The sequence below is a fragment of the Meriones unguiculatus genome, chromosome 19, assembly GCF_030254825.1.
Source record: "Meriones unguiculatus strain TT.TT164.6M chromosome 19, Bangor_MerUng_6.1, whole genome shotgun sequence".
NCBI classification, from domain to species: Eukaryota; Metazoa; Chordata; class Mammalia; order Rodentia; family Muridae; genus Meriones; species Meriones unguiculatus.
Window position 1 is genome coordinate 63,954,889 of NC_083366.1, and position 143,034 is coordinate 64,097,922.

Genomic DNA, 143,034 nt, shown 5'->3' on the forward strand with positions numbered 1-143,034 from the left:
GCTAGGCTGGCTATCCAGAGAGTTCCAGGGTTCCTTCTGTCTGTATCTCCATAGCCCTGAGATACAAGTGTGGGCCTCTATGCTTGACTATATACATACATATACATATGTGTATGTGTGTGTGTGTGTGTTTTGAGGATTACAAGTGTGGGTTTCCAATCTTATCTATACACACGCCTATGTATATATATATACATATATATTATATATGTATACACATATATGTGTATACACACACATATACATTTATGTACGTTCTGAGGATTAAGCTGAGTCAGGTACCTTACTGACTGAGCCATCGCCCTGGCCTGATTTCCTGCTTTTCCCGTGAGATTTGACATACCCCACCACGGGAGGCTGCAGCTCTCCCTGGAGCTGGTGGCCCTGTCCTCCATCCCTAAGAGGCTTCAGATCCCATGCTGACTGGGCTCTTTCCTAATGGCACCCACAGTTCTGGAAAGGAGGCTCACTCTCAGCCCTCCACGATGCTCTTCCTTTCATGGGGGCAGATGACTTTGTTCTTGGGCCAGAGAAAAGACCATGTGACATGCAAGCAAAACGGGCCTTAAGCCTGTGCCTAAGAAGGGGCACTGGGTGATGGGCCTCCAGGGCTTTGGGAAGAATGGGCTGACCCCTCCGGGGTCACATCCTCCACACCTATCTCCTACCTTCCCAGAGGACCATGGGAAAGGAGGAAGTTTGAAATACCAAAGTCCTGTCTCCCCCAAAATATGTTTTATTCTTGCATTACATTTGTGTTTCCAATTGTGAATAAAAAAATGGTTAGAAAGTGGTTACAAAACGGCGTGAGAGGACTAGAGGAGTGGCTGCCCTGGAGTCTGTCACTTCTTCGCCTGGGTGCAGTGTGGGCCTGGTGTAGAGGCCGGCTCAGTCGGGCTTTTCACTCTCAGGATCTAGAAAACAAAACGGCCACAGCTCACTACAGGCCTCCGAGGCACTGGCCTCTCACCTAAGGCTGGACAGCCCTGCCTTGGCACCTGGCCCCCTTTCCTGGAGCTACTGAAACAAAGGCAGAATGGTGGGGTCGGGGCCATGCCAGGACGTGACTGTGCATTGCCCAGCAGCCCTGTTCTCTGCATAAAGGCTGCTGACCGTCACCCGGATATGCTCTAAGAATAGCCAGACACTCAGCAGTGACCACCTAAGCCCAGCAAGACAAGGCCTCCCCCTTGTTCTGCTGGACCATTCTGGACTGAGCTGGCCTCAGCACCCTTAGAGAAAACGGTGACCTTTGGTTTCTGTTTCTGCACAGGGCCAGTGCGGGGAGGAGGGAAGCACAGTGATACAGCTGCAAGGGTGTGAGAAGGATGACGCCTGGTGCTGGATCTTGTAGCTACCTCCAGCATGCTGGGCCTCGTGTTGTCGGCACCAGCACACACACAAGCCCGTCCACGAAGGGCCTGCTGGACCACCAGAGGGCTAGTCCTCTCCCTAAACCATCACCTTTTATAATGGCCTGGGCTTCCCAGGAGAGCCAGTGTCTCCCATATGACTTAGGCTATAACTCACTCAAGCTGGGTTTTCTAGGACCTAGCACCTGCTGTCCTGGGGCTGGAAGCGTGGCCTGCCTTCCGTGAGACTCACCCTCTCTAAGCAATGCAGATACAGAGTAGCTTTCAGCTCGGCCAACAGCCTGCAGAGTGGGCTACAATGCCAGGCTAGAGCTAACAGCCTGGTGACAGTGGGACCGGGCCATACCCAGAAAGTACAGTGCTAGGAGACGGGCAACCCCACCAGAGGCTCTGCCCTCTGGAGTACAGGACGCATGGCTGCTGGTTCCAAGCAGAGGCCAGGACAGGGCCACCCATACTTGTCTTCTACCAGGCCAGTCAGTTTGGCTTTCATGTAAATAGAGGGCAAGAAAAGAGCTGCTATTTCACAGTATTTTCAAGCAAACGTTTATTTTTCTCCTTCGCACATACAGTCTCTTGGGGATCCCATGCCACTAGCGTCATAGTAGGAAAGGGTTTGGGCGCAAGAGGAGCAAGAGGATGCAGGCTCCACTTCACTGAGTGGGCCTGCGTGGTGCTTGGACCAGACACAGAGAACAGAAATCTCTTATTGCAGTATTGCGGCCTGGCAGAACCCTCTGCACAGTCCCCTGAAAATTCAATTCTAACTGAATTGATGGAATAGTGTATTTAAACCAAAATAATAGCTGGTTCTCATGAGTACAGCTGAACTGTACAGTTAGTTCACGGCAGGGTCACCCCAGGCAGCCCGCCCTCCAATCGGAGGCATAAAACATTCGCCCAGAGGGAGTCAGGGGGCTTTCATCTCCCCCCCAGGACAGTGTCATGGAAACCTCCAGAAATGCTCCGCCCCTCAGTAGGCTGGCCTGAGGATGGCCTGGAGAGGAATTTGCAGGGTGGGGTGGGCAGAGCACAGGCCTCTGTGAAAACCATGGAAAAGGAAGAAAGTGAGTGGGGACCCCTGAGCGGAAGGCGGTGCTAGTCTGTATAGTGCTCACAGCAGCCTGCTGGCTCTCGGGGCATTCGCCTGGCAGGATCCTCACGGCTCAGCAAAGCTGCTGACACTCGGCATTGGGAGGGCAACTTCAGGCGGGCCCTGTGGCTCTGGCACTGAAGGCTTCCGGGGTGGCCTCACTCTATCAAGGGCTGAGCCGGGCTCATCCAGCCTTTGCAGGCCACACTGTCAATGCTCGCTCTAGTTTCTGTTCTTAAGAAGGCATTTACACTAGAACTAGCTGTCAGCTTCGTATCTGTCCCCTAGTCCCATCTCTGCAACACAACACAGTGGAGGCTGCAATGCACAAGCCAACTGTAATAAGATCCACCTTTGCTGATCAATGGCCTTTTAAATGGTGTGTTTCCATCAAGAAACAGAGAAGCTGGGATTCAAGGCACTGGGCTGCTGCAGGGGGATGACAAGGTTCTAATCCTCAATCAAGGACAGGCAATGGGTGAAGACCATTGCCTAAGACTGATGGGGTCTGGGGCAGCAGGGAAAGTGTCTCGCTGCTCTCTCAAGGCCCCCGGGCTTGGGCTCTGTGCCCTGTCCCATGTGGAGGAGCCACGAGGAGGCTAAACCACAAGTGGGTTCTTCCGCACCCTTCAGAGTGTCCCATTTGGCCAGGGGCAGGGCAGAGGGCTACGTGATGTGCAGCCGGGGGCCTGGCGTGCTGATAACAGGTGGCCGTAGGAACACCGGCAGCATAGGGACCCGAGTGGGGCTCTGACTGCCCCCAGACCCCTGTGGGTTCCCTGAGGCCACCCAGGGCCCCCAAGACACAGGAACGGGGAGCAGGCCTTCATACTGACTCAGAGGCAGTGCACAAGGAGGGCCTGAGGCGCTGGAGTGGGCAGTACCTGGTGTGGGCACAGGCAGGGCTGGGATGGCTCCAGGAATGGCTGTGGCAGACAGAGGGCCGGGTGCTGGGGCCAGACAAGGTGTCCCCGCTCCTGCTCGAGGCACAGTTGTCTGTGAAACACAGAAACAAAGAGGAGGCAAAGAGGCCTGCAGTCAGTTGGTCTCTTTGTGTAGTCCAAGTGTCAGTGTGCAAAACACCTGCCCTCCCTCCCTTGCTCGCTACACTGAGGCCTAGGTACCTGTGGGCCAGAAGCTCCAGCTGTCCCCAAGCCAGAGTGGTTTCAGAGCAGAACCTGCAGGGCATGGGAGTGTACATATGTGACCCACACTTCTACCCAGCTGGCACCATGGCATCTGGTTTGACGGCCTAGCAACCCTACACAACTCCTCATGGGGGCATGCGGAGTGGGAACTCTGGGACAGCCCTCTGTACTCTCAGCTAGGCATGGTGGCCTCAGGGGCAGGGAAGGGAGTAGCTGATGGCTTCCCAAACCAGCACCTCTGAAGACAGACTGGATATGACTACAGCAAGAGAGACCAAGAGCTGGCAGACTGTGCCATCTTAAACAAAACAGTTCGGAAACTGCAGACAATAAATATAAAAGGTTCAACAATCCAGTGAGTTTTGACTCCACCCCACTCCACGGATAAGGCCCACTGGAAGGGCATACTGGAGTTCCTGCTGAGCACTTGCCTGGAACAAATGAGGCCCTGTCTTCTCTCCCCAGCACCACAAACATACAGACAACCTACAGCCCAGCCAGTGTTCTTCACACAGGGCAGGATGGAGACTGGCCAGCCCTCACTCCCTTTACAGAAGGCATGCTCAGCAGCGAAGGCTACCGGGGAGCCAGCAGCCATGCCCGCAGAGGGGGTAGCATTAGGCACTCCCCTCCCCAGGGCTCCTTCATGCTTAGAGTCAGTATTGCAAGAGGACCCAACAAAGTGGGGAAAGAAAAGAAAAACCGAATGTGTGCAGATGACAAGGCTCAGTCCCCAGAAGCCCAGAGGGACGGCCGGAGAAGCAGAGTCAGCAGGCCCATAGGCTTCAAAGTGCCAGTATCCGTCCCATTTTCACATACTAGAAATAGACAGCTGGGAGGTGAAATGTGAGGACCGCACACTCTATAAGAGCACCCCCGACCATCGAGCACCTTGGGATGAATTTAATGAGAGATATTAACACCCTACAGGGACGTAAAAAGCAGATGTCAAGTTCATGAGAACACTCAGAAGACTAGTGATGTGGTGAATCTATCCAGTTCGCTGACAGCCTTAATCCACTGCCAAGTGAAACTCCAGTGGGTTACTAAGACCTGCAAACATTTAAGACGGGGAAAATCAAGAAACTCGAAGTTCAACAGAAGACGCCCTGTGCTCCCAAACACCAAGCTTAACGCAGCCTCAGTAACACAGTGACTGGAAAGGAAGACGCTGCAGCAGCAGATACACAGTGATGCACAAAGCAGCTAAAACAGGAAAACAGCAACAAAAACCAAACCTCCTCTCGTCCATGTTCACTTCTAAGAAAGTGGAAAGGGGAGCCGTAAGAGCTCCTGTGCGTAATCATGAGGAGCTGAGTTCAGACCCCCAGCACCTATACCCTGGTGTGGCGGTACCAGCCTGGGGGAGGGGCAGCTGTAGCTCAGCGAGAGAGACCCTGTTTCCTTGAAGGTGAGGAGGGAAGGTGAGGAGCAGAGAAAACACTACATGTTGACATTTGACCTCCATACACATGTCCTCACATAAGCACATGCACACACACAATAATACATACACGCACACAGACAGACAGATAGGGAGAGAGAGAGAGAAAGGTCAACCTTTAATGGTTAATAACCCTGACCAGGCAGTTTACAGAAGATGCCTCTTAAAGACAAGGACATGTGCTCAAAGGCAAATCAAGCCAAAAAACAAAACAAAACAAAACAAAAAAAAACCTCAAAGTATTTTTTCAAATACAACATGCTTCATATAACATTAAAATCTCACAAGACAAGACAAGAAACTAAGACCAAAGCTTAGGAAAAAGGAAAAAGAGAGCAGAAAGCCGGAGGATACAGTGCATAAGATGCACCAGTGAAAAGTCTGGCTGAAAACTATAAACTTTTTTATGCTAGAATCAGTGGCCTTACCAGTTTAAGAAGCTTTTTTTTTTTCTTTTCCTTTTAGTGCTGGGGACCCAAACCAGGGCCCTCATTAACACTAGGCAAACACTCTGCCAGTACTTACACTCAAGCCCAAGAATCTTTCTGGAGAATGTTAAGCCAGAGACAGAAAGAAATAAGCGAAAAGAATAGAGATACACAACCAAAAATACCATCAAAGATAATATAGTTCTTTCAAATGGATCAGGAAATTAACAAAGCCTTAAGAGATGAAGGCGAAAGGCAGGAAGGGAAGGAAGGGCAGACACACAGGGAGACAGAGACAGAAAGAGATCCATAGCAGTGGGGAGGCAGAAATTACCAAAACTGGGAACCATGCACACGGCAACAGGGGCATGACAGTGAATAAATGGCAACTGATTTGAGAGTTTAGGCGAATTTAGGGTTGAGTTAGCAATTACCAGGGAAGCAAAATTTAACAAGGCTGTCAAGACAAGACACAACACCCAAATGGTGTTAGAACTGGAAAAGAAACAGGATTCCTAAGGCAAGCCTTTCCCAAGAGACGGACAGATGTGTGATGAGTCCTGCCAGGGCCACCTACAGCGTAAGCGGCAGCTCACCACGTTCACTGCAGACCCCGATTCGCATGTGTGTTTGAAAAGCTTCAAAGCACAAGTTCACAGAGGGATGTTTTCCACACTAAAAACAACACCCACAAGATACTTCAGCCCAGATGGATTCACCCATGAACTTCACGAATCATTTAAAGTAGAAATAACACCAATCTTCCACAAACTCCTCCAGAAAGCCGTAAAAGTAGGGACACAACAGCCAGCTCTGCCAAAATCATAGTGTGTGCCAAGACCTGAGCAGGTGGGCTACTTACTCTGCCCCATGCTGGCTTCCCTTGTGTGTAGCTGTCATGTGGGAGGGAGGAATATACCTGCCCTTTCTACAGCCTGGGACAGATGGAGATAAAGTGGATGGAGGTGTGTTTGTCCACAGCAAGGGTGTGGACAGACTCTGGGCTCCCTAGCTCAGGGATTCTGCTGTACCCGAGTTCTAGATACACAGACTCAACATGCCTCCTGCTGGTCACAAGGACCACAGGAACTCACTCTCACCTTCTAATCGTCACAGGGGCAAAGGCCTAAGTCTTTCAGAGAAGATGGACCCTGATCAGGAAAGCCAAGTGCTTAGCCGGATGGCCACGCTGCACACAGGAATCCGGCAACGGCTCCCAGCCACACTCTCCATGCTACCACCTCCCTCCCCACAGAGCCCGTGTCCATCCGTGCTCACTCACAGCCCGTGCCTCGCCAGAGGCCTCCATGTCCTGCAGCTTCTGCGTCTGCTTCAGCTGGTTGAGCGTGGGCTTCAGCTGTGCCGTCCCCACGGTCTTCGCTGTCCACTCGTCCACCAGCTTGTGCAGATCGTCCGTGAAGGTGCCTTTCTTGTTGTTGCTGTTGTTCACCTGCGCCTGGACGTGCAGGGTGGGCTGGGGACCTGGCTCAGGGCCTGGGGCCAGGCTGCTGGTGGAAGACCCTGGGGGAGTCACATAGGCCAGGATTGGTGACGCCACACACTCACCGAGCACATTGACAGGCTCACCGCAGTCATTCTCACATGATGGCTGGGACAATCAATGGCCTCACTCTGGCCAAGCAACACCTTGCTTCAAGAGGCGGTCTGCATTAGAGGGCTTTGCTGCCCAGTGCTAGACACCATGAGGTACTGTGCAGGCTACGGGTGACTGGGCTGTGTCAGGCAGCCAGTGCTTGTCTCTTAGGCCAGGCCCAGCGGAAAGGACCCGAGCAGCCAGTAGTCTCCATTAAGAGTCCACCATAGGCCCCCACACACTGCACGTCCCACTGGACTCACAGGTGAAAGCATGGGTGGTTCATAGCCCAGCCAGACGCACATGGGCACTGGCATCCCAGGGACAGGGATGCCAGTTCTGGGCACTCCCTAGCCTTCTTGGCAGAATGCTCAATATGTGAGCGCCACCACCAGCCTTCCAGCACCCCCTGGATAGACTGTTTATTGTCTTCTTGTGCGTTTTAGTTGCTTGGTATTTTGGAACTCAAGACAAGGAACGGTGCCCTTTCTTGTGAGAGCATTTGGAAAGGTGGAAACTTTTCGGGTAGGTACCACACCCTCCACGTCATAGCTAGGTGGTGCTGGGAGGCAGGGGGCCACTCTGCAGACTAGAGAGCATTGGCTGCTTTACTGAGGCATCATTTTTATGGCCAACACAGGCCTTGTTGAATTGTCTCCTCCCCTCCCCTATGCACTTAATCCAACCTAGAGATTTTTGAATAAGCCAATTTAAAATGTTTATACATACACCCCTCCAGAAAAAAAAAAAAGAACAAAAACAAAAAACAAACAGCTAATGACCATCTCTTCAAACAAGCTGTTCCAAAATGTAATGAACTTTAGTGGCCAGTGATGGGAAAGCGTAGACAAAGGGTTACACATTAGTGGTGACACTTAACACACAGCTATTGCTACACGAGGTTTTCAGCCAGACCAAAAAAAGGGGGGGGGGGGAGGAATTAAAAATAAAAAGACAATGAAGAACAAAGGTGTGTGAGTGGGTGGGTGGGGGTGGGGGCGAGTGGACCAGGTTGACTAACACCCGTTCAGCCTTAGTATCTGTCCTTGGGGAAGTACTTCAAAGAAACACTGATGCCTAAGGTTTTAGAAAAGGACCAAATTAATAAATGGCAATGTGTGGACAGTGTGGAAAAGGACCAGCCTATTACGAGGTGACTGGCAAGATGACACAAACTGTGGGAGCCATGAAGACACAAAGAAGAGCTGGGAGGGAGCAGAAGCAAAGCAGGGCCCTGCGGGTCATGGGCAGAGCAGGCCACACTTCCGTGGGAGGCCCTGATGCGGGCTAGCCACGACAAAGCCCATGCAATGAGAGGGGTTAAAGGGGGGTAGAAAAAAACCCAGATAATTACTACTGCTGTGTTCTTTGCCTAGGCAGAGACGCTTCAGGGCTGACCCTGTAAGGGGAGAACAAAGGACACAAGACCACAGGGTTAGGCAGAACAGCACACACCGATCACGCTACCACATGTAAGCAAAAGTCATGAGTGTGCAGGGAGGGACAGACACAGGCAGCAGTCAGAGAGGGAGGCCAGCCTGGCCTGGGAGAACGGGGTGACGTCCCCAGAGTTCATGTGCAGGCTCTCATGGGCTTCGCTGAGGAGGTAGAGGTGCCAGGGCAAAGCCCCAAGCCTCGGGGAGAAGTGTTTTGTCTCTAAAAGCATATTCCAGAAAAAGAGAAAGAAAGAAAAAACAAAAACAAAAAACAGAAAAACAAAATAAAAAAAATTGCAAAGCACACTGCTTGGGGTTCAAACACCAGGCCTTCGGGAGCCCCACTGGTTGGGGCAGGGGAACCCACTGAAAGTCAGCCATGGGGTCCCTGAATGGAGCCAGGCTCAGCCTGGGCTGGCCACCAAGGCCACTGGAGGTTTTCCAAGTGCAAAAAGATACATTGTTTTGTAGGTCTGAGGCCAATTCTGGATCCCAGATGGCTGCCTTGGACCAGGTCAGACAGGGACACCTAGCAGGAATGTCTGTCTTGGGGTTGGTACGGACTTGGGGTAACACTGTGTCTCTTTCCTACTGGTTCACCTTTCCCAGGGGCATGGGAAACACCCTTATTGGACCACCACTAAGCAGCTTTAGCCCCACTGCCCTGAGTCTGTCGGGTCAGCTGGAAACACAAAATGTGATATCTGGCAGAGTCTAGAGGAGTGGAGTAACCCAAGAACCCAGGGCCAGCCTGGGCTACAGCAGGTGCTGCCATTCTGTCCTAGCCTACGTCCACTCTAGGAGCTCTAACTGTCCAGGAAGCGCTCAGACTTCCCCAAGGTCACATAGCAAAGCTACACTAGCACAGCAGGTCTGTACCCCAGCCTGTAGACCCCCTTTTCCTAAGCAAACCCTCAGGAAGGGGGTGCTCGCACATACGGCACTGGCTCATGAGGCAGCCAGCTAGGGGACTGGGAAATCTGAACACTTACAACTTTTCTAGGACACCTGGTACTCTTGCCCCGAGGGATGGCGGATAAATGCTGGCCACCCCTTGGCCAGAGCTCAGCCCACATGGCATGTATTAGACCCAAAGCATAGTTGCAATGGGCCTTTTAATTTTAGTTTATTCTGTATGGTTTCTAAGGCTGCAGTGGGGCAAAGTGAGGTGTTTTGTTGAGTAACTCAATTTTCAAATGGGAAGAAGGGAGACGAGCAAGAGGGGTCTGGAAGACTATGTTCTGGAGAAGGAATCTTTTCACTCTGTTTGGAGGAAAAAGGGCTGTGGATTCGGGACTCAGCCCTGGCTAATGTCATACTGGGTAAAATGCCAGATGGACTGGCTGTGGCTGGCCTTCCTAAATTCCAGACTCAGGTGACCGTGGCTGTCAGCTCCCATCCTCCATATCCCTCCTGGACTGGCCTCAGATGGCCAGAGTACACAGCACCAGCCTCTGGACAAATAGGCTGGTGTTTGCCGTTCTGTGTCAACACTAAGGCCACCGCTCTCTGAAAGAGACTTGGGGGAGCAGCCGGTACCATGCTGCCAGCCCTGCATATTCCTACATGGCTCCCAATAGACCACGAAAACATCTCTGCCTGGGGCTCCTGATGAACAAGCGTGGCCCCTCCTCTCCTGCTGGGACAGGCACCGGCAGGCTCCTGCTCCTCGGGACGGCACTAGGGGAGTAGATAAAGGCAGCCAGCGGCAGGATGGTTTCAATCAGTCCCATCCTGGTCTCCCCGGACACCCCACCTGTCGTTACAGTGACGTCTCTGCATCGTGTGATGGCTCAAACCATGAACCACTGCTGTGTTGACAGAGCATCTTTTCCACAGCCCTCAGGACCTCGGCTGGCGACAAGGGCTTCTCAAGCATGGCAGATGTAAAGCTCAGGGTCAGAGACTAGGGCAGGTACTTAGAGCGGCTCCGGCCTGGAGCAAATCCTCACATCTGTTCCCTAAATCTCAGTATTCAAATACTGAGAGTCACAGGAACAGCCTCCTCAGACTCGGCCCTTCTAGTACCAGGTTTCTCCCTCCCTGTGTTCCCCTATAGCTAGCTCAGGTGGCTCAGCCCCATCCCAGCCTCCCAAAGGCCAGTCGTAGCTACAGCTAGCCCTCCACCTTCATCCCGTCCTGACATCAGAGGCTAAACTACCCCCAGAGCTGTTTCTATGAAAGACAATCTCATTCTCAAGCGGAGAAAATAACTAACACTACCCATGAAGCATCCGCTCAGAAACGTGACGCCTCTGTTCAGTGCAGGCTGCTTTAGTCGGCCTTGAGCTGCATAGCCCTGGGTCATAGAGAGCCTGGAGCTAACATGTCTGCGCTCACAGCTCTCAGTGGTAAGCCTAGGCTACAGAGCATGGATGGGGTCTCCCGTGTGCCCTGTGTCAGGGCCTCACTGGACTCTCTCTCATCACCAGTGAGAGATAAGAACAATCTGACATGGAAGAGGGCTGGCAGGGGCTTAAGAGAGTCACTGCAGCAGACCCGAGGCAAAAGAGGACAGGATGAAGTGACAACACATGAGACCTCATGTTTCTTATGGCACAGGAAGAAGCAAGATGTTCCCATGCCTGCCTGAACATGGGTCAAAGAAGTGCCTCCGTAGGCTGTAGCCATGATTTCTCACCAACGGAAGCCCAAAAGGGGCCTTGGGTTCTGGCTCACATCTCTGCCCCCCAGTTCCACATATATTGATCTTTAGATTAAGCATGGTGAATGGAGTGTCATTGTTTACCACAGAGAAGGACATGCAACTGAGTCATTGAGTCTGTGCTGGGACCCTGACCAGGCTAGGCGAAGGTTACTGACTTAGGGTCCATACTCCCTGGGGGCCAGTGTTGGTTTGAATAAGAATGGCCCCTGTAGGCTCATATACTTGAATGCTCAGTCATCAGGGAGTGGCACTACTTGAGGTGTGGCCTTGTTAGAGGAAATGTGTCACTAGAGATGGGCTTTGAGTTTTCAAAAGCCCAAGTCAGACCCAGTGTCTCTCTCTTCCTGCTGCATGTGGGCCACAATATAGAACTCTCAGCTACTTCTTCAGTACCACGTCTGCCTGTGTGCCACTATGCTCCCTGCCATTCTGATTACTCTGCAACTCTGAAACTAGAAGCAATCCCCGATTAAACGCTTTCTTTTATGAGACTTCATGCTGTCTCTCCACAGCAATAAAACACTAAGACGAGGTCTTTCTACCCATGACCCATCCCCACCTGCCCCTTGTCTCACCTTCGGCTCTGCCTCCAGTACCCTCAGAGCCCTCTCTGCCTGACTCTACCAGAGACGGCTCTCCAGCCTACCAGTGGCCTGAGCTCTGTCCTTCAGGCACTCTTTTTTCCTTCTCTGGGCTGCATGGGAGCCCAGATCTTTCTGTACTCAACGTTTAAAGAATATTTTGTTTTCCTAGGGCCTCCTGCCTCTAGGAAGGGGGGGTGTCACACACCAAAGCCACGAACTGATACTCAACACCGAGGTCACCCCGATGACGCAGCTTCACAGAGGTATGCACGCACTGCCCCCAAATCCTTCTCCTCTCAGCCTCTTGGCCAGGCTCTGTCCTGCCACCATTTGTCCTCTCATGGCTCATGAAGTGCAGGTCCCCCCACCCCACAGTCCGTGCTGGTTCTTACAGGCCTTACGTCTCCACTTGAGGACACTCTGCAGTTTACCCAGAAACCATCACATACATAGACAAACGGACACCTTAGTGAGAGGCCTGGCTCCCTAAAGCTCAGAGGCCAGCAGCAGGCAGGATAAAAGGGCCTGTGGGCTGCCACAAGACTCTCTCTTATGTATCACAGTGAGAGGTGCCAGGGTAGGGACTCACCTGGGCTCTGCCTGGCAGCACCTGAGAGCATGTAGGAGTCATAGAGTGCGGAACCAGCCCAGCCTGCTTTGGTAGGCCAGGCTTTGAGGACCAGCAAACCACGTACAGGCAGCGCCACACCTGAAACCACCTGGCCAGGCTGGCTCAGATGTTCCTGTGGTCGCCGTGACAAATCGCCGCGCACTCTGCCCTGGGGTCAGGACCTACCCAGGGTTCCAGGCGCTGTCACACCTGGTGACCTTCCTCCTGTGAGTTGTGTGCCCCCCAGGTACAGGAGGAGAGACCTCAGGGGCCAGAATAAGGCTGGCGGATGGGAACAGACTCTGCCTGCTGCCGGTACGTGAGGGACGCACAGAGGATGCCCGCCCAGCCCTTCTCATCCTCAACAACTCAACAACTGACCAGAAGCTAGAGAGACGCACTGCAAAGCCAGATGTCACCGTGCCACAAGTAGGCAGACTACTGAACAGAGAAGATGCCACCAAGAAGCCCCTGGCACTGCCACATAGCCATGTGCCCTTGACCGTCCACCTGGAGAAGGATGACCCACTGTGGGTCTCTGGTGCAAGGAGTAGGGAATGACAATGGCCTCCTGCTACAGACATGGTCTCTGGGTCCCCACAAGCACAATGTATCTTTGTTGTACAAGCAAAAAGTCATGTCCCCCAAACCAGCATCTCCAATCCAATTGTCAAAAAAAGCTCTATTTTTTTTTCTATTAAAAAAATCAAAAACCTAAAAAGCTCCAGAGCTTCGGATTGATTTGCCAATCAGCGTGAGGGTTAAAAATAAATCACGCCAGGGTGAGTCTGTCCCAGCAGGCGAGCACTCCTGGGCACCCGAAGCAAGCCCCGGGGTGTATGAGTGAGACTGGCACTGGGTTTGAGTCTGGCGGAAGTTAGAGGAGCAGCCTCACTGGCTTCATCCCTGATGACACATGGGGTATCTGAAGACTTCTAGAGTGCTCCAGCTGGGCGGGAGAGAACAGGGTCCCGGGCAGGACACAGCTCCAATGGAAGAGCTATGTGGAGTGGCGCAGGGGCCTATTCATCTTTTTGAGCTGGAGTGCACAGAGGGCGGGCAGACATGGCGGGGGGAGGGGGGCGCTGGCCCTTCCTGCTTGGTGGCCTAGCGGGAACAGGTTCTTTGTTTTGCAGTACAGGGGACGGCCCCAGGGCCTTTCTTCCACATGCTGGGCAAGCTCTGCGCCACTGGCCTACAACCCCACCCCAACATCCCTGAAGCATTCTTAGCATCTCCACATGCAGGGAACGGGAAGAGGGTGGAGGCGGGGCCGGGTGCTAGGCATTGGCCTACACAGAAGTCACACCCTCCGGGGACACTAGGCCTGTGGAAGTCTGCTGCGTGCATGTTTTGGGAGTCCAGGGGCATGTGTGTGACACAGTGGGTATCTGGAGAAGGCTGGGGTTGTCTTTTTGTTGTCATTGGAACTGGGAGACAGCAGACGTGTTTATACTGGCCACAATTGCAACAGAAAACTACATCCAACATAAGAAAAATAAATAAATGAGGTGATGGGAAGGGTGCAGAATGCCTTGGCATGTGTGGGGGAGGAGCCGTGGCGGAGGGAGGTGTGCCGCTGTGCATGATTTTGGTGCCTGGATGCAGCCAAGAGCATGCCCACGGCTGTCTGGAGCTGAGTGACTACGGACACTGTGTGCGACAGGAAAGGCTTGTGGGGGTCCACCTTCTACATGGAGGTGACTTCATGGGGTTAGAGTGGCACCCTATGAGATGTATGAGAGGTGATGAAGACGGGGTGGGGAGGGGGGGGACCGAGGGCCAGGAGGTGGGAGAATACAAAAGAACAAATACAGACAGATGGACACAGATACGGGTCCACTGAGGAATCGAGCACGAGGCTTGCTACTAGACTTATAGGCCCCTCTCTCAGACGTTGGGTGGTTAACCGTCCAGCCTGCAAATGAATATAAAGGGAAGAAAACAGAGAGACACTTATCAAGTACAGGTTGCTTCGATTCCTCCTCCACACCAACAGCCACACCAGCCTCGTAACTTAACAGCCACGGCTCCATCTAGCCCAGCCCAAGCACCAAAGCCGCTGACCACAGAACGGGAGGAGGCAACGGTAGGAACAGAAGAGAAGCGGCCCGGAGGAGGAGGGGTGGGGGAGGCGGGGCACCTTTATCAGTCACCATGATTTCTCTGGACAGAGATGGTGAGGACGGGAAAGCGCCTTATCGAGCAGCTGCTGCCTCCATGGCAGTGATGAGCAGTCCTCCCAGCCTGAGAGCTGAGCCCTTGTCCCCTAGCCGTCCCGCGGACTTTGGAAGGACCCGGTGTTTAGCACCGTCTGGCTCTGCTGTGGGAAGCGGGCAGGGCAGAGTAGCCAGGGCCTAGGAACGGGCATCGCAGAACACAGCAAGATGCCAGGCCCTGTCCCCTCCCCAGTCATCGGGCTGATCCCTCCTGGTCATGGCTACTTCCTGAGGTCCACTTTAGTGAACCTGTCACCTGCCTCTGAGCCGCTTACATGGCCGGACAATTCCATTCATGTATCCAAAGGCTACACCTCTACTTTTTTTCCTTTTTTGTTTTTATAAAGCTGCCTAGCAGCCTTAGCTGTAGCTCTGGCCCCCTCTACACACACAGGCGTGCTCCTGGAACACCACTGAGGCCCTACGTGGCTGGCACATGCTTGGAGACAGGCAAGCTGGAAATCACCTTGGCCATGAGCTCCGCCTCCATCATTGGCTAAACCGGAGCAGATGTCTGTGGACAGGGAGGCCCGGACGGAGCAGGGCTGCTGGGTCTGAACTGCCTTGGTGCCCGGGGGCGTGCTGGCGTGGGCAGGGTCCTTAGTAGGAGGGCCTCTGCTGGAGTCAGACAAATGACCTGGGCGAGGGGGGGAGAAGAGGTGACAGGCACCATGAGGCGCCACTGGGCAGGGAAGGGTGTGGCTGGGCTGGCTTCCTGCTCTCTGCTGGGTGACCTTGGGGAAGCTGAGTGTCCTGCAGAAAACCAGTATACTGACAAGCACCTGGTCTGACGTGCTGGGGCTAGTCAATGAAAATCCCAGCACCATTGTCAGACCTACTCGGTGCAAGCAAGTGGCCTTTGCACATGTCACTGCAGAGCCTCCCCTCAGCTTTGGCACTGGATTTGCATCACTTGTGCAGTCTACAGGTGGCTCACAATTAGGGAGGTTGGAGATTGGGGTTCATGGATCCTTCCCCCTCAAAGTGCACCCTGCAGCACAGCTCTAGGGGCCTCGAAGGAAACCCCAACATGCAAAGGGTGCTGCCTGGTACCCAGCCTCTGCAGCACCAGGGACTGGGTACCATGACTACAAGGCTTGGAGAACAGCCCATCCATTCCCTGCCCACACAGGCAGCCACCTAACACTCAACGAACAGGGGCCAATGTGTGCCTGAGTGATAGGGCCCAAGGAAGCAGTCACTTCCATCCCATGCCGTATCCTGCATGCAGGAATGGGGATGAAGTGTTCTTGGGCTTCCTATGTGCAATGTGGCCCAGGAGTGGGTCCCTTCTTCCACATGGGGTCAAAACCTGGCTCTGTGCAGCCCCTATCCTCACACAGGCCCGTCTTAGTGTGGAGGCCTGGGACTTCCCTGGCCTTGCAGACTCCCAGCTCCAGTAAAAGGAGATCCAGGAAAAAAGAAAACTCTGCCAGGTCTGGAGATATTGCACCAGCCCAGAAACAGCCTCTCAGGCTAACTTGGGGTCCCCCAGCACCCTCCCTCCTGAGCCCAGGTACAACCCTCCCCTCGAAGCAGCAGACCTGTGCTGGAGGCCACGACCTTGAGCTGCTGCACCAGGGGGTTCAGCAGCTTGCCCGCCTTCAATTTGCTCTTGCTGGTTTTTCTCCTTCGGCCCATAGGGGGTGCCGTGTGGAAGAACCCCACATTGGGAGGGAGTGGCTTGCCCAAGCGTCTGTACAGGGCTTCAATCTCCTGCTTCTGCTGGCTCTGTAGCTCAGAGATCTCCTTCAGGTGCCTGGAGCAGAAGAGAGGAGAAAGGGCAGGTGGGCTTCCCCTGTGAGGAGAGCCTAGGCCTCATGGGCACAAGGGAGGCTGCCTTCCTTGTCAGCCGGCTTTCAATGGCACTATTTAAGCCAGGTGGGGACAAGGTGAAGGAGATAATGTTCAATGACACAGGGCAAGTTTTCAGACATCCAGTTCATGGCCACTAAATTGTCTCAACAGCCACGGAAGCATGGGCTATTCCACATCCACACTTCTGCCTGCAATTAAAGCCTATTCATCAGTGCAGAGAGGGGAAATCAGTAGCTGTTGGAAACTAAGACTGCCTCCCTATGTGTCTCTCTCTCTTTCTCAGATGGGGTCTCATGCACCCAACACTGGCTGGCCTCAAATTTGCTCTGTAGCCAAACATGAGCTTGGATTTATTATTCTCCTGACTCTACCTCCCGGTGCAAGTGGCACTGTGCAGAGCTGGCCTACCTCTGTTCATTAGAGCAAGGTGTATTATTTCCCCCCAGGAGAGCCAAACGAGGAAGCAGGAAGATAACTTAGAGAAGGGCATTGCATGTGGGCTGTGTCTGGTGCATATTTCCACTAGATGTGCTGCAGAGGGCTACTGTCATGGTTACGGTGCAGTGGAAGGAGGCAGTGGTCCCCTGCTGGGCCCTGCGGATCTCACTTGCAACCTCCTTTGCTATTCTTCTGTAGGAGGAGGAGCTGAACTCACTGCACTTGGGAGGCTTGGTACCACCCCAATATGGGGTCCAGCCTATTTCTTCCATCTCATATGTTGGAAAAAACAGGTGTTTTTCATGGTTGAAAATGAGAAGATACATTCTAATCCTCCTCCTGTATCTTCAGTGGTGGCAAATATTTTTTTTTAAAGACAGGGTTTCTCTATGTACCCCTGGGCTGGCCCGGGGCTCAATATGTAGCCTAGGCTAGCCTGAACTTTCAGCAGTCCTCTTAGCTCTGCTTCCAAAGTACTGGAATTACAGGAGAGGTGTTAAGCCTGGCTCTCTAAATTTTTTTTTAAAAAAGATTTTCTTTAGCTCAAAAACAAAAACAAAAACAAAACAAAATCAAAGCACTAATCAGCCAAATGTCTGCCACGCAAGCACAAGGACTTCTGTTTGGGTCCCCAGCACACCTGTAATGCCAGCTCTGGGAAGGAAGAGTCAGGAGGATTCCTCTGGCTTCCTGGCCAGGTAGCCTAGACACATCTGTGAACCCAAGGCTCAGTGAGATACTCCTGCTCGTGACCTCTCTGCACTCTTTATCTGCATGCCCAAAGGTGCACATGCACACGTACACACTCACACGTACTATTGCGCACACACAGGAATATTCACACACACAAACCAGTCAGTAAAGAGCAAGCAGAAGTGATTTTCTCCCTGCAAATTCAGGGAGAGACAGCAGTATTTGCAGAGGAAGGCTGGCTGCCTGTGGGGCTATTGGGGTCAGCGACAAGACCCCTTCTTCAGAGTTCAGAGCTCAGATATGTTCTGAGGTCTCAGGCTATGCCCAGTCCTCCTTTTTCTCACCTCAACAAAAAGTTCCAATATAGTCACTTGGGACTTCCTTGCCAAGAGCTCTAAGACTGGCTGTCTTCATGCCCTGCCCTCCCCATAATCTTGCAGATACTTTGCAGTCTCAATGTCTTCTCCTCTCTCAGGGCACCTGTAGTTCCTGAGCCCATTCAGACAGTTGAAGCAAATCTCTGCTCTTCAGCCACTAGTGGAGTCTCATAGACCACACCCCAGGAGCTCTACTGTCAAGCTCCACCCTCCTTGACCATACTTTCTGGGCGAGAGGAAAGCTGAGAGAAACAGTGACAGGTCAGAGACAGATTCTGAGACAGCGAGGGACAGAGACCGATCAGCTGAGGAGGAGGGAGGTGAGGAAGGAGAGCCTGTCAAAGGTGCAGATCTCCTGGCCTCTAGCATGTTCTCCCAGAGGTCATGCAGGTGTAGAGCGTGGCTGGCCAGTGCAAAGACATCCTAGATGGGGCCTCTTTCCTCAGCTTGGAGGACAGAGTAAAATGGCCGCCTCACTGTCCCACTGCTCTGACTAGCGTCCACCAATGGACACCTCAGGGCTAGGACCTAAACTCCATCCAACAGAACTGACCTGGTCCACGCTGGCTAGAGGAGCCCTCCCCAACCATGCTGGCCACCATCCCCTCCCTGTGCCACTCTGGCTTCATGAACCTTGACCTCAGATAATAATGATGAGCCTCACCACTACATACAGCTCAAGCGAGCTTTGCCCCTCAAAAGCTGTCCTGGTGCGTTCCCTCCACATACACTCTGCCAGGGGGTGAGCCACGCCCCTCCCCCACCCGCCCCCCAAAAACATACTTTTCCCGAAGACTGCGTAGTTCCTTCTTTATGTCTGCGTCCTCAAATTCCGAGTCATTGTCACTGCTGATGTAGGAGGACTGGGAGTGGAAGGAGGTGATGCTGATGGTAGGGACCTTCACACCCGCCCTGCTGGGTGTCTCAGGGCCCAGCGAGCCAGCCCTTGAAGACCTGTGCAGGAAGGCAGTGGCCTTCTTCACAAAGTCACTTGCCACACTGCCGCTGCCTGGCAGGGAGGCCTGCTTCTGTACCTGGGGCCTCCTCCTCGGGCATTCATCCCCAGAGTCACTGGAGGCAGGCTCCTCAACGCCAACCTCAATGGAGGAGGCGGTCTGCACCCGCCGCACGGCCAGCTTCACGTCAGGGCTGGAGGGGATCTCGTCCAGGTAGACGTCGGGTGGGGCAGAGTACCGCAGGCTGTGAGGCGACGCCAGAGTCCACTCGTCCTGTGTGCTGACCACCGAGAAGCGGCCCACCATTTTGGCTGGAGAACTGCTGTCCTGCTGCCCTGGCCGCTTGTGAGGGGACCCGGAGATCCGAGCGCCACGCATCTGGGCTGGGCTGCCCTCTGTGAAGGTCCCTGGGCAGCTCTGCACGGGGGCTGCCAAGGCTTCTCTGGGAACACTAGTGCTCTGATCTTTGGGATCCATGTGCATAGGGGCAGAAGAAACAGGGGCATCCTGAGGAAAGGATGGAAATGAAGAGTCTGAGAAGACCAGCTGAGGTTGGAAACCCCTGCCCGCTTCTGGCTGAGCGCGTGCTGAGTCACCTTTACCTGGGGGACACTGGGTGCCGTAGGGGAGTCTGAGGCCACCTGCCCCGTGTCACTGTCACAGCCCAGTGTGTTGCTGGAAGATGACTCTGCTGTAGGAACATGACAGCATTACTGAAGCTGGGGAAAGAGAACAGTAAGGGGTGGCTCACGGCCCGGAGGCCCACGCAGTGGGGGTGTGGCCGCTGGCCAGGGAGGGCAGACAGTGCAGGGGCTCAGAACACTGACAATGCACTGCGGTGCCCCATCTGTGGCATCTTGGGGACATCACATCCTGGGAGACGGCCACAAGCCTGGGGAAGGGAATCGGTGTCCAGTGGAGCACCCTTGCTTTGGGCACTCGGTCCTCTGGTGCCAAAACCGTTTCCCCTGGTGCCTCTGGCTTGAGGAAGAGCACATAGGATGTTGTTGAGCGGATCCCAGCCCTACTTAGAGGGGCCGGGGGTGCCGCACCCCCCCCACTTGCACAGGCATGTACGTGTGCACACACCATTCCCCTAGTCCTCTGTTTTCAGAGAGGGATAGCACGTTTCTGGCATGCTTCCTTGGGCTGCTAGGAAGAGCCGTGGCAAAAAAAGCCCTGCTAGGTGAAGTGTGTGTGAGCAGAGACCCTTTCACGGTAGGGGAAAGTTACAGGCAGGCTAGGGCCGGAGTCGGGCCACATGCTGCCAGGGACAGGGAGTAGAGAGGAGAGCACAGATGCCAGCGAGGCCTCCAGGGGGCTGGGGAGCCACACCACACACCAAGACAGGCCACAGGCTAACACATGGCCTCACACAAGTGTGCCTTGTATACTCTATATAGGAGCCTTTCATTCCTGGGGAGACCCAAATCCAGTCCCTGTCATACGTCCCCAACTTGTGGACAAATTGATCCCCTTCCTCATCTTTGCACACCTCCAGTGACAGGGCCTCACTACCAACTGCATTCCTTCTATTTCTGCGCCTGTTCTAAAGATGAGCAGTTTGGACCAGAACCATGAATCAGGGAGGGAACCTGACCCCTTAGAAAGTAGAGCAGACCCCTAGGGTGGAGACTCAGATGTTGCATAACAAACCAAGAATCGTGTCAGCAATTCAGCAACGGGAAGTTGAGGCAGGGATCAGTGAAAGTTCAAGGCCAGCCTGGGCTGCACCACTATCTCAGAAAAAGGGTGGATGGAGGGGCTGATGTAGTACCTTAGCTCAGTGGGCTAAGGTACGTGCCCTTAGTCTAGTGGTCTAAGTTTAGTTCCCACGATCCTCCTGACGGAAGAAGGAAACCAGCTGCTACAAGTTATGACCTCTATATACCCTACCAAACCCAGGAACCTAAGCAAGAGTTCCCCTCCAGGTGCACAGCTACCGGAGCCACACAGGAAAGCATCGGGGTCTAGGAGCACTAACTCTTTAGCTGCCCAGTCATCAGGGAGCTGAGGGCCTAGACACATTTCTCACAGGGCCCCGGCACCCAACTCCCGCATTCTAGATTTCATGTTCCCAAACAGGACTCCTCCTTTGCATGGGGAGAGCAGGTCCTTCTGTCTCATCCCTGAAGGCACGAGGGTGTGACACGCTGGGCTCCAGAAGGCCTGTGGCCCTGAAGGATAGCCTGCACTAACTTGACCTTGGGGTGTTACCTGTCATTGGAGAAGACGCACCCTGCTCCCGCTGGGTCAGGGCCCATCCTGCAGGGGCCGTTTCTGACTTTTCCAACTAAAAGAAGAGAGGCGAAAAGGGAAGAACTGTGAGCTCAGTGACTAAACCCTCCATCACCGATCTGCGTACCGGCTGCAGCTGGAACGGACCCTGGCCTGCCCTGCCGCCTCTGCAAGAACGAGTGAGCTGAGCGGCTTGGTACCACACACCATGGGTGAAGCACCAAGACAGCCAGTCAGGCTCCGCAGAGCTGGGATGCCTGCCCACCGCCAGCCACTCACCGAGGGGTGGGCCTGCTGGGTGAGGCCTGGGGTCCTGTCACTCAGGGCTGCGGGCGGGTCTCCTCGCAGGGGCTCCAGGGTGAACTCTCTATCGCTTGCCTCCATGGGGGTCCCAGCCGAGGCTGAGGAGGTGGGCACATGCTCCTGGTAGAGCAGTGTCCGCAGCTTCTCATCCAGGCTCTTGATGGTGTTGTCCACGAAGCCCACCCTGGGGGGCGGCCCTTCCCCATCTGATTCCAAGGCTGAGGGTGGTGGTGGGGGAGCAGCGGGTCCCAGCGGGGGACTGGGGAGCTGGGGAGCAGCCAGGCTGATAGTCCCCACTGTGATGGGCAGTGGGGGTGGCGGCTGACCCGATACAGGCTGTGTGGCCCCAGTGGGAGGGCTGGGCTCTGGCACTCCAGCAGGCAAGGGCTCCCCTGCAGTGCTGACCTCCCTGGTTGAGATGGCCTCCCCCAGACCTGTAGAGCACTGAGAGGCTTCTGGGGCTGGGGTGCAAGGTCCTTGGCCCGTGCTAAGGGGCTGGGCAGCACGCTGGGCATGGTGAGTCTCGACCAGTGGCTGGAGGGTCTCATGGACACTGGCTGGTCCCTGGTGGGTCCCTGGACCCCCTGCCTGCTTGGCAGTCCCTGCTGCCGACTCTGGCACGGTGCTGGTGGCTGGTGCTGCCGGGATTACAGTGGTCACAGGAGGGGAAGATGGGGCCAAGGGGGTTGAGGCTCCACCAGGGGGGTTGCTGGAGCCTGCCTGGCTCAGGAGCTGCTGCGCAGCTGGGAAACTAGGTCTGTCCTTCAAGGACGGCTGGTCTGGAAAGGGCGCTGGCTCTAGAAGGAAAAAAGGGGATGAGTGGAATCACTTACCCGATCATCTTCACCCAGCCCTTCCCTGTTTACACTGATGACACCTGGGTGAGGCTCCTGCGAATTCATCTTTGTTACTCCAAGAGGCCAAGGTCCTGCCTGCCACTCGGTCCCCTCCCGACCAGGCTCATCCACCTCTCGGGATGCTCCTCACCCACAGATCTCCGCTCCTGTGGTGTTCCTCCCCTTCGCTTTTTACCACCACCTATCTGTCCACACTGTCTACGCTGGGCAAAACTTGAACGTGAGTTTAAAAAGTGAAAGCGCTGAGGGAAGCAGTGAGTTACATTTTTCTTCCATGCTTCAGAGCAAGGAGAAACCCAGAACTTTCCATCGACCGGATGCCCGATGTTTGGGGCATTCAGAACACAGACTCAGCAAAGAACCCTGGGAGTGAGCAGGGAATCAGGTGCAGGCGCAGTCCAGCATGTCCTGCTAGAGCACCCAGGGCCCTAAAGGCAGCCACAGGGGTGTGCTAGGGGTGGGCTGAAACAGGAAGCTCTCTGGAGCTCACTGGACAACCAGTCTAGCCAAACTGGGAAGTTCCAGGCTCTCTGAGAGACTCTTTCTCATAAGATGGTGCCTTAAAAAAGAAAAAAGGCAGAGTGCAGCGCAACCACGACCCCCAACACCAACCCACAGCCTCCACACACGTGTTCTCATGTACTGGACATGACACAAACACCACGCCTACAGAGTTCCCCCACACACTCACAATGAGAACCTTAACCTGGGGTGGTGACCGGGATCTGAAGGCCCTCTCCTTTCCCCAGGCCCACACAGAGCCTCCAGCCCTACACCACCCGAAGGTCACTAACTGACAAGTTCCTGTTGTACTGAGGCCACTGGCATGACGTCTATAAACAGCACACTTGCTTCCACGGTTTGGAATGTTCTATCTGTGAGCAGCGGTACGCAGCTGCCCTTGTCCAGCAGGTGCACACCGAGAGATGCTGCTGGCCACAGAGACGCTCTGGTTTCATGAGAGGCTGGTAAGGCACCTCCGAGGTGAGGGACGGTGTCCCTCCTGTGGCAATCTGTGAATGAATCCTTCTCCTCCTCCCTTTAAATGCTCCAACACACAGCATGGTACTAGCTTGCGAAACTGAATGAAACCTGCTGCACAGCCACTGCTTCTCCTGTCAATCACCGCTCTGCTCTCTGATCTGACTATTGAGACGCCTCCCACAAGTACAGTTGTGTGGCATTTGTGCTTTTGTGAATGAATTATTTCATTCAGCTTAACACCCCCAGGCACCATTCATGCCGTTGCCAATGGCTGGATCGCCTTTTTAATGGCTCAATAACAGTCCAGTAGGTTTACACACGCTCTCTTTTTTCAGTCTTCTGTTAACCTTCCATTTGTTTCCATGTCTTTGGCTATGGCAAATGACGTTGCAATAAACATAGGAGGGCAGCTATTTCTTCCAGAATTTGCTTTCAGTTCACTTCACCACACCCAGATGTGGGGCCGCTAACTCACGCGACAGTTCAGTTTTGACTTGAGGACGCTGCATGCCGCTTCCTGTCGCATCTGTACTAGTTTGTGTTCTCCCCACTGTGCGTCCACGTTCTTGCCAACACTGTCTTTGTTGTGTTTCTGCATCTGTGTACGAGCATGCACGCACACCATGGCTCGAGTGAAGAGGTCAGAGAGGGAATCTCGCAGAAGCCACTTCCCTCCAGCCACCACGCTGGAGGGTGGATCGAACTTGGGTCCTCAGGCTTGGCAGCAAGCACATTTACCCACGGAGTCATCTCCCCGGCCTTGTCTTTTGTAAACATCCTTTTCGTACCTTTCTTGTAATGACAGCCGCCTGGCATCTCCTGTGACATGCCCGTTCGTCAAGTGGACCACTCCTCTTTGCCTTTTCCTCTGTAAGTGCTCTTCACGTGTCCTGGGTGGGGAATCGCTGCTGGTTATGAGCACAGCTGGGGCTGGTGTCTTCTCTCTGGCTCATGTGTTTCCACATTTACAGTAAAAGGTTTTTGTTTTGACAGTCTGATTTGTCTTTTTTTTCCCCCCTTCTTTTGAGATAGGGTCTCAGGCTGGCCTTGAACTCGATGTGTAGCTGAGGGATGACCTTGAACTTCTGATCCCCTTGTTTCTGCAGGCTGAGGGCTACAGGGAAGCATCACCACACCTGCTTGGTGAATTTAGTCCTGGGGGTTGAACCCAAGGCTGTTTGCGTGGTAGGCCAGCACTGAGCTAAGAAAAAATGAGATACAGAGATTTCTTCTGCTTTCTCCTAAAAGTCACACAATTTTCCACTTTATGTATTTTAATTTAAATTTAATAAAATTAACAGTAAGTTGCAAGCAAAAATATCATACGTAAAATTAAGCACTTTACATTTGATTTATTAATAAATCAATTTTTGTATATTATGTGAGGCTTAAGGTCAAGGTACACTTGTTAGCCTATGAATGAGTCACTATTCAACATCCTCGTTGAGAAAACTACCCTGGCTGAAAACAGGAATCATTTTTCAAGTTTGTGAAAGAAATGAGAGTGACACAGACCTGGAAGGGTTATTCCCCTTTGCATTTCTTAGAAGGGATATTATAAAACTGGTGTTAGATCTTGTTAACCTTTGGAGGCGTTTGCCTGGGCTTGAGAATTCCTTGGGAGAGATTTGACCTGTAGATTCTATCTTTCCAGTAGGTGTGGGGTGGTTCATTTTTTCCATAGTAGGTGAGTTTTAGCAGTTGGCAAAATTTGCAGAATTAATTAGTCCTTTTCACTTAAGCTGTTCAGTCTACATCTGTAGGCTTGCTCAAAATCCCCAACAGCATCATTTATTCTTTATAATGCTGTTTCTTTTGTCCTGAGAGTGATATTTTATATCTTTTTTTGTCAGTTTTATTAGAGGCTTGTAATTTTATTGATTCTTTTTCAAAGAACCAGTTTTCAGCTTCACTGGTTTTATCTGTTTTACTTACTTGCTCATTTTAAATGTTGCTGACTGCTCCTCATCTTCCTGGTTTTGCTGTTTTTAAACAAGTTTACTCTATATTTGTTGTTCTCACTTCTCAAGGAAGAAAGTTGTGCTATAAAAGTGCTATAAAATTTCCTTATAACTTTAGCCACACCTCACAATATTTAATGCTATATTCTTGTGTTCATTCAAAAATGTCCTGACCCTCCTTACAACTTTTTTTTTTAAATCATCTTTAGATACCATGACTTGTTACTCAGCTCTTAGTTACTTTACATCAGAGACTGTAATTGATACAACGTTGACTTTTTTCACAACGTTGACTTTTTTCATCTGAGGTTTCTTTTTTACAACTCAGAGTAACTGCTCTACCTGTCCAAGAAAGGAGAGTGGCATTCCACCCACACAGAATGATCTACAAATGTGCAGTAGGTCAACCTGGTTACCGTGGCTGGTTTTCCTCTCCCCGAGAGGAGTGGGGAGACCTCTACCACCCTTCTGGACTTGTCTGCTTCTGCTTTTGGTTCTCATTGGGGTTTTCCCTTAAGATTTTATTATTTTTACTTAGGTTTTTTTTTTTGTTTGTTTGTTTTTGTTTTTTGGGTCTTTTGGTTTTTGTTTTGTTTTCTTTTGTGCTTAAGTTGCACTATTATATATAACTAGCTTCAAACTGGTGCAGTCCTGCCTCGGACTATCAGAGCTGGGACCGCGGGCTTGTGCTACCACACCAGGCTTAGTCCTGCTAAGTTTGAAAAGTTCTATTATAAGATGCACTCGTATTTGGCTCTCTTAATGTGCTTTTGGAAACTGATCCTTTAATGAATCAGTGAAACATGACCTTTTAGAACTGATAATTTTCTTTGCTTAGAAGTCTATTTTGTTTGAAATTAAAATAAAAACTCCAGCAGTCTTTTGAGGTGTGTTTATGTAGTTTATCTTTTATCATACACACCTTCCTTTTTAAAATTTTTTTCAAAAGCATATGAGTGTTTGCCCACATGTAACATATGTGCACCTCGGTATGTGTGCCTGGTGCCCATGGAGGCCAATAAAAGGATGTTGGATCCCCTCGAACTGGAGTTACAGGCAGTTGTGAGCCACTGTGTGGGTGCCTGGGGATCAAGCCTAGATCTTCTGTAAGAGCAGCAAGTGCTTGCTTTTTTGAGACAGCATTTCTCTGTGTAGCCCTGGCTGTCCTGGACTTGCTTTGTAGACCAGGCTGGCCTCAAACTCACAAAGATGCACCTGCCTCTGCCTCCCAAGTGCTGGGATTAAAGGCGTATGCCACCACACCAGGCCTTAATAGCAAGTGCTTTAACCACTGAGCCATATCTCCAGTCCCCACCTACCTTTTAAACCTACATATACTATTTAAGTTTCTAGTAGACATTAGCTCAAGTTGGGTTTCTTACTCCATTTTTAAAATCTCTGTTATTTACAGTCTGTCATTTTATCATTTTCTAGGAATTTTTTCCCCTGTTCTCTTTTTTTTTTTAAGATTTTTATTTTTAATGTTCATTTTGTCTTTCCTCTGTTTTCCTTTGTGTTGACTGTTTTAAATTGATCTTATCTATTATGATTCTGAGTACATCATTTTGAACAATTTTTTTAAATGGTTACGCTAGGAATTCCGAAGCACATATTCAGCTATCCAATCTTCTTTTGACTTAGTTGGAACACATGCTCCATTCAGAGCCACTTCAGTCAGAACGCAGAGGCCTCCCGGACACACGGATCACTCTGCCTGCCTTCTTGCGGCCATGTCACATAGCTACGTAAATGAGAAGCTCATCTGCAGCTGTGGTTCCGAATTTCCAACTGCCACATCCTTCAAAGGACTTAAGAGGAAACGGTCTGTTGTAAACCCCCACACAATGGTTCTTCCTTTGCCCTGCTGCTATTACCAGGGATCGTCTCCTTCTGTCCGAAGATTCTGAGTCTTACAGACTAGGTCCACTGGGGCAAATTCTCTCAGCCATCTTGATTTGCTGATGGCAACATTTTCTTTGTTTCTGAAGACAGTTCTTGGTCATCAGTGCTTTTTCTTCTACCGCCTTTCCAATGCTGTTTTCTTTCTTCTGGACATCATGGCCTTCCCCTGAGAACTCTGCAGCTATATGAATGTGCCCTTCCTTTGGGTGACACATCATTTTTCTGGCTGCCTTCGCTTTTTGTTCTTTCATTTTCAGCAGCCCAATGCTGTGTTCAGGCATGGTTTTCTCCAGTCTGACCTGCGTGGGTTTGCTTTGCTTCCTGAATATCCAGGTTCCGCCTCTGGCAAAACTCCGAGGTGCATTCAGCATTAATTTCTCCACATCTTTTTTTTTTTTTTTTTTTCCTGTACTCTTTTTTCCTCTCCTCAACTCTGGCACAATGTCAGATGCTTCAGCAGGTCCTTGAAGCTCTGTTCATTTTACCCTACTTTTCTTCCCTGAGTTCCAGTTAGTTAATTGGGATATTTCAATTTTTAGTGTTCAAACTTACATGCATTTATTTCTTCTCTGTATCCTGCCCCCTGCACCCGACATCTTCTACTTAACATTTGTTTCAAGAATGTTTGTGACTGTTTGTTCAGGCACATTTATAATGGTTGCTCTGAGCAGCCGGATCAGCCAACATCTGTGTCATCTCGTTACTGGGCAGGTTGGCTTTTTCCACGAAGCTGACATTTCTCAGGTTTCTACTTGCCAAGTAATTCTGGGTTCTATTTTCAATATCTTGAATGACAGATGAAATTGAATTTTTCTTTTTTTTTTGGCTGTTATGGCAAATACTGGTATTTTTGCTTTGGCAGATGGTCAACATGACCAGGAGCGGTAACCTAACGAATTACAGTCTGCCTTCTATGGGCCATGGTTGCTAGCTGGTTCCATTTTCAATACTTTTTGCAGGACTAATCCAGTTGAAATGAGTACAATCACTTAGAGGGCCGTCAGGACGCTGGGTGGGGTTTATCCCTTAGCCTAGTTCCCAGTTTTGTACCACCGGAAGAGTTCAGCTTAGTGAGGCTACATGCCACGTTTTGTGCCTTTGTGATATTTCTTGGGTCCCTTGGACTTGCTGTTCTAAGCACTGGTCAGAAACCAGCCAGCTTTATGACTTTGCCAAGCAGGGCCAGGCAGTGGAGAACATAAGAAACCAGCAGGGTTCAGGTGGAGCCGACAGCTCTAGAGCTCTCCCCTCAAGGTTTGGCCAGCTGCTGCCCATAACTTGCTGCTGCCCCATAGATTTCCCTTAGGCACCAGTGGACACAGCCTCAGCAGGGCTACCCAGAGTCCCTGGGCTTTACATCTTTTCTCTCTCTGGTGTGGCAGCTGCACTCTGGCTCAGACATCCCTGTAGGATGGAAGATGGGCCAAGACTTGACCTGTCCCTATTTTTGTTCCCCTAATCAGAGACTGATAAATGTTCACTGTCTACAGATTTCCAGTGCCTTCAAAGTGTGATTTTCATAACTCATCAAGCTTTTTTGTTTTTTGGGTTTTTTTTTTTTTGTTTGTTTGTTTGTTTTGGTCCTCCTTTATGGTAATAGTTAATTCAAATTAACAGATCTGTCACCCACATCTCCACCCCAGAGCCCCACTATATATGAACTTGCGAAGAATTGCTTCTGGGGTGTGCACTGATGAGTGTGTAGATGAAGGGTGTGAGGTTTAACTCTGTGCTCTTAGCCCCACATCGCCAGCCATTAATGGCATTCCACGCTGTGACACACCACGGTCCTCCTACCCTATGGCACATTAAAATTTACCCGCCTTGCGATAGGGCTTTCCATGGACCGGGGAGCGTGTATGAGACGAGGAGGATGGAATGTGTGAGGAGATCCTCCTTTTGAAAGCAAATCTTCCTAGTAAGGTCACCAGCCTGAGCCCCCCCCCCCCCAAGGCACTTCCTCCCAGTGTGTCACTCACTGGGTCTTACTATGAAGACCTTTTCTCTGTGGTAAAAAAAAAAATCTCCAAAAGTGCAATGGAATTCACTGGAGGCTGGAGAGATGGCTCAGAGGTTAAGAGCACTGACTGCTCTTCCAGAGGTCCCAGGTTCAAATCCCAGCACCCACATGGCAGCTCACAACTACAGTTCCAGGGGATATGACACCCTCACATAGACATACATGGAGGCAAAACATCAATGTACATAAAATAAAAATTGATTAATTAATTTTAAAACATACGGCAAGGAGACCAAGCTGACTTGGTCATTTTCGTGAGTGTAGCATGATGGGAACCCAAGCTACTTAATGAATGATCAGCTCTTTCTTGCCGAGTGATGAGGACTTGAACCTTAAGTTTTCCCCAATGACTCGTTCAGCCTTCTAAGTATCATAAAAATCAAGTCTTAACCAACAGCCCCGAGGGAAGAGTTTACAGACATGTGTGGGGATAGGGGCAGGCAGTCTCTGGAGCAGGTGAAGAGTGCGGGCTGTCATCCATGTGACAAGCAAGAATTAAGTGGTCTCAGAATCCCACCTCCCCATGCAGAGCAGAGCACTCAGAGAGCCTGTTCACCATGGGTGTACTGTAAGGCGACAGAGTCAGATGAGAGGGTCACTGCACAATCATTAAGCTGGCATCTCACTTGAGCGGTAAAAAATAGCAAGGCGGCTCAAGCCAATGCCGCCCTAATGGCTGATAGAGTAGAAACAGGGAGAAATGGTGACAGGGCCCTCTGTAGGCTGCCTGGAGGTTTGGAGTGACAGTATGGGACAGCAGCATTGGCTTTCATGGTGCCGGGTACCCAGAGCATCCTAGCACAGAGCTGCACAGACAGAAGCCCCTAGGTTGCTACAGAAGGGGGTCTGGGTTCTGTGTATTCCTACCTTGACTGGCTTCTGGCTGTAAGGAGCTTAGAGGAAGTGGGGGTGATGATTCAGAAGTGTCTGCTGCTGGGTGTTCAGCCACTGGACAGATGATAAACCACCTCTTCCCCGTGTGCAAGACTGAGAAACAGAGCAAAAGGGGTGCTGAGAGTGAGACAGTACCGCTAGGCCAGGGGACCCTACTGCTGTACCAGACCCCATGCGGAGCTCTAGAACACTCGTTTCCCCTTGAGGAATGTGTTCTTACGAGGGCAGGGACTCAGCCTCGCTCTTATAACCCTAAGCAGCTTTACTCCATTACTTCCCTCCAGGCCCCCTGATAAGGAGGCCTTAGAGAAGGGCTTCCATCTGCTCCTCATCCAGGAGGGCATAGGGTAGGCACCCAGCCTCAGAAGAGCCTCACTCACTCTCAGAAGAGCCCAATCCAGTTCTTGGGGTGTCTGTAGCACTAGCCTTGAAGGAATTCTTGGAGGAATTAATGGCAGCCAGTGGTCAGTGGCTGCTGGGACAGGGTAGCCATTACCAGCTAAGACCCACAACACCACTCCCACAATCCTTCTGGTGCAGTGGCCAATGCCCTTGCTGCTGTTCTCAACAGGGAAACTCCTAATGCCTGCTTTAGAGTGCAGAGGATGCAGGGAAATGCTTCTTCCCTAAGGCTGCCAATTCTCCCAGGTACAGCACTGGGAGATAGACTTACCATTCTGCTGATAGACAGGGGCATTGGCTTGGGACTGTCCGTTCTCCTGCATGAGGGAAAGGGATTGCAGGTCAGCAGCCATGCTCACTGAGAGCTTTTTTCTGGACCTCCTGCCTGCTGCATCCACCAGCATGTCCTGGGGACCTGGGCTCTCACCTCCCCCGTGGCCAGACCACAGGTACCCAGGTGTGGAGGGCTGGTCCCTGTATCAGAGCCGTGATCAACATCCGTGTCTTCACTGAGCATGTCCTCTGCCTTGTCCATGACATCCTTCATCTGTTCGATGAACGTCTCCCTCTCAGCGGGCAGGATGAAGTCATGCTCTACCTGCAAAGGGATGTGGGACTGTTGGTGACAGTCTTACAAAGAGCATAGCTGTATGGGGCTCTATCAGGAAAACACATACCTCTATCCTTCCCTAGGTCCCATATGAGACACGACAAAAGCTGTGTTCCCTGGTTGGGGCTGAAAAGCCAAGCGAGAAAGTGGAGGCCAAAAATACTATCCCACACCATCAGATGGTCCCATGCAGCGCTGCTTTCCCAGAGCAAGAGCTGGTCATGGAACCCCAGGCTAGCTCAACAATCTCCAAGAAAAGTAGGTGCACCGGTACTGAGTCTAGGGGAGAGGTCTTAATTTGGGACAAAAGCACCTAACAATGAGTCACACCTATTTCCCTAATAATAATTATTATTAAGACAAGGTCTCATGGAGTAGCCTTGGCTGTCCTGGAACTTACAATGTAGACCAGGCTGGCCTCCCAACTCACATAGATACCTCCCTCTGCCTCCCAATTACCAGGACTAAAAGGCATGTGGCACCACTGGTTGGTTCCCCAGAAACCTTGACTGGCCTTCTTCTCTACAGGCCATCTTCACAGAGCTCTTGCCCCACAGCCACACGGCTCTCCTCAGCACTAAATCCAGACAGCTCTTCCAATGTTGGCCAAGCTGGACTCTGCCGAACCGACCGAGTAGGCAGACCTCTGGGTCCTAGCCTTGCTGCTAAGGAATAGCACTGTAAGCTCTCCAGCTAAGGGTCTTAGACCTTGGTGTCCAAGCACAGGGATGCCAAGCAACCTTTCAGGAAAGATGCTGTCCTCCTTGCAGGCCAGGACTGAGTCCAGGAACCCATGGTTCTATAATGCCTCCATTACTGGTTCCTCATGGCCAAGGAGTTCTTGTGGAATGTCTGTCTCCACCCCTCACCCAGCGGTGAGGCAACAGGAGCAGCCCAGGCCTGGGATCTGAGGGTGACTAGGGGGCTTACACCGTGGACTGACGCCCCCAGGATATAGTCACTGTCCTTAATGCTCCCATGGGTGGCCTTGGCCCACAGTATCTTGGCTGCCTCTGGGAGACTCAACATGATTCACCTCTCCCTGTACAAAGAGCTCCAGGGAGAGAAGTCAGCCGTCTTCTTTCCCAGGGCTCTCCAGTATCTGCTCTTTCTAACTATCTCTTCCCATCATACAAATATGCAACCTCACACATGCCTGGACCACCCATCCTCTGTGGATGGGCCTGTTGCTCCCACGACAAGATGGTTGAAGAATAGAATTCTTCCAACCCCGTAGACAACACCTCCAGGAGCACTGCTACTGCCCCTGATGAGGCTGGGCCTGCCCTCCTCAGCTAACCTGAGTGCTGCTTACAGCCTGTAAATGCAGGGCTGCCTGGGGGTAGGACGCAGCGGCTACAGCCAGAGCGCCCAGGTGTGAGACACAGGCTGAAGCAGGCAGGAGCGTAGGAAGTGTTCTAAACCTGGCAAAACCAAACAAAAGCCCCCTACAGCTTCCTGATAGGGAACACGTTTCCTGCTTTTAAAAAGAAATTAAAGAGATTTAGAATAATAAAACAGAGAAAGACATAAAATTCCAGGGTCCAAGTACAAATGTAAATCAAAGCCAAGGTAATTCAAACATGGCCTGCTCGGGTCATGAGCCCAAAACCCAAGTCTTGGAGCATCCTGCATGTGGCAAGACAGTCCCAGATGGGGCAAATTTGGCTAACCCCTGTGATGATTACTATAAGGGCTTCGAATCGCAAAAGCCTCTGGTGTGTTGTGATGGCGTTCCTACCTTAGGTTCAGAGGTGGGAAGACCCATCCCAAACACAGTGGGATGTGTTTGGACTGGAGTCCCAGACTGAATACAAGAGAGTATGCTGGGCACCAGCATGCTTCCCCACTGTGGGTGCAATAAGACAAGCCATCTCACACGCTGCTGCCATAACCTTCCCTAGCATGACGTGAGCTAAATTAAACCCTTCCTTCCTTGCTCTGTCAGCTATTTTGTCACAGCAGTGAGACAGTAGCTAATCCGCACCATGTTCCACCATCTACGCCTGCGCTTTCACTGGAGCCTCCTGAAGCCTGAACCTCAAAGCAGGGACAGGGAGCAAGGCAGAGGGACCATCAGAAAGCACGGACTGTCCGCACACTTACAGCCTGCTCAGTGGGGAAGAGCTTTTAGATAACTTGGCTTTACAATGTGTGACTCAATCCTTTACACAGTTCACAGGGGAAAAAAAAATATAGAATAAGAGGAGGCTCGGGGCATCCAAGGGAAACCTGAGACCAAAAAAGATAGAGTTTAGACTGAGAAACTATGCAGGGGCTTTGCACATGTGTGTGCTGGCACACACACACACACAGTACGCGGCTGAAAACAAGTGGACATGACCGTGTGGACACGTAATTCCTAGTCACTGTGCTGTGAGGGTAAGAAGGGGATTTGCAGAAACAGGGCTAAGTGGGCAGCATGGAAGACAGAGGCTGGGGGACCATTTCATGGGCATTTGCATTATTCTTAAACATCTATAGTACAGTCTAAAAAAAAAAAATCTCTTGCTTTTTAAGTGAAAGGACTTGAATTTGGTCCCCAGATCCCACATATAAAAACAAACAAAAAACCCAGATGTGATGACATGCTTATGTGATAGCATAAGGAGATACCCCTATACACTCATGTGTGCACACGCACAAACAACACATATGTACACGTTGTGGAATGCTGCCGCTCAAGCAGAAGACTCACCCCCGTCTTAACAAGAACAGCTGCGACCACCCACACAAGACTCAAGCTGATCAGGCCAGTTTGCATGCCCCCATGTTAGGAAGGCGTTGGCAGGGTCATTAGAGCCTCACATGACCGTCTGGCACTCAGCCTCCGGCAACTCTCCCCACCCACTATCTGCCCTTGGGAAGTGCCGGTGGAAGGCTAACTGAAGAGGGAGAGTCCATCTCTGCAGCCCTGGGGAAGCTGTCACTCATGCTAGGCTGAGCCTTTTTAGCGATGGGGGTCACCCATTCTGTAAGGATGCCCAGCACTCTCCTTGGTTTGTCAAACTAGCCTTTGGTCCGTTGTTGGTACCCTATCTGGGGTATGTAGATATTTGTTCACGTCTCCCCAGGGAAAGTTCACATGACAACACATAAAGTTACCAGATACGCGCAGTGAGGAAACCCAGCCACACTGAACAGTGTAGCACCTTGCAACGGACTGAGGTACTGGACTGAGTTAAAAGGAGGAAACAAGCTGAGCACAGACCCCCTTTTCTCTCTGCTCTCTGACTGGACAGTGCTGTGACCAGCTGCAAGCTGTGGCTCTACCGATGTCCCCATCAGGTGGACTGTATGTGCCCTAGAGATGTGAGCCCAGTGCAAATCCGCCCTTGCTTATGTTGTTTCGTCAGGCACTGAGGAATCTTCGCATATGCTTATTTTTTGTTCATTGGTGTTTTGCCTGCATGCATGAGGGTATCAGACCCCCTGGAACCGGAGCTGAACACGTATGTGTGCCACGTGAGCCATGTGGGCCCTGGGAATTGGCCCTGGGTCCTCTGAACGAGTAGCCGGTGCTCGTAACTCCTAAGCCATCCCTCCAACCCCTCATATACTTATTTGTCATGCCACATGTACTCCTGTTTGATGGGGTGTTAGTCTTAGGTATTCTGGCTTTACCCTAAACTGAAGGTAACAATAATGTGAAATTCAACAAATGAGCCCTCATTACATGTTATTCTATAATAAGTTTAAGTGAAATACACACACACACACACACACACACAGGAAAGTGAGAAGAGGTTTATGGTCTCAAAGTTTGGATATTAGAGTGAGGACCTTTTGAGAAGCCACCAGATCCAGATCCTTTGGGCAAGGGCCCCTCCCTGACCAAGCCATACTTGGGTATCTCATATACTCTTGGCCAGATCTTGATCTTGGTCCCTTCTGCCTTGGACGAGAGTCCTACTAAGTAAGTGGAGAGAGAGCCCCCAGCCACCCTTGTCTGATAGCGAAAGCTGTGGCTCATCCTTCATGAGGGCTGGGTTAGTGGTGTAGCAGGGGTTTCCCTTTGGCCACAGTAGCTGATATCACTTCTAGAAGACCGACAGCAGTAGAGGCACCTTTGAGGCTGACAGGATGAAAGAAGGGCGCACCACAAGTGTGGGTAGGATTTGTTCCAGGCAGGAGAGGGCCAGGTGACCCTCTCTGACCATCCTGGACATCAGTGGCCAGAGCACGGAGCACACAGTGTCCTTACAACCTGATCATCCCATTGGCTTTGACACTCTTGTGTTCTGTTTCTTCTTTTTTTTCAACCCTTAGCCCTCACCCTGTTCCTGGCTGTAAATCCTGCTCTTCCATCCCTGCTTTGTTCAGAGCCAAGTCTGTTCTTTACCACAGTGGTTCAGGCCAGTCTTCGCAACCACGGTAGCAGGCATCAGAACCACTGTTCCTCTCACTCTGAGGGGACTGTGCTCTGGCCTGGCCTGAGGAAGTGTTTGTCTGAGGAATCCCTGTGGAACAAAGTCCTGAGAAACTCACACCCATTTTGAATAAGGCCAAGGCGGCCAGCGGATACAACCTGAGGGCTGCTTACTCTTGGTGGGTAACTGAGTGGCTTATGCAGTAGCAACTAGTCAAGGGGACTTATTTATACCACATTAAGGTAAATTTCCTTTTCTCTTACATAGTCCCATCATCCTCACTCCATACACCTGTATGCTGGGCCACAGCACTGACCCAATGCCAGTCGCTTCCTAGGACATGGCTTCCCATACACATGGACGTATGTGACTGAGTGTCTACAAGAATGGCCAACTGTAGGGCGTCTGCCTCGCTGCGGTCACAGATGGGTCAGGGAGTCTGGCCGACACCAGTGGGTCCTTCCTTGCCAGTGTCTTCTGTGCTTTCATGGACAGTTTGAGACCCAAGCTGCCCTCCTCTAGCAAGGCCAGGTGCTGAGGCCAGAGCAGTGTTTCCTGGGAACACAGGCAAGGAATGTGAAGAAGCCTGCAAGAAAGGAGTGCTCACAGGGGGCTCTGCTCTGTCCGGGAGAGATGGCACCTGGCGGGGGTACTGGCAATGCTACAGGGATCGGGAGGGAGTGTGGGGTTTAGGTCTGTGCTTTCAGAGGCTGGGACAGCTGATGGACAATGTGAAGCAGGGACCGCAGGACCTCAGATGCTACGGATGCAGCTTCCCTGTGCTTATCCAGGTCACCTGGCAAGTCCCTCTTTTTCCTCCAAAGGACAGGAAGAGGTGTGGATAGCATCCCTGACCAGTCCTCACACAGGAACCTGCAGAAGAGCCCACAGAATCCACCTGCGGGCAGCTCTGGGGGGCAGCTGCTGGGCCCTGTCTCTGCTAGGCCATGGGCCACCCAAACACCTCCCTGCGGGGCCGAGCTCAACATTTTAACTGCTGCAAGAGCCTAAGGACCTCAGGGAGGGGACCTCAGCCCCCGAGCTACCCTTACCATGTATGTGGCGATCTCATCAGGGGCGTCCCCGTCAAGGTCAAACTTGAAGGTCACCATCTTATGGTTATGCGTTTCCAGCTGACACTCCACCATCTTGTCCCCCGTGTTACACACCTGCAGGAAGCCATGATCAGATTGCAGAGGACCTGACACCCATGCGCCCCAAATAACAGCAGCCACTCACATTCAGGATAGTGAGCCGGGGCCGACTGGCCCTTTCCTGCCGGGAGCGGGCACGAGTGGACCTACGGTGGTGTTTCCGGGCAGCCCTGCCCTCCAGCCTGCCCCCTCCAAAGGAACCTTCACAGCTGTCACTCAGGTCTCTTCCGGAGGTGACATCAGAACCTCCAAAACTGAGGGAAAACCAAGAGTGTTAACAGCACATGTGGGTTACCAGAAAATCCACTCTAGTCAGGACAGCCTACAGTTGTGACCTGCAGAGACGGCACCCAGCCTGCAAGGGGACCCAGGACCTTTCTTCCTCTAGTACCCATCCTGTAGCACCCAGGAGCCAGGGGAAAGTGCTAGCTTCCCAGTGATGGGCTGTATAGTCCTCTAGGCCTTTTGCCCGTGAAGTGAGTTCATGTGCCTCACTTTCCCCATCTGAGCAAACGAGGCCTCAGACACTCTGGGCTGTTGTGAGACTGTGGAGTCCACTGAGCTTCCTGCATGCACAACATCCCATTTCCTGGGCTGGTGGATCCCAGCCACCTCCCACGCCCACATCAATAAGGATGACACTGGCACTTCTGGGCACAGGAGGAGAAACCGGAACACCTGGGCCTAGGCATTCCCGAGAGCACTTGGGCCTCTGCCTACCGCCTTCCCTTCTGGAATGTCCTTGGCACAGGGACTAGTGCCAGGATCTGCCACAGCTCAGCGGTTACCAACAACAACCAGACCTCAGCCCGGACTGACGAGGACCAGTGCCAGAACCCATAGCCCAGCAGGGGCTGACAACAACCAAGATTCAGCCTGGATTGACCAAGACCAGAATGACAGTCCCTGAGCCACTTCTGGAAAAAGGGGAAAGCATCTGTTAAAAATCCTGGTGGTTTCCTGGCAAACTGGGGCAGGATCTGAATGAAAGCAGCAAGCAATGCTGGGCTGGGCTGACTGGCTCCTGAGCCTGTGCTCCCCCAACCCATCCTGGCATCAAGGCCGGTACCTCTCACAGCTCTGTGGGGGGCCAGCAGGCTTGTCCTGTGAAACCTGCTCCTAAAATAAGAACAGAGTGAAGAGAATGGGGTTACATTGTGCTGACCTGCCTCCCCTCCCTGGGAGGCCAGCCACAGCATGCAGCTGCCTCGCCCCACCTCCTCTGAGGCTCTCTCCACACACAGCTCAGTGTGTGGTGAGGGTAATCTTGAAAGGCTCAGAGGCAAGCAGATTCCTGAAGCCCAACGTTGCTTCCTTGCACAGACTGCTAACCCACTTTGATCACTGCCCTAAAAAGGACACACAAAGTCTGTGAAAGCCCTCGGCAACCTGCACATCCTCTCTGAGGAAAACCCATTTCTGAAACTCACGTTTTTCCTCCTAATGTGGGCCAGGGCAGAGGGAGAGGCAAAGCAGCTCGGAGCGGCTGCTGCGGAGCACACTGGGCCTCCTGCAAACCTCCCTCTCCCCTAGGGCTGAGACCCAAGGTGGCTTGAGCAGGGAACAAGGACACACACCTCTGGGGCAGCTTCCACCGTCAGCTGGACAGCAGGGCAGGGGCCAGCAGCGGCAGGCCCGGCAGACAGAGGTGGGTTTGCTGGTGGGAGGAGCGTAGAGGTCTGGGCAGGCACACTCTGTGAGGCTGCGACCACTGCAGGGGCCAGGGAGCTGGGGAGCTTGGGCAGGAGCTCAGGGGCAGCAGGCAGCAGAGTGTCTGGCAGAGGAGGGGAAAGGACAGCAGGCGGCAGGGACACAGCAGAGACTGGAGCAGCGACATCCGCGGTATACGAAGGAGGGTGGCCCAGCAGGACCTGGGGGCACAAGGGATAAGAATGCAGGCTGGGTGCCAGGGGGCAACAGCCAGGGCTGTGTGCAGGCGCATCAGCGGGCACACACAGGTTTGGGAGGATAAAGGAACCACCCTTTCCTAGCCGTATGTTCCGCAAAGGCAATCCATGTCTTCGAGCATATCTGGAATGTGGATTTAGCAGAGGTAAGCAGACATGAGCCTCCCACGCACCTCCGTGCGGGAGCACACACTTAGACTCCGACAACTTGAGTCAGAAGGCAGCACACACTTAGTGTCTAAGCTGGGCTCTGGCCATCTCCCCGCGGCTCTCAGAGCATGGTGGAGCTGCACCCCGAGTGCTCAGACACCTGCCATCTCTCTCAGGAGGAAATGCGGAATTCTGGCTGACCCCTGCACCCCCCACCCCCATGGGTGTTTCTCTCTAATAGCCCTTTAGGGGCGAAAAGTAAGATAAAGAAGCACTTAGTGATTTCGGCATGAGAAAACACCCTCCGTGGCCCCGGGTGGGCTGAGAGGCTGGAAATGCAGTCACTTTGTCTCTCAGGAAAGGGAACAGCAACATTCACTTAGACTTATACTTTGGTCAGCTGCCCCGACAGGGTCAGGGGCCACTTCTCTCCTGGACACAGGACCCTTCTCCTGGAAGGGGTGCCTGTGAGCCAGACCAGCCCATCAATAAACTTCTAGAAGCTAAATGTAATTAAAACAAATTTTAGAAGGCGGTCAATGTCCTGGATAGCATTATGGTCAACTTGACATGAGCTAGAGTCATCAGAAAGGAGGGAGCCTCAGGTGAGAAAATGCCTCTCTCAGATCAGGCTGCAGGCAAGCCTGGAGAGCATTTTCTTATTCAGTGATCAATGGAGGAGGGCTCAGCCCATGATGGGTGATACCAGGCCTAGGCTGGTGGTCCTGGGTTCCACAAGAAAGCAGGCTGAGCAAGCCATGGCGAGCAAGCCAGTAAGCAGCACCCCTCCACAGCCTCTGCATCAGCTCCTGCCTCCAGGGTCCTGCCCTGACTTCTTCCTATGATGAACAGTGATAAGGAAGTGTAAGACAAATGAACCCCATCCTTCCCAGGCGGCTTTTGGTAATGGTGTTTTTTTGTTTTTGTTTTTGTTTGTTTGTTTGTTTTTGTTTTTTATCACCGCAACAGTAACCTTAACTAAGACAGTTATTAAGACAGCTCAGTGGGTAAAGGCCTTGCCATCAAATCTGATAACCTGAGTTTGTGTCCTGGGACCCACGTGGTAGGAGGAGAAAAATCAACCTCTACAAGTTGTTCTAGTACCTTCGCATGTATACTGTGGCACACGTGAGCAGTTCCCACTATTTCATAAATAAATAAATGCTCAGTGGTTGAGCACATACTGCTCATGCAAAGAACCCAAATTTGTTTCCCAGCATTCATGTTGGGCAGCTCCTAACAGCCTGTAACCCTTCCTCTATAGGGATACAATGCCTCTGGCTTCTGTGGGCACCTCTACTCATATATATGAATATACCTAAACATGTAGTTAAGATAAAAATAAGTCCTTTTTTTTTTTTTAAGATTAAAAATAAAATAAACCTCTAGAAGCTCTACTAGCCAGGCAGGTGGTGAACCCACCAGTCTGCAGCAACTGGAAAGATCATCAGCAGAAAACAAGGCCCCAAACACACAGGAGATGCCAGACCCTGCTTCCTTGCTGCAATCGGTGAGCTGAGTGGCTACCGACACCTCCTCATACTTGCAGCTCGCTCAGTGAGAACACAGGACCAACAAATTTCCTCCCACTGGATTCCTAGACAAATGTTTTTTGCTGGCCCATAATCTCCACTCCTACCCCAGTCTCCAAGCACAAATGCCTCCAGAAATGAGAGAGTGTGAAGTCATACAGAAGGGGTTGTGCACACACGATGAGCGAGCAGCTCCAGGCTGACCAGCATAAAACCTGGCTCCAGGGTGCTCCCTCTGGACCTCATTCTTCACAGCAAAGCCAGAAGGTGGTCCGTGAGAGGAACCTGGGTTTCAGACCGCAAGGCCGTACACCTCAGCTTCAGTGCTGCCAGGGCTCAGTGCTCGGGTGAGTTCAGGTTTGGAGAATCGCCCAGGTGAAAGTGTCAGGTAGGGAGTATGTGTGTGCTCTGGGTGCTGCCAGGTGGACAAAGTATGACATCAGGTATCCCAGGTCTGTTTTTCCTTCCCCTCACATGGGTTTAAACAGACTAGAGCAGAAACTCCAAACATAAATGTCCAGTGAAGCCATGTGAAGCTACGTGGCAGGCCTCCTGCAGCCAGGCACACCTTCCTGCATACCACGGCTTTCCTTCACAGTCAACCTGGCACACCGCGTGAGTCCTCACTGGACACCAGGGCAGTTCCCTGTCCCACGAGCATCATCTTCCACCGGGCAGCCCAGGACCCTAGACCCCCTTACTGTTCCCTGCTATGTTTCCCCTCTGTTCAAACAGGAACTGTTACAGGATATTTGATCATGCTGTGACCCCTGAGATTGTGTTGTTCACTGGAAAAACCCTTTTCCAGTTGTGGTGTGGCTCAGCCCTAGCACACACCTTTAATCCAAAAGCTTTCCGCTTGAATTAAGTAAAACCAACCACAGATCAAGAGTTGAAGCAAGCAACCAGTTGACAGGGAATGAACATAGGAAAGGAACTCAGAGAGGAGCAGGAAGTCAGGAGGATGGATAGAGACACACAGGAAGTAGAAGGGAAGGACATTCAGTTTGGGGTTGTGTTTTTTTTTTTTTTTTGAGACAGCGTGAGGAAGGAGGTTTCCTTCTTTTGGGATGTTGGCTACGTTGGAAGCCCAGCTGGGTGCTTTCTTTGCCTCTCTGAGCTAGCATCTGACTCCCGAGTCTTTATTGGGAAAAAAAAAAATCAAGCATTTCAGATTTTGCTAAAACAAAACAAAACAAAAAAACAACAAGGGATGCTATTCTGTCTTTTTTTGTGCTCTGGGAAGGGTTAGCCTGCCATACATGCGAATCCTGGTATCCACAGAGGGGCCACTTCAGGCCAACAGGACTGGCAGCACTGGCATGAATGCTCAATCACAAAGCAGTGGCAGGGAAGGAGCATGGAACACACCAGCCATCCTGAGGCTCACAGCTCTCAAGGAGGCAGCAGATGACCCACACTGGCTCAGGCCTCTGTCTCCAACATTCTCTTCATAAGAAAGGTTAACCCGGAGCTGGAGAGATTTCTTAGAGGTTGAGAGCACTTGTTGCTCTTGGAGAGGACCTGGATTCCATTCCCCAGCACCTACATGGTGATTCACAACCATCAATAACGCCAGTTCCAGGGAATCTGACACCCTCTGACCATCCCAGGCAGGCACACGGATGGCACAAATACACACATGTAGGTAAAACATTCATACCATAAGGTTAAATAAATAAATCTAAAAAGCAATTGAGAGAAGGGGAGGGTTAACCACAGGACAGAACTGCCTTCCTGCCTGGTCCTACTATGTCCTTGAGTCCAGGTCCTAACAGGAGCCATGGCCTTGTGAAGGAAGCAGCTCAAAAATACCTTGAACCTGGCCCTGAGGGGCTCCAGTCCACCCCCACAGGCAGATACCTGGGTCCCTGAGGCAGCAGTTGGAGCAGCCTGCTCAGGCAGATGGACGACACTGGGCTGGACAGGCTGAGGAGGCACAGGTGAGGCCAGCTGTGGAGGGGTGGCCCGTAAGCTCTGCACCGTGTGGTGGGGTGAGGGCGGGATGTCTGCGGGAGCCATCTGCGGGAAGGCTGCGGGGTACACGGGCTGGGCTGGGATCTGAGCTGGGATCTGGGCCACTGCTGGATGGATGGACAGGGCAGCCACACCCTGCGGGGCCACAGCCAGCAGGGGGATAGCAGCTGGTGCATTTGGCACGATGGTCTGGCAGGGCATAGCCAGGGGCGCTCCAGGGGGATGAGGCAGCTTGACAGCCTGCAGAGGCAGGGCCGGTGATGTGGGCAGGGGCGTTGTGAGGCTTGGCAAGATCACAGCAGGTGAGAAATACTGAGGTGGTGGCACGGGGGCCACATTCGCAGCTGGCAGGTCAGTGAGGGTCTGGGGGAGGCCATCGAGTCCGGTCAAGGGAGTGATGGGGGGAACCACAGGCATCGGAGGCATCTGAAAGAGGTATAGCAGCACGTCAGTCGGGGCCCACAGCACGGGGGGGGGGGGGCGGCTCAGCCTCCCCGAGCAGCTGCTGCTGCTGGACCCCAGCAGGGCACTGTAAAGCATCATACATGCTCAAACGGAACAGGAAGCCTGCCTGTGGATGCTTCCCGGGCACTAGCACGGGGGGGGGGGGGGGGGGGGGAGGGGCCCGTGTACCAGGAGTGCTCACATATGGAATCAGAGAATGACCACTGGGCTCTGGAGCTTCAGGGCACTGTCATTTGGACACGGCCCAGCCACACAGTGTCCCATCAGGCTGTGAGCTCCGCGGAAGCCAGCCCCTTGGAGGGTGCTCGGTATAACCTTCTTTGAGAGGTAAGGCAGAGCCACCCCCTGTGGCACTCACCCTCTCAGGAGCAGACAGCGCAGAAGCTTCTGTTTGCTCTCTCTGTGTCGGGGAGTATCTCATGTGGTGGGTTAAGCACTCTGGCCTCGACGGCTGTCCCCCTAAGCAGTACTTCCCTCTGCTCGCCCACAAGCATCATGTTAACGACCTCTCCATACACTTATGAGGGCACAGGGACACACAGATCTACTATGCCGCCTGTGACAAGTGGCTCAATGCCACCTGCAGTGACAAATGCACCTCTAAGGAGTCACCCTTAGCCAACTTCCAGCAGCTCTGCAGGACAGTCATCCAAAGCCAGCAGGCTGCTCTCTGTGCCCACTCGGTGCTCACGGGAGAGCTTTGTCCTTGGCTTGCACTAACCCTTTTCCCAGCCTGGATGGCAATCCAACACTAACGGGCCTACAGCTGCCTCACTCACTCCTTGAGGGGCCCCATATACACCACTCATAGCCAGAGGCATTTCAGCCTCGGAAGACAAGACAGCTTGCCAGGGCAAGAGAAAAGGTGAAGCCAGAGGGAAGGGGGAACCAGACACACGGTACACAGGGCATGGCACCATGCTGCTAAGCCTCCCTCCCTAGTCCGCAGCCCCGGGTGATGTGTGTGAACAGGCCCAACCACGTCCTGGTACCCCACTCCAGGCGAGCAGGCCATGGCCCAGAGGTACCTGCGGAGGGACTTGAGCAAGAGGCTGTGGCATCTGGAGAGGCTTCAGCTGAGCAGGGGCCACCACCTGGGAGGCTGGAGCCAGGTACGGAGGCAAGTGAGAGGGCACTGGCTGGACAGTGCCCATGGGCTGCGGGGCCAGGACCTGTGGCAGGGTAGGTGGCTGGGCCATTGGAAGAGGCTGGAGGAAGAAGAGGGAGCCCTGTGCTCAGACACCAAAGGAATCCAGTGACCCTCGAACATGCTGCACTCGCCCGCCTGCACACACACTCCCACATACACACTCAGATTCACACACACAGGCGCATCACTTCTATATACACGCTGCACAAGTTCAGGACAGCATGTTTTCACAAACAGCACTGACATGCACACAGTGATCCACACTGACAACACTGGTCCACACAGTGCTCAGACAAACACACAGACCTCTAAACTCTTGCTAATCTGGAGCCAGCTTATAAAAACATTCTGAGTAAGCAGAGTTTTCCACGTGCGGGCCTTCAGTCACAAACTACAGACCTGAAACACACATACACACACACTTTGGCTGTAGAACTATCTACAATTTAAGGGGACAAAATGAAGTGCCAGACTTACCTGCTGGACCGGGGGTGCTGGCTGACTTGGGCCCGTGGGCACAGGGGTGCTGGGTGGTGGCAACACAGGGGCAAAGCTCATGGAAGGTTCTGGAAAATGCTGCTGGAGCAGCGGAGGGCGGGCAGGGGACGGCACAGGGCCCACTGACAGGCCAGGCTGCAGAAGAGGTAGAGGCTACATTCAGCAGCTGCCCTTGCCCCTTCTTATCCCTGTGCCTAGACCCCTCCTCATCAGGAAGGTGACTCAGAAGAAGCCAGGTATGGGGGCCATACAAGGTCATCAACAATACTGAAAAGCCACATGGAGCCATAGCTCCCAGCCAGGGGATGCTAGAACACAAGATCCATGAAGCATTACACAACCATGTAAAAGACCATCACAGAGGTTTTTGTTGTTGTTGTTGTTTGTTTGTTTAGGATATAGGCTGTGGGCAGCTTATCACAGAGATGATTCAGACTAGAGAGGATGAATCTACAGGAATAGATCATATTATGGAGAGCTAGGAACATATAGTTTGCAGCTCCTAGGAAGATACCAGGACACACAGAAACAGGAACAAAACTAGCACAGTGAGGCCCTTGGCAAGGAGAGGCCCTCTGAGACTCAGCCCCAGGGGGGACAGAAACAGGGCTGTACATAGGAAGAGCACTGGTCCATGTAGCCAGCAAAGCAACAGATAATCAGCCCAAGGATGCAGTTAAGGCATTACTGCTACTCTGACAACATTCTGATTCTGCAGGGCTTTGCTTTAATTTTATGTGTATAGTGTTTTGCCTGCATGCATGCCTGGTGCCTAAGGAGGCCAGAAGCAGGCATCAGGTCCCGTGGTACTAGAGCTGCAGATGGTTGTAAGCCACCATGTGGGTATTGGGAGTCAAACCCAGGTCCTCTGTAGTCTTATGTTGCTGTTTGCTCTTTAAACATCTTCACTGTTCAAAGACAGAGCCTGTAGTACTTATGGAGAAATCTCTGGCTATCTGGGGTTTACTTCCCAAGTTGAGGTATTGACAGTGAAAGGGCTGGGGTTTGGAGGAAGGACTGATGCCCACTGCTCTCTAGCAGACGTCTTTAGGACATTGCTGGCTAGCACAGGGGCAGGGATTTCCAAAATACTCTTGCTTCCCCTTGTCTGATGCTTTATGCAAGAATATGGGGAGCAGGCATGTTTGGGGAAAGTTGGATTTACTTAAAATCATAGACAGAGGAGATAGCCCCAGTTAAGACCAGGCTAGGACAAACTGTCCACTCATCAGCTGGGCCACTGTGGTCCAGGAGCTCAGGCAGGACCCAGTGACCTTGTATTCATCATGGTCTTTCTGTTTCATCCTCCTTCTCTCCTTCCTCCTCCTCATCTCTGTTTTTCCCCACTGGATCCCAGAGTCACATCACCACAGCAGCCTTTTTCAGGATGGGCCCTCTACAAGCCATCCTTTTGTCTAAGTTATCTTTCTGTCAGGAGGCAAGGAAGGAGGACAAAGAGCTCTGCCTGGCCCTGAGTCTACAGCTCTGATCTCTCTGCTCAGTCTCCCGACTTACATGTGGAGGGTAAGATTGGCTAGATCAATGAAGACACATAGGACAGTAGGGGCCTGGTGAGGACCAGGGCAGCTAGTACAGCTTATGGCCCAAGGCAGCCCCAACCATGATTGGAAGGTGTGAGAGAGGCAGGCAGGACATTCTGGCTCAGCTGGGGCTGAGCCTCAGCCTCCTAAGAGCAAGCCTTTGGAGCCACAAGTCCTGTTACATGAGGTCTTCTGGCCACTTAAAACCAAAACTCATTTCATTTTGTGAAATGAATAAAATTGCTAATGTGCACATCACAGCGAATGCTGGGGCTCAGGGAAGCGGAGGCAGGCATAACCCACGCATCAATTGCTTTTCCAAAAGGCCCGTTGGGCCTTCATAACCGCTCTACTCTATGTGGATACAGGGAAGAGAGAAGCCGTGGTGTGCAGAGGACAGAGAAGATCACAGCACCAGCACTGAGCCAGTGCCAGAAAGCCACCATAGCCCTAGACCCTGTGACAATGGGGGCTACCAACAGAACAGGTAAGGGGAAGCTCCCAAGTGACCGGGGAAGTTGGGGTCTAAATCACCCTCTTGAGGACTCAGCTCTGCCACCCAGGTCATACAGGCAGATCCTCCGGCTGAGCTCTTTGGACTGTGAAACAAGCAGTTTTCTTCAATGTTCAGAAAAAAAGGCTCAAGTTACAGCACTTGCCATGCAAGTACAAGGCCTTGAGTTTGGACCCTCGGCCCCTAGGTAAAAGGGCAGGTATGGCAGAGCACATAGTGCTTCGAGGCAGGAGATGGCAGGCTCCTAGTGGCCTGCTGGCCAGCCAGTGAGACCCAGGTTTTGTGACAGAGCCTCTCTGAAAAAAAAAAAAAAAAAAAAAAATACAGACTCGTGACACCCGACTCCAGCCTCTTTGTGTAGATGCAGGGGTGTGCGCACCTGCACACACATACACAAACATAAAGCAAAATAAATGCCCTGCTTGACCCCTCCATCATCTGCTTCCCCGATCTCACACAGGCTATCAGGCATCCTCACAGTCTCTCTTGCCTTCTACAAATACTGAAAATGGGCCCCCCAAACCATTTTCATCCCCCCTGACTTCCACCTGAGGCAGACATGCCACGGGGTCTTGGGTTTATTCCCTAGGAGGCCGGGCAGTGATAGAAAATCCATTATCACAGATGATAGATTCCGGGCATCTCCGGAATAGATCGGGAAAGACCCCAATGTGCTAGCATCATGGCACCTGTGTGGTATCAGTGACACCCTCAGGATAAGGCTGGTCGGTTCCATCAGCTTCCCAAGCCATGGGTACCCTAAGGTCTCTTCCCAGACACTGCAAACTCTTCATCCAGTTCTTCACATCTAAGGCTTATCAGCAGCCTGTAGTTCTGCAGCTCCCAGCAAAGACGGTCCTCCATGGACGGCGTCCTCAAATCTCCCGAGGGAGATGTGGTGGGAAACCAACTATAGCCCCCTCTAACCCTCACCATACTTAGCCCAGCCTTGACCAGAGGCCAAGAGGACAGAGCAGCGCTGGCTCTCAAACTCACCACGGCGGCTGGCTGCTGGAAGGCCCCCAGTGCAGGCAGGCTGTGGGTCAGGCCAGGCCCCTCACTCACGGGGGGGCTGCACACACAGGACGCTGGGGTTGGAGCCGTGTCCACAAGGGAGCTGAGCACCATGCTCTGCTGGCTGCTCTGGGAGTCGGAGTACACGGTGGAGCCCTGGCCACTGTCGAAGGTGCTGTCCGCTGGGGAGGACAAAAGCACGGCTCAGTGTGGTCATCTCCAAATGCCTCGTCCCCAGCATTGCAGACAAACACAGTGGCCTGTTCCTGGACCCCCTCTACAGGGCTAGGCCTGGGTTGTTGTCACGAATGCTGTTTAAACTGTCACCTGTTACACAGCAGCACGGGGTGCCACCACGCTCTGGTGCACAGGTGTTGAGGCTGCCCTGGTACTTGGCAAGGCAGCCTGCCTACATGGTCAGCCAGTGAGGAATGAACGCCGGAAACCTATCTGAGACAGCACTCTGAGGTTACTGCTTCTGGATTCCAAAAGCCACAGGCTTTACAATTTGCTACCAAAACACCAAGCTATTTATTTTCACAAGGGGCTGCATTTCCGAGTTAACGTTCTGTCTACTGATAAGCCAGGTGAGGGGCAAGTCTCACTGACTCTGCGCTAACAGTTTTTCCAAAGAGTGATTTTAACCTAGGAAGACATAAGGAATGCTGAGGTTTAATTGGGCAAAACCAATTAGACAAGCAGCTCTGGTTTTTAATGAGCCAACTGCTCATTAGAGTGACCATTTCTACCTAGACAGACAGGAAGGGAAGGGGTGGGGATGGCGTGGGAGAGGGAGGTGGGCAAGAGGAAGGTGGCCCCAAGGCTAACGAGATTCACGAGGCAGAACTCCAGCCATGTGTGTGACACTTTAAATATTGCAAGTGATTTGTATAGATTACTTGTACAATTAAGATTTCACTTGGAGACAGTTACCACCCCCAAAATTAGTTGTGTTGTCATAGTCCTCAACATGAGTGTTAGGGCAGCAGAAGCCATCTGCTCGATTCAGCCGGGGCTGCTGGTGGAAGTCAGGAGAGCTGATGTGGTATCACCAAACCCAAGTGTATGCTTGTGTTCCGGCTAAGGGCTGGCACTGCTTGGGCAAACGTGTTAGCTGGCGAGCTTAGCATCTACGGTGCCAGGCTGGTCAGCCACTGTAGAACTCTTGCAGCTAGGCAAGAAAAGGAAGGCAAAAAGCCCAGAGCAGCAGGCAGAGGGGCACTTGAGGGCGTTATCCATTGTTGAAGAAAGGGGGACGAGGGTGTGTGTGCACGTGTTCACATGGTCTTCATATCACATGGGCAAACACAAGTGAGCATATTTTTTTGTGTTTTTGCTTTTCAAGACAGGGTTTCTCTATGTAGCCCCTGCTGTGCTGGAACTCACTCTGTAGACCAGGCTGGTCTCAAACTAAGAGATCCGCCTGCCTCCATGTATGGAGATACACACGTTCTCATGTGTGAACGTATGTACACCAATATCTATGTGTGTACAGGTGTCAGTATGCTGTGTGCGTGTCTTTACATGCATGGATTATCTACATAAAAGGAGATGCACACTGGGTATTCATTTGTACATATGTGCTCTGTGTGTGTGTGTGTGTGTGTGTGTGTCCACACGTGGATGACACAGGCAGGTCATCTCTGGAAGGGTAATTAAAAGACTTGCAGCATCTGTTACCTCTGGGAAGACAAATGACTGTCCCGTAAGCCCTGAGGGGTTTAAAATTCTGAAAAATACGACTGTACCATCTATTTTAGAAATATTTATATGTTAAGTGAGCGAAGTCCCTTTGAGACGACAACCAGGGCCTCCGCCCGCAGGTGCCCTGAGCCACACGGGAAGGGGATCTGTTGGCAGAGAATCCCTGCACTTGACATGAACTCAGCGCCTCCCCCATCCCCACGGGACTTTCTCGTGCTGGGTCACCGCGACCTTCAGCATGCACCACAAGTGGGGCATTGTTTCTCAGTCGCAACCCGGGTCTCTTCAAAGCTCAACACGCAGAGCTCAGCTCGCAGTGAAGTCAACAGTGGGCGGAGCACTTCAAAGTGAGGGCCGCTCATCCGCATGGAAGCAGTCTTCTCGGATGCCATTCGAATCATGAGCGAAGGGGGTTGCATATTAAATAAACAGGGTTTTGGTCTTTCCACATGAACAACCTCAAATATTGGTCTGGGCAGGTTGCTGGGCTCAGCTGATCTGTGCCAGGCTGGTTCACAGAGTGGACAAAACCGTGTCTCCTGCCTCAGCTCATCGCCGAGGTTTCGGATGTGGAAAGCAAACAGGACACTGACTGCCTATTCTGAAAAGGTCCTGGATCATCTAAGGAGGGTCTCTGACAAAACCTGCAAGCAATCCACCTCAAGAGAGACAAACACCTTGAATATGGACAAATGTGTCACTGGACAGATGGCTCAGAGGTTAAGAGCACTGACTGTTCTTTCCAAGGTCCTAAGTTCAATTCCCAGCAAGCACACGGTGGCTCGTAACCACCTATAATGAGATCTGGTGCCCTCTTCTAGCCTGCAGGTAGAATACAGTACAAATAAGAAATCAAAAAATCTTTAAAAAGAAAAGAAAATGGACAAGTGCTCTCAGAGGTTTCTACTGAAGACAGTAGCAGAGATGAGCAGTCACAATGACAAACACTCCAAGCCAAGGCAGCCACCACTGGGTCCCTGCACAGCCATCCCCTCCAAAGGCTGGGTAATGGTGCCTCACTTGGCCACTGCATCCCTCCACCAGGCCAGGACTGCTCCTCTCAGAGAGAGTAAAGAATCAGCTGCAGTATACAGATTCCCAATGTGGAGACAAGGTAGAACCAGCTCCCTCAGATCCTACTAGGTCAAGGACATCTGACCTGAGGAGCCGGGTCCAACAGGCCTCAGCCTTCTGGTCATAGTTGGTGAATGTAGGGAAAACCCAGCCCTTTTCCTGAAACTATCACCCACACCCTGCAGGGCAGACAGTGGGAACAAGCCCGTTCTGGCTAAGGAATCATTACCCATGTGTCCTAGCACGAGGAACCATCTGTTGGCTCTGTCACTCCAGGACATGCTCCCTTAAAAGATCACCATGTGTGCCCTAAGAGAAGGTGGCTAGCCGGAAGTGAGCCTGGAAAAGGAGACCAAGACCTAGCCAAAGCTTCAGGAAACCACCCACAGCTGGAAACAATGACCCAGGTACCCGAGGACGGCCAGGAGCTCACCACAGACTGAGGCAGGAGCTCACTGAGTACCTGCCTTTCTCACAGAGCACTGTAATAAAGGATGAGGACTCTGTTTTGCTCTGCCCTGAAGTTGGTTACACTGGTGGGGATGGGAGAAAGGACACAGCTAACCACAGTGACCCCATTCCATGTACTCACAGGCTAAGGAGGTAACACTAGCAGGCAAGGTAGGGGGCAGGAGGTGCTGGTCGGCCTCAGGTTCTTCAGGTTCTGGCTGTCCAGGCTGTCCACCCTGTGCATGGTAGGTCACCTGGACCTGCAGGGGTGCTGGTGGACCCCTGGCCTTGTCAGGGCTGCCCGAGTCCTTTGGCTCCTGAGACTGTAGTGCAGGCCAGATCCTCTCCCGCCGCCACTGAATCAGCGCTACCCGGTCACGGATGGACTTGGCCACAATCTTCACATCACTCTCATGGAAAAATCCAGAGTCAATCTGCAAAGGCAGGCATATGGTCAAGTGTATTGGGGGTCAGCCATCCTGCATTCGTCACTTCCGCATCCACACACACCCTATTGCTTAAGACCACCCCCACCGCCTACCATAGTTCTCAGGGCCCCTCGGCCATCTCACCAGTGATGGCCCTCAATGCGCTCTGACTCAAGTTTACAGGCTCCAGCTCATACACAGCGAGTATTCAATGATCTCATAAACCCTGACCAGCCTGGGAGGAGGAGGCCCATTTGGCCACTGGAAGCGGTAAGGGGAGCATGAAGGCCTGGCAAAATCCTAAACTTCCTTTATCAGCAGAACATTTCACAGCCTCTGAGAAACACAGCGAGCTCACTGGGAATATTGGCGGCAAAGTCACTTCCCGAGACTGAGGCCCTACTAAGGCTCTGCTACGGTTTGACTGCAGGAGCCGAGTGGGACTCACGAAGAGCTGGGCTCAAGTCCCTTCCCTTCACGGAGACCTCAGTTCTAGAGGAGAGGCAGCTCAGTGGTTAAGACCACCAGGGATCCGTTCCCAGCACCCATGGGTGGCTCACAACCACCAGCAGTTCCAAATCCCGGATCAGACATCCTCGTCTGGACTCTGTGGGCACGGCACACCACCACCACCACACACCACCCCATATACATACACTAGAAACAGATCTTTTTAAAAGAAAGGAAAAAGAGATTTCAAACAAACAAACAAACAAACAAAGACAGGTGTCACTGTGAATCCCTAGCTGTCCTGGAACTCACTACGTACACTAGACTGGCCTTGAACTCAGATCCGCCAGCCCCTGCCTCCTGAGAGCTGGGATTAAAGGTATGTGCCACCATGCCCAACAAGAAAAATAAATACACTTTAAGAGAGACTGGGTGGGCTCTTGGCTGGAACGCCATACAAGATGCCCTAATGTGGGAACTGGGCAAGAGAGAGAGAGGAACAGGACATGGCCAACACAGCTGGACAGCCAGGCTCCTCTCACATAGAAAGGTAGGAATGTGGAATGCCCACCCCCCCCCGGTACGGTGGGTCCCTGAGCCATCAGTGAAACAGCGGTGAGCCCAGAGGCACATGGATGGTAACATGGCCTTGTTCAGAAACGTCCACAATCCTGAGAGGCCATAGGAAACCAGAGCTGCCACCGGCTCAACGGCTCAGGGCTGGGCAGGAGAACAAGGAGGATGAGCCAGAACTGCCTGGACACGCTCAGGAAAGGACAAGGACGTGCAAAGTGACATGGGAGCTGGTGCTGGGGCAAATCCAGGACATCTGAACATCAGAGCGAGCAGCACAATGATGCCTTAAATCTCAGCACACATTTCGCATAAGCAGTTTGCAGATGACCTGTGAGGACAAGAGGGACAGGGTAGCCCACTGGAATCAGACTGGGAGGTGTGAAGGGTATCATTCACCCTTTCTATTTCTTCCTTTCCCTGACTGTCTCTGTGCATCTAAGTCTCCTCTTATCCACCCCTCCCCCCACACTCCCACCATTTCTCTCAGGAGTTACTGCTCTGGGTGAGGCCACATCATGAGCTATTCTCCATAGAGACCCATTGGCAGGGAGCTCAGGTCCCCTGCTGTGTGGGCTACCAGCCCTGACTGACACCTGATTGTACCTCATGAGAGGCCCTAATTCATCCCTTTCCCCAGACCTGAAGCCTCCTGTACCAGCCAAAGCACTCAGCACTATTGTCAGGCTGTGAAGCTACCGACACCTAAACAGACCTGTGCTGTGTCAGCTCAGAGCCAGCATCCTACACAACAGGATGGACAGAAGCAAACTCCTCCAGGCAGGCCACAGTGACAAAGCAGTCCCTTCTGTGAGACTCCTGAGGATGCATCACCTACCCAAGAGGGGCATCTAAGCTCTTCCCAAGTGTCAGGCCACAGAGGACAAAGGACTGAAGAGCCAAGGAGCCCCATGACAGCGGCCCAATGCTTGGACACCAAGCATCCAAGTAGCCTGAGTGAGGAAGGTGAGGAGGGATGGTGGTAGCATGCTGACGGTACTTTTTTATCCTGAGTGCAAGAAAGTCTCCTGCTTCCCAGGAAATACCAGACAGGAACGTACTCAGGGTGATGAGCGCCAGGCCTCAGCTCATTCTCAAACAGTATGTTGTGGGCATGGGAGTTGTTCTCCGTGACACTCTCCAACGTCCCAGTGGCCCTGTCCAGATCATGTCAAAGCAGTTTATTTTGAGAGACAATTCTGCTTGTCAGAGAGATAGATCCCCCACGGAAACCTCCCAGGTGAAGAGGCCCCACTGACTCTGGCAGAGGCATAAGCAGACTGGGAGTATGGCCAAGGAAAAGGGTTAGAAGAGGTGGGGCCTGAGGACACAGAACCCTCTGTGGGACCAGCCCATTTTCAGGGACTGTGGTTCAGCCCTCGGTAAGGAGACTTCCTGGCAGCAGACATTCCTCACCCCAAGAATGGACTAGACGAGGGTCTTCTTCTGTCCCTTTCAATCAGGAATAGGCTCTTTCTAGGGACTTCTAAGCCAACCACAGGGGCCCTTTTGAGAGGCAGCTCATGCCAGACTGACCAGAATGACTCCAGGTGTAGTAACTGTCACTGATCTGTGGGGCAGGGACCTCAGTCCACGTTAAAGACAGCTGGCTATTTCTGCCATTTGCAGGATGCTTTCTCTGAGGCTCCATGGGGCTACCAAGCAAGGCCTACCTGGCCAGAGCTGCCAAGGAAAACGCCACCCTCAACACATCACGATTAGTTCCACTTTCTGCAACTCTCCAGCCATCCTCAGGGTGGACCTAACTGCCTGTAGCCGAGCACCCCACAGAACCTGCCCTGCTCAACCTCAATCTGCCACGCTGGCCTGTGTCCCCACCCTACAACCCATCTTCATCCTCATCCCCCTCCTCCAGGTGGTCCAGATGGTCTTATCTGGATGCTAGGGTGCCTGTGGCACCTCACACCTGGCTTCAGGGGCCCAGGGTCTTGCCAGATGTTGGTTCCTTCTGCAGCCTAGGCCCAGGGAGGGTCTTGGTGGCCTGGACAGTAATGACCCTAGAGTCTCTAATGTGCCAGATGGAGAAGGGCAAAGCTGTAATCTTGACAGGCATCCTGGGATCCAGGACCCGCCCTGAGGCCCAGTCAGAGAATGGCAGAGCTATGTGATGGACCCATGTCTGCTTGTTCACAAAAGAACCTTCACAGGGAAAATGTGGGCTTTCAATTGGCCCAGCGTGGCAGCCAGGCTTGGCAGAGTAGGGATACACATTGGTCATGGTATTACTATTATTATTATTATTTAGTAATAGTAGTAGTATTTGTTTTTTTGAGACAAGGTTTCTCTGTGTAGCCCCAGCTGCTCTGCAACCTGTTCTTGTAGACCAGGCTGGCCTTGAACTCAAAGATCCACCTGCCTCTACCTCTCAAGCGCTGGAGATAAAGGCATGTGCCAACACAACCCAGGATTTACTATTATTAAGTTGACAAGTCATGTCCTTTCTACATGGATGCCCTTTGTATAGATGGCATGCCTCAAAATGGAAAGAAAATGGAGTTTGAGGCAGAAAAGTGGGAAAGGTAAGAGGAAAGAAAAGAGGTTCTGGAGAGGGTGCTGGGCCCAGGGACTTCCCTGGCACTGACACAGGGACATAGCTTGCGAGTTCAGCCAGATGGCAGGGACCAGCTGAGGTGAGTCACCCACAGTGACCCTATCCTGCGGGAGGCCCTGTCCTTCTCTACTTTATAACAAGCAGAAGTAAGGTAGAGCCTTGGGTGTCAACTGCTCCAGAAGCAGCTAAGGAGCATCCAGGAAGGGTGCACAGGGTATGCTTGGGTTTAGGGGGCTGTGTCTTTCAGGGAATTGAAGACAAACTAGGAAGCTGAGGTCTGGGCAATGCTCAGAATCTCCCTGTCAGGGATCCTGAGCATCATCCTGGAAGCACCACCACTTATGCTGCAGTTACTCACACTGAACCCCAATATCCCCTTAGGGCATCTAATACACCATGTGGCCCCTGATCCCAAGGCCCAGCTCCCAACTCCCTTACGGCCCAGTGCAAAGCAGACAGGATCACATTTGTAATACAGCCCTGGCCTCATTTACGAAGGCAAGTGTGGTGGTTTGAATAGGAATGGTCCCCGTAGGCGTATGTCTTTGAATGGTTGGCCCATGGAGAGGGGCACTATTAGGAGGTGTGGCCTTGTTGGAGGAAGCGTGTCACTGTGGGGATGGGCTTTGAAGCCTCCTGTGCTCAGGCTATGCCCAGTGTGGCATATAGTCTCCTTCTGCTGCTGACATCAAGATAGAACTCTCAGCTCCTCTCAGCATGTGTGTCTGCCTGCATGCTGCCATGCTTCCCAACATGATGACAATGCACTAAACCTCTGAACTGTAAGCCAGCCCCAATTTAACGTTTTCCTTTATAAGAGTTGCTGTGGTCATAGTGTCTCTCCACAGAAATGGCACAATGGCCAGTTAGGACCCTCATTCTTACCTCGGGAAGCCCCAACAAATGCTCCTCACAAGGCCAGAACAGTGAAATTTCCCCAGGATTCCTTCATCTGAGACACAGGAGACTCTCCCTCCATCCTCCCAAGAGTCCTCCTTCCCATCTCTATCATTCCCCAGGCCAGCGCCAATGACCAGACCACGTCCACAGTCTGCTCTCAGGAAGTGGCGGACACTAAGCTCCAGCTGCTACACTGTATGCAGCTGGCACGCCACCTCACAAGCAGTAAGAAGGCGTAGAGAGACAGCTACAGTTAACATCAGTGAGTAGAAACGTGTGTGCTGGTAACCAGCTGAATGCATAGACAGTCACTCCTGGTGGCTGAATTGGAAAAACACACCGTGTACCACACACAGTCACTGGCCACCAACGGTGAGCCGTGAGGGCCCTCCAATAAGCACGGAGCTAAAGAGCCCATGCCGTGTGTTCAGAGCAGAAGCTCTTCTGGCCAGGATGGGAACAGATAGTGGGTCGGCCTGTCACATGGGTGACCGTTTTGTGTGTCTTGAGATGATGGTATAACCAGCCCCCATACACAGCTGCTGCACAGGGAAGGCAGCCCTGGCTAGCACACTGGCAGCCTGTGGCAGTTTCTTTTCTTTGCAGAAGCAGGAAGCGAGGAGCTGCACTCAGCTATACTCCAGAAAAAAAAACACACAGATGTGGTTCTCCAGGACCACTCAACAGCCTTACCCCAGCAGAACCTAAGCTCGCCTTGAGTATTTGCTTTCTGCTCCAGTTCCCTAGGAGTCACGGATGCTAAGACCCTGCTGCCAGGCTGCTCCTCCCTCCCAGCACTGACCTCAGTGCAAAGTTACACCCTCATGCTCTGGGACACACATTGTGCAAGTGGCATGGTCTCCAGAAGGAACTGACATGAGGCTCACGGAGCCCCTCTCTTCCGGCTCTGAGGACTCACACATGCCAAGGCATCACTACCCAGCCTTACAGGGACATGTCCACTTCTGACAGGAGAGCCAAGGAGCCCACCATGCCGTGCACTGTGGACTTGCATTTTCAACAGATGTGCTCTGTCCTGTGAAAGTCTCATTTAGGAGCTGGGTACAGTGGTGCAGGGGCCTATAATCCCAGCTGCTTGGGAAGCTGAAGCAAAAGGATCAAAATTTCAAATCTCACTTGGGATACCGAGTGAGTTCAAGGCCAGCCTAGACAATTTAGTGAGAGGGGTCTCAAAATGTCAAAAGACGGGGCTGGGGCTGTACTAGGATATATGCCTAGCCTGTCTCAGGCCCTGGGCTCAATCCCTAGCACTGGGGGTGGGAGAGATCAAAAGAAAAAGCGGGGAGCAGAGAGTTTAGTGGCAGAGTGACTCTGGGTTCAGGCCCTAGTACCAAAAAAGGGGGGGGGAGCTTATTTGAAAATAATTTTGAAAGGCCACCTGTGTGAGAACCATGGGTCAGGCTGCCGACCCCGCTGAGCTGCTGGCTCATGTCTGCCGTCTTCCCTCTAGGTTTTAGTGGCATCCTGACTCCTATTTGCCACCTCCTTCACTGCAACACGAAAGGCCTTTCTGAACTCCCGTGGTGCGGGATTGAACACAGACACACAGACACACAGACACACACACACACACACACACACACACGCATGCACACTCCCCTCAGACCCAGAGTGGCAAGCCAGTGGAACAAGCTTATGATGAAAATGCCCCATGTTGTTGAAGACTCACTCACCTTGGATGCTACCAAACACTTGAAAGGTGGATAACGACACTAAATTTTACACTGTGATTAGATTTTAAAACCACCTAAACTTCAGTAGGAACTTTTTGGATGGTGCTGGCCTAGAAACCTGAGTCGAATAATCCAGTCTGGCATCCAGGCTCTAGAAATTCCCAGGCCCAGGCCATTCGAATCTTGTAGATGTCAGTATACCCCAGGAAGCGCTGCAGGGCCTGGGCCTGAGCGACTCCCTGTCCTGTAAAGGTTGTTCTGCTACCTGTCCTGTCCTGTCACCCCAGTGAGCTCAGCGTCCTTTCCTTTCCTGAGGCCTAGTCTGACATCCCAAGCAGAAAGGAGTCACCCTCCTCACCCACAGCCAGGCAGTGGGACACTCCAGTATTCTTCCATCACCTTTCAGGGTGTTAAAGTACCAGAACCCAAAATACTGCAAGAACACTTCCAAAGCAGGAGAGACAGATCCCACGTTCAAAGCCACAGCCCTGGGGCAGACTGACAAGAGGTTGGTCAAGGTAAGCAAGGCCCTTCACTCTCTCCACTTTCCTATCAGACGCCTTCCTGGAACTCTGCCCCAGGTGCTCCTCTCCCAAGTCTGGTGCAGGATCTCCTTAGCCCTCCTGTTCCTGGACACACCTGACCACACAGCAGAGATCCCAACTCCTCTGGCAGAGCTGCCCCTAACCTTCCCATGCACCCTGCCATTCCCCCTGGGACACCTGCCCTTCTGGGAAAGCAACTGATTTGTGATTTTTTTTTCAAACCCCCAGATTTGCCCACAGATAGTCAGAACCGCCTTGACGTGCACATTACCATCTCCTGAGCCACCTCATCGGGGGTCTCCTTCTCCAAGTCAAAGGTAAACTCTATGGCTCCATTGTCTTTGGGCTTGCCCTTCAGCTTCTTGGGGTCTTCTACCCAAAGCCGCAGGGCTATGGTGGACTTCCTGCCATGGTCCTCTTCTGCAAGCTCCACCCGGACACCCGTGTCTTCCGCGAAGAAGGCGTGGCTCAGCAGGTCCTTGATCTCATACCTGGAGGGAGAGCGGCTCCCAGGCAGGGCTCGGGGACAAGGAGCTCCACACCCACCCATCAACACAACACGCACAACACCAGGCCACCACACAGCATACTGAGCAGGTTAGGCCAGAAAGTTATCTCGCTTCATTCCTGGCAGGTGGGCTCTGCCCCCGAGGGTAGGACACAGGCGTGCATACAAGTGCCCCTTAATCCCCAGGAGACACTGACAAATTATGACCTGACGTGCTCTTACTGCACTATGCTCTAAGACACCCTCCTCCCCCTATTATAAAAAGAAATCACACTCTGTACGAGGCCATCTGCTAGGCAGGAAGAAACAGACCCTGCTGAGGTGCAGGTGAGTCTTCAGTCCTCGAGACCGACCCTGGCTCAGGGTGATGAGAGGAAGTAGAACCCAGGGTTCCTGGGTCTCACTGCAGTGGTGAGGGTTAGTAGGGAGCCTCTCTCAGGAAAAGGGTGTTGGAAGAATAGAGGCAGACAGACAGACAGATAAGTAAGGACTTGCTAGACCTAAGGGTTTGGAGCTAGAACCCAGGGGTCCTGGTCCTCAGGCAGCCAGGTGGTGCTATATAACCACTTCTAGCTCCAGAAAGCTGTGCACCCAAACACAGGCCCCTAACCACTGTGTCTGTCTGGTCTCTAGTACTAATGCCATCAACCATGCAACATCCTTTGTCATAAGTCTGGCTTCCTCTGGACATCATGTCGAAGGCCATGAGGACCAGCTACCCATCCCTATCCACTCCTGAGGATGTCATGAGAATGTCTCAGTTTGTTTGGGGAGTAGGAAAGCGGCTGTCCTTGGAAGGCCATTCCTGTTTTGAAGAGGAATTGGCTTTGTAGAGAAACTGAGAGGTCCAGAGGTTGAAATCTGTGGCCTGAGCGATGGTTGAAACAAGAATACTCCTACAGTGTACAACCTGCTGTTCAGAAGGGCTGACAGGACTGAGGCACCGAGAGCCTGGGTGTGGAGATGCTCCTAAAGGTCATGGGAATGGAGACATATAGAGGAAAAGCAAGTAGAAACAGCAAAGGCCTGGGTGCACAGCACCTCAGGCTGGGTTAGGAGCCTGACACGTGAGGCAAGAAAGGATGTGAGCCCTACACTGCTCACAGCAACTCACAAGCCTGGTGTCCCATAGCCTGGGCCTGTCTGTCTGTCTGACCTGGGAAGTCTGCATGGAGAATGCAGCCCGAGAGGCCAGCTGGACCGACGTCAGCTGGAGAACATGGGCCCAGTGTGCCACGGCTCACCTTTCCTCTTTGTTCTTGCAGATGCACTCCCCGATGATCTCCTTGATCTCAGGATCATGCACCTTCTCGAAGCTGGCCGGCTTGATGCCCTGAGGAGAACAGAGCAGTTATCTGGCACCATCCAGAGCTGGAGGCACTATTGACAACCCAGTGTCTCCCATGGCCCGGCTTGCTACACAGGGCTCTTCCCTGCCTGAGGCCCAGAACCCAGCAGAACCTGGGGTCTCACTGAGCTGAGAGCAGAGCTGTGTACAGGAGCTGAGGAGACCATGAAGCAGAATTCTGGAAAGGAAAGAGTAATAAAGATTCCACATGTCTATGATCCCCCCAAGCCCTTGCTTAAAACCAAGAGGAGTGCCAAGTCAACACCACAGATCTGGGCAAAGAATCATCAGAAGCTGCAGGCTGAGCCATTCCTGCAGCTATGGTGCAGTGTGTGATGCTCAAACAGAAACTACCAGAAGTGCTAGGAGGCAAGAAGATATGACTCCTCACCAGACAGACAAGCCAGTCAACAGAAATGCCAGCATGCTGGAAGCTGCAGGTGAGGGGCAGGGGCAGGACTCAGCAGCTGTGCGGCAGTCACACACACAAAAAAAAGAAAGAAAGAAAGAAAAGAACAGAAAAGAAAAGAAAAAAAAATTCTGCTTATGAGCAGAAATTATAGATACAGAGAAAGAACTAACTAGAAATGGCCTTACAGGTCATACATGCAGAAGAAAAGTCAGGGCCTCAGGAGCAGAAAGACAAATGGACACACAGATCTGTTCTCTCCAGTTCAGAATTTGTGACACTAATGAGGTATAGGTTGGCACATAACATACATAAAAGTAAGCCCCCAGAAGGACAGGATGGGAGCACTGAAGGAAAAGAAGACACACTTAAAGATTGAGATAATGGCTCAGTCAGTAAAATGATTGCTGTAAGCATGCAGACCTGAGTTCAGATGCCCAAGCACTCAAGTAAAAGCCAGGGTGGCTGGCACATGCCCATAACCCCAGCGCTGGGGGAGGCTGAGCCAGGCAGCTCCTGGAGACACACTGACCAGCTGGTCTACACAAAATTGTGAGTCTACAGCTCTAGGTTCAGTAAGAAACCCGTTCTCAAAAGTAATGTGGAGACTCAGTTAAGGAAGCCACCTTGATAACTTCTTGGCCCTGCACATACATGGGTGATCACACCCCAACACACACATATAGAAAAAAAGGAAAGACCACCTACTAGAGGAATGATGTACAAGTTGTTTCCAACTTGAATGAAAACCTTAGGCCTGTGAATGATCAAGCCCCAGGCTGGAAAGCAGAATGGAAAAGAAGCAGGCATGCGATGGGAAGCCTTGTATCCTCTAAAGCTCTTCCGTTTAGCACAGGCCAGAAGCCAAAGTTCCTCCCACTTAGGGAGGACAGAAGACATCTTGGGTGTATGAAGCACCCCCAGCCTCAAACTCAGATCGCCTTCCGGCACCAACGTGCCCCACAGCTGTCCCCTGTGCTGCATAGACCCTGCTTCACCATCCAGCAGTGAGTGTCCACAAAGCTGAGAGCCTCTGGAACAGAGCCCCACTGCCTCCCATATGAGCTTCCCCTTGTCCTGGTGAAGACCCTCGGCCCAGGTGGATTCCACACTTCCCACAGAGCCAGGCCTTCCCACCCACACCTGGGCTTCTTCCCTATACCATCCCCTTCCCAGGAGTCAAGAGCACTGTCTGTGGTCACTGCTTCTGCCGAAAGGCCAGGAAGAGACTCAGAAGGAGAGGGAACCACTGGCCTCTCAGAGCGAGTGCATAGAGCTCTCTCACATCAGAATTAGGAGCTGGCAGGGTTAATCTGCTCTACTACAGGGGTAAGGAAACAACTAATCACAAAAATAAGGTACACTGAAGGCCTCAACCCTCCCATGCTTCATCCTTCAGCAAGAGTCAAACTTTAAAAGCCTTGCCCTTCTCGTTTTATCTGGAGAAGGCGGGAGGAAGAAGGGGATTAGAGAAGAAGAGCATTGTAGATGTAAACGTATTTTTGTTTTGGTCCCAGGTGTGGGATGTAGGACTGATTCAGATGGTCCACAGCAGCAAACTATTTGCCTGGTGCGGGCTCTGAGAGGGGCTCTTTGCCAGCTGCAGATAGTTTAAATCTGAGGACTCTGGAGAGAGAATAAATGCCAGGGCCGAGAGAGAGAAGGGAGCTCCAAGAAAGAAGGCTGCTGATGTTCCCCCTGCTGCTCCTCCACCCCCACCCCCCACCCCCGCTCCTGGTTGCTGCTGATGCAGTTTGATGAGAAGCTGGAGATGTCTTGAAACAAAGACTGGACTTTCCACAAGGAACTTGACTACCCGAAGCAGCAGGAAGTAGCTAAAGAGAACTCTCCTCTCTCCACTACCTCCTTTCTCTCCTACCCATACTGGGGTGTTGGAAGGGGGGGGTAGAGAAGGGAAAAAGAGACATAAGACACCCAAATAAAATAGTTTTAAGAGAAATAAGAGCTGCTGAGCCTGGCTGCTGAAGCCCCACTTGGGGAAGACAAGAATAAAGAACCCCAGAGGGTTCATTCAGCATTGTGCTGTCTGCTAGCCAGAATGAGGGGCATGTCCAGTCCTCTGCCTAAAAGGTCCCTTCCTGTTCCCAGCCCAGGAAACAAACCACCTACCGTGTGCAGGACAAGCCTGAAGCCCAAGGATCCTTTCCCATATCGCACACCGATACCACCAAGATCTCTCAGGCCTTCAACACCTTGCTTGGCAGATAGCCCCTGCCTCCTGGGAGTAACTTCACACCAGTGCAGGCTTCTGGGCCAGGCCACCAGCCAAGGACTCCTGCCTGTCACCATCTATCTATAGTGCACACAGGAGGGGCTCAAGGCAACTAAGTGACATAATTTGGATCTGACAGAAAAGGGGAAGAGATGCATACCATCTGCAAGAGGGCTCCTCTGGCCCAGAGTGAAGCTACGGGGGCACCTAGGCCATGCATGGCTCCTCACACCCTTGCAGAGGTATCCTCTGCCACACAGGCACATGGAGAGGAGACATACAGACCAAGCACAGCATCCCGCTGGGCTGCCCAGGCTGAGGAGGATGCAGGAAAGACTCCAGGGTTCACAACAACCAAGGTCAGGGAACACCCTGAGGGCCATGGCAGCAAAGAGGACACACCATGAGAACCAGCACAGAAGAGCCCTGGCCCAGCTGCTCCACCTCAGATGCTGTGTTTGCTCCACCAGCACAGAGGCCACCACAGACAGAGGGGAGGGACAGCCCAATCTGTTTGCACAGCTGAAGCCTTCGGATCAACTCAAAAATCACAGTGACAGCAGAACAGGGACTGAGGCTCCCAGGCTGCCCAGCGAGGACAGCCAGCCACCCAGAGACGCGCTTGGCAAGGAGGACGGTTTGGCGAAAGGAGAACAAAGTGTGACTCTAAAGTAAGGACGACGGGGCTCCCTGACAGTCAGCCTGGGTGTACTTCCTCAAAGCGGCCCCCAGCAATGCTTGTCTCTCAAGCCTCAGTTTCCTTCTTCCTGGGTCTCCTGGTTCCGTTTAGGTAACAGTCTCTGGGCTAGCAAAGCACCATTATTTTTTGGCTAGACTTCTCACCCAGGCAAACCTCGGGGTCCCCACTGTAAGGCAGCCATGCTCGATTCTTTTCTTACACAGCTGCCCCAAGGACTACCCACGGCTGCGTCCTTACTAACAAGGTGGCTGAGTGGACTCACACAGGTGACCTTGCGATAGATCTGGGCGGCGTTCTGGCACTCGGAATAGGGATACTCGGAGGTGGCCATCTCCAGCATGCACATTCCGAAGGCGTAGACATCAACAGACTCGTCGTAGTGCTCCTCATACATCTCGGGTGCCATGAACTCGGGGGTACCTGCACCAGGAGCAGCAGACACAGCAATCACTGATCATGGCCCCTTTGCCCCGTAGATGCTCCCAGCCATCTCTGTAGCTGTCCTCTGGCACGCTCAGGACACCAGCAAGGTCAGCAGACCCCACGGTTTAAGCAGGAGTGCTCTGCAGACTGAAGTGTCCAAAACTTTACCTATGGCTCCATGGCTAACCATCGGTTTTCAGGGTCATTTCAATCCACAGGGATGGAAAGCACCACTTCTGTGGGTCCTAACTAGTCTCTGAGCACTCCCTGGCTTGTATGTGGGTATAATTATACCCCTGAGAACAGGTCAGTCAGCATCAGCCAGTTCTCAAGTCTCCCCAGAGATGACAAAAACCTTTTGGTTACCCCAAACTTCTAACTTGCTTCTAACTGCAAAAACCCAGGAAGGCCCTGAGTGCCCCCAGAAAGGGAAATGGCTAGGTTTTCTGGGTATAACTAGAAGTCAATGTGACATGCAACTATTGCTTCGGGAAGAGGGGGCAGTTTGAGCAAATGACATCCGCCTGACATCCCACAGAGCTGTTAAGATAAGGACTGCTCATCACACACACACACACACACACACACACACACACACACACACACACACACGATGCTATGCGCAAGAGCAGGTATGCACATGCACATGGAAGCGGAGGAACTGTGGTGTCATTCCTCGGACATCGTCTCCTGCAACCCTTTCTCCCCTTTTCCTTTGCGTCAGGGTCTCTCACTGCCCTGGAGCTGAGGAAGCTAGCCTAGCTAGCCAGTGGACCCAGAGATACATAGTAACCAAGCTCTTGCTTCAAAAGCCAAAACCACGTTTTCATTAAAATTTAATAGCCTGCCTGCTCTGAGGAGCTCCTCTCCGCCCATAAACAGTGGGATTACAAGCGGGCTGCTCCTCTACCTGGCTGTCACTTACAGGTAGGTGCTGGGGACCTGAACTCCAGCCTTCAAGCTTAGACGGCAAATACTTTTAACCTCTAAGCCATCTCTCCACCCTTATGTTGGGGTCTCTTGCCCATTATCTCAGTTTAATACGTATTCTGAGTCCAACCAAAAAAAAAAAAAACTAAAAAAAATACAAAAACACAAGTTTAGGTTTATGTGAAACAACACAGAACTGCAGGAAAAGTCCATCAGAAATGACAGTGACCGAGAAGAGACCTCGTGCTGAGAACTTCTATTCTTTTTGTGCTCTGGGAATTCTCTGGCACTGCCGAATTTTAGTGTTTTTTAAGTTTCTTCCCATCCCCTGCCATAGAATAGTGAATTTACTACTTAAGCCACACGGTGCATGACAGAGTCTCCCCAGGAGCCCATCATGAATCAGAGCCCAGGCTCTTCCCGCCCTTCATAGGTCCTTGGGACCCCAGGGTACCCTGAGAGGTGGGCCTGCAGAACAGTGCTCACACCCAGGAGAGCCCACACATGCTGGCAGCTGGAACGCGGTGAGCAGGCCAGCTGACTGGCTGCAAACCGCAGGTTGCAGGAGAGAAGGGCTCCTTCCCAGCGTTACCTCTAGAAGCCATAATGCCACCCTGCGAAGACTCTGCCAGGGGCTGAGTGGGACCTCGTCCTGTGGAACCAGCTAGAGGGGCCAACAAAGGGGCTCCAGGGGGGTCCTGGGCCCCAGAAAGGACTGTGACGGGAGGCAGCCAGGCTTCCAGGACCTGGAGCTGGGCCAGCTACTCCTTACCACAGGCAGGGATCCCTACTCTTCCAGCAGAGACTCCACCCACTGGCTGTCCACACGGTACTAGGGTCAACAGACAGCAGTGTCCCTGGGCTTGGACTCTGTAGGGACCTGCAAAAACCAAGGACCCTGCTCTGCAAGAAGTATCCCAGATGGCCCAACTCCGGGAGATGGGTTAGAGGCTAGAACTAGCTCTGATCCAGGATAGGAGACCCTAATAATTCCTGAACACGGACAGATGCACTTGACTTATTTTTTTCCTGTTTCATCTCACCAATTAAACCTGAATTTCAGAAACAACATGTACATGGCTCACACACATAAACACACGCACCTGTCTAGGTGGCTGTCCCAACCACTGACCCATTTCAAGTCCAGCGTTGACGGCAGAGGACCTCACCCTGGGCCCACGGTTGTCTTGCACACCTGCTAAGCGTCCCTAAGTCGCTATGGATGAGTCTATGTGAAAGTAGAGATGGCAGTTCCCCACCCCTGGCCCAGACCCAGTGGTTTTACCAGGTGCTAGGGAACCTTCCTCATACCACTGCTCTCCAAGCTCCTCCTGTCAGAGTCAGGCAAGACCTCTGTGAGGACAGCCCCTGACCACCTCCTCCTTTCAATGGAGAAGTAACGGTAGCTTATGGCTGTGAGGCATCTGTCCCCTAATGAACAGGAGAATGTGTGCTGAGCAGCTTGGCAGTAGTGAAGCGGGTAGGGACCTGCTCAGAGAGCTGGGCATTCAGGAGGGTTCAGTGCCTCCCTGGACCTGCCGGAAACACCCAGCCTTCATCTCACCTCACCCTTATTACCCAAGCCAGCGATGTGAAACCTGGTTTCCAAAAAAGCAAAGTGCTTACAGGTTGTGGGACACAGGACCCCAGCTTCCTTCAGCGGGGTAAATCCCGCTCTGAATATTTATTTCTGAGGCCAGTGACCCTGAGAAGCCCTCCTGTCACATGTCAGAGCCCAAGGTCTTCAGCCAGAAGTCACTTCCAAGAAAAAACAAAACCTGGCTAGCAACTTCCCAGAGCTCAGAGCCAGGCTACAGCATCCCGACAGCCCAGGGCCCCTCCCTCTTCTCTTTTTCAAAAGATGTTTTATGTGAAGGTGTGTGTGTGTGTGTGTGTGTGTGTGTGTGTGTGTGTGTTATATGTGCATGGTCTGCATATACACAAACACACACACAAAAGTCTGATGATGAGTGGTGCCCTGTTCTATCACTCTCCACCTGTTCACTTGAGATAGGGTCTCACTGAACCTAGAGCTAGGCTGGTGGCCTAAGTCCCAGCAAGTCCTCCTGCATCGCTGCAGTGCTAGGCTTATAGACATATGTGTAACCATGTCTAGTTTAAAATATATGTGTGTGTCACAAGTGTGAAGGTGACTACAGAAGCCAAAGCCTCTGGAGCGGTTTTTACAGACAGTTGTGAGCCACCTGATATGCATGCTGGAAATTAAACTCAGGTTCTCTAGAAGAGCAATGCATGCGCTTAATTGCTGAGCCATCTCTCCAGCCCCAATGCCTGGCTTTATAAATGTAGGCTCTGGGGATATGAACTCAGGTCCCTTCTGATTATGCTGACTAGCTGAGCTACATTCCCAGCCCAGCCCCCCCCCCACACACACATATTTGCACAGATAGGAAACTGAGATTCAAGTCATTTTCCCAGCTCCTCACCACTCTATTCTACCAGGAGGAGACCAGACAGCTAGGTTCCAAAGGGCCACTGCCCAGACAGCTACCCCAACCTTACCCCTTGTCCTGTTCATGTGGGCAATCAGCCTCAAAGGAGGGGTACACCTGGGTGAAAAGCCCCAAAGCCGTTGTTCTGTAGCCCTTCCACATCTTCTTCCCAAAGCCCACAGGATCCTTCCCAGCACCTGACAGACACTTACTGCTACACCAGTCACTTCAGGTTAGGCACACAGCGTGAGCCAAACCGCCGTGCCCTTACACAGAACTGCAGGCTACTATCCCAGGACTCAGGTTGCCAGGGAGGCCTCTCAGAGAAGGAGAGGTCTAGAGCCAAGGCCTGAGGACAAGAAGGGACCCAAACCCTGTAGACACCGTGCGGGGTGTCTCTGGCCCACCTTTCTGCTCGGGCACTGCAAGTTGTCATTTCTCTGTGCCCCACAGCTCGGGTATTCCTCTCCCTGACTGCTGGGACCAGCTCCAGTGCCACATGCCACAAGCAGTGTAATTCCTCTGCGGTAATGATACTTCCTCCTCCGGAGCGGCCGCAGTGTCCACCGCAGCTCGGAAGTTGGCTTCCAGCCCACCGCCCTTGGCAGGCAATCAGAGTTGGTGCCCAACACAGCCAAGAAGCTGATGGAGAGACCACCCCACCCGAGTCTGACAGAAAGGGTCTCAGTGGGAAACAGCCAGTATCTCCAGGCAAGCCGGAAGGGGGCTTCTCATTAGGTGAGTCCTGGGGCTGAGCCACCAGAATCCAGGGACTGCTGGGATACCCAGACATTCTGATGAGCCTTCTGCACCAGGTTTGGGGTAGTTACACAAATCCAGATTCCTGTGGCCCCTTAAATGCTGTGGGGTTCCCCCCATGTGCCTAGGGAGAAGAAACAGGCTCACCTATCACACTTTTGGCAAATGATGCTCTTTTAAGGGTGGCCAGACCCAAGTCACCAATCTTCACAGAGCCAGTGGGTCCAGTGATAAAGATGTTGTCACACTTGAGGTCTCGGTGGATGATGGGGGGTGTCCTTGTATGCAGGAACAGCAGGCCCTTCAGGATCTGCCGGCACCAGCTTCTCAGTACCTTGGGCTTCATCACCTTGAATCGCTTCAGGTACCTGGGGGAGAGGCAGAACTCACCAAGCAGTTCACCTGCTGTGGCCCTTGGGAAGGTCCTGACTGGCAAAGTCCAGTTCATGACAAAACTCAGCCACATGTGCTTGGCAACTACCTGAGACAGACAGTGAGGGCAAAGGAAAGATGCCAACAGCTCTTCCCCTACCCAGGGTTCCCCATCTGGATCCAGGCCTGGAGCAAGCAGCTGAGCCAGGACCACAGCCCTCACCTGCTTCTTTTCACTGGAGACTTTGCAACCAAACCCATGCCAAGCATAGCCTTAATGTCCTAGACATGATAATAAGCCACCAAACAGAGCACGGTCCCAGCCTACAGTATGAGTGACAGGAATACCTACAGTCAAAGGCCAAAAAGGCCAGGCTATCCATGCAACAAGCTTCCTGTGTCATGGGCCCTGGCTTCCCCAGGAGGAGCCGAGAAGCAACATGGGAAGCAGGGTTTCCCTCACTGAATCTTCACAGGAGAGTAAAGCTGACCAGAAGCAGAGAACAAGGTCCTACTTGGGGCCTCAGGGTTAAAATGATTCAGAGGAATTTAACTATGGCCACCCAGAGGGGACATTTCCCCGCATAGTACAGACCTCAGGAAAGACTAGCAAATTGCCATGGCCACCTAAGTCTTAACCCCTCGCTGTGTTCAGCTTGGCCCTTAACGTCTGCGTTACGCTTCCAAGCCGCTGGAACATGCCAGGCTGGCCTCTAGGCAAACAGATATTGGCCAGAAATAAGGTCCCAGACAGAGCAGACAAAGGAACTGTGTCACTGGGAAGTAAACAGCCTTGCAGTGTCCCACACAGGGAGGGAGAGTGGGAATAGTCGCGTGGTCATGAGAACCAGGCTCATTTGTTACAAGAAGCCAGAGGGAGCCAAATGCTAGCAATACTGCTAGGTTTGGTTCTTCTCGCTGGGGGAAGGGGCTTCCCTCGGCTTAGAGAAAGAACACGGCTCAAAAGAGACACTTCTGAACGGACACTGGATCACAGACATCAGCCAGGTTGACCCAAGCAGCCCAATACCCCTGTTACCCCACCGCAGCCCGTACCCAAGGCTACCCCGGCCCACATGCATGCAAGCGCTTACGTCTTCAGTGTCCCCGAGGTCATCAGCTCCGTCACCAGCACAATGCACCGCTTGCCCTTGGCGCTGGACTCCCAGAAGTCATAGAAGCGCACGATGTTGGGGTGCTGTAGGCCTTTCAGCATCTCCGCTTCCTCTTTGAACCGCTGCCGTTCAAGCTTGGTGAGCTTCCGGTCCTAGAATCAGAGACAGGTGTGCTGGGTGGGCAGCACTCTCCCTTCTTCCAGGAGGGTGCAGCAGGTTCAGGGGCCAGCAGGAGAAGCTCAAGGACAGGCCTTCCCCAGCAACGACACATACCAGAAGCCACCTTTCCTTTCTACCCTCGGTAACAAATGGCACACCACAGCTAACCCCTTCGGCCCCACAACCCCAGATGAAGCCCCTGCCTGAGGCCCTTTGTAAGAAGTTGCTTGAGGAAGCCAGAAGCAGCTCACAGAGGAGGCTGCAAAGCTCTTGCACTTTTTCCTTTAAAATACCTCGGAGGCCTCTGCCCCTTCAGTGATTACTCACTCTCACAGTATTTGTTAAAGGGATGAAATGTCAGTTTGCTTCTAAAATACACACGGTTAGGGGGAGGTGCTCAAGGCCCAGGAGGCCGCAGTGGAGGAGATATGACACATGCCAGAGACCAGCACTGAGATGATGGAGGACCAGCCTTGGCAGCGGCAATCCTGAGAGCAGGCAGCCAGCCCTTGGAGCAGAAGAAGCAGGCCTCACAGGGCCAGGGTAGCAGAAGTGACACGCTGTCCCAGGGTTTACAGTGGAGCAGTGAACAAACACCATTGCCGCTCTAGGGATGCAGCTCAGTGCCCAGGGCTTGCCTACCAGGCACAAAGCCCTGGGTTCAACCCTCACGAGGCCTGGTGGCCCATACAGTGCTCAGGAGGTGGAGGCAAGATCAGAAGTTCAAGGTTATTTTCAGTTATACGTGAGTTGGAGGTCAGCCTGGGCTACATGAGAGCCTGACTACAATGACAACAAAACCAAATCCAAAACCTCATTGCTACCTTGAAACTTCTCATAAAGTTGTGTGAGCTCTGCCCTTGACCCTAGCCCCTGCCGCAGTAACCCCTGCAGCCTACTAGTGTTGGATTTCAGACCTGGTACAGGCGGATGGGCCTATTTAACATACCAAAGCAGAGCTGCCTTCCCAGCTTCTCCCAGCATCCCTCAGTCCCTACCTGACCGGTCTGGCCCAGGGCCTTGGCATCCTTTCACCCAGAGGCTCCTCACTATATAATGCAGACATTTTTGGTTCCCTCCCTCTCTCTGGATTTCTCTGTGTACACCCACTCTTTGTTTCTTCCCCACCCCCTCCTTCTCTGTCTGCATGGGACCAGAGAACCGGCCCAAGAGCTGCTCCCAATAAACCTGCCTTCATATACTTTAATTTGGCTTGAATTGGCTCATTTCATCAGCAGAGACAAGTTATCACCTAACCCCAACTCTGTCCTTTCCCAAGTCCAGCCATGGATTCTGATCCTGAAGCACTCAAACAAACCCACAGAGCTCACATGGCCCCCAAAGGCTGCTCTCTGCTTCCATGCTCTTCCCACAAGAGGCCACAGGCCATGGGCCACAGGGTGGCCTCTCCCCACTTCATAAGCATGGTGAGCCCCTCTCAGGCCCACCCAAGCGGAGTCACCTTCCAGTCCCGCCTCCCCTGCCACACACCCCAGGGCCACAGGAGTGTGGCAAGAGAGGTGTTTATATTTGAAAAGGAAACTGTTAACATGACTGAACCCAGAACACAGAAACTCCAGGAGGAATTCTAGGAGACAGGAAGCAGGTGGTCTGAGATAGATCGGGGAGAGATCAGAGCTGAAGGGAAATATAAGCAAAGATCTCCGGGATGCTTTTGGAAAGCCCCACCCAATGTCGAGCCAGAGTCCAAGAGAAGCAGTGGGGCGTAGTCATGACAAGGGCCACTCTGTTAAAAAATTGTACCCCACATGGCAGCTGTACCCCACCCCCTAACACAGAGCCTCACCCGACCCTATGCTCAGCGGTGGAACTATACAGTAGCCATCATCATCAAGGCCAAACAGCCAAGAGAAAACATCAGTGCAGCCAGCGCCAGAAAGACAACCAGAGACTTCAAAATATCTAATTAATATTTTTCCCATGAAGACCCAAGATGTGGACCTGAATATTCAAGAGCAAACTCTATTGTTAAAAGGAACTGTCCAGAAAAAGAGGTCTTACAGATTTTGAAGGCTGGGAAGGCCTTGCTTAGTATAAAGTATCCCATCATCCTATAAAACAGTTAGTACAAAGAAAGCTAATCTCTAATCGTGACAATAAAATGGTAACATGTTCTGCTCATTGAAATCATTGTTTATCTGTGATAACTGAAAGCAAAGCTACACACCGGGAGAAACCATTTCCAATATATACATCTGACAAAGGACTTGGCCTCCGACTGGAGAGGCACCGTCTGTAAATGACACTGACAGACAGATGATTCACCCAAAAACTATAAAAATGGCCAAGATCTCTCAGCAATTTCCTATCAGCTCTGGGTGCCATCATTCCACTCCTAGAGAAGAGCCACAGAAAGAAAGGAAACACAAGCTCTCAAAAGATGTGCACATGGGCAGCTCCACTGCTGTCCACCTAGAGACAAAGGATCCCCCAGGTAACAGAAACACTTGGGTGATACACCCACAAAAACAGTACAAATACCTCAGCAACTAGAAGGAGGGGGAAATCCTCTTGATTCTTCATGAATCCCAAAAGCATTGGTCTGAACTCAGGAAGCACGACATATAATGTGTCTGGTGGGATCTCATTTTGATTGGGAACTAGGATGGAGTAATAACAAAAGTGTCTCCTTCAGAACAGAGGCTGCCTCTGGACAGGCAGGATCTGGAACTGAGAACCTGGCATGCAGGGACGGGAAGGTGAAGGATGTTTTTTGTTAGTTTGGGAAAAACTTGCTACTCAAATGCCCTACCACTCAGCTACAGCCATAGCCCAATTCATTCTTGTTTAGAGTATGTACTCATGCATGTGTTCAGGTACACAAGCAAATGAAAGCCAGAAATCAGCATTTGCTTTGTTGGGGGGGTAGATTTTTGAGACGAGGTCTCTCTGTATAGGCAGAGATCTGCCAGCCTCTGCCTCTGATAGCACTGGGATTGAAGGGATGAGCTACTATAACACCCATCCAGCCCTGGTCATCTTTCTCCATCACTCTCCTCCCTACATCCTGAGGCAGGGTCTCTCTCTTAAACCCAGAGCTCACCGATTTTCCGAGTCTAGCTAAGCAGTTTGCTCCAGGATTCTCGTCTCTGCCTCTGGGATTAAAAGCAGGCTCCTCCACCCATCCCGTCTATAACCCCACTGTGCTTCAGATATACACTCCTGTCCTAATGCTTTCACAGGAAGTGACTGAGCCGAGCCATCTCCCCAGCCTCCAACTTGGATTTTTGAGATACATATTTCACTGTTTTTTAAGTTACAGTCCAATTTTTTAAATGTAACAAAAAAGTAAAAGTTAATACTATCCAAAAACCAAATGAGAAAGATAAGTCTAAAAGGAAAAGAGAGAGGAGAGAGAAATATTTAGAGGTATGAAAGAACTACCTGGAAGACAGACAACTATGTAATTGTGGCTCTAAGAAGAGACATCGTGAAATGTATACAGTGGCATAGCATTTCCCTGAATTAAGAGAATGATTTAGGATGAAAGGGCCTGCTGAGGTCAGGCCAGTGAATGAAAACTGACCCACCCTCCAGATCTGTCCTGGTGAAACTTCAGAATCCTGAGGACTGAAAGGACTTCCTATCTGCAAAGAAATGGCTCAGGCGACAGCGAGTGGAACCAGTGATATTGGTTGCGGGAGGGTAGCAGCATCCTCAAAGCGCCGACTAGGAATTCTATACCCGGCCAAATGCACACCTTTCCAGGCTGACCGGACTCATTTTCCCACATGGAGGAACTCAGAGGTGGCTTCCCATGCCCCCTAGATGAAGCAGGCCTACTGCAAACAGAAATGGATGTGTCGGGGTTGGGGAAACAGCTCAGCAGTCAAGGAGCTTGTTGTGCAAGACTGAGTTTGTTTGAATATCCAGTACCCAGGTAAAAGGTGTGGTTGTGTGCATCTCGGACGCCTCCACGCAGTGCTGGGGGAGTGAGAGTTAAAAGGCTAGCTCCAGGTTCCGTGAGAGATCTTATCTCAGGTGACCAAGTGGAGAGTGATAGAGCAGGACTCCAGACATCTTCCTCCAGCCTCCGCACGGGCACACTCACACTCACACCTGCTCACACACATGTACATGAGCATACGACACACATGCTCACACACATGCAAGCACGTACAAAAAGAATGTAGCCGAATTGATTGTGGGGGTCACTGATGAGGTAGCTGAGGAGGAGAAGGATCCTGGGCCGGCTCAGCTTCCCCACAAAGCCTTCTCAGGGCAGCAAGAGTCTGTCTCCAATTCCCTTCCCATGGGCCTAGTTAGTGACTTGCGAGAAGCCTCAGAGCACCATTAAAGCCTAAGCTGTTTTACAGTATTCACCATCGACCAACAGCAGCGTATGGCTCAAAGTGCAATGTCTAAGCTATAAATAACAAAACAAACACAAATAGGAAGTGCAGGGTTGGGGGGAGCAGGCGCCTGGTATAGGCTGCGGTCCATCATCTTCCCCACATCAGTGAGTGTGCAGTGGGGGTAGGGGGAGAAGGCGCCACGCATTGGCTGCGGTCCACCGATGTCTTCCTCACATCAGTGAGTTTGCGCATCCGTGCACGCGCTGCTAGTTATCGAACCTATGGCCTGGCACTCTATTCCTGATGCCAAGTATCTAAAGACAGAAAAAAATCAAAGACACCAAAGTCAAAAGCTGTTGGCCATGGTGCCTCTAGGAGTACGACAGAAAGTGGGGCATTCCAGGCCGCTGGGACCTTTTGCTTCGGTGCCATGCTCCTCAGTCATTTAAGGTTAGATCACACGTGCTCTTCTGTGCATGGCCCGCTCTGCCTGGGTTATCCAGGTTACGCTCATCCGTGCTCCACCAGTGGCTGGTCAGGCAGAGTGGAGACAAAATGGCAGCCTCCGTTTGAATGGCAGGGCCATTCAGGGGTGCTCAGGCCTGACAGCCCAGATGACCTGTTCCTCATGGACTTTAACCGGTGCTTCAGGGCAACCTTGCCTTTAATCCCAAGATGCAAAGTGCAGGCGAGCAGCATCAGCCCAGGGCAACTGGTGGCATGCCTCTTTCCAGAGGCTGCTTGTGGTCTGAGTCAAAAATGACGTGTCATTTGTGGAAAACGGATGTAATTGGAATGGTCACAGAAAGAGAATTATGTCTTTGCAGAAAGTCAGTATTACAGGTTTGCGCTCATCTGTGGGTGCTCGAATTCATGTAGATACCTACAACCATGTAAACCATGTACATCCACAGGACACAGGAGGAGAAGTGAGACTGTCTAGGAGAACAGAGCAAACCACTCGGAGGAGAAGGCGCCCCAGAGGGGGGGAAGTATGGGGAAAGTATGCCCAAGTGCTCACGAAAATGGCCTTACGTAGCCCAGTACAGTAGTCTTAATTTTACATGTATGGGTATTTTGCTTGGCTTGTATGTCTGAGTGCCATGTGCATACCTGGTACCTGCTGAGGTCAGGAGGTAGCTGGACCCCCTGGAACTGGAGATACAGATGGCCGTGAGCTACCATGTGGGTGCTGAGAACTGAGCTGGGCCTTTGCACAAACCACAGGCGCTCGCAGGTGCTAAGCCAACTCTCCAGCCCCCAGTAATATTTTTGAAGCAAAGAAAGGCTCTGGAGTCTGGGTCCGAACTAGCCGATGTAGGGAGACTAGGCCAAGTTTGGACTCCAACTAGTTAGACTGAATGGGGGTAGAGGCCCCTGGACAAGCTCAGGCCTCCCCCAAGAGTCACTTCCCTCATGTCACTAAGTGTTCACACCAGTGGTGCCACCATCCTACGGGCAGCAGGTGTCTGGTCAGGTAGCACAGCACAGCACTGCAGCTGCACCCTTGTGTCTCTTCTGTCCCCTCACCTCCTGAGGCACCCCAGCACTCCAAAAAGGTTCAGTGCCCCTGAATACTCCACACTGCCCTGGAATACGGGGCCGGGGCAGACTGGCTTGCCGCTCACAGCCTGAGGCGGGGGAAGGTGTGGGATCTAGAAGCCTGGATGAAAGTACAGGAAACAACGTCTGAGAGGGAAAAGCCGCCCTATCCTCCGGCTCTGCTTCAGGCCAGCAGCTGGGCAAGCGAGAAACCTTGGGGGAAAGCCCCAACAGACAAGAAAACAAACGTGCAATTACCCACTGCGCCAAAAAATAAGGCTGAGGGAACACGCGGGCAATGCCAGCACCGAGGCACCGAGCCCCCAGATGGAACCCTCTCCGCAGACAGCCTCGGAAAACTGTGATCCCCTACTCTATGCAAGACACAGACAGGGCCAGTGTCTCTGCAGGAAGGGGCGTGTGGGGGACAGAATGAAGTGAGGCCACACGAGGTGTACTGCAAGCAGGCTGGGGGCAGGCCCTGGACAGTAGTGGGCGTCAGCCTGTAAATGGCTCTGAAAGCTGGTCTTGAGTTCCGGAGGGATGTCAGTCTCTACCTGCTACCCCTATGGCCAGCAGAGAAGCTTCTGGTTCCGTTTCCTCCTATACCAGCTGCAAGAGTGAACCCCAGCCTCTCTTAGTGGCATCCTGGCAACACAGTCCTGTCTTATCACCTCCCAGGCCCTGTTTAAGAAAAGACATTGCCATCGAGGTCAAAGTGCTCCTGCAGCTACCAGGCAAAAGCAGTGGATATAGATGCGAGCCGGGAATCCAGACGGTGGGTGAAACACACCTAGAGTCAGTCTCTGAGAGAAACGGCAGCCATCAATGCTGGGTCCCACTGTCTACCCTGTGAGCCCATGCTTAAATGGAGGGCTCAGGACAGGGGAAGTCACCAGCAGGTACCTCCCAGACCCAGCCTTCTTTGTCAAGAGCCACCAAAAAGCTCAGTTATCTGAGGCAGAAGCATGTACTTGAATGTCTGGCGCCCTGCTACCTCTGAAGATAATGCTATTTTCTTCAGAAAGGAAAGAACAGAGGCAGAGAGAAGATGACGGGTGTCAGGTGACTTGAGGCCCTGCTTTCTCTAAGGCCAAACTCCTAACCCTAGGCCTCCCACTCAGCCACCGACGGAAAGATATGGGCGCTCTTACCAAAAGGAAGCAAGCCATGCTCTAAATAACAGATTAATTTTTTAAATAAACATCAACATGTCAACTTATCAGGGCTTAATTATTTTAGGTGACTTATTGGGTCAGGGGTCAGGCAAGCAATTAATCCAAAAGTTAGGGTATCAGGAGTGTCCTCATCAAGGTTCCCTCCCCCATTTTCAACATTCTGGAAATACCAACTCTCTCAATTTAAAACGACCCTACAGGACCCAGGCGTCAGACAGCTCTCCACCAGACACAGGTAAGTCCATCTGCAGGGTCGCCTCCCACCCACTCCAGGTGAATCTGCAGTTCCGCTCCTGCCAACCTGATAATGCAGCCTTTTCTGAGTCTCTTCTGACACTGCCCAAGGCCTTCCCAGCATAAAGCTGTAGATTCTGGGATACAGCTCTTTCAGTAAAATTCTAAGATTCTGGGCCTAAGGTATGTCTTCAGAACTAAGTGACCATTATAAAACAATAATGCACAGGTGACCAGAAGAGAAAATGAATTTTACTGGAAATGTATCTTTTCTGTCCTGTGGGGAGCCTCTGCATCAGGCACCTACAGGGGAACTTTAATTATCTCAGGAGAAAAGCAGGGCCTGGCAAAATATACTTGTCTTCGGGCTTATGTCCATGGACTCTGAGTATGTCTCCACTCAATCAGAATCAGACAAAAAAAGTCCTCAAGCCATGGAGGGAACACCTCATATTCCCCTCCAGTGCTTATGAGGCCTGGATCCCGGATTCCCACATCCTCCATCAGGACCAGCAGCCACCTCAATCAGGGAGCCCCAACCCTTGCCGTGAACACCCATGCCATAAGCACAGTGGGGCAGTGTGAGGGCAGGCTCTGTGTACCTACTCCAGGGCTTGGATTTCACGCCACCACTAACCAGAATAAAGTTGTCACAGGGCAGAGAGTACCACTGTGGGGACCTGCAGACCTGTCACCCTAGCATGGAAGGAAAGGTCCAGGAGGAAGAAAGTTAGGAGGTGACAGTGCAGGATAAAGATGGTGATCCAGGCACAGCAGCTCTTCTGAGGCCTGGCCCATGGTGTGGTACAGGTGATCAAACTGTGGGTTGTCTGGACCAGTTGGCAGGCCTCCAAGTGAGGGGATGGGAGACATGAGCCTTCTTCAGGAGACAGACAGGCACAGCTGGCCTGATGAAACTTCCTAGTGGCCCGGGTCCACAAAGTGAACACCCTTCCTTTCTCACGGTGCCACCTGTGGGGGGGCCTGTTAGCAAGGAGTCCCTCTGTCTGCCACTCCAGACAGTCTCCATCCCATAAGCAGGTCACATCACTATGGAGTCGGGGCAGAGCTGGCTGCGACACCCAGCACTTGGGAGGACGGGAGAGGAGGGGACATTTTCATGGATCTATAAGCAGCCCCCAAAGGGAGATGCAACATTCTTGTGTTACCTGACTCACTGTGGGAGGGAAAGCAGAGAGAGTCCAGAGCCCCTCAGGTGGTACCACACAGCCATGCACCCTACACATGCTGCCCACTTGGGCTTCAGTGAGTCTGAGAGGTAGCCACGACGCCCAGGGCCAGCCCATCACCCGTTTCGCTGTGACCTTCTAAAACGGTGCATGTGAGTGGTTGAGGCCACACTGTACAGAGCAGGTAGAGGAGCTAGCCACCCTCTGTCCTGAGCACCCAGCAAAAAATGATGCTAGCCTACGAGCCCATACCTAATGCTGCAGCAGACCTGGCCAAAGGAGGGTACGGGGCCTAGCCAGAGACCCACCCAGCAGTCAGAGTAGGCCAGAGTCCCTTTAGACATAAGTGTGTATACATCATCATGGTGCACTCCCTGTCAGATCAAAGCCCCCATTCAACAGAACACACCTCAGGAGAGCCCATGGGCTCTGAACCAGGTTTCTACCGCCCAAAAGAAACCCAAGAGACCTGGCCTTGCTGACAACCGAACAACAAAAACCTTCAGTCCTGCAGTCAGGCTCAGGGCAGAGGGTCCTGTCTTGGGGGACTAGGGGGGGCAACGATCCTTTAGTCCAGTCCCCTCAATACCAAGTGAAAGACAGTGACACCATATCCAGGAAGAGCTTGGTGCTAGAGAGGGAGGGCGTAAGGCAGTGCCTGAGCACCTGCGCTAAGGTGCTTCAGCTACAACAGAGCAGCTGAGCAAAGAAACAGGTGGACATGCCAGGAACAACAGGTGGAGCTGGGGGCAGGGCGTGTGGGCGGCTCATTTCCAGGTAGCCGTGTTACAGTTTACAGAGTCAGCCTACAGCTGGGGGGGAGGGGAGGGACACTAGAGAGCATTCACGGGCAGCCTCATCCACTCCTCCTGCGGTGGCCCTACAGGATCTAAGCCACAGCCCACGCCTCACCCCTGAGCAATGCCACCTGGCCACCTTCCCAGGGACCAGCATCATCAGTGACGACTACAAGTCGAAAGCCTAGGCCTAGGAGTGACAAACACTTCAAGAGAATTAATGGTGACACTACCATCTATAGCCTCTCTTTCGAGAAGAAAACATCACAACTGCACTTAGAGAAAGCTGTCATAATGCTTGCTGTATCATGTGTATTGTGGAGACAGAGGACTAGGGGGAATCTAAGCCCCACTACCACCCAGAACTACCTCAGGCCCTCTAGCCTAGTGCTCATTTTTAAAACTCTACTTTATTTGGCACGTTTAGGCCTCTATCTCCCTTTCACCAACCCCCCAACCTGAGGCAGGAGAGAGTTTAGTGGCTAGAAGGGGCACAGAACAGAGGGGACACAGAACCCTTTTCTTTGCCTGGCTGTCTAGGATCAATGGTTCTTTTAGGGCTACTACACCAATCTCCATCAAAAGCAGACACGACTAGCAGGCTCCTCCAAACTGCTGTGTCTTGAAGCATTTCTCTCTGTCTGCTCCAAACTGTCACACCGTCCGTCTCCTCAAACTGCTACTCATCACACGCCAACACCGCACACTTCACTTTCTCTTTCTGGGCTCTCTTTTATATCCCCTAGAATCCTACACCACGCCCCTCTAGGTGCCCCAAGAGGCACGAGGTAGGCTGTTAACAGCTGGCAAAAGCCACGCTCTGCACGAGATAAACTATCACCTGTGGACAAAGTTCAAACTAAATTCCGACGCTTGGGATTAAAACAAAAACATATTTACCTAACGTAACTGAATTTACAAAGAAACCAAAACTTCCATTACACTAGGATAGTAGCTGGTCGCAGCTGCAGTGTGTGCGCTGATGGGGACCAGGGTGTGATCGGGCATAAGCATGTTCGGTGGGGTCAGCTAGGGGGCAGAAAGCTACCTCTTTGTAAACCACCTATCCAGAACAGCTGCCTTCAGATGAAAGGGACACACACACACACACACACAACCTCCCCAAAGGAACACCTAGGGACCCTTCCTATCCAGGCCACTGTAAGAAATTGAAGGCGCCATTCTGATCCCAATATGAGGCTCCATGCTCTCCAAAACTAGACTGGAAGCTGGCACAGCTGCCCCATCCTGGACACCAGCCATAAATTTCCCTGGCCCTGACCACAGTTCCCACTGCAGACAGCACTGGACAACAGCGGCAGATGCTATGCATGTGGGCCCCTGTAAAGGGAGGTCACAGTGAGGAAGGGCCAGAGGAGGACAGCTATGAAAGAGGGCCATCAAGGGGAGGGCTGCTGTGGAGGAGGGACACTCATGGAAAAGGGATTCACCTTTCTTTCTATTTTTTTTTTTTTAATATTCTTTTTTGGACATTTTGAAACAGGGTTTCTCTGTGGAGCCTAGGCTGTCCTAGAACTCACTGTAGACCAGGTTGGCCTCGAACTCAGAGATCCACATGCCTCTGCTCTTGAAAGCTGGGATTAAAGGTGTGCATCACCACTGCCCAGCTACTTCACTTTTCTTAAGGGAAGGTCAGCGTTATTTTCCTGTAAGGAAGCAGCTTTGGAACCCTTGGATACTGCCTAAACCAGAAGGTCATAAAGACAGCGGCTTCAGAGAGCATATAGGCTAGAAAAATTTCACAGAAGCTTCCTTGCCCTGAAAAGCCCTCCTGAGGCCCATCCTGCACCTCCCTGCGTACGTGAGGAGTTCAGTCTCCCTCAAGCTGACCATTTCTAGAAAGGGTAGGCCCCACCTCAAAGCCTCTCTCCTGTAGGGTCATCTAAAGATAGATTTGGACAGTATCACAGCCACGGGTCAGCAGGATTAACACAGCTCAGTCAGCAGGGACAGCTCCCTCAGGGTGAGGCTGTGGAATTCTGCTCAGCCAGTTTCGGATGCCAGCCTGGCAGGACTGTCCACTCCGTTGGGGGTTGAATTCTGGCAGCCTACCTTACCAGGGAGCTGCCACATCCTTATATCAGCTCCAAAACATCAGGGCATCTCAGGGTGAGTGTCACGGGTATAGGGTCTCCACATTCTGGTGAAAGCTGTGGAGCCCCCAACTAGAATGCGGACCCCCTCCCCCATTCTATGCTAGCTGGTGGCCAGCTAGTATAGAAGCTCTGGGTGCTTCAAGAAGTTGGGAAATTGGCGTGAACATGGCAGCTCACAACTGTTTGGAACTCCAGCTCCAGGGGATCTGACACCCTCACACAGACATACATGCAGGCAAAACACCCATGTACATAAAATAAAAATAAAAAATCCTTTAAAAAAAAAAAGTTGGGAAATGTGCTATCTGTTGCTGTATCAAGCCCAGTCCTGACTCAGTCCTTCAAGACCCTCTAACAACCCTGTCCTGGAACTTTTTCTGTAGATCAGGCTGGCCTCAATCTCACAGAGATCTGCCTGCCTCCCCCCTCCCCCTGCCCAAGTGCTGGGATTAAAGATGTGCTCCACCACCACCAGGCTAAGACTCCGCTTCTTCAACTGTGTGTTACAACCCCAAATGGGGTAGCAGAAGACGGATTGTGAGGCAGAAATCTGGCAAGAATAAAAGACTGATGAAAACCAAGGAGATGGCTCAGCAAGTAAAAGGGCTTGCCATATAAGCCTGGTGACCTAAGTTTGAGCCCTGGAACCCACAGTGGAAGAAAAGAATGGACTCCTCAGACTTGTCTTCTGACCTCCACACCCGTGCTCCAGAACACAAGTGCTGGACATACACACACCCAACTATAATAATAAATAAAATTTTAAAATAGAAAAATAATTTAAAAGGCTTATAAAAGCACACTAGCCTTATACTGATTCAAAGGAAATGCACAACGAATCTGCAGTGTTTCTGACAGCATTTGCTGGTGTTAAATCACGAGACTTCGCTGCAGCCTTCATCCTGAACATGCTACATAAGCACTGCACCTGCTGTCACGCCAACAAATGCTATGCACAGTTAAGAGAACACGCTCTGCTGGGAACGGCAATGTTTTTACTGTACACACAGAATTCTCTGCTCTTACAGAAACACAATGGTTTAATTATGGAAGATGGAAACTTTAAATTTTTTCTGCCATTCTTCAGCATGTAAGTAGTATAAAAATAGCATCTCTTTGGATCGCGTTGTGTTAGAATGTTTGATTTTTAAATTTCTGTTTGAGTTGCTGACTTGTATTTAAAAAAAAAAAAAAATCAAGGCTGCAGGAGCCAGAGCAGAAGGGAGTTTGCTGTGAGACTGTGTCTCCTAGCAATGTCAAAAGCTGCACCCATAGTTTTGCCAACCCTGAGGGCCAAAACATGAGCTGAACAGGAACAAAAGACATGCCAACACTGATGGCAGAAAGACCAAACTCCTCAACCCCACACAAACAAATACAGGCAACTAAGGTGAAGAGAGGGGAAAATGGCCTTCCCCAGAGAAGGGGCTAAACACTGATTATCCAATGCCAAATGGTGAGCGCTGAAAACATACAAGAAACATTACACAGACTGAGGAGGCTATAGTTAGTATATGTACACATAGACACATATGCACATAACAACAATTAAAGAAAAAAGAGGCCATGAATTTGAAAGAGAGCAGGATAGGTACATGGGAGAATTTAGCAAGAGAGAAAGAGAAGGGGGAAATGATGTTATAATTTCAAAAATAAAATAAAATAAATAATAGTCATTGAATTCTCTCTGGGGTTAAGAATTTCTAACAATTTCTTAAAAGGCCATAGACATATTTCTATAATTTTGTACTTTATGTTTTTGTAAAATAGTGTTCTCAGTATTGACAATTATAAAATCATAGCATCGATCAAGCCTGACAAGTGTTGAAGGTGCTTTATTTCTGGCAGTATCGAATATTCACCAAGATTTAATTATTTACGTAAAATTAAACAAGTACATCCACCTCATTAGTGTACAAGTTTGATTTTGTCTTTGATGAATTCCAAAATTATAGGTGTACCAAAGATTTGCTTTAAAATAAACTTCTTTATAAATTAATTCATTCACAAACCTATTTCATATATCTATGCATCCAGGGTAACAAATAAAGTTTAATAAGCCCTGCTCAAATAAACAAGCAAACAAAACAAAACTGTTCTACAATCTCTCTCCTCTCCAAAGTCCCTCAGCAGCCTCAATGCTCCCACCAATATCTAAAATGGCCTTGGAGGTCAGACTGCAAGGACCCAAGACCAGCAGTGGCTGCAAGCTGGCTGACTGAGTGCTCTGCTTTGAGCATGAACGCCAGGGCACCACTCCAGGCCGGACACTGTCCTAAGATGCAGGCAGAGACATGGGCAGACGGCTCCAGCAGTATTCATCAGGATAACAGAGGCCTAAGGGAGCTCTTGCAGGCTGAGGAAGAATCCACTCCCCATGCCTGCTCCTCAGTCTTGTTGGCCTCTAACACCAGTTAGTAAGAGCTGTGAGGTCCACAGTCCAAACAGCAGTCACACACAGTACCCATGCACAGAAGATAAGCCATCAGCTCCCTTCATCTCGATGTCATAGCTCTGACTCCTGGACGGAAGGATGGCCCGCATGGTCCATCCTCTGAATGCGGTATAGTCCACAACAAAACATATACACATGGCTAATGAGCACTTGAAATGAGGCTAGTCAAACCAAGAGGTAACGTGACTATGTAGTAGATAGACATGGTGTGGTTTCAAGAGAATGTCTTGGACTGGAGATGTGGTTCCCTGGTAGAGTGCTTGCCATGAGTGTGCAAGATCCTGGGTTCGATGCCCTGTACCACAAAAAAGGGTGGGGTGGGAAATAATTTCTTAACTTTACTTAATATTTTTTAATGTTGACTAATGTTGACTGTATGTTTAGAAAAGAATATTTGGGGGCTAGAGAGATGGTCAAGTGGTTAAGAGCACTGGCTGCTCTTCCAGAGGTCCTGAGTTCAATTCCCAGCAACCACATAGTGGATCACAACCATCTATAGTGAGATCAGATGCACTCTTCCAGCACCCAGGTATACAAGCAGACAGAGCACTTGTATGTATAAACTAAATAAGTTAATCTTTAAAAAGAAGAAAGAAAGAAAAGAAAAACTGCTTTCCAGCAGCAATTCCTACAGTCTGAGCTGTAAGTATCTGAAGAAGGAAATGTTAAAAAGGAGAATATTTGGGGTTTATATAACTGAAAGAATTCTACATGTTCTTTTTATGCCTCAAATGTGGCCATTAAACTGAAAATCACACCTATAGCTCAGACTTAAGTTCCAACAGGACATTGTACATCAGAGCCTCAATACAAGGCAGCAGGTAGATGCTGAGGTCCTAGGCTAGAACAATCTTATCGGGGTTGAGAAGACAAAATCAGAACCCAGGACCTCTCAAAGGTCTTGGTAAACATGCAGGCTTTCCAATCTGCCCTTCCAGAAGGACTAAAGTCAGGAGAGTGTGTGAAACAGAACAGAACAGCCTTCAGAGGCTGATGTGCAGCCTTGAACAGTTCAATTCCAGGTCGGATTAGGATGACAGTTTCTTATTCTAACTGCCTTGAGAGCCAAAAGGAAATCTCTTTTAGAGATAAATCAGCCAGGCCTGGTGGGGCAGGCTTGCAACCCCAGAATGCTGGAGATAGGAGCAGGGTATCAAGAGCTCAAAAAAGTACAAGGCCAGCCAGGGATACATGAGACCCTGTATCAAAGAGAAGGGGATGCAGGTAGATCATCCAGAGCTTTAATTAGTTTGTCCATAATTTTTAAACATATCAATAATAAATGGCTAGACAGAGGAACAACACTAACTGACAAAAACGAGAAGAAGAAAAAAAACAGTAACAACAATCCCACATCTTAGACACAGACTTTAAAAGAACCAGGACCAGGGGCTGGAGAGATGGCTCAGTGGTTAAGAGCACTGGCTGCTCTTCTAGATGACTGGGGTTTGATTCCCAGCTCCCACTTAGCAGCTCCACTAACTATGGTTCAGGCATATCCAGTATATTTTCTGGCCTCCCCAGGAACTGCAAACCATGGTGAGTGTGTGTGTATGTGTGGGTGTGGGTGTATTGCCTGCATATATGGGATTCATGTCAAGAAAATAAACAAGATGAATCATTTCATTAGAACTAAGACCTGTAGAATAAGAATCAAAATAAAAACTAGGCCTAAAAACTGAAATTAGGAACTCAATATATCAGTAACTACAAAGTGTATCTAGTGAGGACAGAACTAGCAAACTGAAGGTGAGCCACAGAAAATGCACGGACTGGGGCTGAGGTGATGGTTCACCAGGTAAAGCGCTGGCTCCACAAGCATGGAGACCAGAGTTTGGATTCCCCAGAATCCGTGTACAAGCTGGTGGGCATGGTGACCTGCCTGTAATCCCAGAGTGTGGGAGGCGGAGACTGGGGACCCTCAGAGCAAGCTGGCTACCCAGATGTGGTGGTTTGAATAAAAATGATCCACGCAGACTCATGGGGAGTGGCCCTAATAGTAGGTGTGGTACTGCTGGAGTAGGTGTCTGGCTTTAAGGGTTCAAATGCTTAAGGCAACCCCAGTGTCTCTCTCTCATCTCCTCCTCCAGCACCACGTCTGCCTGCATGCTGCCATGCTTCTCGCCATGACGATAATGGACAAAACCTCTGACCCAGTAAGCCAGCCTCAATTAAATGTTTTCCTTTATAAGAGTTGCTGTGGTCATGGCGTCTTCACTGCAACAAAACTCTAAGACAACCGACTAGCTGAAACAGGGAATTCTGGGTCCCATGAGAGACCTGGACTCACTGTATAAGGTGGAGAGTAATCAAGGAGGACAACCAACATTAACTCAGGTCTCTGCACACGCATGCACAGACTTTTCCCCCCCAAACATGAACCTGCACACATATATGTACACACCACACATAAACAGAAGCAAAAGAAAAAGAAATTACATAGACTAAAATCTCGACAGAAAAATACAGAAAGAAAATGATAACACAGAAGACAGTGGGCAATATCCAGTCTGTTTGTAAATGGGTTTCTGCAAGTAGAAAGCATAAAGAATGGAACCAAAGAAATATGTTTAAAAATTTTTTCGAAAAAAAAGCACCTTAAAAAAAATTATAAACCTCAAGAAGACTAAATAAAAAGAACATTACACCTGAATACAATGTATTGAAATTAAGAAGAAGAAGAAGAAGAAAAAAAAAAAACCTCAGACATATAAAGATAATCTTAAAGCAGCCAGTGGAAGGGGCACCTACTGCCCTTGCAGAGAACCCTCAGTTCCCAGCGTCCAAGTCAGGTGGCTCACAACTGCCTATAACCACAGCTCCAAGAAACCGGAAGCTCTTTTGGTCTCAGCAGCCACCGGTACTCTTGTGCACATACCCACACAAGACACACATATGCACATTGTTTCAATGCTTTTCTTTAAATAGCAAGTGGGCTGGGAGGCAGGATATTCACTACCTTCAAAGGAGCCTCAGGAAGAGAGGCGGCTGACCTGAAAATGGTCTGCCGAACATCTTGCAAAGGGTTGGAGAAAAGGCTACTGCCAATTCATAATTATAAACCAGAAAAAAAATAAAAAGACGCTTTTACACACAGACATTCCTGACAAAAGAATACTGAGTGGAATACAAAGAAGAGAGCTTCGGGTAAAGGACAGAGAGTATCAGTGGGAACTGCAGGGAAGATTAGAAAGCAACGGAGAGGACAAACTAGTACTGACTACCTAAGAAGACAATAATGCTACGTGAGACGCAAGACAGATGTGGGCAGGATGAGGGGTGGATTAGTGGGTCAAGTTGTGAGTATGAGGTCCTGAGTTCTATCACCAGAACCCACATGAAAAATCAAGGTGAAAAAAAAAAGTCATACATCTGGGAAAGGGACTGGTAAGGAGGAGGGCGTCTTGACAGGAAGAAGATAAGGGAAAGGAGAGAGTAATAAGGACGTATTTTTTGTGTGTGTGTGTGTGTGTGTGTGTATGAAGTTGTCAAAGAACATAATAAAAATCATTTAAAATTATTTAAATGCCAGGTGAGTTACACACTTGGCACCTCTCCAACAGTGGAGAGGCAGAGACAGGGGGATCTCTCAGGCTCTGTAACCAGCCAGCCTACCCTGTAGGGCAAGCTCTGAGCTCATAAAAAAAAAAAAATAATAATAATAATAATAATAATAAGATGGGCATGTGGAGACGGCTCATCAGGTAAGAGCACATGCTACTCAAGCCTACGGAGCTGATTTGGATCCCCAGTACCTGTGTAAAAAGCCACGTGTGGCCATGTGTATGCCTGCATCCAGTGCTATGTAAGGGAGAGACAGAAGATCAATGGGGCTTACTGGCTGCCAGCCTAGCTCCAAGCGAGTGAGAGACCCTGCCCGAAGGTCATAAGAAAGAGAGTGACAGAAAAGAACCCCAGACATCCTCCTCTTCTGGCCTCTGCTTGCAGACACGGCATACAACACACGCACCAAGATGGCTCCTGGGATGGAACCCAGGATGAGACTCAAGGTTGACTTCTGGCTTCCACAAGCATGCTCACATATTAAAACAGTTTTTTAAAATCATATGGAGGATTAAATTACCTAACAATACGCCAAGAAGCAGAAAAGAGTAGTCATACAGGGGCTGTGTTATAGCAAGCCTTAGAAGTTCTAGAAATGCAGCATCATTTCCAGTATAACTGAAAAAAAAAATTAACGACAGATGTGCAACAAACTCAGTGCAAACTCAAAACTTCCCAGGGCCCGACGCCCCCAAGAACTGCTTGCTTAATTAAAGAGCATCCGTGCCAGTGAGGACAGGGTGGTTGTGAAGACTGCCGCCACAAGCGTGTGCAAGCACGTGCGGAATACTGACCCTCAAACCGCACAGACATAATGGACAAGACGACACTTGACATCAGCACCGCCTCGCACAGCCACCATGCCAATCACCCTGCTGCCCTACATGGCGCAGCCGTAGCACTCGCCTTCTGCAGGGTTCAGCCTCGGCAGAGACACAGACTGTTCGGCCATCTCTGGAGAGCTAGCGTGCAATTCCCTCCTCAAGGTGCAGGGTAGCTGCATACGTGATGATCTGTGCTCTACCAACATCTCTTCCCTGTAAGGAGGTTGGTACCTGACTGACGACGGATTCCCCCACCTCTGCCGCCAACAGGATCTGAGACTGCACGGGCATTTCACATTCTGAGATCCAGGAGCAAAACTCTATAAACATGCCGTGGCCGTGTGTTGGAAAGATCTGGGTTTGGGGACTCTCTCAAATGCCCCTTCTCCATGCCTCTGTTTCTCGCTTACTTTGGTCAGTTACTGAATGTCATGCACGAAAGGACAGCTACAAATGCCCTAGGTCCCCAACATGACCTGGAGACAGGACCTCTGTCCTTAAGGCTCGGCCCCGTAAGCTGTGCAAACTGACGCTGGTCCTGCTTTGGGAAACGAGATTCAGACAAACTCGGCAACAGCAAGTGTCAGCTCAAAACCCGAGCTCCTGAAAACACACTCTGGCTGTCTGCACCTCCTGTGTACACAGACGGACAGGCCAGAGTCCTGTGTGCACCACATTCTTAGGGGCCTGGATGGGTATTCCTGGCTGGAATGTCACAGCCAGGGGCCATCAGCAGCAGGTATAAAGGGCAAGGGAACAGTAGCCATACAAACAGGACACACTGTCCACACTGTCAGCACAGGCCTGTCTCTCTGGGACCTGGTCATGCTGGCGCCATCCTCAATCATTTAGACCCATTAGGCAGGAACGTCACACCAAACCCAGCGAGTGAGTGAGTAAACGAGTGAATGAGTGAAGAGTGAGTGAGTGAGAAAACCTTTCCTTATCATAGTTGTTGACTACACTGAAGCTTACATGAGCCCAGGCAGGAGCGTCCAAGCTCTCCCATTTGCTCATTTCCTGAAGGGTCTAGGGGTGCCTCTCACAACTAAAGCATGAGAATAAACGTGTCAGTGAACGAAGAAACAATGAGTGAATGAGCCAGTGAAAATCAAAGCATGCTGGGAGAATGGTTAAGACGGGTAACTGAACAACAAAGTGAATGGGGAATGAGGAAATGCATGACCGGATGAACAGATGAAACTGAACAGTGATGGACAAGGAAATGACACATAAAACAAAGTGAGGAAATGAACAAATGCATGATAAATAAATGAGCAGGTGAGTGAGCGAGCGAGTGAATGAATGGGTAGTTGAAAAGGTGAATGAATGAGTAGAAAATGAATGAGTAACTGAGTAGTGAATGGGTGAGTGGGTGACTGGGTGACGGAGAGAAGCATGGAGCCTAGCCCCTCCCTGAGGACCCTCAGGCAGACACAGAATGAGGAAATTTAAGAGTCAGCACCCAGACCCCAGCACCTCCTCCCCTTGGAGTTTCCCCAAACCTGCAAATGAAAGTTCTAGAACACCAGACAGCTGTACATTCTAGAGCCTCCACGGCTTGCTACCTGTCCCACATCCCAAGTTCTACACACACACACACACACACACACACACACACACTTCATGGTGTATGTCAATTCCCAGGGCTTCTTAACCCACTTCCACCCGAGAAACTGTTAGGGGACTCAGGAGCACAGGTAAATAAACTAGATCTACAAATCTAATGTCTACGTTGGCTGAAAATAAATCATAAACATGGTATCTTAAAGCAATTCTTTTGGAGGCCAGGGAGATGGTCCATTTGGTTAAGTACCTGCTACACAGTCTAGACGTCGTGAGTTTGAATCCCTAGAACCCAAGTAAAAGCCAGGCGTGGCAGCGCACAAGACAGCAGCGTCAGGCAGATCCCAGGAGCTCACAGTCCCCCCAAATCAGCCACCCCCAGGTTCAGTGAGGGGCCTTGTATTTAATCAGGAGTCTTTCTCAGTCACTCCTGATGCGGTCCTCTGGCCTCCACACACACATGCACACACACACCTGCACACACCTTCACGTGAACATGAACATATAATATACAGACAAAAGTTCTTTGGTTGATGTGTCTATATACATACGCATGCATGCATGTATGTATGTATGAATGTATTTATGTATGATTTATTCAAGAAACAACTTTTCATACTAATGAGATAGGTATTTGTTTATTTTAGAATACAGAATTAAATACTGGCTGAGTATTCAATGGTAGAAGAGACAGCTCCATCAGCATTTTTCAGAGTAGATTCTTTTGATCTTATAATCAGTGCTGAGAATGCCAGCTCACATAAATCCATAGTGCAACATGGCAGAGGTGTGTTTAAAGCCCTTTCAGAAACTGTTGGAAATTCTAGCTCATTCTGAAGCCAAAATTCATTGAATAGTTTGTTTTTTGTTTTTGTTTTTTGTGAAACTCATGTCAGTAACTCAAACAGCAATTTTTCTTTTCACTTGTTCTGTTTCGTTTTTGCAAGTGGCAGGGTCTTCTGTAGCCTGAGCTACATCGTATCCCTATGAGAGTAAAGGAAGCACCGTTGCTCATGACCACAGTTCTGAACCAAGGGATTTCAGGCAGGGTTTCCAAACATGAAGGCACACACAGTGCAAAGCCACTTGACCCATGGGGTAGGGCTGCCAGAAACACCTGGGACTCCTGGGTTGGATTTTGAATTTGGTCAATTCATGTTCATTCAGAAGCCTTTTATTGTTGCCAAATTTTTCCCAGTCACTATATCCAGTCACATGACTCTACATGAGGCCACCACCCCGCTTAAGAAGCTCAATCATACAGCTCATGTCTCATGTGCGTCCACTCTTGCATCACATCACAACACTGAGTTTCATGTCACACAGCATACAACAGCCCATGTCTGGCTGCAGCCCTTGGTTACACACCACACATCAGGTGACATCACCAACTCCCCAACTACAGCTAGCTTCCGCTTTATGGTAAAACCAAGTCTTTGGTAAGATTTGTCCTGGAGAGATGGCTCAGCAGGTAAGGCCTCTGGCTGCCAAGCTTGATAACTTCAGTACAATCCCCTAGACCTATAATCAACTCCTGCAAATTGTCCTCTGTCCTCTACATGCATGTTCTGGATGTGTGAATGTACGTATGTACATATGCATGTATGTAAATGTAATTTTAAAAAAATTAAAGACCTGGTGAGCTAGGCAATCACTCCACTTCGCCTTCACCTGAGGGGTCCAGGCGGCCACTCTGCCCAGGCTCACTGCAGATCTTGTGGTTGGATACAAGCCTCCTCCTTCTTTCTGCCACAATGTAAATTGTCCCTTGACCTAAGCATAGCCCATTGGTAGGGAAAAAATCAAGACCAAGAGAACCCTCAATTGAGGTCCCCAAGACTTCGAGCTGACTACAGAGTCTGCTTCCAGAAAGAGAAGCCCGAGGGTGGCCCTGAGGCCACCATGACCTACCACATTCCCTAGGCTGCTGGCAGTACAAGAGCGTTCAGTCAGGCCATCATCCTGTCCACATTCCAAGTGGGCAATGGGCATGAGGACCAACATGTCCTGACCCAAGTACCGGTTTATCCACCACTGTGGGGCAAATACAATATCCTACAGCCGCTAGCCCCTTCTCACTGGGGACAGGCCTGGCCTCATGGCGGGTCCTCCTCAGACAGAGGGCTACACGCACCTGTCAGCTCTCTCGAAGCTTTCCCCTACGAACCAATGGAAGGAACAGAAGCTATTTCCAGAGAACCGCGTGGCGTAGTCAGGCTGCTGCAGCCTTGAGTAGATGAGGCCGGAAAGCTCAGGCTGCTGTACCCTGGCACCAGGCTCCTCTAGAACCCCAACCATCGCAGACTCAGGGGGGTAGAGCAACTCACCAAACATGCATGGACAAGAATACAAAGGGCAAACATCACAGGGAGAGGAACCAGCTCCATGACCGGACACGGGAGCACAAGTCCTCACTTTTGACAACGAGGACAACCTATTTCCTCCCCTGTTTTCAAAAGTCTCTCTCAGAAAATTATTTTGTGGAAATGTTAGCACAAAAATGATACTTGCAGGAGAAAAAACAAACAAACCAACCCCCCCCCCCCCCCGCCCATCCCAGCAGGGGGTGGGGCAGCTGGGACAAAAACACAAGTCATCACTAAAGCCTGTGCTCACCTGAACTGCCAGCTCCTGAGCTCTAAGGGGAAAACCTTCAGCAGCACGCTGTTCTGAGTCATGCCTGGGAATTATCCCTGCAGTGTTACTTATAGTAGCAGAATGAACCCTGATACCCAAGAGGGCCAGCAGCAATCCTGAAAGAAGACTGGAGGACCCTCATGATGCCCCCGAATGGGGAGGCAGGCAGCGGGCATGAAGGTGCAATGCAGGCCTCACACACAGAAGCTTCCCCAAATGCATGGGGCTCCTCTCCCACATGTCCCCAGTTCTCTACTGTCTACAGAGCTTGGTGAAATCTAAGACAGCACCTGGTGAGCTGGGGAGCAGGCGTCCTCCAGTGCCTCAGGAGTGTGAGGACCCGGGCCATGACCCAGGCAGCAGCGGACTGTTTACAGCGAGACTATTTTCATTTCCACGGCAAGGTTACCATGGAGTTTAATTCCTCAAGTGCTCCCTTTGGCATCTGCTCTATAAATGGCTTTGGGTTTGCACCGATATACTCACTAGAGAGAATTGCCATTTCTATGAAGCGTGACTGCCTCTCCCAAAGTCTCCACCACCTGTTAGGGTGCTCCTGGAGGAGCTGAGAAGGAGGGGCCCTGAGCACAGACTGAGCACCTGCTTCATCCTGGATGGGTTGTGTAAGACAGGGGACAAGCTCCTTGAGGGTGCTTAGCGGGGGATCCCCTCCCTGGGAATGGCAGGCAAAGACCCTACACTCTGCAACCAGAGGTTGCTACCTGAGCTAAGGCTCTTAGGACAAGGTAAAGGTTGCCAACAAGGGGTGGGTGTGAGCTCTGCCAGGTACCTGTATTTTCTGATCTGGGTGAGGCTGTCCTCAGCAGTAGTAACTTGCTGCCCAGGTCTTCAGGAAGCTCCACGTGGCCAGTCTTCCTGATTTGGACAACCCAGGTATGGACAGCCTCTCAGGTCTAGGGAGGATGCGGTAAAGGTTGAATTGGCACTGTGAGCATCTGTGTGGACTCCATTCCCGCAGGAGGAGAGACAGGGGGGCTTAGGCGGTGCCTCATCTTTCCTAGGTCTGACAGAGCCAGAGCAGAGCTCACTGCTGTCCCAAACCCTACCCCAGGATGCACAGTTCTTTGCTCCCAGGCTTCTACAATGGCCAGCTGCTACCACATACCTCTCCCAGGGAAATAAGGAAGGGGAAGGCAAAGTGAGGCCCTAGTAGGGACCCTTCCTGTCTCTCTAGGAGGTACGGGCCCTTTTGTCCACCTTGAATCAGGGGCTCACCACAGGGCACAGCAGCATAGTGGGCTACGCTCAGGTGGGCAGCCACACATCCCCATGCAGGATGTGTCCTGCTATTCCCCGTCAGCCACAAGGCCACCATCCTCATGATGCACCAGGAGCCAGAGCTGGGAAGTCCGTCACTAGCACCTCAGAGGAAGAGGAACCAAAGTGGTCGCCAGGCTCACTGGCCCACACACACTTGCTGGTGGCTCAAAGGCATCACATAACATCCTCTTCTTGGTCCATCCATCAAAACACTCACCAACAACAGGATCTCAAAGGAGCAGCCCTGACCTACAGAGGTGACCTCCTGGGAGGGGACAAACACCAGCACCACATACAGCATGCCCACAGGGGCCCTATGAAAGAGCAGGCAGGCATCAGAGCAGCTCTGAGACCAGCCTCCCCTGCAGAATGCCATTCTTCAGAGTTCCTGGCTCCTTATCTGTGGAATGGGCCATGACCCAAGGCTGCTGTTACTCCAGGGATCAGACCCACTGGTGTCCCTTTTCACCAATATACACCCATTCCTAGTGTTGCACGGGACCTCTGGCCTATCTGGGGCCCAAGACCTGCTCTCCAAAATATATCCATATCAATCCTAGAGGCCATGCTATCACAGGTGTCGCAGGAAAGGGCCCCAGGGCCAGGTACCCCCAAATCAAGGTTCCTCCAGCACTGCCCCAGCTCTGTGCCACTCAGAGTAAAAGTCAACACCAAAGATAAAATAAAATCCTTCAGCAGTGCCAAAAATACCTCCCCACGGGATGAGACTCAGCGGGCGCCAGCTTCCACAGCAGCAACTGTTGCTATGGAGACCAGGCTCCAGACAGGCCGCAGGGAGGGCCAGAGGGACAGAGGGGAGGCTAGGGAGGGACAGAGAAGGGCTGGCCAGAGCAGTTAGGGGAATAGAGGGGAGCCAGCAGGGTTGACAGGCGTGAGAGGCCTGGACTCCACAGCTGAAAGGGCCTGAGAGGAAGCCAGTGGGGCACTATATGGAAAGGAAGCTAGGGGGTAGAGGAGAGAGAAGGCTGCTCATCAGACAGTCTCCCCAAGGGACAAGGGTTTAAGGCAGAGCCCAAATGTCAGCCTTGGCCCACCACAGTCGTCTGTTCTTCTAACGTGGGGCGTAGCCCACCCTATCTTTACCACAGTCCCTCCCCCAGCCCTGGTAAGGCCAAAGGGCACAGTGGCCAGCCTGCAGAACATGCGGAGACCCACCCCTGACAATGTCCCTGGAAAGAGTTGTTCCCACAGAGCCCTCTCAGCCCTAGCTCCCATCTATCTCCTAGACATTGGTATAAACGACCTGCTAAAGAAGCCATGGGGATCTGGCTCAGCAATGAATCTGCTGGCCGAGCGAGCGGCAGGAGGGAGACAGGGTCTGGGGGTGAGGGGTCAGCATAATGCTCATCCGTCAGCGCACGTCAGACTGCAGCCCAGCAGGTGAGGCTTCTCTCAGACAGCCCTGCTCCCTTACCCACTGAGCCTGCCCTAAGCCGGCCTGGCCTGCTCTGGGTTAACCACACCCTATGGCAGCCCTGAGAGAGCTGGAGGGAAGGTGGGCTAAGCCTGCAGGCTGCTCAGCCCTGTCACACTGGCCAGACGTACCTGACATTCGCCGTGCCCTCCTGGTGGCACTCTCCGGGCCCTGGCGTGGTGCCATCTTCACACAGGAGACAACGCCTCCCAGCCCGTGTCACAGAGCACGCACCATCACCCATCATCATCCTCTCTGCTACGCTCGGGCCTCGGGCTCGGGAAAGGTTCCTGCCTTCTGGGAGGTTGCCTTGCTCTTGCAGCTTCCCTGTGCCAGGCCCCTGGAGCTCACTCGCTGGGCAAACAGGACTTCCCATGCATTTATGTAAAAAGCCCTGAGTCCTCAGAGAGCTAAGTTAGCAAAGGACACTCCAGGCTCCCCACCTAAGTCAAATGGAAGCTCTGCACCAGCCTATCCATCCCATAGTCAGGATGGGGAGACTCAAGCTTCAGTCTCCACACGAGTACACCGGGACATTGCCCTGACAGCTAGCTGCCATTTTAACACCAGCCTGGACATCTGGCAAATGCCATCGGACATGGTCCTTTGGGACAAGAGCACAGTCCCCCCAGGAACCCCACAAAGGCAGACCAGCCAAGAGCTGTCCCCTAACTCACCATGAGCCCTAACTCACTCAGCCTGGAGAATTGCAGCACTCCCCACCCCCAACACACACACACACACATACACACACACACACCCCACATCTGTAAGTGTCTGCCAAAAATAGCCTGCATGTACCTTGATGTCAAACCCCAGAAAACCTTCCTGCTGAGCGGGGAGGACATGCTGGCTGCAGTGACCGTTCACAACCACAGCTTTGACCCTTGTGATCCAGCCTCCACCAGGAAGCCTGCCACGGCCCCACCCGCAGATGAGAGAAAACACGAAGAGGCCTTTGTCTAAAGGCTGTCAGCCATGCAAATGTTCACCCTCCCGTCAGAGAGCCCCAGGGCCCCCAAGTAGTTCCTGCTCCTCCCAAAAACATAGTGTCCCCTGAGCCGATGAGACAGGTGGCCCCTCCGTAAAGTCTCCTCAAAGGGCTCTTCATTCCCACAGAAGCACCCACAGGGCAGGTCTGTTCCCAAGCAAGCTAAACAGAGGATGTACATATGCACGTGGGCACATGTGGCTCACCAGGGTTACCCACACTCTCAGCCACAGAGGATGCCAAAACCAGCCACAAAGAAAGGCACCAGGGCCCCTGAATATTGCCAAAGGCCTGGGCTATGCTCAGCTCACCACTTCTTTTCCTAAACCTGGCCCAGTGGCCAAGGCCAGGAGGTAGAGTCTGAAGGATGAGACCCTGAGGCAGGCCCGGCCCCTCACCACCCAGTAAGCACTCCAGGTGGGAAGCTGGCAGCTGTCCCTGTTCACCCTGGCAGGCAGAGGGGCTCTGCTCTGGCCCGGGGTGAAGGGACACAAAGAACCTGCCTGAAAACCATCCGCAAGCCATCAGGGAAGCAGCCAGCGGGGCTGGAACGTTCCAATGTCACCATCTCACCGCCCCCTGCGGGGAACAGAGCAGGTCTTTGTGTTTCTATCACTGCGGTCATCAAATATTTACTGAGGCTGACAGGCCATTTCAGGCAGGCCAGAAGTGAGCCCCACAGGCTCTTCCTGCAGCGAGAGGAGACAGAGCTGAGGGAGAGGGGGCCATAAACACAGAGGTGTAGGCAGCCACTGGGAGGAGAAGGGGGACACCCAGCAGCGTGCTATCTGGGGGTGTGGGGACTCAGCCAACATCTCACTTGGGGCTTAGGTCCTACTTAAGGTACCCAGGGCTATCAGCCAGCTGGGCAGGTACGCTGGCCCTGCTCCCATGGTACTGCCACAGAAAGGAAGTGGCAAGGGCCTGAGCTGCCTACAGAGGGCACTCAGAGGGAGCACCTCCCCCAAAGCTTCCTGCAGCGCCTGCTCCCCAATCTGGCACAGATGTCCTTTCTCCTCTAGTGAGGAACAGCCCAGGGACACCATTGGAGGGGGAGGGATGACAGCACGGGTCTCGAGTATCCCAGGTTGGCCTCCTAACTCATCATGCATGTAGCCGAGAATGACCTTGAACTTCTGATCCACCTGCTTCCACTTTTTGAGTGCTAGGATTACAGGTGGGCATAGCACGCCTGGTTTATTCCGTGCCAGGGACTGAGCCCAGGACTTCTTGCATGCTAGCCAAGTACTCAAGCACAGCCCCAGAACCTATCATTCACTTTCATCTTGAACATACAAAAGCTATCAGCCCAGATGGGACAGGCTGTGGGCCTCCACCACACCTCTTCCCAACTCCACCAAAGATGGGCAAATGGTATAGAAACCCCAGAACAAACTTCAAACTCCTGATGGTGTCAGGGTGAATAAAACCTCCCGATATCATTCACAGGAGACTCCTGATATGGGCAGTACCTCCTCCACTCCTGGGGCCAACAGCACCGGCCACACTCACTGGAACAGTACAGCAGGCCGGCGAGCAGAAGAGAGACCTCTTCCCACCTCCAAGCACAGCATTAGCAGACCTTGGCTTTCCGGAGACAAAGGTACCCACACGGGTGCGTGCGGCAGGAGATGCGCTTGGTTTGCCTTCTTAACCCAACAGTCTCGCAGCAGAAGCAACCTCCATCAGCAATGACCTACCTGTCTGCTATGGCACTTGGCCAGCCCCTGACATTGTGCCAAAGGCTTAGGGATCACAGGGCTTCTGAAACTCCCTGGCCCAAGGGTGAGGGGGACAGTGACAAATGTCCCTGTCCTTACTCACTCCCCAATTGAAAGGGCAGAAGTAGGACCTAGGCAAAGCTTCTGTCCACACCTGACTCCCACCCAGCAGGGGGACAACAACAGGTAGGGCTGGCCCAGGTACAATTTATAATCGTAAATGTGAATGTAATGGACCCGGGCCCACATTGCTCAACCAATCTCAGATGGAGGGCTGGGGCTAGAGTGGGTACAAATGGCCCTGGGCAGTTGGTGAGACCTCTGTGTATGTCAGCAAAGACGCAGTAAGCATGACACTGAAAGACTTCCCAAGAGGAAGACATCAGACAGCGGTCACATCACAGCAAGGAAGGAGGCCATAGGCTCCACCCCATATCCCCTCCCTAGAGACAGACCCTCTCGATAGCCACTTTTCTGTTAGGGCATCATGCCAACAAAGCAGGTCCAGGGATAACAGAAGAGGAACAGCTCAGACAGACTCTGCTCCAGTTCAGGCCAGCCAGGCATCCTGTGAGGTCTCGGGAAGTCACAGGAGTTCCACCGGTAGCCAGTGAGCTCAGACCAAGTCAACTTCAAACTGAGTCGCCCTGAAGCAGCAGCGGCAGCCTACTGCACAGAATCACCAGGCTTCGTGGCAGTCCTGGGCTCAAAGCAGGTGCCTGAAGTAAGACGGATCATCCATCCCGATATCCCTCTCTCCCTCCTCAGAAGGGGAGATGGAAGCCCTCCCTGACAGGAGCTGCCCAGTCTCCGGAGTACAGAGCGTCCATGGGTGTCGGTGCAGCTATTTCTGGGCTAGAAGGACTCCTGTCTCCACAGGGACAGCAGCTTGGCCAGCCCTGTGACCTGCACGTGCAGCAGCCCGTGGCCGCCACTCCAGAGACACACAACCCAACCCCACTGGGCAAAAGCACTAGACAAAACCACCAGAGGCTCTACACATACTGCCTGGAGCCATCGAAGAGAACGCCGGAAGGCTAGCTAGTGGTAATAAAGGGGTAAGGGGTAGCTCTAGGTTAGGGGTCCTCAACCTTCCTAACGCTGCAACCCTTTAATACAGTTCCACCTGCTGTGCTGACAATACCCCCAACCATAAAGGTATTTTCATTCTACTTCATAACTGCAATCTTGCTATGAATCGTAACATAACGAAAATATCTGTGTTTTCCGATGATCTTAGGTGAGCCCTGTGAAAGGGTCATTTGACCCCTAGAGGGGTCATGACTCACAGGGAGAGAACAGCTCTTCTAGATGAAAACAGATGTGACAAGCAAACGCCACACCAGTTTCCTCACAGATTAGATCCCAGGTGAAAGCAGGGAATCCAGAGAGAACAATCGTGGGAATCAAAAGGCCGCACACCACACACATCCAACAGGATCCACCCACCTGGGCCCCAGGCGTGGCCCTGCAGAGGCTCTGTGGGGACCTGTCCCTGTTCCTGTCAGGAGATGCTTGAAGTATTCAGGGAGGAGCCCAAAGTGGGTCAGAGAAAACACACACAAATGCGGTGATGGGGACGGCCGAGCACCTAGCTCCCGACTCCACTCTGCCAGGGCTAGGGATTTTCAAAACGTAAATCTGAGGGAAATGGAAACTGGACTGCTGAGAGAAGGAGAGCACTGTAACAGGGCCCAGATGGCTGGTGAAGAGCAGAGCAGGACGTTCAGGGGAGAAGGCAAGCAGCCCCAGGGCCTGCAGATGCCCACAGCGGCCAAGTGTGGATAAGAACCAACAGGCAAGCTGGCAGGTGGGCTGTTTGGGACCTACCCATGCAGATAAGCGCTCCCTTGCACATGACATTGACACTCCCTAGAGAGAAATTACTCCATAGCCTGCTATCCCATCCTGAGCATCCAGGGTCCTCCTCAACCTCAGGTAACAGACCATGAATCAAGCCCTTCCCAGACGCCCCTGCAGCGATGAAGGCCACAGAGCTCCTCTTGCAGCCAGAAAGGTGAAAGAAGATACCTATAAATAATTTCCTTTAAGAATTAAGAATTGAAACACAAGCTGGGTATAGTGGCAGGTGTAGTGGCAGGAGCCTTTAATCCCAGCACTTGGGAGGCAGGGGTAGGTGGATCTCTGAGTTTGAGGCCAGCCTGGTCTACAGAGTTCCAGGACAGCCAGGCTATATACTGAGTCCATGTCTTGAAAAAAAAAAAAAAAAAAAGAATTAAAAACAGATGTAACTGTTTGAGAAATGGGCCTTTAAGGGCCTCCCTAGGCTCCTCCCTACCCAACTATGCATTTGCTTCCTGCCTTCAAATGTGGTTATGCTGCCTGGAGCTGTAGCATGCCTTCAGGGTCAATGCACATGGGGAAAGCTAATGAGAAAGAGGAAATATTTTATGTCTCTAGCAACATTGGTGAGCTGCCTCTGGAGCTCTCAAGCAGCTATCTTTAGATTTCAGATTCTGGGCATGACCTAGGATTGGTTTGACTCACCACAGCTGGCTCACAGTTGAAGGTTTCCCAAGCATATTTGCATGCCCGAGTGCACGCCCACGAGAGAGAAAGAGAAAGAGAGAAAGAGAGAAAGAGAGAAAGAGAGAAAGAGAGAAAGAGAGAGAGAGAGAGAGAGGCAAGAAAAGATAGTGGAGGGAGGTGGTCTTCCACCTTCCAGAGGTCATCTGGCCTGAGACGGGCAGAGGTCACAGGGCCATCTGTGACCCATCTGGCTTTACATGCTGTCAATGGCACCACTGACTCATACAAGGCAATGCACACTTGCAGAGATAACGAGAAATACCATGACCACCTCCAACACCAGCCACCTTCCCCCCCAGTGCGTCCCTCCCCACCCTGGCCATGAGAAAGGGGAGGGAGAGGGAAGCCAGATCCCCCATACACCCCAGCCCTTCACAACACAGTGGGCATTTTAAAGGCTCTGAAAGGCTCTGCAATAGTAATATGCCCATCTGACCCAGCACTTCCCAGGCCTCTCTCTCTGCAGCCACACGTTAAACACATTTGATGGGCCATGCCACTGCTCTGCCAAGTGACCTTTCATGGAATCCATGACTGATGGGCTCATAGGTGGGTATCAACACCTGAGGAAGTTCTCATCAAACCCAAGCACCTTCCTTCTCCTTCCAGCCTGGTGACCATGTTCAGCCTGGCTGATGCTTCCAGGTCCTGTAAGGCTGAGGCCTGGGCCAGGAGCTTCCTGCTGAGAAAAGCCCCAGAGTAACCCTGAGCAAAACCTCCAGGACTCTAGACACTGAGCCTCTCATCACCCTCCCTCTCCCCCAGGTGGGGACAGTGCTCTTGGCCCAGCCTGTAGGACACAGCTGACAAGTAAACATCAGGGTGAGGGCCCCAGCTGCTTGAGGGAACCCCTGACTCAGAGATGCCCTGCTGGTCCAAGGGGCCTGGCCCTGCACAGCTGACCTACACTCTCTGGAAACACCTCCCTGGGACCAGGACGGCATCCCTGAGCCAGGTGGCATCAAAAGTATGGCACAACCCCTTGGCGGCAGCCTATCAAGACAGACTTGACAGCTGTCACACCCTGCGTGTGCAGAGCACGGGAGGTAAAACACACACTCGAGGCAGCTGCCCTTGATGACTAGTAGGTGGATTTTTAACCCTGGGAACTTTTAGAGGGAGTGACGCCACTCTTTCTTCATAAACACCGTTTTGAGAAGTTCTGGGTTTTGGAAGGCTGGTGTTCCCTGTGCTGGAAATTTTCCACAGGTGTGGCCCACTTACAAACAATGAGCCAAAACAGACTTGTCATTATCCCCTGGAGACAATGGTCAAGGCTGACAGTTCACTCGATGCCATCTACCCTGTGCCCTCAGATAAGTGAAAGCCACCTGCCACCCTCACTGTGTTGTCTGTAGCTCTGCATTTCTACTTTACCTTTACCTCCACGGCTTTGCCTTTCTTTTGTTAGGTTTATTTATTTTTAAAATTATATTTACTTTTTTACTGGGAGGAGGCACACGTGAAGAGGTCAGAACTTTCACAGTCAGTTTTCTCTCTTGGGTGCCTTCACCGGCTGAGCCATCTTGCCAGCTCTGGTCCTGCCTTCCAAAGCTTTCGTGCGGTCGACTCATTTAGTCACCCCTGCACTGGTGGTGTGGACTCATCAGAGGCCTGTATCCTCCTCACTCACATGCACTTAAGATTCTTCTCAGTCCTTTCACAGCTTTACGGCTCTGCTCTTTTTAGTGCTGAGCAATACTCCATTTTCTGGGCATACCACACAATCTGCTCATCTCCTGAAGGATATCTGGGGTACTTCTATGTTTTAACACTTACAAATGAGGCTGTTATCAACATTCACACACAGGCCTTCAGGGTGTAACTTTCAATGGTTCGTGATAGGCTGAATACTAAGAAGGAAGACTGCTAGAGCACCACTTTCCATGCCCCATGTGATGAGGGAGCACTCCAGTTGCTCTGTGTCCTCATTAGCATGTGGTGTTATCAGCTGTTCTGGCTTTGGCCATTCTAATAGGTATGTTCTCAGTGCGGGTTGAGTTTGCGTCTCCCTGGCAACACGAGGCTAAGCATCTCCTTGTTCTCATTGGTTATGTGAACATCCCCACAGGTAAAGTATCTATCTAACCTTTAGCCTTTCTTTATTTTGGTTTTTCCAGATAGGGTTTCTCTGTGTAGTCTTGGCTGTCCTGGACTCAATTTGGCTGGCCTCAAACTCACAGAGATCTGCCTGCCTCTGCTGGGACTAAAAGCATTCACCACCACACCCAGCTCTATTATTATTTTTTTAATCTGCTTGTTTTTCTTACTGCCGAGTTCTGAAAACTTTGTGTTTTGATTCCTTTATCAGGGGTATTTGCCAATATTTTCTGCCCATCTGTCGCTGGTCTCTTCATCCTCCTGACCCTGTTTTTCACAGACAAGTTTTTAATTTTAATGAAGCTCGGTGGCTTATCAATTATTTGGCATGGGCTGTGCCTTAGGTGGTGCTTCAAAGGTCATCAACAAAACCAAGGTCACCTGCCTGGTTTTCGCCTAGCTTCTAAACATTTTAGACTCGGATGTGATCCCTTTCAGGTTGATTGTTCAGAAGGGCCTGTGCTCTGGGCCCTGGGTGCTTTGATGTTGGTCTGAAGTGTGTGTTCTTGCTCTACCTTTTGTTTTGTGTCTTTCCGCAGAGCTGAAATGGATCCTAGCACCTAACTCAGCAAGCACTGTGCTGAGCCGCAGCCTGGATTTGAAGGTCCACCAGTCACAGCCCCATTTGTTGAAAGCCTTTTTGCACTGCTCTGCTAAAAGACTCCTTCATTAAAGCCATCAGCTTTCTCCTTGCAGGTCTTCTTCTGGGCTCTCTCTTCTATTCTTCTGATCTGTCTACCCTTCTACCAACATCACACTATCTTGATCACTTCTTTATTCTATTCCATAGTTCTAATATATATTTAATGAAAGCTGGCTTGAAAGTGGTAATCCAATACGCTGGGAAGCAGGAACAAAACCAGACTTCAAAACACTGCGAAGCAGGGGAATTTGCTGCCATCCCCCACTCACCAAACCCCACCACCCTGCCTCTTAGGCAGAAGTCTTCGCTGTGGGGTACCAGCAGCCATACCCAGGTCCTGACTTGCCTTCGAAACTCTAGCTGCTGCGCTTCCCGCCCTGACCCTTATCTGCAACTTAGATGATGAGGCTGCTGCAGCCCAGAGCCCCAGGCTCTGCAGCTCCCACCAGGTGGGGGCTGGGGCTCAGCCCTGCCAGGATCAACTTGCCCTGCACACCACCAACGGCTGGTTACTGTGCAGGTGGGAGGAGGGCCACTGCAGGTCCATGTGCTCTGTGAGATGCCATCTGAGAGTTGGCCAGCATCCCCCATCCCAAGGTAAAAACACTAAGGCTCTCAGTGGCAGGTACCCACCAACCAATTAGGTAGCGGTGTATATGCAAGCAAGCGCCCACACGCACGTGTGCTCACACACACAGACACAGAAAGAGAGAATCCACATGTATAGAGCCAGAATCTCTGGGGACATAGACATACCAAACCCCCTTGCTACCTACCACTACTCAGTGCTCCACTTGCCGAGACCCTAGACTCCTTTTAGCTGTGCAAAAAAGAACACAAGGGTTTCACCACAGCTGCTGGCCCAGGGTGGACCACAAAAGAGGCCAGACACACAGCCTGACCCTCCACTGGACAGGTCAAGTTCTCCATTACTGCAGTAACCTGGGCCCCACGCACTCATTGGACACACTGCAGCCTCGGCCCAAAGCCAGGTCCAAGCCACAAGCCCCGAGAGACACCCACAGGGCACAGAAGAGCCACAAGTAAAACTGAGCTTTCTGGAAGACGAGCAGCCAGCTCTGAACAAGCCAAACAGCACAGTACTGCAGGCCAGCCCTGCCCAGACTGTGAACTTGCCTCGGATAGGCAGCTAGCAAAATGGAGGAGAAGAAAATGACAACAGACGCTGTGGTACTTCCTTATTGTGACTTAGCACCTGAATCGAGGAAACACTTTCCCCCATCTGTACGGCTCAATGGACAGAACTCACACCTGCCCTGGGAGAGCCAGCAAACAAGGCTGGGGCTCCTGGAATCTCCCTTCTGGCCTAGCCTCCACAAGAGCTCAGACACCCCCACCTACCCCCACCCACCTCATGCTCCAGGCTGTACCTGAACACTGAAGCTCCCTAAGGCAGCTTCTGCCAGCAAAACCGTCTGTGTCCTGCTGGCCCAAGTCCCTGACATGCCCCCCACACCCACCTTCAAATCCTACACTCTCTAACACAATTGAGCACACCAGAATTGAGCTTCCTCCCCACCCTACACTCCTAGCTGGCTCCCTGCCATGTACTCTTGCCCTCTCCTCTGTTCAGAGCACCCCAGAAAAAAGTCCTGGCCACACCTCCAGGCTGTCTTTGAGGCCCATCTAGCTGCCTCGCCATCCACAGAAGGACTCCTCCATGTTCTTCTAGCTCCAGCCTCAAGGCCTTTACACAGCCGTGCAATCCAAATAATTCAGTGCCCTCTCCCACAAGTGTCCTACGCACCTGGCTCTCTCCCCACCACAGCATTCTGAGATTTGCAGACATTTCTCCAGGTCTCCTGGGATCATGACCTCATCTGTCCCAGGCCTGGAATCCGGGGCCAGGCTCAACCAACAGCCAGCTACCTGACCAATGAGCATGGTCACCCTAGAAGCATGGAGCTTCAAAGCGTGCCCAATCCTCGGGTGACCAAGTGCTCAGGACTCAACCTCAGATGTCTCTTGACCTTGCTTGCAGTTACCAACCCAATCCTCATGGCCGGCACGCTCCCCCACCAAGCCCCCAGCTTCTGTGGCTAGTCTCAGCTCAGGGCCCAGCCAATCACTGATCACCTTGGACTCCTCCAGCCTCGGTGTTCCCTCCTTCAGCAACATGGGACCTGTGTGCTGTCCCAGTGACTACCTGTAGGTTGCCTGGGCCTCCGGGGTCTTCTGAGCTGGCCACTCTGTCATGTTCAACATGAGGAAAATCAAGAGCTTGCACGCTCAGCACATGGCCGGTGGGGCACATGTACCTGAAACTTGGAGACTGTGGCTATCTTCCCAGAGGTTCCAGGCCAGTGCACGGGAGTGGACCCAGTTGCCTCAGAGGCATCTGGGTACCCAGAGCTGTAGACGCATCGGCTCAAGACAGCAACTTATATAGACTGCACGTGTCGTTTTAAACTCATGTGTGAAGTGGGTTCTCAGCAGGGGCTGAGGGGAGAAACTGAGCCATGTTACTTGACTCACATGGAGATCTGGCCTTGAATCAGACTCAGCTGACCTCCAAAGGCCTGGGCCTCTGAGAACACCCCTCAAGCTTAATACTCATCTGTAGAAGTTCCTGCCTCTATGGGTGCCTGGCCGCCCCACACCCCAGGAGCGGTAGCCGCAGCCTGGACTGCTACTCACCGTAGCTGACCGCGTGGCTCACCACACACACCTCATGACACCACTCAAAGTGGGGGTGGGGGGAGGGGCACAGGCACGGGTGCCCACATTTCTACACCTGATGGGAAAGCCATACCCACAGGCCATTCAGGCAGCCGGAGCCAACCTTTCCCACCAACCAAGACTGCGGTCAGCAAGCATGAAGGAGGCTAGCCCAGCGCTCACACAGACCAGTTGTCAATTATAGCTCTTTGAACAAAATTAGGCACTCAGGGGATTAAAAAAGGAGAGAGAGAGAGAGAGGAAAAAGGCCAGGTGACCGCCAGCCAAATCAGGCCATGCTGTCTCAGAGTGTCCTCTCCCTACAAGCAGCATGGCCTGCTGGGACTGTGGCTCACTGCCTCCTGTCCCCACACTACAGGGCCGGGGATGAGAGTAGAGATGGTAGCAGCCAGGCCTCCTGTACAAGGCTATCACAGCATGGTCCTGGGGCTCTCCAGGCCCCGGGCCTGGGCCTTCCATGTCACCTACATCCCTGGAGTCAGACAGAGTCCTTGGAAAAGTCTGCACGGCACTTGAGCTGTCTTCCAAGGCTTAAGCCACATGGGCTGAACCCTCGAGTGACACCTGCTACCAGCACTGGCAGCTGAGAACACTGCGCATCTGGGTAGGGCATGACGTGGGAACACACAGCTCTTCTAGAGGAACACTGTTGCCCTGAATGCAGCAGCAGGACTCACTCAGTGACTGGAGGACCCTGAGGCCACGTCTCCTCCATCCCTCGCAACAAGGCTCAGGCAGGGTTAAGACTCAAAGACTTCCTACCCCTACACTTCCTCCATAGGCCTCATACCAGTCTGCTAGGGTACAGCCAGTCTTCAAGCCAAGGACCAAGGACTGAGTACCTCCACAGGGTATATGGACCCCATCTGGCACAGGGCCCCACCGTGGAGACAGTTCCCTCCCTGCAATAGGAGCATGCTATAGTAGCAGACAGAGGCACGGGGACCTGAGCGTCAGACCCTAAATCCCCTGAAATCAGGGAGAGGATGAGGGCAGGAGGAGTCTAGGGGTGTTTTGCTTCCTCCGTTCCATTAGAAAGAAGAGGTGTCTGTTCCCCCTCTGCTAGCAGGAGTAGAAGTTCATTCAGAGCATAAATGATAGGAGGAAATATTTTCAAATGCCACCCCCCTTCCCATTTTGGAAAAAAAAAGAAAAAAATAGAAGACAATTCTCAGTATGTCTACAGCCAAGAAGGTGGGCCGTCTCCCCGTCCTTGATGTGGGACTAGCACATACCGCTCTCCCTGTCAGACCTTTCAACACAGCCTCACTGGAGGGAACCCAGTGTCCTCTAAGCTACTCATAAGGCCTGTGGCTGTGCCGATTCCGCCCCTTGGCAGAGAACCCTGGAAAGAGACTTCAAGCAGTGTACCACTGTGGAGGCCACACCGGGCCCACCACTGAGGGTGCAAAAAGGAAGCAGCCACCCAGCAGGCACCTGAGTAAACAGACCAAAGCTCTTTGGGTATCCAGAGGGCAATGGAGGCTAACCTCCCCAGGAGAAAAACAGTCATGACAGACCCTCCCTTCGCCTTCCCAGATTCAGGTGCCTTCCCCGACAGCCAGAAACACTGGAGAACTGTAGAGGCTCAGGGAGAAGCCAGCACATGGTGGATAAACAAGGCTCCCTCCCAGAGCCAAAGCCAAGAAACTTACAGCCCATGCCCTGATGGGGTCCTCTGCATGGGATGGATGGGGACCCCCACCCCAACACAGGACAAGGACTTTTGGCTCCCCTCTCCTAACCTGGGTCCTGATCTGGGTATCTCTAGAATCCCTGCTGCCCCACTATCTCCTCCACCCAGGACACCACACAGGGGCCTCTGTACAGCAAGCCTGTGCCCCACAGCTGAGTCGGCTTCTGCCACCCTCCCTGATCCTGCCACCTCCCACCCAGCCACCTCCTGAATGGTATCAGTCACTCAGCGTTCCCACCATCGATGTGACCTGTAATATGAAGGTTCTCACCCAGGAGGCTCTAACTGGCCCAGGCCCCTGGCGTGTGAACTTTCCCAGGGTAGTCCAGAGAGAGGAAGGTAACCCCATACAGTGCACTGCAGCCTAAGCCAAACATCAACAGCACCTCTCACTGAAGGAGATATGGAGTCCCCACACACACACACTTACTGGGTAGTCCCAGTGTCCCCTAAGCAACAAACTGCACTGAAATCGGGACGCTATCTCATTTTTACCTAGAGCCAATTATCCAAAGACCCCTGGCCAGAGGCCAGGCCCCACCCACCACAAGGGCAGACTGACTTGTCTTGCCTTAAAGGGAAGGGGAATTAACAAGAGTCCCAAGCCTCTGCGATGCCTCAGATAGGCAGGCTTGTCCTGTGGAAGTCTATCTCACATCCAGCCTGCTGTAGCACCCCTGCTCTGTCCTGTACCCTCAGTGACATTCCATAGTAACAGCACAAGCAGGTGCTCAGAGAGCTCTTGGTCGTCTGGCAAGAGCAGGAAGGTGGGGAGCCAAGAATCGTGCCATTCTCCAGAATGTCCCCTTCCTCTGTGCCTCTTAAGGTAGCAAGCACACAGGGCACACCTCAGGGTCCTGGACACAGACCTCATCCCCCGCACCCATTCTGCACCATCAAGGCTGCCTCTCTTCAGGGTCTGGGACAACCTGTGGGTCACAACCCTTTCACAGGGGTCGCCTAAGAACATCGGAAAACATAGGTGTTTATATTACGATTCGTAAAAGTAGCAAAATTACAGTTATGAAGTAGCAACGAAAATAATGTTATGGTTGGGGAGGTTAACCACAATTTGAGAGACTGTATTAAAGGGTTGCAGTCTTAGGAAGGTTGGGACATGCTTTAGAACATGCTAGGCAAAAGACAGGGGTGATCCTCAGAGGAGCCATGAGGGAGGAAGGAAACTGAACTCCTGTTGAAAGTCTCCAGGACAGCACTGACCCTCCCATGAAAAGCTGTATTTCCATGACAGAGCCAAAGGGCAGTGTGGAGACAAGACCTTCGAAGCTCTTTGTCTCAGGAAGACTGATCACCGGTACATCCATGAAATGAGCCCAGCTGTACACAGGCAGAGCGCCCTGCAGGTGCTGAGAACACAGCACCTGAATCCTGTTTCTGGGCCAAAAGTGCAGGCCTCCTGCAGTGGAGGCCCTGGCACCCAGTTCACCCAGGCTTGCCCAGGAGGCATTAGCCCTGGAAGGCCAGCTAACTTTACAGGCCAGCGGGTAGGCTTACACCTCCAGCCAGCACTCTCCCAGCTGGCCCCTGCCTGACAGCTGCCCCTCCCTCCCAGTAAGGGGGGGCCTATAAACACCCCTTGTGACAGGAGCTGCCTCTTCTTCCAAGGCTGGCCCCAGGACGGCTAGGGTTGCGGTTTACATAATCTTCAGGGCCAGGGCTGACACAGCTAACGTGAGGGCAAGGTTATGAAAAATGCATGCTGAGCCTCTGCTTCCAAAAAGAAAGGAAAAAGGAGACAGAAACAGAGATAGAGGTGGAAGGAAGAAAGGGGTGGGGGAAGACGGAGAAAGAGACAGATTGGGTAGGTAGGCAATTTTTCATGATTTTCACTCACACATCTAATTTGTGAACAAACCAGACTCTTAGAACACCAGGAGGCTGCTGACAGGGCTCCTAGGCCTTGGCCAGCCAGGGCCCAGGGGCCCACCCGGCATCACTCCTGAGTCAGAGGAAGCCCTTGCAGGCATCTGCAGCTATCACACCTACATCGTGCAGGAAGGGCACAGGAAGATGCTAATTTAAGGGGAGCTGGGAGCGTCCCAAGCCACCTAGAAAAAGGCCTACACACAGCCTTCTCTCTCACTACCCTCCAGTCTCTACTCCGTCAATGCAAATAGGTTCTGGGGACCTACAAGGAGCATGGGCTGGCAGAACGAGCCTCCACTGCCCACTCCAGCGCCGCTGTCCCCGTGGGCACAGCACAAACCCAGCCTTGACCTCCAAGATGACACGTCTCAACCCGTGCACAGGTCCAGAAACAGCACCAACAGGCTATCATGCACGCGGCCTATGTCCCGCAAGACACCCACAAAGAGGGTGACACATACCAGCCACCACCATCCCCGGGGCTGCCTAAAGCCCTGCCTCTGAGTAAGGACACACCCAAGGACGCACTTGCTCACAGCCCACCTGCGGGCAGCAGCCCTCACCTGCAGTTCACACCACGCCACCTCCACCCAGGTCTCGGTATCCAGTCCCTTGTAGACCGTCTTGAAGGAGCCCCGGCCCAGCTCGATGTCGAACTTGAGGAAGCGGCCGTCCAGGGAGGTGGCCACGGCCTTGAGGTCGTCCTCATCGTCCTCCTCCTCCTCAGGTTCATCCTTGCGTGCGCGCCCGGGCTCCGGCTTCGCCTCGGTGGCTCCAGCGTCCTCCTGCGTCGGGGCCGGCGCCTCCTCCTGCTGCGGACCGCCGTCGGGGACCGGCGCGGCTGCGGCCGAGGCGGTGGCGGGATCTGGGCTGGGCTCCTGCGTGCCGGCTCGCTCTGGGCCAGGGTCCGAGGGGCCACTCGGGGAGGCGGGAGGCGCTGCGGGCGCGGCGGGCGCGGGCGCGGCGGGGCGGCCCCGGGCGCGCTCCGCGATGAGGCGGCGCGTCTTGCAGAGCAGAAGCACCCGGCGCTGCAGGGGCTGTGGGGGCTGCGCGCTCGGCGTCTCGGTCGCCTCCAGGCCCGGCGGCTCCTCCTGGTCCGACTCCACCACGCTGCGCCGCAGAAAGCGCTGGGGCCCGAGCCGCGCCGCCCTCGCCCGCGGCTCCGCCATGCCCGCCGACCCCGTGCCGCGCCCGGCCTCCATCAGCGCGCCGGGGGCGTCTCGGCGGCCGCCATCGCCGTCCATCTCTGCGGGCCAAGGACACACGGGCCCCGCGTGAGCGCCAGCCCCACTGCACCTGCCTGGGCCGCGGGATGAGACAGCGCCGCCTCTGGGCCCGCGCCCTACCCAGCCCCACCGCAGAAGTGGCCTGCCGGGCGGTCCTCTGAGGGCTCCCGGGAGAGAGGGGGTGCACACCGAACCCCGAGGCGCGGATTGCAAGGGGATGCCCTGCCTTTCTCAGCCCCGAGCCGCGAACACTGCCTGTCTCGGGCTGTCCCGGGGACTCCAGGAGGGGCGACTTGTTAGGTGTCCCTGAGGGCCCCCTGGAGCCACAGAAGGGCTCGGGAGGCTGGAGAAAGGGGTCAAGGCCGGCCCAGGAGCGACCCCACTGGGCTATCCCGCGGGCGGCCGCGGGGGGGACGGGGAGGCCCGGGGCAGGGGGAAGCACCGGACAGGAGCCGGCTCCACAAAGGACGCGGGCCCGGGGCGCGCGGGGAGGGGGCTGCGGCGACGCGGCGCGCACACAAAGGCAGCGGGCGGGAGCGCTCGATACTCACAGGGCGAGCGGGCGCTGTCCATGCCCGCAGCCCGGGGACCGGGGCGAGCCAGGCGAGCGAGGCCGCGCTTCGGGACGGGAGTCCGCTCTCTGAGCCGCGTAGCGCTGGGGCGGGGTCCTCGCCTGGGCGGGGGTCGCCAGGCCGCTCTGCTCCTGCGCGCTGCTCCCTCGGGCCGGGCCGCTGCGGGGCCGCGCTCCCGCGTGCTCCTGCCGGCTCCGCGCGCCTCCGCTCCCGCACCGGCTCCGAACTAGCGCGCGGGGAGGGCGGGGCTTCCGTTCGCCCCACCCTCCCCAAGACCGGCGCGCGGGGCGGGGCCTGGCACGCCCACCTGGCTGCGGCGGAGCGCCGCCACCTGCGGGCTGCTCCCCGCCGCCTCCACCTGCGGCTAGGGCCCGTCAAAGCTTTTTGGAAGTGGTCTGCAGGACTGTGGGTCTTGAGGGGCCCTATCTTCCTCGGAGGTGGCAGGCCACAGACAACGTGACTTAGCCCAGAGCTCCGAAGCGTGGAATCTATGCCGAGAAAAACAGACAGGCCCCAGGGTCCCCTACCGTCAGGTGCCCAGCCACGGTCGCAAAATTGGAGCGTCGTCCTAGCCTTTCTATACTGCCAGGATGTGAGAGAACCTCACTATCACCCACGGAGGTTGGTGCCTGTAAGCAGTGTGTCCATTCTTTTTCGATTAAGCAAACCCAGATCTCAAAGACAGATGACTCCAGCCCTGACCAGCGGCGTGGTTACCCAAACCTGTAATTCCAGCAACAGGAAGAGAAGGCAAGAGGATTCTTGACCGTGGAGTTGGACTTCCCTGAGCAATAAAGGAACTGTTTCAAAGACAGACAACAGACAGGTGATAGATAGATAGATAGATAAATAGATAGATAAAGATGGAAGGACTTCTCTGTCCTAAGTCTCAGAGGCAGTCCTGAGATGCCTCAGATGGAAACAGGAGGAGGTTTCCAGAAACCCCTCGACTTACCATGCTGATTACCACCCCTTCTGAGGAGTCTGGTGCTTCTCTCTTAACCCCCTGAGTTACTCAACTCCCACAGAGAAGCCCCTCTCCTGGGCACCTCTGAGCTTGACTGTAGGAGTGGCAGAAGGCTGACCTGATTTCTGAACCCACCCCTCACCTGTGCTCACGCCCTGTGAGCCACAGCCCACTTCACCTGAGGAAGCCAGTGCGAAGGAAGATAACAGGATGTTCTAACCTCTGTCGTCCTCACCCTGCTGGTGTGACACCCTGTCAGAGATGCATGTTACTAACATGAGTGGCCCAAGGACCACTGGCCCTGGAGCCTTTGGCACCAACAACTCGTGTGACATAAAAGCCAACAGAGGCAGCCCCAGCCTTCACAACTAGAAGGAATCAAATGCTGACAGAACCCAGTGGCAGGGTTTCCTGGGCCCTGCTAGGGGCTGGTGCTGATACCAGCTGAAAAAAACTTAGAAAGGCTTATGTTCAAAGCTCTTCCTAGCTGAGTTGAATGGTGGCACACTGACTCTAAAATAAGGAATGCCGAGATTACTTACACCGTGAAAACTGAGAGCCATCTAGAGTCAGGACTCTGACATATACCCCAGAGACCCACTGGTTAAATCGTGTGCTTGGCACTGGGCTAGGCATTTGACAGATGCCTGTTAATTTATGTTATCTCATTTTTCATCCACCTTGGGAGTCAGGCGTGAACACAAGGCCCGCTCAAGCCAGAAACAGAGGGCAGGATGCCAGCTCTGCAGGTGTGAGAGTCCCTGGAGATGGGGATCCAACACCCAGTAGAAGTGTGGCACAGAGAGACCCCCGCCATACCTACAGCTGTTGCCCAAGCACATGTATGTGAAGGATTGAGGCCCTACCCACAAATCCGGGGCACAACCCAGGCTAAGAAAGACATGGGCACCATGTGCTTTATACCTCCTGGGGTGTTTTCACACAGCCCTGCTTCTACACCTCCTGTGGTGAAGAACTCACTCCAGTGGCAGCCCTTCATCATCAGCATCCATAGCTATGAAACTACTGGATAAGGCCATTCACCTGTTTGCAAGGAATTGCAGACTGGTGTCACTAACAGGCTCTGGAATCCCCGCAGATGGAAGGAATCGTTGGGCATCTTTGGGTCTCCGTCCATCTCCCGCTGCACTGCTGGATTTCCCAAGGCCCACAGGCCATGGCTGTGGAAGGACACTCTGAAAAAGCACCAAGATGCTAAGGGCCTAGACACAGCATCTGGTTTTGATGCTCAATAGACCTGTATCCAAGTCTCCCTCCATTTGCACCCACGAGGATGCAGAGGCTGGCTGAGCCAAGGCAGTATTCCACCTTTAATAGCTGCTCAAGATTAAATAATTAATAATAATAATAATAATAATAGACTCCTCTCTGCAGTTCTCACCCCAACCCTTACCACCTCAGGCTTTGAGTGACAAGAGTCCCCAAGGGCAGACACCTGAAGATAGATCTGCTCCATGCAGAGAACATGTAGTTTGCTCACACATAGATGGTGAGCATGCAGCGGTCATGTCCTACTCTCTCAGCACACAGTAAGTGCTCAACAAACTTCAAAGAAGAGAAGGAGGATAGGAGGACCGGCCAATCCTGCAGCTAATGCCGAAGACCTTGGGGCCTTAGTTAGAATGAGGGGTCAGTATCGTCCACGGGAAGCCGGATCGATTCCCAGGTACTGCTGTCAGGGTCAGGTCTCACTTTGCAGGTTTGGCAGCCCATCAGGAACTCAGGTCTAGCACAGCCAGTTCTCATCACTAGGTCTTCCCTGGGCCTGACACCCTGGTAGTTGCAGCAGGCAAATGAAGGCAGTTCTGGAGAACAGATCCAGGAGCAGCAAGGCAAGTAGCCTGGGCATCACAGGAAGTCCTCCCTGAGATCTGAGGAGGGATGAGGCAACCTCTAAAACTGGGTGGCCCAAGATGGAGGCATGTAGGGGATAGGGCTTCAGTCCTGGGAGGTGAAAGCAGGGGCATGCCCAGACCATGGTTTCATTCAACCCTGTATGTCACTCTCCAATGATAGGAGTTCTTCCTGGGAAGCCTTGGGAAGTAGACTGGGTGGCATGGGCAAAGAGAGGGCCTAACCCTTCTGCAATGAAGTGACCATGCTGCAGGAAGGAATGAGGAATTCTTTGCAACACTGAGGCACCATTAGGATCCTCCAAACTATGGGCTGATGACGTAGCTCAGCCTATAGAGTGCTAATCTAACAGGAAACGAAGCTGTGATGTCTCATTTTGGCAGTCTGCCGTGAGCAGTGTCACTCCTGAGAAGGTGGTCCTGGGGTGTATAAAATAAGCTGAAGCCAGGCAGTGGTGACACATGACTATAATCCCAGCAATTGGGATTATAGTCAGTCAGATCTCTGTGAGTTGGAGGCCAGCCTGGTCTACAGAGCAATCTCCAAGATAGCCAGGCCTACACAGAGAAACCCTGTCTCGAAAAACAAAGCAAAACAAAGAGAAAGAAAGAAAGAAGGGAGGGAGGGAGGGAAGGAAAGAAGGAAGGAAGGAAGGAAGGAAGGAAGGAAGGAAGGAAGGAAGGAAGGAAGGAAGGAAGGAAGCTGAGCAAACACATAAGAAGCATTCTTCTGCCTTCAGGTTCCTGCCTTGAGTCCCTGCCTTAGCTTCCTTCAGTGTTGGACTGTAGCCTGTTTTCTTTGTTGCTGTTTTGTCTTTTTTTTTTCAGTTTTTGTTTTGTTTTATTTTCTGAGACAGGGTTTCTCTGTGTAGCACTGGCTGTCCTGGAACTCACTCTGTAGACCAGGCTGGCTTTCAACTCAGGGATCTGCCTGCTTCCACCTTCCAAGTGCTGGCATTAAAGGCATGAGTCACCACTGCTGCCTGGGGAACTGTGACTTGTAAATCAAATAAACCATCTCTTCCCCAAATTGCTTTCTGTCAGTGTTTGATGACAGCAGCAGAGAGCAAACTAGGGTTGTGTTAACCAGGTGTCCTGATGCATCTCTGTAATCCCAGCTCTCTGGGATAGAGGAGCAGACAGTCGCAAGTTCAAGGATATCCTTAACTCACAGCAGGTTGGAGGGAAGCCTGGGCTACATAAGACCCCTTCCTTTCTGGTTTTTCTTTTTTGTTTGTTTGTTTGTTTGTTTGTTTGTTTCAAGACAGGGTTTCTATGCATAGCCTTGGATGTCCTGGAACTCATTCTGTACCCCAGGCTGACCCTGAACTCACCCAGATGCTCTGCCTCCTGAGTGCTGGGATTATAGGCATGTACCACCAACACCCAGCCCCATAAAGCTCGATCTTTCTGCTCATTCTTCAGTGGCTTTTAGTACAGTCCCAGTGTGGTGTAGCCATCACCATCTCTGATTCCAGAAAACGTTACTGTCCCACAAATAAGCCATACCCTGTTAGTAGCCCCCTGTCTCTGGATATTTTTTTATTTAATTTTATTTTATGTGCATTGGTGTAGAGATGTCAGATCACCTAGAACTGGACTCACAGACAGTTTTGAGCTGCCTTGTGGGTGCTGGGAATTGAACCTGAGTCCTTTGGAAGAGTAGCCAGTGCTCTTAACCACTGACCCATCCCTCCAGCCCCCGTCTTTGGATATTTTAAGTGGAATCACCGTATTTGGGCTCTTGTCTTCCTTTATCAATTGTAAGAGTTGGTGGCAGATTCTTTACCTACTAAACCATTGCAATGGCCTTCTGTTGATTTCTTTAAAATTCTATTGTGTGTGTGTGTGTGTGTGTGTGTGTGTGTGTGTGTGTGTGTTTGGGAGCCAGGTCTCTTTTCTGCTCTGTGAGTTCCAGAGCTAGCCCTCTGGTTCCCAGGATTGTTTCCCAAGTGACACCTCACCAGCTTCTTGTGTTGATTTTTTTTTTAATTTAAAATATACACTTTTAATAGTTTAACGTACATTCGTACGCCCATGTGGGAGTGTGTGCATGTGAGTGAACGTGCCCTCAGAGGCCAGGAGAGGACATCAGACCCTCTGGAGCTGGTGAGCAACCCAACATGGATGCTAGGAAGAACGGCAAGCCTCTCAACCACTGAGGCATCCCTCCAGCCCTTGTGTGGGTTTTTTTTAAAGAGCACATGATGCTCATTTATAGGAAACAAAGTTAAACTGTCTGGAGGGCTGATAGCAGCATGATGGTAGAGTATCAGCACATGTGAAATGCTGGTCTCTCCTCTCAGCACTTCCATAATGATAAATTATTATTATTATTATTATGCCATTTAAGTTGTGTCTGGTGTCACTACCCAGGATGATTCCCACTTCATGGGCTCTGGTGGCCACAGCTCCGTCTCCAGGCAGCTTGTCCCCGTGGGAGATGCTCAGCAAGTGCCTATCAAACAAGCAAACGTAATTGATAGTTTTTTTCCAAGCACAGATTTCTTTAATTTGAGCTAATGAGGCACGCATTAGATCTAGAATCATACATACGTCTGGGCTTTTTTTTTTTTTTTTTTTTTTTTTTTTTACGTTTTATCTGGTTCAGAGTGAGAACCAGCCTTAGCTCCATGTTTGAGGTTCCTGTCCGCAGGCCCCGCTGAGGGGGCACCTTAGGTATGGAAGGTACCATGGCCCCATCTTCCACTCACTGTTCCCAGGATACACCAGGCAGCTGCTTTTCTCAGGAAATGAGTCCAGAGGTCTTGAGGAGAGGGGAGTGCTGAGAACCGGTAGGTCTGCTGCAATGGTGAGAACAGCCAGCACTCAGCAGACGCTCAAAGGCACCAGATGCTGAGCTAACTTCCTTTTCTCTTCAGTCATTCTTTTTTCTTTTCCTTCCTTCCTTCTTCTCTCTTCTTTCTCACAGGAAAGCCTTCAGGTCACTTAGAAATGACACAGGTATAAGGAGGGAGTGAGGCACGGAGAAGGCAACCTTGAATAGAACACAGCACACCAGCAGGTGTGTGCCTTACTCGAGGGCTGAGGGCTTGCCGCACTGCCTGGGAGCCACCAGGCCAGCCACGCGGCCAAACCCAGGCCTGTGAGAGAAAACCCTCAGCTTCCTGAAGGCTTTCGTTTGGGCGCTCTGTCCTATGAACAGGCAGGTGAGTCCCTCCCTCGGTCCCACCCTGACCCCAGGGCCAATCCATCTGCTCGCTGCCCTGGAGAGCGAAGTGCTGATTCTCTACGTTTGCTTTGTCCCTGATGCCTTATGCAGACGTAGCTTGTCATGTGGCCTCTGTCTTGTCCCACTGCCCTTAAATGGAGGCAGCCGGGCAGACTGGCAGAGGCCTTGTGGAAAGCAATTTATAGCCGGGGCAGCAGTCCATCCGAATACAGCTCTGACCGTGTAAGTCGGTAATTCCTTTGGCAGAATTTGTTCCAATGGAGTGACCGGTGATGCACTGTGAAGTATGAAGGTGTTCACAGGAGTATTATTCATAATAAGCACTAGAAATTGCCAGGATGCCAGCAATTGTGTTAAGCAAACCACATTATTCCTACACAAGCAAATATGCCCAAGCCACATAAATCCTGTCTGTGGAGTTTTGCGATGGCAAGAGCTACTGGAATGGGATGAGAAGCTAGGAGGGGGTATGACAGCGCCCTGCCCACCAGTTTCCAACCACTGCAGACACGGTAGTTTATTAACCCAGGCGTGGGGTGGAAAGAGGAGGAGCGCTGGAACTCACTGGCCAGCCAGGCTAGCCTACTGGTGAGCTCCAGACCAATGAGAGACCCTTACTCAAAGAGGTAGGTGGTGTCTCTGGGGGTCTCCTCTTTTCAACATGCAGTGCAAACACACATGTGCAATCATTTCCAGTCCCCTACACATAAAATAAATAATTTAAGAAACAGTGGGTTTGGTTTTGTTTTTTACTGCTGCTGAGATGGTGTCCCAGTGTGGGGACAGCGGGAGGGCCACGCTTACTGAGTTGAACTTACTTGACTCTGAGCAAACTCCTACCTCAGCCAGGGCACCCTAGTTGTCCTGCCCTCAACTTGTTGCCCAGGTCTACTCACAAACAGAGGATTGGCCACCAGTTCAGAAGAGTCATCCAATACGCCAGGGGCAATCCTTATCTCCCTGTCTCTATAAGAGGTGGAAGGCCATGGGACTCGGTGATAGATATGGTCACCACAAAGCCAGCAGAGTACATGCACAAAGCAAACAGAGCAGAAACGCAGCTAATTTCAGCAGCTGCTAGATGGCCATGACAAGGTCTGTTAGTCCCACCCAGAGAGCGTAAGTCCACAACCACAATTTTTATTAAACACTGGCAAGTTCATACCCAGGATTCCCAGAGAATGGGAGGCAAAATCCGCAATGCTGCATACTTCCTGCCTTCGTCCAATAGGGGACACGCACACATCCTCACGTACTTCCTGCCCACACATCTCCAGACTACATGTGATCAAGCACATCCTGTGCCGTTGGGGCAACCAGCCTTACTTACAGAAGTGAAAACACATGGCTTGTTACCTTACATGAACAACAACCCCCAACATTCCCGGAATTTATCAGTCCTTGGGCAAGGGGACTTAGCAGGTTAGAAGCGTTTTTGCTTCGTAGATTTCTTAAGCACAGTAACCAGAACTTAAAACATAGCTTTAGCCCTCACAGGTCCTCTAAGGTGCTCACTGTCATCCAGCTCCGAGAGCTTGACTGGGACCTGTGCCCGCGTGGGTCTCTCACCCAAGCTTTCAATTTGCATCCAGCAGGGCCATAGGCTGTCTGAGAGTCTCCATGGAACGTCCCAGGGGCTGCATCCTCCTCCTGGAGGAAGCGAGGGGTTTTTTTCCACTTTGCACTTGTGAGGTTTGTCTGGCTTCTGGTGTTTTTCCAGCAGCTCAGTCCAAAGTGCCTTCGCCTGTCTCTGAAAGCACAGGGCTCACTCAGCTAAAGACACTCGAACAAAGCCAAGTGTGATGGAGCACACCTGGAATCCTAGCACCCTGGGAGGCAGAGGCAGGCGGATCTCTTGTGAGTTCAAGGACAGCCTGGTCTACAAAGAGAGTCCAGAACAGCCAAGGCTACACAGAGAAACCCTGCCTCGAAAAACCAAAAACAAAACAAAATAAGACATGTGAACATGAGGCCCTGGGAGACACCAACAGGCCTCCGATAAGCCTGACCCAGAGCTCACACAAGTTTAAAAAAAGGAAAAAAAAAAAAAAGTCATATGACTGAGCATCTTTTGCCTGTGGCAGCAAGGATGCTGCCCAGGGGAGACCTTGGGACACCAGATGAGGAGACAGCGAAGATCTAAGAAGTTGTCGTTTTTTAAGGGACCCAGGTGGGAGGATGGCTCAGCAGTTAAGAGCACTAGCTGCTCTTCCAGGGAACCCACACCCACATGGCAGCTCACAACCATCTGTAACTCCAGTTCTAGGAGATCCGTCTCTGCTGGCCTCCAAGGGCACTGCACAAATGGGGTACTCAGGTAAGCATGCAGGCACTCATAAAATAATGATTTTAAAAATAGACGAACGGGGTGGAGGATACGACCCGGTTGGCAGAGTGTTTTCACCGGCACCTGTGAAGCCCCGGGTGTGATCCCTGACTAAACAGTAAATGGAGATAGCACACATAGATCGCCCCAGCCCTTGGGAGACGGAGGCAGCAGGATCAAAATTCAAGGTCATCCTCAGCCACAAGGGTAGTTTAAGGTCTGAACTATATGAGACCCTGCCTCAGAAAGATAGAGGGACATAGGGAGAGAATTGACAGGGTATGAAAGGCTTCCAAAGGCAGACATTTTAAAAAGTACAGCTTTAACCATGGAGGAAGAGTTGAACATTTCTATGTGCTTCCCTGCGTTCTAACTGCAGTTCTGAGCAAATGAGAGCACACTGGGGGGCCTGGCGGGAGAGGGGCATCGCGCACTGGGAGTTGGGAGGAGCACTACCGGAACTCACAACCGCGCCTGGCCTTCAAGGCTCCACCATTTAAAAGTGCTCTGGAATCACATCTTGCTCTTTTGAGCTCTGCATGGGGAGGTGGGGGTGTCAGCCGGTCTCCACACCTCACTTCTCGCGCTCTGCTCCATTTTCAGTGCTGTAACGGAATACCCAAACGGCCTGTCTTACAACGAAGTGTGTACCTAGGCTCATCGTTTTGGAGAAAGGGATGCTCAGAGGGCATGAGATCCACAGATGCTGGCCTTGCTGTGTCATAACATGTGGCAGGACTGAGCAGGCCACCAAAACAGAGAGTGCTTTTCTAACAAGGCCACACCTCTGGCAACCCAGCCTTGCATTAATCCCCGAGTGATTAAACAGGAGCCCTGAGGACCTAGTCCTCTCCAGAAAGCCCCATTCTTTTTGCTCCGCTGAAGACGACATTTCCAGGGCTCAGGCTTTGGGGACTAATAGTTTTTCTCTGTCGATGAATGAGCCAATTTGAGTCAGATTAAAGCAAAAAGGCAGCTTTATTGGATGCAGCTTTTGGGAGGGTTTTTTGGTCCCAAGGCCAGGGAAGTCTCTGTGATGAAGAAGACAGAGAGGAAGCTGAAGAGAAAGAAAGAAAGAAAGAAAGAAAGAAAGAAAGAAAGAAAGAAAGAAAGAAAGAAAGAAAGAAAGAAAGAAAGAAAGAAAGCGAGCATGCAGGGAGAGAGAAAACAATGAGAGATGGAGGGAACCAAAATGTCTGGATTATATAGGGAAGCCTGGCCCCTGGTCTGGAAAGTTAAAGGATGGTGGGGGGGGGGTATTCCAGACTGAGGGATACTGGGAGAACCTGGAGGCCAGGTCCACTTTGGTATGTTTAATAGCCACCTCAGCCGATTGTCCTGGGTCTGAAACCCAATAGGGACACATGCTAATTGTGCTGTGTGGGCAGTGAGGTCCCCAGCAACTGACTTGTGGATCCTCCCTCAGGAGCCTCACCTCACACACCTTGGAGTCTCTAGTGACGGGGGGAGGAGGTGTCCAGTGACCCAGAGGGAACCACAGGTGTGGGGGAGGGGCCAGTTCCAGAAGGAGGCTTTTCATCCTGAGCTCACTGCCCCAAGGCCAGGGTGGGGTGTGCCCTCTTCCAACCAAATGCAGAGTGGTAGGTTCCAACTCCTCCCGCCTAGCTCTGCACAGGCTTGCTGCCACTCTCTCTACACCTTCTGGCCCAGGGCAATCCAGATCTGCTCCCTACTGACCTAAGGTCCCATCAGCCCCACATGACGTAGAACCTCATCTCTGTGTTCTAGATGTGACAACAAAGCCAGATTACATGGCAATCCACCAACACCCAGGAAACATGCTGGCATTCAGGAAGCAGACAAAAGCTGAGGGCATGGTTCTGGACCAGGTTCTATAGGTCACCCAGCTGCTTGGGCCTCGCAGGTCGGGATGCTGAACCCTGACAAGCCAGGGCTGCTAAAAGATGGCTAGCAGAACAGAGCAGGGCTCCCAAAGTCACAGCACCCCTGCCCCTCACCCCAAGATTCTGCGCTGGTAGCCAAAATGAGATGTTTTGTTTCTGTTTTTCTCAACCTTTATTTTAAAAAGTTTCAAACCATAAGATGTGTCAGGTGTGGGAGAGATGGCTCTGTGCTTAAGACTGGCCACTGCCCTCGCAAGAACTTGAGTTTATTTCCCAGCACCCCTACTCAAGTTACTCACAACTGTCTGTGACTCTAGCTCTGGCCTCTGCAGACACCTGCATGACACACACAACAACAACAACAATAATAATAATAATAATAATAATAATAATAGAGATGCTGCAAGAGACTTAGTCCCTTGCCCTCCTGTTCCGAGTTCCTCTGGTTCCTGCAATGCTGCAGTGGGCTACTGAACTATAGCTATGTGGTCTCATGAAAGTATTCCTAAGAACACTTTAAGTGCTAGAACTGTCTTGGGTAAAACTGGTCTCTGGTCGCTTAGACCAGCCCTAAATTCCTAAGGTCAACTGGACCATCCCTAAATTCCTGCACAGTGTGACCTGGGCTAAAGGTTAACTGCCTGACCGTTTAAGTGTTATCTCTCAGCTCCAGTAAGTAACACCGGCCTGTTGCTTGTCCAAAGCTGCCTTTCTGCATATGTCACAATTGCACCTTTTCTCCCTTAAAAACCAGAACAAACGGGAAGACCAGGCTGATTCCCCCTTATCTGCTTGGGATAGTCCTACCGCTAGAGGTTAATAAAGATTCCATTCAAATGATTCAGGCCTCTTGGGCGGTTTTCTCTCCAGATACCCTGTCACAACACCAAGACTGTCTCTAGATGTGCCTGCCTCTGTCCAAGGTGTCTCCAGCTGGCCTTGGTTATTCCTCCAGCTGAGTCAATATTGTGCCCTCCTTCAAAGGCCTGTACCTCAGGGTACTCACTTTCGTATGACAAAATACTGGTTCAAACCAGCTGACGATAAAAAGGGAACTTACTGATTCATGGAATAGATTCTAGGAAGCTGCAGCTTCAGGTGCTGCTGGATTTGGGCACCTCTGTGTAGCTCCAGTTTCTTTTGCAAAGGGGTTCTGTTCCATTGACTCTTCCTAGAGATAAGTGTCACAACACTCCTCAGCCAATCACGCAGCAGAGTAGGTATCCCTGAGAGGGAATTACAGACTCTTAGATCAAGTACCATCCCTCAGCCAATCACAGTAATCGAGTCTCAACTGCTCTGATTGGAAGAGTGGGTTGTGTGTTCTTCAGATGAAGGGCTGAGTGTTGGTGGATGGGGAAGCTCTTACTGGAGACAGAAGACCCAAGAACAATTCTCAAAACCCATACTGCATGTCTCACAATCCCATGTAACTTCAGTCCCAGGGGGGTCTGGTTCAGGCATAGGAAGGGGTTCAAGGGCAAAGAGGACCTCAGTCTTCTGGCTTGTAGTTCCTGTGAATCCAAGGTGGAAAATGGAATGCCAGATGAGGGCATACACAGACAAGTCCCACAGCCACGGTGCCCTGGAGACAGACAGCGCTGAGGTCTCTCAGCCCTACAGCCTCACCCAGGTGCTACTCTGAGGCCATTCAGCTCTTCAGTGTCTTCACACATGAGCTCAGCACCTTGTTCTAACAAGGCTGGCCCTTCCTTCCTCGGGCATGCACGCTCATTAAGAGAGCAGTTTGGCCAAAGCCACACCTTCTGCTCTTTTCTCCACCTCCAGAAATTTACCTCAAAGAAGGCACAGATGTAATCACAAGGTGGTGAACTCTAAGTTATTCAAAAGGCTGGAAGGGTGGGAGTTGTTCCAGGCTCCAGTGAAAGGGTGGGTTGTCACTTTCCTTATCAGATGGAACACAGGACCTCTGCGAGATGTTCTGATGGCAGGGGAAATGGCCAGAGCACAGTAGGTTTGTGGTTTAGAGAAAGGGGTGATAAATTGTACTTTCTGTGTGCTGAGGGAGATCTCAATGGGGCTGACTGCCCTGCCCAGGGTGGGGGAGGGGGGTATTTATTCTACCTTAACCTGCCTGAGGCAGATACCCCTCAACTCACCAGAAACACACAAGACCTGTGCTGTCCCATGGTCTGAGTGCAGAGGTTGTACAGCAGCCCACCACAGCTTCTGAGATAATTACCATTTATCTCGGCCCCTGTTCTCAGCCTGGGCTCTGGGATGGGAAGGCCCGGGAACAGAGCATGGCTGCCACACAGCCCTTCAGTAAAAACACACTACAAGTAAACTGTGTCCTTCCTAAGTCCCAGGGGGTGGGGGTGGGGTGGCTGGGGGAGGAGACTTATTACACAGCAAGCACTAACTGATACACTCTGAGTTGGGCTCCTGGCACCACAGGAAAAGCTCCATGGGGGAAAAAGAACTCAAAGGTACAGATGTGTAAATGATCTCAGGCCACTGTAGTGGTGCACACCTTTAATCCTGGCACTCAGGAGGCAAAGGCAAAGGTGGATGTCTGAGTTCAAGGCCAGCCTGGTATACATAGTGAGTTCCAGGACAGCCAAGGTTACATAGTAAGACCCTGTCTTGAAAAGAACAAAGAGAAGAAAATATCTGAGAACTGGAAAGATGGCTCAGCTGTTAAGGGTACTTACTGCTCTTTCTGACAACAGCAGCTCAGACCCCAGCAGTCACATCAGGTGGCTTACAGGTGCCTATAAGTGCTGCTTCAAGGGATCTGACACCTCCTCTGGCATCCATGAGTACCTGCACAAATGCATCACACACACACACACACACACACTCACACTTAGATAAACTACAATAAATATTTTTTAAAAGAATGTTTCCTAGAGAAGAGAGCTACAGGACAACCCAATGGATGTCAGCAAGAATTCTTGTTTGCCTGTATTCTATTTTCTTCCAGTGTGCTATTCTGGTATTTACAGACGGCAACCATAGCTGTACCTTGTGTTGTATGCTAATAAACCGCACTGAACATCTGCTATAAAACTTTCCTGGAGCCCAAGAGGAGCTGGGAGAAATCTTCCAGTTATTATTGTCACTGCTGTTAAACTTCTAATAGACATGAGAGCTCATATGACTCAGACAAAGCATAAAAATGTGTAATAGAGATTTCTTTTTTAATAAGAATATTTTATTTTTTAGACTGATTATGTACATAATGTTCTGTCTGCATGTACACCTGCACACCAGAAGAGGGCACCAGACCTCATTATAGATGGTTGGGAGCCACCATGTGGTTGCTGGGAATTGAACTCAGGACCTCTGGAGGAGCAACCGATGCTCTTAACCTCTGAGTCGTCTCTCCAGCCCTCATAGAGATTTCTTTCTGGCACCCTTCATCCAGTTTGCCACTCTAATCCATCTCTGTTTTGTTGTTCTTGTTTGTTTGTTTTTAAAGACTTGTTATTGTTGTTGTTGTTGTGTTGTGGGCTGGCTGTCCTAGAACTGGCTATGTATGTAGGCCAGGCTGGCCTTGAACTCACAGAGACCTGCCTGCCTCTGCCTCCTGAGTGCCTACCAGGACTTTTTTTTTTTTTTTCTTTCCAGGAAAAGGAGTCAGAGTCCCTGGAATAGAAGTTACAGACAGTTGTGAGCTGGGAACTGAACTCCTGGCCTCTGCAAGAGTGACAAGTTCTCTTTCTAGCCCCATTTCTGGTTCTCAATTGCCACCTATTGTTTACATAAGAGAAGAGGAAGAATTCTCTGCTTGTCCTGATGTCATGCTTTCCACTGTGGATCCCAGTTCCTTGGATGGGACAACTCATTGTCCAGGAAGACGCAGGTTTAAGCCACCAGGGTGTGTGCAGTGAGTTGTGGCTTGCCTGTACCGAGTGTGTCTGAAGAATTCTCGGACGCTCCATGCGTCTGTAATTCAGATAGATTTTCCCAGACTGCCCTTTGGGAGAGGTTATGCCAATTGGCACTTGTGCCAGCCAGGCAGGGAGTATCCGTCTCTATAGTTCTGCCCACAGAATGTGATAATTGAATTTGAGATTAGGAGAAGAGTGGCAATTTCCACACCGGGCAACATGGCAGGTAATTTCCGGGTCAGAGGCTGCTCCTACATCCCTTCCCTGGCAACTGCTCATGCTCCGCCCTGCCCTGAGCTCTGGACTCCAGCAAAAGTCCTGACCATGTCAGGAAGAGGACAACGAGAACACATAAACTCACACTGTAGGCAACACCCTCCCAGGCAAGCTGTGGTCGCTCCTGATTGAGGGAGGAGGGAAAGGAAGGTTTTGGGTATATGTGGCTAGTCCTGGACCCTCATGTAGCCACCTCTCCCACCACTGTTATGCAGTTATGGCAGATAACTAGACAGGGAAGTTAGTCACTTAATTCTGTCCCCCTCTCTCTCTCCTCTCAGTGTCTTCCCTGTTTGTTGTCTCCGAAGCTACCTCCCACACAGAAGTTCTCTCCACGGTCCCCTGTGGCCTCTTTGGACAAAGCCTGATCCCTTCCCCTCATCGATACCACAGAAACATCATAATGCCCCAGGCCACACCAGGTCAGACAGAGCACCTAACCCCAGATACTTGGGCCAACTAGAGGCAAATCATTCTGGCTCCATCTTCCTGGGTCTCAGATACGTGGAGACCCGCCTGGCTCTTCAGATGGCCTCTGAGCCTCAGCCAAGGCCAATCCCACCCTCTGAGCCCAGTAGACTAGATTCAAGCCCTATCTCAGGGCCAGGCCCAGCTTAATTGCACCTGATTAAAAAAGAGATGATATGAAGCCTCAGTTTACCCTCTGAAAACAGAGCCTGGGATCTGCTCACACACAAAGAACAAAACAATACCTGCAGAACTTGGGGCGAGCAACTCAGGCTAGGCTGTAGCCTCAGCCACAGTGTCTTCATGGAGCCAGGACCCCAATTCCCCGAGTCTTCTCCTTCTGTGCCCAGACAGTGAGAACATGAACTGTGTTGATGTTCCTTGTCCTCTGGGCCATAGTGACGGAGGATGGCTTGGGGGCCTCTCAGTCCCCATTGGCCATAGCTCTACTTTACTGGCTACCAGGCACTCTCCAAGGGGTCAAACTTTAGGCAGCAAGGGACCCAACCCTGCCTGCATCCATCCCCATGTTCCTCAAGGCCACACGTTCTCTTATCTCATGGACCAATGAATACACACAGGGCCGGGTACTCTCACAGTATCTCAAGGCTCCATGGGTGCTGGGGGTCAGCCAGGAGTCATGATGCAATACACAACAGTTCCCAAAACACATGGTCTGAAACTCTCTTCCCGTGGTGACCTTAAGAGCAGGTGGAGGGGGGCAAGGACAAGAGGGGCAGGCAGTATTGCCCCATAGGAGAGGAGCAGCTGGCTGTTTTAGCTAGTACCAAGGGACAAGGAGGCATCTGCTAAAGTGTGAGCTTGGGGGCTGGGGAGATGGCTGGGCTTATAAAGCGTTTGCCATGTAAGCACGAGGACCTGGGTTCAATCCCCCAGACCTCAAGTGAAAAAGCCAGGCGTGGAGGTGTGCCCTTGTAAATCCCAGCCCCAGGGAGGCAGATCCAGGTCCCTGGAGCTCACTAGCCGGCCAGCCTCATTTAATCAGTGACCCTCAGACACAATGAAAAGGTGGTGGCTCCTGAGGAAGGACAACCAAGGTTGGCCTCTGACCACCACACACGCACAGTCACCCATGCCTGGACAGAGGTGTACCAGCCCACACAATAAGCACCACGGCCCCTGAGCAAGGATGATGCACAAATTCATGAAGTGTTCTATGCTTTTAGGCAACAAAAGAAAATATTTCAAAAAAAGGTTATCTGACCCAAAAGAAGAAAAAAAAAATTATTTCCCCCTCCTACTCCAGGATCCAGTATATTGCTTTACCAGGTCCCCCAACTCCTAGCTGTGTATACCTGGGTTTGTCTCCTGCAAGACTAGCCACTAAGCCCATGCTTGGCAAACCCTGGTCCCACAGAGGGGCTCAAGCTCTATCTGGGGACCTGAAGGAGGCATGAGGTGGGGGTGGGGGAGCAGACAAGGAACACTCACAGCTCAGTTACCCTCAGAAGCTGCCTGGTCATGCAGCCCAGCTGCGTCCCCGCCCTGCTGACTGACCACTTCACAGCTTCTAGAGTGAAGTGGGAGGCCTGAGCCAGCCCTGCACTTACACCTCCTATCGATGGGGAGGTCTCACCTACCACAACCGGGGGACCCCCTCCACGCCTGCAAAGCAGGGCCTGAGAGAATGAAAGAAACGGGAGACAGAGAGGATGGAAGGGAGGGATCGGAATAGCATGAGGGACACACTGAGCTGCACTGGGGACCAAGGCACGATGCCGGCAACTTCTCCCATCTCCACCGCCACCTGTGAGGGGGGAAATGCCCTCGCTCCAGCCCTGGCACACCTTTACGACAATACTGCCTTCATGGCCCTGGTCCCGGGACTAGTCTTCACAGGCCTCCCTCTGCTCTGGAGAGGGTCATGCCAGCAAGCCGTGAGGCAAAACCCAGCAGAGCTGCTGAAGGCTGGGACCTTGGGGGGGCCTGCAGAAGGGCAGGCTGCCCCACCGGGCTCCATTCCTTTCTGGGTTGTTTTTTTCTGCCAGCGTCCATGCACGCATGTGGACTCGGCCACGGCGCCCCCACCCCAGGCTGTCACTCAGTGGAACACATTCATAATCCAAGGCATGCTCTGCAACTTTGGACTTCTAAGAACCTGCCCATGTTGGGCTCAGGAGAGGGCTGGGGGGGGGGGGTGGAAGAACTTTCCATGAGAGTGTGAGGACCTGAGTGTGAATCTCCAGAAGTGTGCAAAAGCTGGGTGCAGAAGCGTGTATCTGTGATCCAAGCACCCACGCATGGAAACGTTAGGCAAAAGCAGGAGAATCCCTGAAGTGCCAGGGCCTGAAGTACACAGCACAGCAGCCAAACAAGCCAAGAGGCCCTGCTTCAAGCAAGGCAGAAGGGGAGGGCCACCCAAGATTGTCCTCTGATAGGCACAAGTATGCCTGGGCATGCATGTCTACCCCTCCCCCCACATACATACACACAGAGAATGTGCCCACGTCCTATGAGCATGGTGGGGTCTAGCCTCTAACAGGTATGTGAGGCCACTCCCCAGACCCTAACACACAGCTGCCCAGATGATCTTCTCACATGACTATCCCACATCACAACTCTGAGACAGGAAACAAGCCCATCCCAGCCGCCCTGTCAGCCCCTGGCTGCAGCCTCAGAACACTGCAAAGGAAAACAGGCTTTGGAAGGGAAGAGGGACATGTCTGGAAACTGGGCAGAAATGCTGACCATCAGACTGGGGTTTCCAGATGTCCAGTGTGGCCAGGAGATGAGCCAGCATGCTCTCACGTTAAACAAGTCTTTTTTAGGACTGTGACACAATTCAGACGTCATAAAATCTACCTGACGACAGTAAGGGCTTGCTATGTAGGCCAGGCTGGCCTCTAAATCAAAATCCTCTTGTCTCAGCCTCCCAAACCCCGGGATTATGGACAAGCACCTCCACACCTGGCAGTCTGTGTCTTTCAGAGAAGGTAGTTCACCAGGTTGTATGACATTCACAAGGATGAGCAACCATCACCACTATTTAAGACCAAAGCATGCCACTACCCTAAAGGAAGACCCTGTAATCATCAGCTCTCACCCCTCCCCCTTCTCGGGGCCTCTGACAGCCACTACCCTACTTCCTCTCTGAATGGAACCCCCAGTTCTGAACATTTCCTATAAATAGACCACACAACATAGGGTGTTTATGTTGTTGGTGTTTGTTTGTTTGCTTTTGGTTTCTGTTAGGGCTCACACCCAGGACAAATGGCTAACTCAGGTGCCTGTTAACATGTCAAATCAGACACTGGCCACCAGGTTCTCTCAGCATCCCTCGGCCCCTGCCTGTTACAGGGTATGGCTGGCATACCTGCCCCAATCCCAGCATCTCCAGCCCAGGGCCCCCTCTCCCCTTCTCTATGTAACCCAGCTGTTATGATTACCTGGCCTTTTCTTGCCTCCCCTTCCTCAGCTCCTCTCTCTCCCCTCACTCTCTGCACATGGCCTGGCTCAGGGTCCTTTCACTCTAAACTCTCCCAGCTGTCTCTGCCTCTGGTTATGCTTTTTTTTTTTTTAATCTACAACAAACCTTCTCTTCCACCATGCCTAGGGCAATCATGTCCTTCCTCTTTCATTTCTTTTTTTCATTCAGTTTCTTTCAGCTCATGTGGTTTCAAAACTCATCCATATTCAGCAAAAAAAAAAAAAAAATCAGAATTTCAGTGCTTTCATGGCTGAACAATTATAAGACTGTGCATACCACATTTTAAGCATCCATTCACCAAAATGATAATGATTTAAGTTGTTTCTATTCTTTTTTTTTTTTCTTTTTTGATGCCTTATGAATAAAACTGTGATAATTTTTGTTTTGTTTTTCAAGACAGGGTTTCTCTGTGCGGTCCTGGCTGTCCTAGAACTCACTCTGTAGATCAGGCTGGCCTCCAACTCAGAGAGGCACCTGCCTCTCCCTCCTGGGTGCTGGGATTAGAGGCGTGGGCCACCACTGCCCGGCTGCAATAAATATTTTCATTCCTTATTTTTGTGTAAACTTAAGAAGGTATTTTTACATCTGACCATCTGAGGGACTCCCAGGCTGTATTAGATACTGTAAGGCCGCTCTGTTTTACCCTCAGCAATACCAAGGGTTCCATTGCTCTGCACTCTCACCAACACTTGCTTTTTATTTACCTTTTTATTCTGGCTGTTCTGCCATCTGTGAAGTGCTAGCCTTGTGGTTTTGAGTTGTTTGTTCTGTGAGTAATGATGCCCAGCTTCTTCCCCACATCCCAACCCAAGCTGAGTAATTTGCATATCTTTCTTGGAGCCTTGTTTATTCAGATCCTCTGTCCACAAGTGGATTTGGTTCTTGAGGTGTGTGTGTGTGTGTGTGTGTGTGTGTGTGCGCGCCTCTTCCCTTCTCCCCTCCCCCTTGCTCAGGCTTGCATCATTGCTGACAGCATCAGTTTATTGTAAGAGAGAGGCATGGGAATTACTAACATGATGAAAGATTTCAGAAAGTCAGCAGAATGAGCAGTTTCTTAGGATGCCGTTTCAACAGTGACCTCTGCCTGCGTACTGTCCAATAATATCCCCAGCTCTAAATGAGAACCATTCCTCATAGGGCCGGCCAGACGGCTCAGCAGGTAAAGGTGCTTTCTGCCAAACGTGAAGACCAGAGTTTGAAACCCAGGACTCACACAGTGGAAGGCGTGAGTCGGCTCCTGCGAATTGTCTTCTGACTTTCACATGTGAATCCAGTGCCATCCAATGCGCCCCCTTGACCACCCCCCCCCAAAAAAAAAAGCCCTTTAAAAATGCTCTGGCGCCTTTCTCCGGGTAGAACTTTGTTAGCTGTCACCCCGACAGGGAAGCTTGCTCCACCTTTCCTTTGAGGCTGCTCCGCCATTAAAGTGTTGCTTTTGCTGCTTCCCTGAAGACGTCCCTCCGAATAACAAAGCCCCCTTGGCTACAGTTTCCGCTGCACTCTTTTCAACCAATCCTGCGCCAGACAGTAAAGAAACTTTGTAACCAACAGCTCGGGCCGCCCCTCGACGCTGCTGCCCCGCCTTGCCCAGGAGTCCAGGCGCGCAGGTGTGGAGCTTTCCGAGTTCCTTGGAAACCCGGCTGCCAGTCCCTTACCAGGTTTTAGATTTGCAAATACTGTCTCCCCTCTGTGGGTTTCTTTTTCAAACGTTTTAAATTTCGACGGAGTCCAGTTTGTCCCCCTTCCCCTTTGATTGCCTGTGCCTGACAAGACTTTGGTCTGATTTCCCTGCCCCTGCGGTGGGGTCCTCCGCCCTCCCTCCTTTTCAGCTGGACGCTCAGCCGGCCCTGGAGTCCTCAGAGCCCGGTGCGCTGCGACCCCTGCCGGCAGCCGCAGGTATCGCAGACCTGCTGCTCATCCTTGGAGGTGGGGCCTGGCCTCCTGCCCCGCCTGTCTGTCGCTGGGCTGCCTAGCTCAAGGCTGTTCAGGTTAGGACTTGACAGAGTGGCCTCTGTGTTCTCAGATGGGAAAGAAAAGAAGCAGTGGCCCCCCGGCCACTCCCCAGGCCGTTTCGCATAGAAACCTGATCTCACCCTGACTACTCATAAGGATTTATGCCCCCATTCTACAGAGGAAGAAGCTAAAGGCTCAGGAAAGTTAAATGCCTAAAGTTCCAGAAGTACTAAATTCAGTTCAGTGAGCAGGGGCCAGCCAGGTGGCCCTGTTAAACAGACTTAGGCCCGCAGGAAGGGTGCAAAATTAAGGAGTGTGCGAAAGGCCTTCCCTTGGTCCGTGCACATGGAAAGAACATCTCTCCGTGTGTTTGAGTCACACATTTGAACAGAGAGGCTCAGGAAGAAATAGACCTGAATACAAAAATAAGAGCGTGTGAATGGGGGAGGGGAGGGCTGAGCAGGCAGAGTCAGTTCAGAATCCGAACAGTCACTTGATATGGCCATTCCAAAAACGAAATTGAAAGGGAGGCTGCTGAGCACATCCTGCAACTAGTGACAGACACAGCTCGGTGAGAACGCCGGAAGCCTTTAACAGGACACTCTGCATAGGCAGACTGTGTGCCGTGCAAATTCCACTTGGCTATTAGAGAAAAAGGAAGAGGTGGGAACATGGCTCAGTGGAGAGCACCTAAAAGCCCCAGGGAAGAGCCAGGTTGCCTTGGCAACAGCATCTGCTTAGACACACCCACTGAGGTGCCGTAGTGTAGTTCCGGGGTAAAGCACCTGCCAAGAATCACCCAATGTTTCAGCAGAGCAGAGGCCTTGCCTAGTATTCAGGAGGTCCCGGGTCCCCAATAGTGCAAGGACAAAAAAAAAAAAAACGGTAGAGAGGGGGGAGGAAAAGAGATAAAGAATGGAGAGAAGGGAGGGGAGGAAAACTCAGTTGGGCTGAGTGTTGTTTCCTGGGACAGTTGAGGCAGATGCATTGAGCAGTGGATCTCCCTGGTGTGATGGGGACAGGGACCTGCAAAGGATGGTTCTCTTGACCCCATACAGAACAGGGCTCTCAAGCATCAGTCAGTGCGGAGCTCCTGGAGAACTCGGCTGGGCACACACCAAGCTTTCCACATCTGAAGTTTTGGGGGAGAGCACATCTTAAACATGCTCCCAATGATGGCATCCCTAGAACTTTGTGACCCACTGCCCTACACAGCCTCTGGGTGCACTGGGGACCTTAGGAACGAGGAGACAGTTTCACAATATACCACAGAATTCCATGCTGTATAATTGCACTATAACGTATGTGTAAGAATATATATATTCTGAGCTTCAGCAGTTACTAGAACTTGTTTAAAAAAAAAAAACAGATCTACATCATAGAGATGGTTCTACAGCTTTCCCCCATCTCATTCTTCCCAGGACATAGAAAATCTAAACTTCAGTTGAAAACATGACTGTAATAGAAACCATATCTCCCAAATTCTCCTATATCTAGGTGGAGAAACGGGGGATGGCCTGGCCATTGGATGTAAGTAAAGGCATTTAGACAGTTCCATGAGGCTCCAAGAGTGGGAGTGTGCCCTTCTTTCCCTCTTTCCTTCCTGCTGGCTGGGATGAAAGCTTGATGGCTGGAACAGAAGCAGCTATGTGGGGGCAGGAGGTATATATTGAGCCTAGCCAAGCAGGAAGAAAGGAAAGTGGGTTCCTGAGGATGTGGCATTCCCACCCAAGGCCTGTCCTGAACCTCAGCATGGCTTTTATGTCAAGGAAGAAATGTCTGTCTTCTTGGGAACAGTTCTGTGGCACTCACAGTCACACTTGGCTCTGAGCTGCAAAATGTATGCAGGCCCTGGTCTGGGTCCTGGCTTGTCTAGTGTGCCCGCTGAGCATCTGACCAAGTCACTAGGCTAGGGCTGGGGAGGGCCGGGTCTCAGCTGCATCTCTGGGACTCCTGTGAGCCGGGGAAACAAAGTGATGAGGAAACATAAGATCCCACACAGTCCCCGCTGCAGCCCAGGCCCTGTGTGACCTTCAAAGGCCATGCTGCACACACAATGACCATCCCAGCTGGCACGGGGCATCCCCTAACAAGATGCCATGTGTCAGCCACACGCCTCTCTGGCCACACAGTCTTCCAGTTACATTCGTTTTTTCCTCTGGGTGATGCGCATACCAGCCTTCTTTTCCTGGCCATCTGCTGTTTGGGTGGCAGGCAAGCCCTTTGGGTGCCAACAGAACGGCAGCCAGTGACGGGAACAGCTCCACAGGAAAATGGGCTTTGCGTGGGAGGCCCAGAGTCAGATTGCAGCCTCCAGGGTGGACAGGGTGCCAGGGGCGGGGGCTAGCGTCCCCAGCTTCCCAGCCCAGGGTCTGAGCCTCAGTCTCCGGCTCTCAGAGTGAGCGCTTTGTTAAATTAGTTTATGAGTGAATCAAGAATGGAGAGACATTTGAGAGGTGGGGTGGGAGTACGGAGCCAGGAAGGCACTGAACATCCTTGAGCATGGAAGACTTGGGAAAGGTCCCAATCAACAGCCCTCCAAAGCCCAGAGGAGCCCAGCGTCCCGCAGCGCCCTCTGCTGGTCGAGCCTGGCGAAGCGCTCAGCGGGAAGGATATCTCCAACCGGCCACCAGAAGGAAACCCAGCAAACAGCAACAAACAGCAAGGGGAGCAGGAGCAAACCGGAGCCCTGACATGGCCGTGGCGTAGCGGCAGCAGTGGCGGCAGCAGCAGCAAGGAGAACAGAAGCTGCCAGAAGGTCTCAGGGCTCTAGCATGTTTATACCGCCTCAAAAGTCCCCAGAATTCTAAATGTAAACTATCTGCAGCTGGCAAAATCACGCCCCTGCTACTACACAAAGCAAATCATAGTCAGCTGCTGTGGACAGTCTGGAGCAGCCCTATATCCCATACCTGGGATTAAAACAAAAACATTCACGTAACATTCCTTTCTTTCTTCTTCTTTTTTGTTTGTTTGTTTTTTGAGACAGGGTTTTTCTGTGTAGCCTTGGCTGTCCTGGACTCACTTGGTAGACCAGGCTGGCCTCAAACTCACAGAGATCCGCCTGCCTCTGCCTGCCAGAGTGCTGAAATTACAGGCGTGTACCACCGCAGGAGCTCACATAACATTTCTATGTTTTAAAACAAAACAAAACAAAACAAAATTCTCACTACAAAGAGCAGCTGCAGCAGCTGTAAAGAAGAGCTGACGGGCTGAGAGATGGCTCGGGGGTTAAGAGCACTGGCCGCTCTTCCAGAGAACGCAGGTACAAATTCCCAGTGCCCACACGTGAGCTTGCAACCACCTATAACTCCAGTTCCAGGGAGTCTAGTGCCCTCTTCTGGGCTCTACAGGAGCCAGGGGTATATGTATTGCAAAGACTTACACACAGACAAAACACCCATACATCACTAGACTGCTGTCATCTCTTCCCATCAAGGAAGTAATGGTACTTCCTTGTTGTTTCCTCATGCCAACAACATTCTAAGGCGATGTCAATGCTATGTAGAGCAATGCGGACACTTCTTCCTTCTTGCTTCACAGTGGGGTAGCCACTTTGGAAAAAGGCCTGACAATTTTCTTTTTCTTTTTCTTTTTTTTTTACAAAACTAAAGACAGGTTTCTCATTTAACCTAGAAATGTTACTCCATTTACCCATTTACCCGGGAGAAATGGAAACCTATGTGCTATGACTGAAATGCCCCCATGGCTCATGTGGTGCTGTTCTGAGAGGTCATGGAGCCTTTAGGCAGTGGAAGAAGTGTCACCAGGAACAAGCCTTAAGGTGTGATAGCCAGGCCTCACTTCCTGTCCATTCTCTACTTGTCACTATGCTGCCCAGCCATGATGGACCATAGCCTTAAGCTGGAGGTTGAAATTAACCCATCCTCTTTTGAGTTGTTTCTTCAGGTATTTGGTCACAGTGGCAAAAGTAACCAATATACTGCTGGAGTATGCATTTACATATAGCTGTCTTAAAACATGGTGTTAGGACTGAGGACATGGTTCTGTCAGCTAAGTGCTTGCCTTCCATGCATGATGGCCTGAGTGTGGTTCCCAGCATCCACATAAAAATCTTGGCACGGCAGCACACTCTTGTTCACGTGGAGGTCTGAGCAAGAATGGCAGCTGTCTCCCAGGAAGTCGCTGGAGCCCAGGCTCCTTCTACCTTGTTGCTCTGCCTCCTAACACACGGTGTCTATCTCATTGTCCAAGATGGCTGCCTCTGCTCCTGCCATGCCACTGCATCTTACTAGCAGTCAGAAGGAAGAGCAAAGGAGAAATCAAGGTTGCATATTGTTTCTGATCACGTGTTAGCAGAATTTGCTCACACGGGCATGCCTGGGTGCGAAAGAGGCATGTAATCTGAATTTGGGGCAACCATCAACACAAATACAATTTTAGAATTCAGTTATTAAAATCAAGAAGGGAAAATGACCAAGCCGGGTGTGGTGGCACATGCCCGTAATCCCAGCACTCAGGGAGGCAGAGGCAGGTGGATCTCTGAGTTCAAGGCCAGCCTGGTCTACAAAGCAAGTCCAGGACAGCCAAGGCTACACAGAGAAACCCTGTCTCAAAAAAAAAAAAAAAAAGAAAGAAAGAAAGAAAGAAAGAAAAGAAAAAAGGAAGATGACCAAAGGGGAGCCACCCCCAGACCATCACTATGGAGGGCAATGGACCAGTCCTAGAGGTAAACACTGCTCTACAGAGCAATAGGACCTTCCCTGAGTAGGAGGCGACCTAGACCCGCCTGTCCTTTTCTCCTTCCTCCTCCCTTTTTCCACTCCACATTTCCTCGTTTTCTTCTCCCTCATAAAAGCCTTACAGCTCTGTTTTCTTGGACCAGCAAGATGGCTCAGTGGGTAGAGATGCTTGTCACCAAGCCTGATGTTCTGAGTTCAATCTCCAGCACCTACGTGATGGAAGGGAAGACTGACTCCACAAAGCTGTCTCCTGACTTCCATAGCCATGCCATCATATGAGCATGTACACACGTGTGCACACACACACACACACACACACACATAAACAAATAAATGGAACAGACTAAAGATTGTCTTAGTGTCCTTGACAGAAAACGCTGGTAGGCAGTGGCAGAGGTGGTAAGGACAGGTGTGTGTGTAGGTGGGGACATGTCTATACCTACCAGCAGTAAAAGGGTCCAGGCCCCAGCTAAAGGCCCTGAGCAGGCCACCCTCTGTCCCAAGCTTCCACTGCAGATGGGAGCAAATTCCGACGGCGGCTGCACAGTTCCCAGGCTGCATCTGATCCCTCTCCTCAGCTACCCTGGCAGAGCTGCTAGCTGGCAGGGGCAGATTTTTCACCCCTGCTTATCTCTTTGAGTCTTTCACAAGGTGCTGCAATGGCCAGAGTCCCACCAGACCTACAGTCACAGGGCTACTGAGGGAACGCACATACCCAAGTCATAAGGTTGAGCAAGGAAGCCCTCTCACCCATGGCCACAGACCACGTGGATCTTGCTGTCTCAGTAACAAAGAGTCTAGAGTTGCGGGCACTCCAGCTGGCTTGGTTTCCTTCCTCTCAAACACCCACTGCATTCATTATCTTCCGCTCTAAAACCGTAATCAATTACCACCTTTGACCCTTCCTGTGGGTTGAGAGTTTCATTCAGTCCAATGGCTTTGGCTGGAGTCCCACGGAGGCAGCAGGCAGACGGCATTGGGCTGAGCCTCTGCCTCCGAGGTGACGCTTGCTCAGGATACGCTAGTGCTGCTGTTGGCTCCTGCCCATTCCACATGGGTGCCTCCTCAGGACTGCTTGAGTCTCTTCCCAATATGGCGGCTCATCCTGCCAGCACCAGTGACTCAGGCGCAGAGAGCAGACACTGTAGTGCCCTTCATAGCCCAGCCTCATCATCACCTCTGCTGTGACCTGTTAGCCCCACCAACCAGCCCCACGTTACTCCAAGGGGAGATGCCACTGGGGAGCGAACACAGGAGCAAGGGCCACTGACCACACAGTCAAAATTCTGCTTTTTGAAATCAATTCTTAAATCAGCTAAGGATGTATATAAAGACTTAGCTACCAGAGGAAGATGGGCCCACATCGTTTTTAGAAGACAAACGAGATAGAAAGAGACACTAACAATGACAATCAGGTTAGAAAAGCCAAGGAATGACCATAAAATGGAGTCATTTGTGGTTGTATGTCACAAAAGAATTTTTTGACTGGGGAGGTCACCATGGTGCCTGTATTCCCAGCATTCACCTGAGAGGGTAAAGCCAGGGGACTTGGCTCTTGAGTTTGAAGTCAGCTGTGGCTGCATAGTGAAATCCTGTCTCAAAAAAATGAATGCTATGGCTTGGGAAGATGCAGCTGGATGATGCAGTTTAGGGAGAGAGTGGCACATCTGGAAGGATTCTGGATCCTGATCGGCTCGATGGCTGATCAGCGGGTGCCCATACCCTGCCCTTTGCCCTGTGGGGGAGGGCTTTCTCGGCTCTCCGTCTTTCTGTATCAGCTGAAAGTGCGCAGCAGTATTTGTGGCTGTGACCACGCACATGCTGCCCTCGTGTTTCTGGGTGCTTCTGTTACCCACTGTGGGAGGGCCACGTCTGGGATGTATGGTCCCAGGAGCAGGAGGACCATCTGAGAGCAGTGGCCAACCGAGCAGCAGCGGGGCCCATGCACCAGGGTCAGCCCCCTGCTGGCCAAGCGACAAGCGTGGGAGTCAGACATAAACACCGGCGAGGCTGCTCTGAGGCCAGGCGGTGCTTTCCGAGTGAGGACATTTGTTAGTTCTGGGCAGGAGTATTCTTTTCCACCCCCTTCATTCACTTTTGTTTTCTAAGTGTTCTACCGAGAACCTGCTTTTGTAATAAGAACAAAATTTAAGTATACACATACTTAAGCCAAGCTCTGGGGGCGTATCAGCTCGGGCTTTTTAAACTCTACTTTATTTGGGGTTCCTTAAGCCTCTACCTGCCTTCCAACCCCCCAGCCCTAGGCAGGAGGGAAAGAAGATTAGAACGGAAAGGGATGTAGACCTCTCTAGACTCATTTCCAGCTGGTTAGGGTGGTCCGGTTCTTTGGGAAAATGCCAGTCTCGGTCGTCAGGATATCTAGCAGTCCAGCAACAGCAAATGGCCAAGCAGCAGGGCAAACAAGCAGCCTCCTTCCTCTTCTGTCTGGCTGTCTCCTTGAAGCCCCTTCCTCTTTCTGGGCTCTCGTATTTATACTCTCCCAGAATCCTCAGAATCCCACTCACTCCAGCTGCCATAGACCACACCTCTTCCCGAGCACAGGAGGCTGTTATCAGCTGTGGATAAACTAAGGCAGTCCCAAATCCCACACTTGGGATTAAAACAAAAACATATTTACATAACATAGCTGAGTTTTTAAAGGAACCAAACTCCCACTACAGGGAAGTTTATAAGGAAGACGAGGTGGGGGTGGGGAGCTGGGGAGCGAGCTCAGTGGACAAAGCACTTGGCTCCCCAGTGTTTCGATCCCCAGAACCTGCTTACGGTCAGTGGGCTGTGGCTCACATCTATGATGCCAGTGTTTCTATGGCAAGATGGGGGGCAGAGATGAGAATCCCAGGGAGGTCAAGAAACAGCTAGCAACAACATACGTCCAACAGACCACATCTCAAACAAGTCAGAAGACAAGGATCAATAAGTGCTCAGGGTTTTCCTCTCACATCCGCTTAGGCTCTGTGGTGTACATGTGCCCCCAAACACACACACACACACACCTACATTGTATACATATTACAAACAGAAAAAAGAAAAGAAAATAAAACTTGGCCTGGTTTGGTGGTGAAAAGCTGAGATGGGAGGATGGTAAGTCTGAAGTCAGCCTAGGCTGTATGCGATCCCATCTCAAATTGATAGGCAGATAATAGATGGATGGATAGAATTCATAGATAGATGATAGGTAGATAATAGTTGACAGACAAATAATAGGAGATAGATAGATAGATAGATAGATAGATAGATAGATAGATAGATACAGATTTGGTAAAAGACAGGCAGACAGACAGAGAGAGAGAGAGAGAGATTAAGTAAAAGGCAGACAGACAGACAGATAGATAGACAGACAGACAGATAGATAGATAGAGAGATTAAGTAACACAGGCAGACAGACAGACAGACAGATAGATAGAGAGATTAAGTAAGACAGGCAGACAGACAGACAGACAGACAGATAGTTGATATATTGAAAACGAAACCTTGTCTTGTCCGTTCCCAGCCTCATACAGACATTCTGTAACCCAGCAATAATCACAGGTGCTCAGCTAGCCTGTCTTTTCTCTGGCGTCTTTTGTAAACACTCATCTCTGTTGGTGCCTGGTCTCAGTGGCCAGCATTTACAGTGACTGTCACAACATCCCACTGAGTAAATAGAATATATAATTCAGTGTGCTTATGTCACTCCCACTCTTGGAAACCTAAATTAGTCCTTGGTTGTTGTGCCTAAGGCTACCTTGAGGGCAGAAGTTAGACAAAAGCAGAGAGAAGAGACCCAAATCTGAGACATGCCATATTACAAACCTTTGTTTGTGTTGAAGAAAAAGAGATTTTAAGTTTTCGATCTCTGCTTGTAACAGCTCAGTGATTTATTAATCTCTCCAAGACATCTTATCAGCAATTTAATACACATGTGCCATAGACTTCTAACGGATGGACTACGTGGTTCGCCTATGGCTGGGCTGTGTTTCTGGGCTGCCTGTGCTGAGATCTAATTGTCATTGTGAGGTACTATTGGAAAGGAGCCTGGGAACAGAGCTCAGGTGGTAAGTGCTTGCTTTGCAAGATCCAGGACCCAGGTGTGGTCCCCAAACCCAAGTAATAGAAAGAAAGAAAGAAAGAAAGAAAGAAAGAAAGAAAGAAAGAAAGAAAGAAAGAAAGAAAGGAAGGAAGGAAGGAAGGAAGGAAGAAAGAAAGAAAGAAAGAAAGAAAGAAAGAAAGAAAGAAAGAAAGAAAGAAAGAAAGAAAGAAAGAAAGAAAGAAAGAAAGAAAGAAAGAAAGAAAGAAAGAAAGCAAGCCAGGGAAAGTGACATGGACTCCTGTCACTGGGAGGCGGAGACGAGTGGATCCCTGGGCTCAACGGCTGGCTAGCAGGGCCTCCTCAGCAAGATCCAGGCAGGTGAGAGATCTGTCTCAAAATAACAACAACAACAATAATAATATAATAACGACAGCTCCCGAGCAATAACACATGAATGTGACCTCTGGCATACATCTGCATTAATATGTAGAGGATGGAAACTCAATCCAACCATTGCGGCTAGAGGCATGGCTTTTGGGAAGTGATGATCATTCTGAAAGTTCATCCGAGTGGAGTTCCCCTCTCCCTCCCCTGACTAATCTTGGTAACTTTCTAACAAGGGAGACAAAGGACACACACACACACACACACACACACACACACACACACAGTCTGCTTCCTGCCTCCACTGATGTAATATCCCAGCCATCTCAGAACTCACTAGCAAGGCCTTGACCTTGAAGCAGAACTTGAACCCATATCTTCTCCACTTTCCAAGCCCATGGCATTGTGTTACCAACAGATAGCATCACCCTGTTTCGAGACAGGGTTTCTCTGTGTAGCCCCAGCTACACAGTTATTCTGACTGTCCTGGAATTCACTCTGTAGACTAGGCTGGCTTTGAACTCCTGCCTGCCTTTGCCTCCTTAGAGTTGGGATTAAAGGCATGCCCCACCACTGCCCAGCTGGGAACATCATTCTTTTTGGATGTGCTCAGAGGGACAGTAAGTGTAAAAGAAATAACACAGGCAAAGCTGACTGTCCAGGGAAGCTGGCACAATCAGGGACTCAGAAGTGTGTGAGACACTAGCTCTCAGCTTGGTGAAAGAAGAGGTGAGTCAGGGCAGTCCCTCCGTCATGACCAGATTGAAGTGATTTATGTCATGAGGAACCACAGCCTCTCAGCAGAGGCTCTCTCCCCTCCGTCTCTCTCCCCTCCCCTTCTCTCATTTCTTCCCTCTATTCCTCCCCTCATCTCAGCAGATGGTGTGAGGGAGTCCCCTGCCCAGGGCTAGGTATCTCACGAATGACCCCCAGAGAGGTTGTTCAACTTGAAGAAGAAGCTGGAAATCTGGTCCTGTGCAGGGCGGGCGAGCCCAGCCCTACCGGAGCCCTGTGAAAAGCTATTTCTGTCCTCCCCGTGTTCACATGGAGACATGCCATCCCTGTCCATAAATGCCCCTTTGTGTTAGGAGGTTCTTATCCACTCAGGAGATGCCCAGCAACAGGCCTGCTGGGCCAGGCTCTCTGCCAGCCGACGCCATCTGAGCCAAGGACAGGAAACGTGGCCTTTGGGGAGCCGCCCCAGAGCAGCCTTGCAGAGCACAGGCAACACCCACAGGCTGGACAGGCAGTGTGTCCCACTCAGGCCCTCTCTGGACCCTCCTGAGCTGCAGGCCTTCTCTCTGGGAACCCTTCCTTTTAAGGCCTGAGGCCACAAAGCCTCCAAATCCACTTTTTCAGAGCGCATCAACTCCCTAGCCTTCGGCTAGCCTGGGGGTGAGGGAAAGAAAAGAAACAGCAACTACCAAACGATGACCATTCAGGCTATAGCGAGCAGGCCAGCTGTGACACCAAGGTCATAGGACAAAGGGCACATTACAGATCAAACTGTCTGTTCCTCACCTGGCAGTTATGTCATCAATCTGTACGGTGACAAAGCACTGCCTATTGACAAGGCTTAATGTCCCATCATCCTGAGACTCCGCACGGCCACAGACTTACGCCAGCCTGCATTTGAGGGGGTCAGCCAACCTGTGTAGTTTGGGGTGAGGGCCTCTCCGTGGGCTTTTCCCCGCCTCAGATTCTATGCAGTAAGGGAGTCAAAGATGGCACTTTCATGGCTATTTACCTGGCACAGGCCACACCCACAAACTCTGACTGTCCACCATAGAGATGCCTGCCCCCTTCAAATCGTCAGACAGGGATGGTTGGCTGCACCAAACACAGCCCTACCTATAGCTGTAGAGCCAGAGATAGCCCCTCCCCCACCATGTCCCTGAACCAAATCTACAGCCTGGGCCCACCTCCACTTTGGGGCTGCTGAAGTGGAGCCCCATGTACTGGCTCAGAGTGGAGGCTCCATCCAGTCCTAGACTGAGCAGGATGCTGGGCTGGGCCTGGCATGCTGTCCCCATCCCTGGTCTTCTGCTTCTGATGTGTGTCTGAGTTTGAAAGCCAGAGACCAAATCAGAGGCAGGTTAAGAAAGACACGCCCTGCAGGCAAAGGGCTGCCAGTGTTCCCACGGTGCATAAAACACACAGCTGGCCCCTATCTTGTCTCTGCGAAGCACACAGGCAGAGGGTGGCAGTTGGGATTCACAGGCTTGGCTCAAAGCTCTATCTAACTGGGGACACTGTGGGAGCATGAAACTTCTTATCCTCATCCTCAGGGCTGAGGTGAGGATCAGTCATGGGAGGCAGAAAGAACTGGATCTGAGCAACTGAAAGGTAGGCAGGGGATACCCAGGATAGGCTGAAGCCATTGGGTTCAACCTCAGTTCTCAAATCTCAGTGCCCTGCTTCTTTCTGGGGACAGCGCTAGAGACAGGATTTCTCTGTATAGCCTTGGCTGTTCTGGAACTCCTTGTAAACCAAGCTGGACTCGAACTCACGGAGAGCTGCTTGTCTCTGCCTCCTTGAGTGTGGGATTAGTGTTAGCCATTGCTGCCTGGTTAGTTTCCCCCTTTCTGTAGGCACGACCATCCCAAACCTGGATCTGACTTTGTGTCCATCCCAAGCCCGAATGGTGATGGACTCAGGCCAGGCCTGGGTCCACTCAGCTATGGTTACTCAGTGCCAGTGGGAAATGCTGCTTCCTTTAACTCTTTGGGAGAAAAGCCATTACAGTATGGACTCTCCATGGCTGCAGCTGGGCAAAAACATGTCCCTTCGTCCTTCTGCATCATCTGTAGAAGGGGTCTCAGTGACATAGGGTTGAGAGAAAGATGGGTGCTTTAGGTCCTCGAGGAGCTGCGTTTGGCTAAATCCCAGTTTGACCTGCACCAGGGAAGTGGGAGATACAGGAAGAGATGACCTGCCTGCACATATTTCTTTGCCAAGCCACAGGCCACCTTCCCCCGCCAGCCTGCCGCCCTCAGTCCGCCTCTCTGACCGGTGGCTTGGTGACCCAAGTATGGTCCATGTTGGGGCCAAGAATAAAGAGCCCAGGCAGCCCCTGTCATTAGTGGTTTGCTGATCACAGCCTGGGCCAAGGGACACCTGGCACCATGCCTAGGGGCTGGTTGGAGGAGGTAGCCAGGCCATGCCCCAGGCAGATACCAGGCAGTGGGCAGCCAGCACCTGAGCTCTAAGATGCCCTTCCCTTTGTGGCCAGAGGCTGGTCAGGATGGGACACACACAACACTTGTACAAACACAAATCGGTGTTTTCAGGCTCATGCCCAGGTGCAGGGAGGTCCCCAGGGAACAGGTGCATGGCCATCAGGTGAC

General features: G+C 51.7%; 1 protein-coding gene across 14 annotated transcripts; it reads right to left on the minus strand.

Annotated features, from left to right (window-relative positions):
- Window positions 1-724: 724 nt before the first annotated feature.
- On the minus strand, window positions 725-110,869 carry Wnk2 (WNK lysine deficient protein kinase 2). 14 transcript variants are annotated; one of them, XM_021638178.2, is made up of 30 exons: window positions 110,323-110,869; window positions 109,109-109,791; window positions 68,942-69,114; window positions 67,623-67,843; window positions 63,173-63,330; window positions 59,465-59,553; window positions 57,984-58,203; window positions 50,693-50,984; window positions 47,305-47,504; window positions 44,233-44,388; window positions 43,634-43,813; window positions 42,027-42,566; window positions 38,152-38,445; window positions 37,644-37,693; window positions 36,660-36,828; window positions 36,473-36,589; window positions 30,868-31,038; window positions 30,712-30,757; window positions 30,012-30,131; window positions 21,397-22,217; window positions 21,097-21,172; window positions 19,482-19,570; window positions 18,707-19,386; window positions 16,142-16,356; window positions 15,064-15,234; window positions 14,198-14,296; window positions 8,435-8,479; window positions 6,769-7,007; window positions 3,351-3,462; window positions 725-914 (listed from the first exon to the last, which is right to left on the minus strand). In XM_021638178.2, exons 2-30 carry the CDS (start codon window positions 109,787-109,789, stop codon window positions 889-891), a joined length of 6,450 nt encoding a protein of 2,149 aa, XP_021493853.2. In that variant the 5' UTR covers window positions 109,790-109,791; window positions 110,323-110,869; the 3' UTR covers window positions 725-888. The 14 variants fall into 14 exon arrangements, with proteins under 14 accessions (XP_021493853.2, XP_021493857.2, XP_021493856.2 ...); XM_060372550.1 differs by lacking the exon at window positions 725-914 and adding an exon at window positions 1,891-2,413 and having other exon boundaries at window positions 19,482-19,567; window positions 21,118-21,172; window positions 110,323-110,581; XM_060372549.1 differs by lacking the exon at window positions 725-914 and adding an exon at window positions 1,891-2,413 and having other exon boundaries at window positions 21,118-21,172; window positions 110,323-110,581.
- Window positions 110,870-143,034: the final 32,165 nt, after the last annotated feature.

Coding starts and splice junctions, on each gene's coding strand:
- Wnk2 (XM_021638171.2), bottom strand. CDS start 109,789: ATGGACGGCGATGGCGGCCGCCGAGACGCCCCCGGCGCGCTGATGGAG. Junction 69,115..109,108: donor TGGCGTGGTGTGAACTGCAG/GTGAGGGCTGCT, acceptor CTCTGATTCTAG/GACCGGAAGCTCACCAAGCT. Junction 67,844..68,941: donor ACCTCGGGGACACTGAAGAC/GTAAGCGCTTGC, acceptor CCTCTCCCCCAG/GTACCTGAAGCGATTCAAGG.